This window comes from Bubalus kerabau, chromosome 11 (genome assembly GCF_029407905.1).
Source record: "Bubalus kerabau isolate K-KA32 ecotype Philippines breed swamp buffalo chromosome 11, PCC_UOA_SB_1v2, whole genome shotgun sequence".
Lineage (NCBI taxonomy): Eukaryota > Metazoa > Chordata > Mammalia > Artiodactyla > Bovidae > Bubalus > Bubalus kerabau.
The window spans coordinates 106,296,852-106,430,301 of NC_073634.1; the positions used below are offsets into that span (position 1 = coordinate 106,296,852).

The 133,450-nt window shown below is 57.3% G+C and overlaps 2 protein-coding genes and 1 long non-coding RNA gene across 4 annotated transcripts; 1 reads left to right on the forward strand and 2 right to left on the reverse strand.

Annotated features, from left to right (window-relative positions):
• Window positions 1–14,117: 14,117 nt before the first annotated feature.
• Window positions 14,118–97,404, reverse strand: NACC2 (NACC family member 2). Its single transcript, XM_055541526.1, has 6 exons — window positions 96,944–97,404; window positions 52,263–53,206; window positions 22,983–23,147; window positions 20,673–20,778; window positions 20,279–20,376; window positions 14,118–19,130 (listed from the first exon to the last, which is right to left on the reverse strand). The coding sequence occupies exons 2-6, from the start codon at window positions 53,143–53,145 to the stop codon at window positions 18,625–18,627; spliced, it is 1,758 nt and encodes a 585-aa protein (XP_055397501.1). The 5' UTR covers window positions 53,146–53,206; window positions 96,944–97,404; the 3' UTR covers window positions 14,118–18,624.
• Window positions 97,405–113,533: 16,129 nt separating this feature from the next.
• TMEM250 (transmembrane protein 250) lies at window positions 113,534–117,908 on the reverse strand. 2 transcript variants are annotated; one of them, XM_055541531.1, is made up of 2 exons: window positions 117,589–117,908; window positions 113,534–115,834 (listed from the first exon to the last, which is right to left on the reverse strand). In XM_055541531.1, exon 2 carries the CDS (start codon window positions 115,711–115,713, stop codon window positions 115,294–115,296), a length of 420 nt encoding a protein of 139 aa, XP_055397506.1. In that variant the 5' UTR covers window positions 115,714–115,834; window positions 117,589–117,908; the 3' UTR covers window positions 113,534–115,293. The 2 variants fall into 2 exon arrangements, with proteins under 2 accessions (XP_055397506.1, XP_055397505.1); XM_055541530.1 differs by lacking the exon at window positions 117,589–117,908 and adding an exon at window positions 117,199–117,338.
• LOC129623707 (uncharacterized) lies at window positions 117,435–130,826 on the forward strand. The gene is made up of 4 exons (XR_008700631.1): window positions 117,435–117,537; window positions 127,699–127,806; window positions 128,805–128,883; window positions 129,821–130,826. It is a non-coding gene; the product is annotated as an uncharacterized LOC129623707 (long non-coding RNA).
• Window positions 130,827–133,450: the final 2,624 nt, after the last annotated feature.

Genomic DNA, 133,450 nt, shown 5'->3' on the forward strand with positions numbered 1-133,450 from the left:
CCCTGCCCTGGAAGATGAGTGCAGCAGGCAAAGGTGGGCGAGGGGACCCCCTGGCGGGGGACTGAGGCCCCGAGACAGGCAAGAGAGCTGGCTTCGGGGTCAGACCAGACTGGAGCAGCGGCTGGTCTTGCCTGCTGTGACCCTGACCCCCACATGGCACCTTGACCTGACTCCCGAGTCCTGCCCTGGAAAGTAGGGACCTGGGAGGGAGAATTCCAAGGGCTCCCCCTGGGCACCAGGGCGTCAGCTGGGGAGGTCCCAGGGCCAGAAGCTGGGCAGGGGTCTCTGGGGTCCCAGAGGCCAGGGCTCTCAGACTCCGGGCCAGCAGGTTGGCCACAGGACCTCAGCAGGGGCCCCAGCCCTCCTCTGACCTCTGACCCAGCTCCAAACAGCCCTGACTTCTGACCCCTCCCCAGACTGAGTCCCGCGTCTCCCTGGACCCTCCCCTGTGTCTGCCAGCTGCCAGTCACGAGGTGGCAGGAGAGTCTGGCCGCTGCCCAACCTCCGTCCCTCTTGGGGTGCCGGGCGGAGCCCCGCGCTGGGTCAGTCCGGCGAGCGTCCACGGCCATCTGCCAAGTGCAGGGAGGTTAATTCCGCCACCTTGTTAATGGCTCATGTGCTATAATGTTCAGCATAAACTTAAAAATTAATTGCCTCACCTTGTGAAGCAGCTTTAACTGCTCCTGAAAGGAAATATGGTTAATAACCATCGTTTTAAAGTCAATTCTTGTTAAAAGATGTTGTTGGACCAAATTTCTTTTGTTAGCTCATTATTTCACATCTTCTCCTCCCTCGCAAAAAAAAAAAATCTCTTTATGTGTGTTTTGGCCTAATTTTTTAAATGCTCAGAGGAAAACGGCCGCGCACTGGGCCTGGGGCTGGACCAGCAGGTGTGGCGTGGGCCGTGGGCTCAGACTCCTGCTGACCTCGGCTCAGGTAAGCACGTGGCTGGGTCGGGGGGGACTGGTGTCAGCCTCCAGGGACCCCCCATTCCAGGGCCCCTAGGAGTCTGGAGTGATGTTGGGGCATGACCTCCTAGGTCACGGGGCTAGCTACCCCAACCTCTGTCTTGGTGCCCAAGTGGGGTCACCTGACTCCCCAGGATCTGAAAGCCATGTTCAGCTCCTCACCGCCCCCTACACAAATGAATGGGCATGCCCTCTCCTGGTTGGCAGTAGGGGGACTGTCCTGTGTTGGACACACAGGAGGCGTGGGCCTCAGTGGACCCTGTGGGGCAGCTCCCCAGTGATCTGGCTCACAAACCCGGGGCCCCGGGAGACAGGCGCCCAGACACACTCACGGAGGAACTGAGGGGGCAGGAGAGGTGGCCCTGGCCCCCCGGTGCCCGGCCAGTGACCGGAAATGCCACAGGGTCCACTGGGGGTCACACCGCTGGCTCCTCCCACCACTGGGCAGAAGTCCCTCTGTCCCTCCCCCAGGAGGTGGGAGGGGGTGAAGATCGTCACCCCTCTTCTGATGGTGGAGAAACTGAGACCCAAGCGGGGCTCCTAACGGAAGAGCCAAGACTAACAAGCCCAAGGCCCCCCGTCTGCACCCCCTGCAGCCCCTCGCCCAGCCCCAAGAGCCGCCCTTCCGTCACTCTGACCCATTCCCACGGCCGGGGCACACCCAGAGATGTGCACAGTCTCTCGTTGATCCCTGAGCCCCTGAAGTACCCCCCAACCCCTCGCTCTGCCCATCAGCCCCCCAAGGCCACCTCAGAACCAAGGTCGAGGGTCCCTCCTCAGGTGCAGGTTGGGGGGTGCAAGCTGCCCCAGGCCCCTGCCTGAAGCAGGTGATTTTTGTTACCCAGAGAACAACAAATCACTCTCAGACATAATCGGGATGAACAGGCACTTTATCGTGAGGCCGTGGGACGGTGTGATGATTAATTTTAAATCGTGCGATTCGGTCCTGAAGTCTGAGCCCGAGAGCTGCTGAGGGGCCCCTGGGGGCCTAGGAGCCGCTCAGAAACTGGGGGCTCCCTCTTGCCAGCCAAGGGCCTGGGAAGACCAGTTGGCAAGGCTGGGTGGAGTCTGGGCCGCAGCGGGGTGAGTGAGGCCCATTTTCTGAGCCCCGAGAGCCCAGCGTCTGACTAGGACTGAGGCCCAGCCAGGCCCTCTGGCCCATGGGGGCTGCACCCTCACCAAAAGGATGTGAAAAGGCCTTCGCCCGGGGGGCTCAGCCGAGGCTCCAGATGGGAAGGGTCCTGGGGCGGGGGTCCCTCCTCTGGCAGAGTGGGCGCTGGCATCAGCATCTGCCTGGGGACAGGGACACCCCAGAGAACCCCAGGAGCTCGTGACCCTGGCTGACCACCAGGGGCCAGTGGAGGGGACCCGAGGGCTGGCCAGGGCTGGGGGTGGGACTGGGGCCCTGGCACAGGGCGGACCTCAAGAGGCTGCTTGTCCCCAAGCCTCGGGGACACCTGCTTCCTGCTAGGGCTCCTCAACTCTCCCCAAACTCGCCTTGTCCCCCCAGCGTTCCGGAATTCCTCCTGAGGTGTCTCCCAGTGGTGGGCAGGGTGGGGGTGTCCTGGACTGCTCCTGGGACTGCAGCAGAGGCCGCAGGGTGGGGGCCCAGGATAGGAGACATGGGGGAGCTGGAGCCCTATTGTGAGACTGCCCGGCCCGGAGTTCAGCAGGAGACCACCCTCCCCTGCCAGCCTCCCTGGGAGCCTGGTGGGCGGGAGCCTGGTGCCAGGCTGGGCAGCTTGCGTGAGCCGACTGCGAGCCAAGCTGGCGGCTGGCAGCGCTTGGCAGGCGGCGCGACGGAGCGGGAAGGGATGTTTGCAGACTGCGGGCGACAGTTTCCCAGCTGAAACCTTGCTGGTTAAACACAAGAAGGGAGCAGTGCCCACGGCAGCTCCCCACAGGCAGAGCCGAGGGCGGGGCCCCTCCCAGCCCTCTTGGGCATCCACGTGGGCACCCGGGGAGACCTGGGGGTCTGAGTCTCCATGTTGGGGTACCCCTGGGTGGGCTGCCAGACAGGGGACGGTGGAATCAGAGCAGACCCTTCAGCTCCCAGGACGTGCCGTCAGCACTCTCCACCGAGGATCCCATCACACCGCACGGTGGGTGGGTGAGTGTCCGCGGTGCCCCGCAGGGAGAGGGCCTCGGGGCTTCAGCCTCCCCAAGTGTTCGAGTCCGTGTGTGTGTGTCTGTGTGTGTCCAGCCGTGGAGTGGCCGCAGATTCTAGGAGCTGCCTGGGATTCTAGGAGCCTGTCTGAGCACCAATCTCATCGGTGTAGGAGGGACGGGGCACCCCATGAATCTTCCTGGGCAGCCCCGAGAGGGGGGCGCTCTGGTCTGGGGTGCGGGGGGCGTGGAGCAGAGGAGGAGGGGGAGAAAGACAGAAAGCAGGGACTGGCCGCCCCTTCCGCCTCAGCTTCCCAATCTGCAGCTGGGTCAGCACCGGCCCCCGGCGGCCAGGCTTCCCGCTATCCCCATTCTCGAAGGACAGTCTACAGAGTCTCAGACCCTTTAAGCACTGTGTGCCCCCCACCTCCCACCTCCTTTCCCACCCCCTGCCCCAGATCCCCTTAGACCCACAGGAACCCGGAACCCACACAGCTCAGGGACCCGGGGACATGTTAGCTCAGGAGCGAGTGTGGGGTGCCTGGGGGGTTGTGTGGGGACCCTGGAGGATGAGAGAGCCCTGGGGTGGGGCTCCAGGAGTGTGTGAGAGCCCCCACAAGCAAAGCAGGTGCTTGCCCGTCCCTGGCGCAGCGAGGGCTCAAGGAACAACTCGTGTCATCATTAGCTGTCACTGTCTTTCATTAAAGAAAATAGAAATCAGACACCAGGACTTGCTTTGCAGGTAAGTGATGCTGCCACATACACGTCGGCCCTGGCCTGGCGGGGGGCGGGGGGTTCAGAGTGGAGTCCAAGGAGTCCAGCCCCGGGGCCTCCTCTGAGGTAGACGGGCTGCGCTCCCTCCTCCTGAAGGTCAGGCCGTCAGGGCGGCCACACGCTGACCCCTGCCCCTCTCCTCTGTCTTTCCAGTTTGGGGTGCCTGCTGTGTGCTGGGGACGTCTCTGGGGTGTGCACCTCTAGCTGGATGCAGGGCCCTTCCCTTTGCGCTCTCCCGGGGGCAGGGGACTGGCTCCCTGCAGCGTCTCCTCGGCCCCTCCCCTCCCCTTCCTCGTGGCTCCGCAGGTCCCCTGCTCCCCAGAAAAGCAGGCAGGTGACTTGTGCTACTGCTGCAGGAACCAGACGTCCCACCTTCACAAACGAGGAGAGGGGGCTGCGAAGGGCTAGGCTGTGGCCACGGTGGGCAGGGCACCCCTGGAACAGTGTGGGACCCCATCCGGGGCTGGACGCTCAAGGATGGTGGGAAGACAGGGACTCAAAGCACAAGTCCACATACACCATGCGAGAGCCGTCAGGAAGAAGAGACGCTAAGGAGGCCCTGGGGCAGAGGTGGAGGAGAGGCAGGGAGGCCAGAGCACAGAGAGAGCCCCAGAGCCGTACAGAGCCCAGGTTCCAGGGAAGGAGGAGCCTTCAAGGGCGGGGGCTTGCCAGATAAAATACAGAAGACCCAGCTGAATCTGAATTTCAAACAATGATATGTCCCCAGACTGCATGGGAAGTCCTTGAACTAAAAAGTTATTCCTTATGAATGTGAAATTTGGTCTGAAGAAGGATGGGTGTCCCTGGTGGTCAGATGGTAAGGAATCCACCTGCAATGCGGGAGACCTGGGTCTGATCCCTGGGTCGGGAAGATCCCCTGGAGGAGGAAATAGGGACCCACGCCAGTATTCCTGGAGTGGAGAATGCCATGGACAGAGGAGTCTAGTGAGCTACAGTCCATGGGGTCGCAAAGAGTCGGACACGAGTGAGTGACTATCTTCACTTTCACTGTGTATCTTCAGTTGATGAATCTGGCCGCCTGGCCAGCGGTGCCCGCCTGGCTGAGGGCAGGCCCCCAGCCCACATCCCGCCCCCGATTGGGGGTCCTGGACCTAACTCTGGGGACAGAGGCTGGGTTCCAGGTGTCTCTCAGCAGACCTGGTGGGCCGGCTGTGACTTCAGGTAGGTCCCCACGCCCCCAGCCTCCTGCCAGGCTCCGGGCCACGTGCAGACCCCCTCCCTGCCAGGCCCCCACAGAGGCCTCTCTGCTCCCCCTGAAGCTTTTAGGGCCAACGGATTGATTATTAATAGCACGGCTGCCGGTTACAGGAACTGCCGCCATGGGCGGGCGTTCACCTGCTTGAGGTCGGGGAGCCAGTTTTCTCCGCCTGGAGGCCGGGGGCCTCTCCGGAGGGACGAAGTGACCAGATTTACTGTGGCCACAAGAACTCATCAGGCACTTAGCAGCTTCCAGCCCCTGGTCTGAGGAGGCCTGGGGGGGCAGTGCTCCCGGAATCGCCCCTTCCCAGGGGCCCTCCCTCTCGCACTGGGGGGATAGGATGGTGGGGGAGGAGGAGGGCAGGGCTTGGGGAGGATGGTACTGAGGGTGAGCTGTTCCCCCCACCGTCCTTGCTCAGCAAAGCTTGGCTCACCAGGCTCCGTGTCCACCTGGCCACCTCCGGCAGGACCCCTCCCAGACCCCTGTGTGCCCCTCCCGCCCTGCCCCTCCCCCCACCTCCCCCCGCCCCCGCAGAGAGTCCTGGAACAAGTCCCTTCCCCTCTCTGAGCCTCCAGCTTCTGGAGGATTCCATGAGAGCCCTCCAGGCCAGCCTGAGGGTGGCACCCAGCCCTCGTTGGCCTCCAGCAAGGGAACTGCGGTCAGCTCCGGAGCAAGGCCAGGGGGACAGGGGTTCAGAAACTGAGGTCCGTGCGAGGCGGGGGTCCCTGGGGGGCTGATATGGGAAAGCCCTTCCCTGCTGCCCAGGCACACTCATGAGCCACCCTCGCAATCAAGGCGGGAAGAGATTGGACGAGGAGCTGCTGGACCTCGATACTCAGAGAAGAACCAATGGGCCTTCAATTTCCATACAATAACTGTCTTATTCAATCTAGATTTAATGTGCTTTTGGAATACTTAATTTAAAGTGTTACTGCACCACCATCTGCTTCACTCTGCGGACGAACACAGGGAGCATATGACTCAGAGCCGCGTCAGAAACCAACGTGCGGGATTGATGTACAGCTGTCTCTCCTGGGGCGGCCTCTCCTTCCACCCAGGGCTGTAGGTGGCCCAGGCCCAGAGCCGCAGAGAGGCCTGGTGGGGGCGAGGGACGGAGGGATGGAGGGATGTCACAGGCTGGGCCCTCGAGGCCACAGGAGTATCCGCGCCCCATTGGGGCTGAGGCTCTGGGCCCGTCTTTGGCTCAGACTCTGCCTCTGCTCTCGCAGCTGCTCTGGGACACCTCAGCAGGAAGCCTTTCCCGACCCCTGACCACTGCCCAAAGTGCCCACTGACCCTGCCTCCCTTCCTTCTTTCCCCTCCCTCCCTCCCTCCCTCCCACATGCCCAGGTGTCCCTGGTCCTCGTCATGGTGCCAGTAAGCCCTGGACTCGGAGCCCTGGGTCGGGTCTTTGCTTCTCCTTGGTGGCTTAGACCACTCTGTAAGGGGACAAGAGACTCACCTCCCCAGTGGTTGAGGGGCTTGAGAGGATGGGGGCCCCTTCCTCTCACAATCTGGGGGGCTAAGCTTCATAGGGACACATGAGCTGGGGGTGAGGCTCTTCCCTCCCCTGCTGCCTTGCCTGCCTCCCAGGTTTCCAGAAGCTTCCCTTGGTCTGGAAGGGAGTCAGGCAGACCCTTCAGGGACCAGAGCGCGCCCCGGGCCCGATCCGGGCTGCAGCACACGCCTCCTTCAGCCCTTTCTTTTGACCTTGAAGCTCTGGCAGGGGCAGACCTCCCATCAGACAAGAGCTCAATTAGTGCAGAAACGCATCTCGCCCCCACCGGTGTACCCACTTGGGAGGCAAAGTAACCTGCTGCACCGCCTGCTTACAGCGCACAGCCTCCGGGGTGGTGGGACCCCAGCCACACACAGGAGGTGTCCTGCCTGAGAACTGGGCCCCTCTGCGTCAAGCCGCTGTTCTGGGGTGCACTGGGTGGAGGGTGATGGCCCGGGCAGGCCTGACTCGGCTTCCCACTCAGCTCCAACACTCACTGGACATGAGGGTTTTGGGTTGTTTTTTTTTCACTGTGGTAAAATACATATAACATAAAATGTGCCATTCTGATCATTGTAAATTGAACAATTCAGTGGCATTAAGTACATTCCTCATGACATTGTGCAATTAACACCACTGTCTAGTTTCAAAACTAGTCTCCCCAGACTGAGACCCTCTACCCATCACTCTCATCCCTCCTTCCCTCCCCTGGCCCCTAGCAAACACCGACCTGCTTTGGACTGTTCTGGAATTTCATATAAATGGAATTGACCAATATGGTGTCTGGCTTCCTTTGCTCAGCATCGTGTTTTCAAGGTTCGTCCATGAGGCAGCCTGAGCCAGCCCTTCATTCTTCTTTAGGGTTGAATAGCACTTCCTCGTGTGGGTGGACCGCATCTTGGTGTCCTTCATCTGTTGATGGGCGCAGGGTTGTTTCTGCTTTTGGTCACTGCGCACCTGCTGCAGAGAACATGGGTGTGCAATGTTGTTTAAACATCTGTCTTCAAGTCTTTGGGGTGCAAGCCTCTGAGTGGATGGCGATTCCGCATTCAGTTTTTTGAGAAACTGCCAGGCTGTTTTTCAACGAGGCTGCACCACTTCAGTGACATGGCCATGAGATTTGAGCCAGGCCCTGGCAGCCTTCGGAGAAGGCAATGGCACCCCACTCCAGTACTCTTGCCTGGAAAATCCCATGGACGGAGGAGCCTGGTGGGCTGCAGTCCATGGGGTCGCGAAGAGTCGGACACAACTGAGCGACTTCACTTTCACTTTTCACTTTCATGCATTGGAGAAGGAAATGGCAACCCACTCCAGTGTTCTTGCCTGGAGAATCCCAGGGACGGGGGAGCCTGGTGGGCTGCCGTCTATGGGTTTGCACAGAGTTGGACACGACTGAAGCGACTTAGCAGCAGCGGCAGCAGCTGGCAGCCTTCGACTTTCTCGTGCATTACATGGGAACCATCGCCTCTCTCTCTAGGGTGTGTGAGGAAGGGAGAGGAAGGGAGGTGTGTTCACCGCCTGGAAGGCCCTCCGCACGTGGCCCTGATGCGGGGGCCACAGACCCTGTGCACCAGCAGCGTGCAAGCCTCTCCTTGAACCTGCCAGCCTGGTGCCCCCAGTGGACGCTGTGCCCCCCTTGGCCAATGAAACCATGAACATCAGAGCTCCTTTTGGGGGTGATGGCAATGCCTCAGTCACTGCATTTGGTGTAGAGAGTAGATGCTCTAGAAACACTGACTTGAGGGGTGATCTCTGATTTCCATGACACCCCAGCAAGGTAGAAACTATTATCTCTATTTTACAAAATCTCACCCAGGTGACTTCAAAAGTCCCCCAGCCAGAGGACGGAGCTGGGACTCTGTCACAGGCCCACCTGACTCGTGAGTGCAGGGCTGAAGTGTTCCAGTCTGCAGGTGGCTCACTGCATGAGGGTGTCCAGCCAGGAGGGTGGAAGGGGTAAATCTCCAGTCCCCATTCTGTCCCCTCGACGGGCACCTTGAGGTCAGCACAAAGGTGCTGCGAGTTCTAGTGGAGGACTGGACAGGTCCTGGGGGCACCACCCCGCTCCAGTCCTACTCGAGGGGCTCCCACATTGGTGACATGACACAGCTTGTTTCTGATGCAGGAGTAGGTGGCGACCAGACTCAGGCCTGCCTCCCTGGTCAGGGCCCCCAGAGCGGTCCAGACACATGGTGGTCCAGCCTCTGCAGGAGGAATCTCGGGGAAAAGGCGGCAGAGAGGAGCCTCTCAGAGGGAGGGAAGCAAGGGTGCAGGCCTGCTCCACCCACCTCGCCCCTTCCGGTCCGTCCGCCCCGCCTACCATGGTTTGCCCCGCCCCGTCCCCGCCCACACCAGGCCTTCCCGTCCCGCCCACACCGGGTCTGCCCCGCCCCCGCCCGCGCGGAGCAAGCTGGCATTTCCTCGGAAAGTGGCCTGTGTTTTGCGGAGGTGGACGGCAGCCTGGTCCTCACGGTAATTGACTGCTCTCTAATCAAATTGATTTCCATTCCAAGGCAGCCTGCGGCCCCTCCGTTCCAGGAACAGTATTTTGAGCACAGATGTATAATCAAACGGCAGAAGCAGAGGGCACCCCGGGCCTCGCTGCCAATCGAATAAAAGCTAAATGGCCCGAGCTTTTAGGCCTAATCACTTCTGTGTTCCCGCTTGGGGTGGGTCTGCCGCAAAGCCGGCTGGATCACGCGCCCGGCTTATCTGAATTTCAGTACCACCGGTCGGGCGGGTTGGAGTGATCCGCTTTTTCTCGCAGGCGGGTCGCCTTGCAGAGGCCCCGTCCTCCCTCTGCGCTGCCAGCTGCCGGGCACTCGCTTCCACACCGCTGGCCAGCTTCCTCGCCGCTTCTGCGTCTCAGAGGCGCCTCTCTAGGCCCTACACCAGGGTAGATGTGGAGCAATCTGGGGAAGGAGGCCAGGGGGGTGAGAGCTCCCTGCAGGAGCCCTGGATGGGGCAGGTGGGGGTCCTGACGCCCAGTGACTGCCCAGGCCCTGACATGGACCCCCAGCACAGAGCTCTGCTCACCTCTGCAGTCCCGGGACCCCTGCAGCCAGTCTTTGAGCTCAGAGGGAGCCTTATCAGCAATGCCCCAGGGTGTGTGTGTTGGGGGGGTCTGGCTTCACCTTCCTGCCTCCCACCCGTCCTCTTCCTCACCTTGTGCCTTCAAGGGTCTGATTTCACCCCCACTTGGGTGGCAAGCCCGTCCAAGGCCCAGAACCCCTCCCCCACACAAGATTAGAGTCTGCTTTGGCCTGGGGGCGCCCCTCCTGCCCAGCTCCTCACCCCATGCTCCTCAGCAGGGATGGGTGCTCTTGAGTTAGGCACCTCCTGGAACTGATGGGGCCCTGGGGGCAGGATGCCGGGGGTCTTGGGCTCCTGTCCTTCCCTGCCCCGCCAGAGGGAGCCTCAGGGTCCACTGTTCTGTAACGGAGGCTGTGTTGCCTCCAAACACCCCTGCCCACCACACTTCCTCCATCCTGACCCTTGGCCGAGGGAGGCCCCAGGTGCCTTCCCCGGGGCTTCAGCTCCAATTCCAGATGGCTGAGGACCCCCTTTGTGGTGGGGGTGAGGTTCGGGCCATGCATGCCTCTGACTGATTGGAGAGGTGGATGGATGGATAGGGGGCACCTGGTGGTGGGAAGAGCCGGACCACCCTTTGTGAGTCCTGGCTGAGCCCATGCAAACTTTGAGCCCAGGGACACTCCCTCTACTCCGCCAGGGGAGCTGCCCCAGTGGCAGGGGCAGGGAGGCCAGCGCCAGGCAGGTGCCTGGTTCATATCCTGCCAGCTGTGCCCAGGTGACTTCCTAAACTTCTCTGCGCCTCGGTTTCCCCATCTGAAAAATGGGGCTGTAGTTGGATCGCCTCCCAAGACCATGGTGGGATTCCTGTGAGGCCCTGGGTGGACACTGGCTGGCAGAGGTCAGCTGGGGTCAGTGAGGCATTCTGGACAGACAGCTCAGGAAGGCGACCCAGACCGCAGGTCCCTGGGGGTCAAGAGCCCCACCCCTGCACTGTCCCCAGGGAGGCTGCCCAGGAACTCCTGCCCAGAGGCCGACTTGAGCACCTGCCACTGAGGTGACCTCCTCCCCCCACCCCAAGAGCAGCCTCCCAGCTGGGCACATGACCTTTGCCCCTGCCCCTCCTCCGGAGAAGGGCTGCCAGGGGTCTGAGTGGGGTGAGGGCCACAGAGCCAGATGCCCCTAGTTGAGGGGTGGGCGGGGCTTCCAGCAGGCGTGGCCTGTTTGGGGCACTGGTGCGGGGCACCCCAGAACTTCCTGGGTCAGGAGAGCTGCCTCCTGGCGCCCCAGCTGCCCTTCTTGTGGGGCCCAGTGTAGTCTGGACACTGCCCGCCCTCAGGAAGCCAGAGGGGCAGACGTGGCTCCTCCCCAGGGCCGCCCTGTCCTTACCCGATGGAACCAGGACAGAGCTACACACCTGGGGGCTCCCCTCATGGAGCGGGGGGATGAGGCCCAGGGCAGGCAGGCTCTGCCCCGGGCCCTCGTCAAGGCCTCCCTCTCAACCTCCCCACTCCTGACACCGCCCTCCCCTCCCCCAGAATCAGCCCGCTTTTCCTGGAAATCGGGGCCTCTCCGCCCTCCCTGAGAGGCAATGTGCCATCCGCCTCCCAGCTCCCAGTCTGTCTGGGGCTGTTAGTCAGTTAGGGTCCCGGGAGGCCGGGCAGCTCCTCTGCTGGGCGAGGCCTGCGTCCTGAGGGCGGGGTGGGCGTCCCGAGCCAGTGCCCATGGCCACTCCCCCGCCCTGCCCTCAATCCCCTCGGTGCGCCCCAATCTCAAACTTGCAGGGGGGCCCCGCCTTTGCAAGGGGCCCTGGGGCTGGCGGGGCGGGGACCTCCGATCAAGAAGAGCCTACCCACCCTGGGCCACCCAGAACAGCCTCCTTCAGCCTCCGCTATCACTGAGCCCCTCCCCCAGGCCGAGCCCGGAGGGACGGACAGACCAGGGCGGAGGTCCGTCCAGCTCTGGCCTTGTGGGGCCACCTGGAGTGAAGGTCATCCCCACCCCGACCCCAGACTCCTCAGGCCCCCTCCCAGCCCCAGCTCTGAGGCTGGCTACAGACACCCCAGGGAAGCCCCAGGGGAGATGGTCCTGTGGTCTGAACGCCCACCCCCCGCCACAGCAGGAGTACTGTCTGCACCGTGTCCCCAGACCCGCCTTCTGCTTGTCCCCCAGCCCCGTGTGCCCGACCTGTGTGGCACAAAAGATCTCGGAGCTGGGTGCCCCCCTAGGCAGCCCGGGAGGGGGGCAGTGTCCCCCCTGCCCTGCCCAACCTCCCTTCCAGGCCTGGGCCCTAACCCTCTACCATCTGCCCGCCCCGTTCTCCTTCCCTTGACAGGCAAATACCCCCAGCGGCCCCTTGACAGCCATCTGCGTCCACTTCCCAGTGGACCCTCCTGGCCAGATGGAATGGACCCAACACAGAACCACAACTGACCACCCAGGCCTCCTCTGCCGCAGCAGACAGGCCTGGACACCCTCCCGCACCACTGGGATGCCTTGAGGGAGCGGTGATGCTCTTTCAGGGCAAGGAAGGACACACCCACAGTGTCCACCCGGATCCAGAGCGGGCTGGTCACCCCTGCGCAGCAGCATGGACCACGGCGCCCCTCCCCCATGGCTTAGCACCCCCCCACCCCCAACCCCAGGCTCCGACCCTTTGTTCCGGAGGACAAAGGACTCCTGGCCGAGCTCTGGGTCCTGCTGACACCGCACCCCCTTCCAGGACAGGACAAAGGGGTGGGATGCAAAGGTTCTGATGCCTCAGCCAGTTTCTGTGGAGGCTGCAAGGGCAGGGAGGCCGGTTGAAGGACGGAGGCTGGGGAGGACAGAGCCCGGCCGGTAGATGCTGGATCCCATCCTGCAGGGAACCCAGAGGCTCACCCGGGGCGGGGGCTGGGCTGGGCAGCTCAAACCAGAACGTGGCAGGACTCCTGGGTTCAGAGCAGAGCCCTTCCTCACAGTACCGCCCCCAGCCCTGGCCTCAGCAGTCCCTGCCACCGGGGGCATGGGGCTGCCTGAGTGGGGGCCTTCGAGGGGTGCAGTCTGTGGCCCAGAGATCAGGTGTCTCCGTCAGCCCAGGTGGGTGACCTGGAATTTGCCGATCCCGCAGTTTTGAGGTCCCGGGCAGGAGGGGCAAGGGCTTGTGGCCGCCAGGCTGATGGGTGAGCAGAGCTGAAAACCAGATCCCACGGAAGTGCTCACCCACCAGGGCTGGGTGCAGGGTGGGGCAGGCACGCTGGGCTCCTCCTGGGCCTGTCTCTGACCAGGCTCACAGGCATTGATGAGGACTGCGGGGTAGCCCCTCCGAGAGGCCCATCTGGAAACCACATCCACCCACGTTAGACCTTGTGCCTGCTCCACCCTGGCCATGGCTCCAGGGGACCCCGCCCCCTTTGGGGAATGTCACTCCAAGCAGACTTACAGACCCCTGCCTTCTCCAGACCCCTCCTCTCTGTACCTCCCCACCCCGTGTTGGGGGGCAGTTTCAAGATAAACAGATGAGTAAATAAATCCATCCATGGCAGGGTTTCCCAGGTGGCTCAGTGGTAAAGAATCTGCCTGCAATGCAAGAGAAGCAGGTTTAATCAGTGGAGAAGATCCCCTGGAGAAGGAAATGGCAACTCACTCCAGTATTCTTGCCTAGGGAAATCCTGTGGGCAGAGGAGCCTGGGGGGCTACAGTCCATGGGGTTGAAAAGAGTTGGACACGACTGAGTGGCTAAACAAGAGCAGCTTGGGCAGAACAATTGCTACAAAGCCTGAGAAAGGGGAGAGACCAGGGGTGCCTTTAGAAAGTCAGCCGTGGCCCCTCTGGACAAGACCCTCCAAGGACAGAGGAAGTGAGGAGCCCACCACCTAGATGTCTGAGCATGAGTCGCACGTGAGAACCTGAGAACTGATTGAAGTCCGTGGGACAAACCCGCTGGAGCCCAAAAAAGTCCTTGTGGGTATAGCAGTGGAGTGAAGGACAGACAGAGCTGCCACGCCTGAATCTGCGAACCAGCCCTGGGGAACCTGGAGGGATGGCTCCAGAGATGCTCAGGGGATGGAGCCTGGGGCTCTCAGACCAGCGACCCGCTCCGCCCACTTGTAATTCCCGCTTCGTCCACCTGGGGGCAGACCTGGCCCAGGAGCAGAGGAGGGGAAGGGCCGGGTGGGAGGCAGCTGCACGCCTGGAGGGGCAGGCAGGAGAGCCAGGTGCCCCAGTTTGCCGACAATGAAAGGGAGAGCCCCCTCAATTCACCGGGAGCTCAGGCGCACCCCCCCTCCCCGCCCCAGGCACGGGACCGCCCCCCACCGATATCCTGCCCACCAGTCCCCTTCCCTTCTAAGACACTGGGGGCAGGGAGAAGGGGACCAGGTGTGGACAATGGGCAGCAAGCCTGGGGATGGGCCCTTCTCCCACCCAGGGCTCCCGGGTCCTGAGGGTGCCCCTCCTGGGATGGCTGATCGCCCTGCCTCCAACAAACCCATGCCCTCCCTGGCTTCTCCCAACCCCACAGAGGAGCCAAGTGCAGGCAACCTGGGTTTGAACTGACTTTATTATTCTGTAAATGTGAATTTTACAAAGCGCTTTACAATGAACGATCACATCCTTTTGTTTGTAACGGATTTCCACTTCCTGGATCGGCTCTGAGCACACTGCAAGCCCTCTGGGTCCTGGTCGCTGGCGGACATCGTGTCCTCTGAGTTATGATAGGGTGTCAGCCGTGGCGAAAAAGCAACAGTCTGAATTCTGCCAAGTAGCAGCACAAAAAAGAGGGAGGCGCAGGAGGAACAAACAGAGGTTTCCTCCTTCTTTAAAAAAAAAAAAAGAAGAAAAAAAAAAAAAAGCCAGTCTCTTCTGAGGCTGAAATGGAACTCAGTGTTACTGTGAAACAGGCCTCCTATACAGCACAGGACAATTTATTTATTGATTTTTAACAGTCGTGAGTTACAGTACTACTTAACCCCCCCACGGACTCTTTAACAACAACCGTCTCCTTTTCAAAAGTCTCTTTCTTTTCCCCAAACAGTCCGTCCAAAGGATGAATGGTCTATTTGCACCCAATGCCATTCAAATGTTCAAGTCAAAAATATTTATACGGTTTATATTTAGTTTTTATTATTTTTTGTCTGCTAAAAATAGTATTGCAAGTTTTGGCTTCTTTTGACATAAAAATGACAACCATGTGCAAAACGCTAACGAAGAAGCACTGATCAGAATCCAAGCGGGGTGTCCAATCTGAATGCTTTAGACAGATGCTGCATCAGATTCCTTCTCGTTTTTCTCAAAGAAACAGAACAAAACAAACGAACAAAAACCAAAAACCCTTGCCAAGTTAGAAACACCTTGTACCGAGCCCCCCCCCCAGCCCCGCCCCCACCACGGTCTCTGGCCGCTGGCGGGTGACGCGCCCGGAGCTGGCTGGCTGACGAAATGACAGACGTATGCAGCAGCAACATTCAGAAACAGTAGTTAAAGCTCAAGACAGCTCTGAGCTCTCAGTTCTGTGTTTAGGATTTACTGCTGGCAGAGAGGCAGGCAGAGGTTTTCTCTGAGTTTTCAGGTGGTTAATGGGCCATAGGCCTTTTTTGACTTGCAGCAGAGTGTTTCCATAAAGATAACCCGGTGGAGGGGAATCTAAGCCGTCCACGGCTGGAGGTGGCACGCACCCAACCCACGCTGGGAGGTTCCGGCCATCACATGGGGACAGAGTCAGGGCCGGAATCGAGCAGGCCGCTCCCAGGCTGAGCCCCTGCTTTCCTCCTTCCTCCCAGCAGAAAGGCCGCCGAGGAATGAGTTTTCATGGAGGAGAAACACGCCCGGTTCCTGGGGCCCCAGCACCCGGACAGCGGTTTTGGGGCCGCAGGCCGCACGCCCAGAGGCCTCTCCCCTTGCCTCTGGTCCACATTCAAGGGCAGGGTAAGACGATCGCATCAAGTGCAAGGCTAAGCAACCACAGAGAACTCTGGGTGAGACCAGACAGTGCAGAAAGCAAGACAGGTTTCAAGTACCGAGGCCGCCGGCCGGCCGGGCGGGCAGGCAGGCAGCCCCACCGAGCTCACAGTATCTGTCACATCACGGTCCCTTCTCCTGGACCTTTGCACTCGTCCCAGCTGCCTCCCAGGGCCCAGCCCGGCCACCGGGGAGGGCAGGGGTGGGGGGCGGTCGCGGAGCCCAGGCGGGCTGCCCACCACGGCCGCTGGGACTGGCCCAGTCCTTCTCTCTCCGAAAGGCGCTGATAGACTTAGCTCTATGTAGACTCTATGTAGTATATGCGTATTGCTAATAGTCAAGCTTAGGGATAAAGGTGCGGTTATCTCATAAATACTGAGTGGCTTGTCTCTCGGTCTACAGGGGTCGGGTGTGGAGGGTCACACTCACGGGACAGGAATTAGTCGTCTTGTAAACAGAGGAGGGAAGGGTCCGGTTCTCCTAATTGGTTTTCCTTGGGAAAAATGATCAAAAGATGCTAAGGCACTCTGGAAGGCCCCCCCGAGCCCAGGCCCGCCGCCGCCACCCGCCCCGCGGAACATTCCGGACGCAGCGGGGGGAGCACCCCGGCAGATACAATCATCAGCCACGTCCGTCTGCAAACGCTCCGCCCCACGTCCACCGCGGGACACATTAGTGCAAAACGCTCGGCCTGGCCCGTCCGGAGCGCAGGAAGAGTTCAGCAGCCATTCACATTAGATTCTTATTACAGTTTCACCTGCAGCTCTAGCCTTCCTTACCCAGAACAACGAAACAGACGGCGACTCTAACAATTAAAGAACAGAGGTCACGGGACATTGTGCTGGCCTGAGCAGCGCCGTCAGGCCTTCTCTGGGAGGCCGGCGCCCCTCCCTGTCCTGACCTCGGGGCCGGGGGGCGGGGGATGGCCGCCGGGCGCACGTTGGAGTGGGGGTCAAGAGGAGAGAGCAAAGCCCTTCTGTCCACAGCCAGGGCAGCCGGCCCCCGAGGGTCCCCAGGGGCTAGTTGGATAAAAGTGCAAACATGGGGTGTTGGCCGACGAGGGGGGCTCCGGTGGGGTGCTGGAGTCCGCCTCACCCGCCCCACCCCACCCCCACCTAGGGGCTGTGGCCTCCTCCCAACTCCAGGAGGACTTGGTCCTGGGTCCCTGGTGGGCTGTGGGCTGTGCCAGCTCGCCATCCCCCCTCCCCGGGCCTCAGACGGAAGAGGCCCACCTCTGGGCCACGTGGTCAGCCTGAAGCCCCAGCAGGAAGGAGCCGCAGCCCCTGGGGCAGAGACAGGCAGGCGAAGGGGCTGAGGTCAGCTCCCATGTGCCCACCCCGGGTCCTCCTAGCCCAGCCCATGGCCATCAGACCTCTGCAGAGGGCACGCCACATGTCTGGCCTGGCTGGAAGAAGCACCCCTCGCTCCCCCCACACCAAGGTCTCCTCCAAGGGCCCTCCACGAGGGAGCGCGGCAGTCAGCAGGACGAGGAGCCTGGGGTTGGGGCAGGGGGCAGTGCCGAAGCCCCCCTCCCATGATGCCCCCCTCCCAGCTGGGACATGCAAGAGGCTGGGGGTGGCTCAGCTTTGTGGGCTGGCGGGGGTGGGGGGGGTGGGTCACACCTGCCTGGCAGGGGTGGGGGGAAAGGGAAGGCAGAGTGCAGGGAGTAGGGCTGGGGTGGGGGGCCTCTGGCCATGCCTGGGGGCCACCTGGGACTAGGTGGGGGGCGGCCCCTTGGTGTCTGGATGGGAGCACTTGGGACAGCCTGTGCCCCTTCCCTCAGACAGCAACGAAACTTCACAGTGAGCTTTCCAGCCTCAAACCAACAAAGCCCTTGCCCCCCAACCCCCGTCAACACCCCCTGCCCTGAAGCATTCCAGAACCTCTGCGCCTGCAAACCGCCTCCGCTCAGGCCTGTGCCCAGTGCCCACCTACCCACAGCCTCGGAGGTCCGCGCATCCTGGGGCTCCGAGCACATGTGGGGAGCCCAGCGCCCGCCTGGCCCCCAGTTCCCTTCCTGCTCACCCTGGCTGCCCTTCCACAGGGGTGAGTGGGGCCCAGCCTGGGGTCTGGGACACGGACCCCCCAGAGCTGAGGTGGGTCGGGGCAGGGACACCCCAGCCTCTCTTAATTTTTTTTTGTTCTTTTGGGTCTGAAAGTTTCCAAACCAAATATGAAATAGATCTGAATTAAGACAAAAACGAACAAACAAGCAAACATAAACCCAACGTGGCTGAGGGCTGCGAGGGCTGTACCAGGGGCGGTGGCCCCACCCCACGGGGCAGCGGGCGGCCAGGCGGGAGCCAGGGGGTGCTGGGCAGCCCGGGCCCTGGGTCCCAGGTGGACTGAGGGTCCGTGGAGCCGCGGGGGTCGGGCGCTGGGGCGCGGGGCAGGAGAGCAGGCATAGCCAAGATCACTTCCTCTCACACACACGGACTAGCACGGCCCACCGCCGAGCCGTCACCACCGCCCTTGCACACACACACACACACACACACACACACACGCACGCACGCTCTGCACACACACACCCATACCCCACACGCACAGCGGACCTGGCAGGCCTGCTCCCCCAGTCTCAGGAAGAAGGTAAAACGGGGATTTGGCCCCTGGGGGCCTAGCCCTGGCCCGTGGCCCCAGAGGGGTGGGGGGTCCCCGTCCCCAGGCGTGAGGACCGAGGACCCCAAAGCGCGTGTTCCCGCCCCACTGGCCCCTGGCCTCATCCCGGGCAAGGGGAGTGAGGAGGGGGTGGGAGGCCGGCAGAGCCAGGCACCAGGGCCTGGGGGCCTCTCGCCCCCTCCCCACGCGGGGAAGGAGGAGCTACAACTTGGAGACTAACCTCTCGAATATCAAAAAGGAGCCCCTGGGACCTTTCTCGCAACTAGGTCGCCAGTGGCCTAATCGGTTTACAGTATAACGAATGCATTTGTTTCCTTCATAAATTTTAAATACAAGCAGAATAAAAATCACATTTTTTTCAGGCAACAGTAGCAGTTCAGTAGGTAAGTGGCTTGATCACATTTGTCTGTATTAGTAACGCATGCAAGCAGCTTCCGTACCCGCCTGGGCGCCGGTCCGCCTGGGGCTCCTCCCTACAAGGGCCCCGCGTACGGGCCTTCCGGTCTCCTCCCCGGGGCCGGCGTGGCGGGCCGGCTGCTGCTGGCGCTGCCCTGCTCGAAGGGCTGCGGGGGGCTCTGGCCGTCGGCGGGCAGCGGCTCGGGCGCGGCCACCTCCTGGATGACCGAGCCGGCCCCGTCGGCCTCCTCGCCGGCCTCGAAGGCGGGGTTGGCGGAGGCGGCCAGGTCGACGTTCACGGCGTCAGTTCTCAGGGCCACGATGGCGGCGGCCTCGCCCCGCCGCTCGGCGTAGATGCGCTGCTCGAACGCCTGCGCGGCGGCGGGCGGGAACTCGGGGTCCAGGGCCGCGCCGGCCGCCGAGGAGCCCATGACCGTGCGGTACATCTCCACGCCCTCGGGCAGCATGGACTTGATCTTGGGCAGCCAGCGCTTGCGCACGCGGCGGGCGTTGGTACACATGTCCGCGGCGATGACGTTCATCTCGCTCTCCTTGAAGCTGGGGGCGAAGTTCTGACAGTACACTGCAAGGACAGGGCGGGCAGCGTGAGCGGCCACCGCCGCAGGAGCCCCAGGGCCCCGCCCTCCGCCTCCCCAGGGGGTGGGCCGAGACCCGCCTTGGGGCGGGGCGTGCTCTGGGCTGGAGCAGCCACTCTGGGGCCAGTGGAGGGGGGGGATCCTTCTCCACCCTGCGTGCCTCTAGCAAAGGAGGCCACGTGGCCACTCAGGCCTCTCCTGGGGCAGTTTGAAGACCAGTGGTCGGTCACCCTTCTCCCTGCTGGAGGCCCCGTCCCACTCCTCTGGGGGTGGGTCTCTCTGGGCCCGAGATGGACTGAAGGGCCAGCAAGGAGTGATGAGGGTGCTGGCTCATGCCTGCCTTCAGCCCAGCCCGCGGCATCGGCATTGTGTTTGACAATAATGACCCACCCTCTCCTTTCTGTTCCAGAAGCCAGGAGACCCAGCTCTCCACAAACAGCAGGGAACTCGGAGGCGGGTCCCCCAGAGTGAGCCCCCCGCCACTGTGAGCCCTGCTTCGGGGCGGGCCAGCCCCACCCCGCCTGCCTCCTCTCAGAGCCCTGCCAGCGCCGCACACTCTGGGATGCAATTACCTGCTGCAAAGGCCCCTCTTTGCTCTAAACAGAACTAGCCTCATGGGAGAGATTCTTTTAAGCAAGAAAACTAAGACAGTGTTTCAGGAAGACGAGATCAGCTGGTCTGGCTCGGGCCGGGCACGGGTGGCTTCTTCCTTGTCCCAGGGCAGGGGTGACTGGGTGGGTGGGGGGTTTCGGGGATGGGGGGGCAGCGGTCTGCCACCAAGATGGACCCGGTTCCGCCCCCACGCACCCAGGAGCGGGAGGCAGAAGCAGGCCGAGCAGATGGCAAAGGCTCAAAATAACCCCCAAATGTAAATAAGGGGTTTTGTTCAAAAAGGAAAATTAGATCTATTTCACATATTAAAATAGTTTCGCAGCTGAATTCATCACGCTTGGAAACCTACCAAGAACGTTCACACCTCGAGCCTGGGCTCCCGCGAGCTGTTCTTTTCTCCCCGTCGACCCCAAGACCGGCTCCCTCTGGGAGAAGCCGCCTTTCCCAGGCTGAGATCCAGGGGTCTGGTGCCTCCTGGAAATGTCCCCCACCCCCTCCAGTGGCCCCCCAGCCCTCCTCTTACGTTTCACAGCGTTCAGGACGCGGCTGTCCAGCGGCTTGCGGCTCGGGTCGCTGGTGGACGAACGGATGCCTGTGCCACAGCTGTTGGCCAGCGTGTTCCTGGCGGAGGGGCGGGCAGGGGAGGCAGCGTGAGGCGGCGGCGGGAGGGGATGCCCGCCCACCTGCGTGCGCGCCCCACCCACAGCTTGCTGCTTATCTGCCCGGGGGGTCGGGGTGAGGGGCAGGCCCCCCACTCCCCGTGACGTGCAGCCAGCATGCTTCTTCACTTGGGGGGTGAAGCCCTCCCCGGGCCCCGGGCTGACACAGGCGTGGAGCTGGGAAGGTGCAGGCCCTAAACGCACAGCCTCGCCTAGAGGGGACGAGGCTTCTGCGCCCGCCTGCCCGCGGGGACCTACCTGTCGAAGAAGGTGGCGAGGAGGCGGCGCAGGAGCACCTTGTGCTTCACGCCCGCACACAGGTGGCAGTTCATCAGCTGCCCACGCGTGATGTAGACGCCAGAGCCTGCGGCCGTCGGACACAGAGAGACAGAGAGGCCCTCAGGCCCAGACCCAGGGCTGCTGGGCCCAGGACGGGCAGACCGCAGGCGAGGGGGAGGCAGGGGGCAGGCGGGGCCTTCCCGACTCTGACAGCACCCCTACTCCAGGCCCGGGGACCCCAGGGTGCCCCAGGCCGTCCTTGCTCCCTCGGGGTCCTGTCTCCAGGAGGAGGCTACCTTGGTCACTCGCTTCCATGGGACAGTCCCCAAACTGCCTTCCGGCCCTTGGGGGAACTGCCCTGGGTGTGGGTTTGGGTAAACCCCTGTCTCGCCTCTCAGCTGCTCCCTGATCAAAGAGCTGCGGGCAGGGGTGGGAGGTGGAGTCATGGAGCTCAGGGAGGGGCTCCCCGGCCCAGCACTGACCCTCCCTCCAGCCCAGCGCAGAGGCAGGACCGCGCACCCTGCAGTGCTGTTCGCCCCAGGGAGACCGGTCAGACTGGGCCCGCCCAGGGCTCAGCCAACGAAGGGCAGGGATGACCACAGGCTCGGGCTGCTGGAGCCCCGGTTCACCCCAGATGCTGCCCATGGAGAAAGGAGCTTAGGCCAGAGGCAGTGTCCCCAGCTGGTAGCCGCGGGTGTGAAGAACGCAGAAGGGCAGGGAAGCGCTGGGCGCGGGTGCAGGGAGCCTCCAGGGCCTCTTTGGGCCTTTGTCTACGATCTGACTTTGTTACAGAGTACGTACTGAAGCATCTTAGTGAAAAGCAGGAACGAAGCAGCGCTCCCTTCTGCAGAGGCAGAGCAGAAGGCGGGAGGACACCCTGGGAAGACCTGACTCGCCAGCTCGGGGGTGGGGGGGCCTTCCCTGGCTTCACGCTTTGTCCCTCCCATGAGCCAGGTCTCCAGGGACACCCGTAGCCACGGGGCCAAGAAGCATGTGGCTGATGCTGGATGCAGACCTCCATCGGATGCCCTGGCCAAGACACACCGAGTGTCGCCAAGGGCCTCACCCCGCAAGGTCTGCAGAGCCTCAAACCCAACAGCGAGACAGGTCACCCTGAGCCACATGGGCCGGACAGCCGCCTCGCAGTGGGGAGATCTGCAAAGGGGGACCAGCAGGAGGCTTGGGGCTGGGGCGGGACCCAGCCAAGGAAGGTGGCTGGCCCACACCCCTCCCCAGCCCAAACAGGCCTCCCCGGGGACCATGCCCACCCACCCCCAGGGCTCCAAGGAACCTGCCCACTCTCAGAATCCATCCCAGTCCAATGCTGACAGTCCTGGAACTCAGGAGCTGGGCCCTTGCTGGAACGGTAACAGCTGGCATGGAGGCAGGGCGCGTGGGGTATGGCCGGGGGCACCCTCACCCCACCCAGGCCCGTCCAGACCAGCTAACACCGCCTGGCGACTCTCCTGTCGGCTAAAAAGGCCAGGTGGCCCGCTGAGGCGTGGTTCGAGCAGCAAGGACGTCTCGGGCAGAAAAACCCCACGAAGCTGCGCAGGAGCGGCAGGCGGGGTGCTGGACAGGAGTGGGGGCCCAGTGGCCCATGAATTCTCATCTCACTGCTGGACAGCCTTAAACATCTGCAAGGAGGGACGTCCCTGGCCGTCCACTGGTTAGGACTCTGCGCTCTCACTGCCAGGCCATGGTCAGGAAACTAAGATCCCACAAGACTTGTGGCTTGGCCGAGGGGGTGGGGGGGTTGGAATCCACAAGGAGCCGTGAGGCCCAATGAATTCCAACACTGAGAAGATAAATGTTTCCAACAGGCACCAGCCCTAATGGGCTTTGGATCCCACTGCGTTGTCTGTTTTTATAGAAGAAGCGGGTCCATCTAGGAGCCGCTGTGTGGAAGCTGGCGACACTGGCCCTTGAATGTGGCCTCTGGACACTCGGGGGAGCTGGGGGGGGGCGGGGGCGGGGGGGTGGGGGCAGCAAACTGTACAGGACTTGGTTTTAGCCACGACCTAAATTAAAACACAATCGTGATTGCGGCCCCTGCCAATCAGAAGCTCGACCAGCCCAGGGGATTCAATTAAAATGCTAAATTAATTCAATTGAATAACTCCTCTTCGTGACACATTCTTCTAAAAGGAAATTAAGAGGAAATTTAAGATGTTCTTTTTTTTCGTTTGTTTGACTGATTGGTGATGAGTAACGCTGTTCACAGCTCCAAAGGAAAAACAAAAGGGGAGGGCTTCTGCAGAGAGCAGACGCGGTGGGGCGGGGCCTCACCTGCCACCAGCTCCAGCTTCTCGCCAGGGTCCCCCTCGGAGTAGAGCTTGGGGTGGCAGCGGTACCCGATCTGGCTGATGAGGCTGGCGGGCAGGGCCACCAGGTCGCGGCGGATCAGGACGCAGGAGCGGCTCTCCAGCGGCACCGGCTCCGGCTTCTCTTGCACTGTGGACACAGGGCGGCCCGGTCAGGGGCATCCCAGCCAAGCCCCGGGGCCACAGACGGGGAGATCGGCCCTCCTCCACCCAGGCCAGAGTGAGGGCTGCTCTGCGCCCGCCCTCCCTGCCCACCAGCTGCTGCCCCTGCAGAACCCGAGAGAGTAGATAGGACAGGTGGGGGGATGTCCAGTCCGGTCCAGGAGGCTCCCGGGGCGGGGCGGTGTCCACCAGGCCTCGGAGGACAGCCCGGTAGAGGCGGAGCAGCCGCCTCTGCTGGGGGAGCGAAGGCTCGGGGAGGGGACAGACCTCGTCTTGTCAGCCCCCCACCCAGCTGCTCCTCACAGCAGCCCCTTGCCACACAGCCCCTCTGCCAGTGGGCGCTGCGCCCTCTGCTCCTGGCCAAAAGTGGCTCCATCAATACCATCCAGCAGTGAAGCCGGGGGGGTGGCAGAGCCAGGCAGGGCAGATACCGTGTCTCCAGGGCCAGCTCCAAGCCTCTGAGCCTTCAGGGAATGTTCCTGACAGATCACCACTCGGGGAGCACTCAGGGACCCCCAAGCATGCCAGAACTGCAGCTGTGATGGGGAGGCAGGCGTGGGGGAGGCCCCCTGACGCTCCCCTGACCGAACCCCACCCTGAGCTCAAGCACACCCCGCCCCCATGCCAGGCCAGCCTCCCAACCACCCCCTACTCTCCCACCCCCTGCAGGGTCTCTTGAGGCCTGGTTGGGGTTTCCTCTAGTGCTCGGGATGGAGGGGTGGGTCCTTTGGGCACTTGGTGGGCACCCAGCACACCCCTGTGCCTCACCAGGTGTTGGGAGGCTGAAGGGGAAGCCGAGGGCCTGCCCCCTGCCCACAGGAGTGCCCAGCCAGCAGCCAAGGCAGGGTGAGGGCAGAGGCCGCATGGAGGACTCCACCATGGACAGGACCCCCACTCGCCAGGCTCTATCCCCCAGCACCCTTCAAGCAGGCCCCCGGTTCTTGCCCCTGCTTGTCCCCCTCTCCCCCATCTCCCCAATGCCCCTGCCCTGTTTTCCTGCCTGGCACCAATTCCCCCCAGTGCTGTGTGCCCAGGCCTCTCAGCAGGATCAGCAAGAGGCCCGCACCCAGCAAGCCTCCACGCAGACCTGCAGGCTGGCACCTTCACCCTGGTTCATGCTCACACTCGGCCATCAGCATACCCTCTTCACCCTGCTGCCGCGGCCAGAAGGCAGAGCCAGTGCCTGCCTCGTCTGTGTCCCCAGCACAGGGGCACACCTGGTCATTCCTGGGAGGGCCGCTGCCCCGGAAACTGTGTGGGTGAGAACCCCAGCTGCTCTGGGCGGGCCGCCGCACATCTGGCAGAGCAGCACGGCCTGCAGGGGAGCCCAGGGCCCGACCCCTCCCTTACCCACCCGGCACCCAGGCAACGTCTACAGCTTGGATAGGGCCCGAGGCTGCTCCGATGGACACCAGGTGGGCCTTCCCTGCTGAGAGCAGTGGCTCTTGTCAGCAGCCTTGATGAGCCCTGGGCAGGGCAGGAGGGCACAGCTGTCGGACCCACCAGGACTTGGACAGCTGGGGGGTGGGGGTCAAGGACACTAGGGGGCGAGGCCTGGCTGGACGGTCTCCTCCGGGCAGGGGCTCAGGGGCGGAGTCTGTTGGGGAGGTGCCATGACCACTCCCAGAGGGTCAGAGGCAGCCCCTTGGGCTGGCCAGTGCCCCCTGCCCTCTGTACTGTGACACCCTGTTGGGCTCACAGGGCAATTCAGCAGGGACACCTGAGCCTGGGGAGGGGGGAGACCAGGTGGGGCTGGGAGAAGGACCTGGAAGCCACACGGGGGCTGCTGTAAAGGGGCTTTGGGAGGGGTGGTGGCAAGGAAGGGTTGCAGCCCCAGAGCGGGAGCAGGTGAGCATGCATTAGCCCCAGGTTATCTCTGCACCAATCTCTCGTGGGGGAAGGGTCAAGGCGACCCAGGCCCTGGGGAACCAGCATTTTGTAAACCACAGGGCGAGTCCCACGGGGTAAGGTAGGGTGGTCAGTCCCATCCCTGAGGATGGGTTGGGGACCCACCTGCTGCTCTTGCTGCCTCACCCAGGGTCTGGGATCACTCACGCTGGAGTCACCCTCAATTCCCAGCAGGGTCCCCCAGGGCCCCCTCTACCCTGTCCCCACAGAGCTCAGCCCTTCCTGGGGAGGCGCCTGCCAACATGCATAGGGTGAGCATGGTACCCGGTGCCTTTGGCCCGGAAGGGGTCAACTCCAGGGCGAAGGAGGGAGCCTCCTGGGAGCTCAGATCAGGGCAGAAGCCGGAAGGGTGGCCGCTCTGGGGGTCGGGCAGCATCTCCCACCTGGCATGTTTGGGGAATGCTGGGCGGGGCGGGTTGGGGGGTGTGTGGGGCAGAATGGCAGAGAGCCGGCAGAATCTTCCAAACCCGGAATTACCCAGGGGCTCGGGGAGCACAGGAAAAACAACCCGGATGATATTTTAAAACATAATTACCCAGCCCGCCACCCCCCCACCCCAGCCCGCTGTGATTACGCTCACAGACTCGGAGCAGAGCGCCAACGCTGGCGCCGTGGCATTTGCATAAAGAGCGCTCGCCAGCAGAAATAATCCCATGCACAACCCTCGGCCTCGATGTTTCTCCAAACAGCAGAAGTTGTTTGTGCTCCGCACGCTCCCCCCACCCACCCCAGCCCGGCTCCCCGAGAGCCAGAGGCTGTCAGATCCAGAACAACCAAAAGAGCCTCTTCTATTTCTGCTCCGGCACGTGCCGGATACTGCGCCAGCTAAAAATACCCCCCTGCGCGGCAGCGCATCTGGAAAGGTGCTCCGATTGCTCCGCACACCCCCAGCCCTAAACTACCCTCTGCCAGGTCGGAGCTGAGCCTCTAGCAGCCTCCGTTCTGGGAGGGGTTGTCGAGTCACAGACAGGCTCCAGAAACCCAGGAAAGCCTGTGCACTGGAGCTCAGTGACGGGGACCCTCAAGCACCCCTGGTGGCCTTTGGCAGGTCATCAGGCCTTTGACAGTGCCTGATGGCAAGGGCAGTGGGAGATGCCTCATTGGGCTGTGTGCAGGGGTCACACCCAGGCCCCCCCAGCACTGGGGTGGGGGAACCTGCTGGCCTCCTGCTGCCCCAAGACCCGGGCAGCCGCCTGCAGCGTCAGTGGCCCCGTTTCCACCCCTTTATGATGCTGGTTTCTAGGGTCATGGGCTCCAAATATTTAGCCCTGTGAAATCTGGTGGGAAGCATGTGAAAGCCATTAGCCACTTGCATGGGGAGGTGAGCATCCGCCCTGCATGAGGGCGGGTGAGTCATGGTCATAAAGGTCCCAATGGAAGGTTCTGGAACAGAAGCTCAGCTGGACAAATGGGCAGCAGAATCGAGGCCTTGGGGCTGGAGAGAACACCAGTGCGTCCACGGGGCAGGCGGTGGACCCTGCGGGGGGAAGAGGGGTCCCTGCGGTGCCTTCAAGACTCTGCTGCCCACCTGCCCAGGACACTGCCTGAACCCAGAGGGGAGAGATGCCACGCGAGCGAGGTGACACGGATGCCACAGCCTGCATGACGCACTCACGTGAGGGCCTGGGGCTGAGGGAGGGGAAGGGGTGAGTGTCCAATGGGGACAGAGCTTCGGCCTGCGAAGAAGACGGTGGTGATGGTTCCACGCGTGAACCCACTTGGTTCTGTGCTCTTAAAAGTGGTTCTAACAGTAGATCTTCTACCAGGCACCCTCTGCCACCATAAAGACACTTTTTCAAAGGAACGAATGGAAGGAGGGAAACTGGGAGCATCACGCTGCCCGCAGCCCAAAACGTCCTCAACCTCCTGAGGGTCACGGGCAGGGAATCTGAAGAACGTGCTGGACCTTCTGCACGGGCAGCGCACACCACGACGCCCAGCCCCAGCCAGGGTGCCATCACGTCCAGGAGGCTCAGCGGGGCCTGTTCTTGTCCCCAAGTGCAGGTGCGTCTGGGCATTGCCATCGGAGCCCCACCAACGCCGTGACCACCCGCAGGTGCCCAGGCTGCCCTGGTCCAGCCACTGGGGGGCCCTGTTGAGGTGGGGCAGGGCGGGGAAGGGGCAGAGAGGTGATGTCCGCTCCACAAAAGTGTACGCCATTTGTTCAGATGGCAGAATAAGAAACCGAGCCCCTAGTCCTTCCTGATACAGAAAAACACAACTGAAAAGCAAACGGAAAGAAGAACACGGCTGCACGCGACCCGATGCTGGCTGTGACCAAGCCTGCCAGACACAGCGCACGGCCCAGAGCCAGACCCACGCGAGTGAGCTCGGCCAATCCGTGACAAAGGTGCACAGGGGCCCGGCGGGGGAGGTGACAGGCTCCCAACAAGGATCACACACGAGTCACACGCAGGCGAAGCCAAGCCGAACACCCGCAAGCCCAGCCAGCACCTTGTGTGAAGACGAACCCAAGTGGGCTGCAGAGCTGAATGTAAACACAAACCCAGAGAACTTTCGGCAGCAAATCTGCAACCTTGGGTTTAGCTAAAAACCTAGACAGAACCCCAAAAGCACAATCACTAAGTTAAATAAGAAACTAAACATCATCACAATGAAAAAAAACTCGTTGTCTACAAAAGATGACCAAGGCAAGATCTACAAAGCATGTGCCTAACAGAGGAAAACCCTAGGGAAGACAAGGGAAACTCAACCGGAGCAGAACGAACAATCCAACTTTAAAAACGGGCAGAAGAGCTGACCAGATACATTAGCAGAGAACACACAGACAGCGAATCAGCACAAGATGCTCATCACAAGCCCTTGCTGCTAAGTCACTTCAGTCATGTCCGACTCTGTGCGACCCCGTAGACAGCAGCCCACCAGGCTCCCCCGTCCCTGGGATTCTCCAGGCAAGAACACTGGAGTGGGTTGCCACTGCCTTCTCCAATGCATGGAAGTGAAAAGTGAAAAGTGAAGTCGCTCAGTCGTGTCCGACTCTTAGCGACCCCATGGACTGCAGCCCACCAGGCTCCTCCATCCATGGGATTTTCCAGGCAAGAGTACTGGAGTGGGGTGCCATTGCCTTCTCCATACAAGCCCTTAGAAAAATGGAAATTAAAGCCACACTGAGACAACACTCCTCGAGGTTAGGACAGCTCGGTGGGACCCAAGCACAGCGAGGACCCGGGGCCCCTGGAACAGTCACCCACCCGCCTGCCCGGCCACGAGAACGAGATGGCACAGGCTGCTGGGAACCACGAGGCCATTTGTTACGAAGTTAGATGTGTGCTGTGCTGAGCCAGCACTCGGCTTCCAGGTGTTTACCCAGGAGAAGAGAGAGAGATGAGCGCTGGACGCCCGGAAGCCTGTGCAGAAATGCCCGCACGGCTCTGTTCACAGACGCCAGCTGGAAACACCCAACATCCCGCATCAGGGGAAGGGACAGCCAGGGAGCCGTCCACACGACGGTCACCACGGGGCCACGAGGCACAAATGGTTGGTGACAGTTTGGATGGACCCCAGGCTCACGCGGCCAGTGGATGAGCGGTGTCCAGGGTCACCTCCAGGGCGGGTCCACATGGAGGGCACGGCCAAAGACACAGCCAGCACCCGGGGGACAGAGGAGAGGGGCTGCCAGGGCGGGGGGTGGGGGTGGCCATCAGAGCAGCGTGGGCGAGTCCCGGGGCCCTGGAGGCTGGTTGACGGAGCTCTTCTGGGTGGTGGATGCTCAGGTCACACCACCTGGTGCCCGGGAGGCTGCCCAGCCCCTTTCTGCTCAGCTCCAGGTGGCTTCCACTCACGACAAACACACCACAGGTGGGCAATCTGGCTCGTCCCTGCAGCTGCCAGCTCGGTGCCAACTAGACCCGCAGTTTTTAAAGGGCCACACCTGTGATGGACATCCGTGTGCTGGACACCCCCGTCAGCCTCCCAGGAACAGGGCAGGTGGGTTTCCTGCAGGTGCACGCAGGCCCAGGTGGGAGGGACGGGGTGAGCATCCACAGCCATCGTCCCGCCTTTCCGTGCCTCCTACGTAACCGTGATGCACCACAGACAGTAAGATGCATCTCGTTTCTTGGATTTAAAACGTTGGGGGGAGGATGCATCCAAGAACCAGTGCAATTTGGCACATGGGGTAAAACAAGTAGCAAAAGTCTGGAAAGGAAGAAAAATAAAGGTGGAAACAGAAATTCAAGGCCAAGGCTGCGGAGGACCTATGTGCAAACCCTGGCCAGCAGACCCCCAGAAGCGGGGTCACGAAGGGACCCGTGTGGGTCTCGGGGGCCCCACACTCGGGAAGTTCCGAGCTCAGCTGCTAGAGAGACGTGGGGGTTGCAGAGGCCTGTCCCTGGACGGTGCCCCAGCCAGACCTGGTGACTGGCCCCTCTGGGACAGCTTGGAACCCTGACACTCCCCCTGGGCAGCTCCACACCCTACTTGGCCCGTCCCACTCAGACCTGGGTTCTATTTGTTGTTTTTTGCCTCCTGTGTCCTAGTCTGGCCCTGGGAGACCCCACCAGTCCCGTCTGGCCTCCCACCCCCCAGAGAGAGCCCAGCAGCTTCTCCCGTCGCCACTCTGACTATGTGCCTCTTCTGTTCCCAATCCTTCCGTCCTTAGAGACGCTCGCAGGCCTGCTGCCCACCCGTGGACGCCAGGCCGACCGGGGACGCTGCTGGAGACCAGAGTGAGAGGCGAGGGGCCATGAGGGTGGGTGGCTTTCCATGCATAATCATTCTGTACTCTAATAGAGCGAGCACAAGGACTTCCCCAGTGGTCCAGCGGCTCCCTATGCTGGGGGCCCGGGTTCGATCCCTGATTGGGAACTAAGATTCTGCATGCCGCACAGCATGGCCAAAAAAAAGGACACAGGGGAAGCTGCCTGGTAGAGATGGTCATACTAAGTAAGTCAGACAAAGACAGATATCAGATGACATCATTTATATGCAGAATCTTAAAAAAAACACACAAATGGACTTATGGACACACATTAACAGACTCACAGACACAGAAAACAAGCTTATGGTTACAAAGGGGAAGGGAAGGGAGGGATAAATTAGGCATTTGGGATCAACATATATACGGTTCTATATGTAAAACATAAACCACAAGGACCTACTACACAGGAGAGGGAACTCTACTCAGAATTCTGTAATGAGCTAAAGTGGGAAAAGCATTTGAAAAAGAACAGACACCCGCATGTTGTGTAACGAACCACTCAGCTGCGCACGCCTGAAACTAACACAACATTACAAATCGGACGGAGACCAGTGGCTGCCCCATGGGGTGGGGTTGGGGGTGACCGCTGGGAGCAGCAAGCCCAAGGAGAGGGGCCAGCAGCTGGGGGCCGGGCAGACAGACAGAGGGGTCGAGAGCCCGCAGAGACTCTGGGGGTCCCTGCCGGGAGCCGGCACCTGGACACAGCTTCCCAAGTTCTCTTCAGTGTATCTGCCGACCGCTAAGTAGCATGCGTGCAGGACCAGAGGCAGAAAAGCCATTGCCAAGAAATGGAAAAACAACTTAAGTCAGGAATGTGGTGTCCCACGTGTGAGCTAGACAAGAATCAGATTTGAGGGCCTGCAGAGGAGGCGGTGCTCAGGGGAACACCAAGGACTTCACCAAGACCCGGGAACAGCCAGGGCCCACGAGCAGGGCGGCCAGGAGCGCCCCGCCTGACTTACTCCAGCAGGTCACATCGCTTCCTGACAAACCCGAGGGTCTCTCGCGAAGGACTCTAAAGACAGGTCCCAGACCCTGTGAGAAGCAGCTCTGCTTAGAGCTTCCAAAATGTATTCACACGTCGTGAAGCGTTCAATAAAAAAATCACCAGGGGGACTTCACGGTGGTCCACTGGTTAAGATCCCGCCTGCCAACACAGGGAACACAGGTTCAATCCCTGATCCGAGAAGATCCCACGCGCTGCAGGGCCACAACTACTGAAGCCCCGAGAAGCCACCACTGCGGCTAGAGGGAGCCCACGAGCGGCGACAAAGACCCAGCGCACTCAGAAATGAGTGATGAAGAAAGAAGCTCACAATCCACAAAAAGACATTCGATCGGACCCACAGGCGATCTGGAACAGAATATAGGCAGAGTCTGTCTTTCAAATAACCTCTCTTCATGTGTGCAAGGAATGTACAAGATGGAGAATTTCACCAGAAAACTAGAATCAGTAAAAAATCAAACGCTAGGAAGATGATTGGTTCAGGAGTAAATTAAACAGAGCAGATGAGAAGATTGGTGAACTGGAAAATAACTCAGTCCAAAACGTCCAGACGGAAGCTGCAGAAGAAAAAAGAAAAGTCGTGAAACAGAACAGAGCTTACGGGGAATTCGCAGGACGTGGTGAACGCACAACACTCGTGCCCCGGGAGCCCCGGCAGGAGTGTGGGTGCACGTGGGGAGCTGTCGTGACCGAGAATTCCGAGCTGGTCAAAGACATGAAGTCACGAGAAGACAGTGACCCCAGGGACTTCCCCAGGGGTCCCGTGGTTGACTTCACCCTCCAGGGCAGGCAGCAGGGGTTCAACCCCTGGCAGGGGAGCTGGGATCTCACATGCCTCACAGTTGGAAAACCAAAACACAGAACTGAAGCACTGTTGTAACAGATTCAACAAAGACTTGAAAAACGGTCCACGTTAAACAACAACAAAAAACTGATCCCAGACAGAGGGTAACACAGGAAGACACGGAAAAAATAAATGTGCAGGTAAGTATAAACACAGGTGTTTAAAACAACGATGAGAAAGGCTGCAGCTAAAAACACGCAAACGCCCTCACCCCTACCCAGGATGGCAGGGGGCAGAAAGGGGCTCAAGTCGTGGCGGTCTTGGCAAGCAGCAGAGGGGGAAGGTCCCTGAAGGAAGGCTGGGAGTCAAGATGACCTCCAACCCTTAAGAGACCAGCTGTTGTTTATGTGCTAAGTTGCGCCTCACTCTTTGTGACCCCATGGGCTGCAGTTTGTCTGCTGATCTCTAAGGACTTCCCAGATGTTCAGTTCAGTTCAGTCGCTCTGTTGTGTCTGACCATGGACTGCAGCACACCAGGCTTCCATGTCCATCACCAACTCCCAGAGCTTACTCAAACTCAGATCCATCGAGTCAGTGATGCCATCCAACCATCTCATCCTCTGTCGTCTCCTTCTCCTTCTGCCCTCAATCTTTCCCAGCATCAGGGTCTTTTCCAGTGAGTTAGTTCTTTACATCAGGTGGCCAAAGTATTGGAGCTTCAGCTTCAGCATCAGTCCTTCCAATGAATATTCAGGACTGATTTCCTCTAGGATTGACTGGTTCGATCTCCTTGTAGTCCAAGGGACTCTCAAGAGTTTTCTCTAACACCACAGTTCAAAAGCATCAATTCTTCAGCGCTCAGATTTCTTCATGGTCCAACTCTCATATCCATACATGACCACTGGAAAAACCATAGCTTTGATCAGACATACCTTTGTCAACAAAGTAATGTCTCTGCCTTTTAATATGCTGTCTAGGTTGGTCACAGCTTTTCTTCCAAGGAGCAAATATCTTTTAATTTCATGGCTGCAGTCACCATCTGCAGTGATTCTGGAGCCCAAGAAAAGAAAGCCTGTCACTGTTTCCATTGTTTCCCCATCTATTTACCATGAAGAGATGGCACTTCCCAGGTGGCTCAGTGGTAAAGAACCGCCTGCCAATGCAGGACATGTGGCAGGAGCTATTGGTTGAATCCCAGGGTTGGGAAAGTCCCTTGAAAGAGGAAATGGCAACCCACTCCAGTATTCTTGCCTGGAGAATCCCATGGACGGAGGAGCCTTGCAGGCTACAGTTCACAGGGTTGCAAAGAGTCGGACACGGCTGAGCACGCATGAGTGGACTGCAGCCCACCAGACGCCTGTGTCCACAGGCATTCTCCAGGCAGAATACTGGAGTGGGTAGTCATTTCCTTCTCCAGGGGATCTTTCCGACCCAGGGATCATACCTCTGTTTCCTGCATTGGCAGGAAGATTCTTTACACTGAGCCCCCAGGGAAGCCCTAAAGAGACCAGTAGGCAAATTTAAAACAGGCATAGAAAAGCAAATAAACAGATTAAAGTACCTGATTAGCCTGAAAGAAAGAGGAAAAATGGAGAAGCCACAGTAGATCAGGGGAAAAAAAGTAGATGAAACCCCCAAATACCAGCAGTTCATGAAATGTAGGTGGACTAAACACTCCAATGAAGAATTGTTCAAGACTGTGTAAACAAACAAACAAACAAAAACAGGAGACACTCTTACACAAAAGGACAAGGAAAGTCTGAAAGCAAAAGGTTGGGGACAAGATGCAGCAGGTGAACATCAAAGAGAAGGGCGCGGGGCAGCTCCGCTGACGTAAGACCATGCAGACTTCAAAGCAAGGGCCCTTCCTGGTGCCGTGGGATATTTCCAAGAAGACCAGCTCGCCAAGAAGATAAAGCAAGCCGGTGACAAGATAGAGCAGGGGCCCAGATCACAACTTCAGAACAACTGGCAGAGCTGCAAGGAGAAATGGCGCATCTACCGTACACCCGGAGACGCGAACATCCCCTCTGGGGAGCCAACCAGTGTAAGAAGAAAACAACACGTCAGAAAGCCTACGCAAGACTCCATGTCATTATCGGTGCAGTTTATCAGGCTGAACAATGCAGTTTTCTCCAGTGCACGCAGAACATGTCCCGGGGTACAGAGTGAGTCTCAGCAGATGCCAGCGCAATGGAGCGCGTGGAGGCAGCTCTGAGACCGCGGGAAACAACAAATCAGAGATTACGACAAAAGGATGACCAGAAATCCAAAACAGGTTTGAAATTTTAAACCCATATAACACCCTTAGATAACCCAAGGGTCAAGGGAAAACAACCACAAAAGCACTGGGAATTATTTTTAACTGAATAATAATGGAAATAACAACATATCAAAATGTGTTGGGTAGAATGAAGCCATGATGAGCAGGAAATGGATAGTCCTTGAGTGAGTATCTTTGAAAAGGCTGAGAAATCAAGTGACCACAAAAACTTGGGAAAGAATAGCAGGTTAACTCAGAGAAAGTAGAAATAAACTGAAATTAAATATATATATATTTAATTTAAAATAATTGAATATATAAAAACATATATAATTTTTTCATATATAATAAATTAAAATTTCATATACAATTATATATTTTATATATAATTATATATGTTTTTATATATATATATATATATATAAGGCACAGTTGACCCTTATACAATGTGAGGGTTGGGGCAACCACCTCCCTGAGCAGCTGAAAATCTATGTAAAACTTTTGTCTCCCCGAAACCTAACTACTAACAATTTCCTGTTGACCAGAGCCTTACATATGTAGTCAGTTCACACAGATTTTGCATGTTATATATATTTATACTGTATTCTTAAAGTCAGCTAAAGAAAAGAAAATGTTATGAACAAAACCATAAGGAAGAGAGTATATTTACGGTACTGGACTGTATTTACTGACGTCCTTGTTTCCGCTGCCTGTTTTCAAGGTGAATCACCCATCCGTCAGCACCTACATTAATACTGTCCTACATGACACGAAGCACTGCAGGTATTAACATGTCAGTGGTCCAACACATCAAAAAAGGAAAGACAGTGTGGAAAAGAAATGCATATTATTTACAAGTACTGCATTTATTGCAAAGAACCTGTATATAAGTGGACCCATGCAGTTAGCAGGTCAACCGTATACATAAGAGAGAAAAAGCCAAAAGTTGGTTCTTCGAAAAGACTAGTACGTCGGAACTTTCCTGGAGATCCAGGGGTTAAGACCTCACCGTCCAGGGCAAGGGGTACAGGTTTGATTCCTGCTTGAGGAACAAGATCCCACATGCCCTGGGGCCAAAAACCCAAAGCATAGAACGGCAGCAGTACTGCAACGCATTCAATAAAGACTTAAAAAATGATTCACATAGATTTTTTTCATGACTAATATGTTGGAAAATCCCCAGCAAGCCTAAATGAAGGCTAATGAGGTGAAAAGACCCTCATTAACAATATGAAATGCCGCTGCTGTATGAACATGACACAGCAGATTCTATAGAACGGAGGTTGGCAGACTTACTGTAAAGGGTCAGAGGGTCAGTCTTTGGGCTGCGTTCTGTTGCACACCCTTCTTTGTTTCCCGCTTTTTTCCTTCCAAACTTCTCTTTGAAACTATAAGCAGCATCCTTCGTGTGGGGCGCTGCCCACACCAGCCAGGGGGGCGGAACTGTCTGTGTCAGTTTTCCACTTTCTTCCACAAACATTAGGAAGCTTTTAAGAGGATATTAGTAGTAGATTCATGCCAATAAATGTGAAAATTAGATGAGGCCCATAAGCTTCTACAGAAATGTAACTTAACCAACATCGACGCAAGAAGAGACAGAAATCTGAACCGGGACCTAGCAAACATAAATCTGAAAAACATCATCCGGCAAAAAACTCTTGGCCTGCATGGCTTCACCTGTGTATTACTTCAAATATTTAAGAAGGAAGTCAGCTAATCTTATACAGACTCTGCCAGGTCATTTTATAAAAGGGGCGGCGGTGATTCTCAATTCATTTTATGAGGCCAGATGATTCCGCCAGCAAAAAGGGAAACGTGACCTTAAAGGAAAATTAGAGGGCCCCCTCTCTTGTCCATATGTTACAAAACTCCTAAAGGAAATATGAGCCCATGTGAAAAGCATGGACTTGTCCACATGGCTGGCGATCAGGCACTGGGTCCACCCTCTTGCCTCCTCTGAGGTGGCTTTGAGGAACCTGTGCTGGCACCAGGGCTTCCCAGGTGGCTCAGATGGTAAAAAAATCCGCCTGCAATGCAAGAGACAGGGGTTCAATCCCTGGGTCAGGAAGAGCCCCTGGAGGAGGGCATGGCAACCTACTCCAGTATTCTTGCCTGGAGGATCCCATGGACAGAGGAGACTGGAGGGCTACGGTTCATGGGGTCACACAGAGTCTGAAGCAACTGAGCACGCGTGCGCACTCACGCGCACACACACACACACACACACACAGACACACACACACACCCCAGCACCCACAGTGCTTGTGCTGTGTGTGGGTGGGGGGGGTATGCATTTAATAGGATTCCCAATGCTCCAGGCTGGAGCTCTGGACAACTGTAGGGGGCAGGGGGCACTCTCTACAGAGCCAGGGGCTCCACGCACAGAGTCTGGCTGGAGAGGGGTGGCTCCCTTGATTTAGCAACTGCTAGACACCTGTCGGAAAAGGCAATGGCACCCCACTCCAGTACTCTTGCCTGGAAAATCCCATGTATGGAGGAGCCTGGTGGGCTGCAGTCCATGGGGTCACGAAGAGTCAGACACGACTGAGCAGCTTCACTTTCACGCACTGGAGAAGAAAATGGCAACCCACTCCAGTGTTCTTGCCTGGAGAATCCCAGGGATGGGGGAGCCTGGTAGGCTGCCGTCTATGGGGTCGCACAGAGTTGGAAACGACTGAAGTGACTTAGCAGCAGCAGCAGCAGCAGACACCTGACATCTCACCTGTCTCTCCCACCTGCGGCCTCCTTCTAGGAAATGAACACTGAGGAGGGTGTCTCAGCTCTGGAAAACCTCTCTCAAAAGGGCAAAAATATCAGGCACTTGAATCCAGGGGTAATAAAAAAGGATCCTATGTCACAAGGTTGAACTTATTCCAGGAACACAAGGTCTTTTAATATTCAAAAGCAAGTTATAACATTAACAAAGCAGAAGAGGAAAACTATATGACCATTTCAATATTTAAACAAAAGGCTTTTTAAATCTTTTTTTTTTTTTTTGGCCATGCAGCACAGCATGTGGGATCTTAGTTCCCGGACCAGGAATCGAACGTGCATCCCCTGCAGCAGAAGCACAGAGTCTCAATAACTGGGCCACCAGGGAAGTCTGAAAAAGCTTTTGTTCAAATATAACACTTATTTATGGGAAAAAAATACTCAATCTAAGAAAGAAAACTTCCTTCATCTAATAAACTGTATCATACACACACAAAAGCCTTGAGCAAATATCCTACTTAAAGATGAAATATTGATAGCTTCTCCAGAGTTTGGAAAGGACACAAGTATGAATGAGAAACCCTGGCCAGTACAGTCAGGCAAGAAAGAAAATTAAAAGGGGAAGAACAGGAATAAATAAATAAAGTGGTCATTTTTAGCAGATGACATGACTGTACACAGAGAAAATCCAAAAGAATCTGCAAGCAAACTGTTAGAATAAATAAGTGAATTTAGCTAGGTGGCCAGATTTTTTTTAAAAAAAAACAATTTGTTTCTAGATACTAGTAACAAATAATGAAAAAGAGAGAGAGAGAGAGACTTAAATACCATGTGGATTAAGACCAAGAAAATGAATTTCTAGGAATAAATCTAATGAAGGATGGACTGTAAAACTACAAAATATTCCCAAGAAAAATGGAAAAAGATGTAGATAAATGGAGGGACACATCCAATCTTATAGACAGCGGTTCACCTTAGACTAATCTGGGAGGTCAATGAAATCCACCAGCTTCCAAGTGGAATTGTGTGACATTTGACAAACTGGTCCTGAAAGGATACACAAATGCAAAAAAGAGCCAAAGCAAGGGAGCAGTAAGGAGCGAAAACCTGGAAGATTTACACTATATAGACATCAGGAGACTGGGGGCTGGCAGAGACAGATGGAACAGACCCAAGCTCAGAGAGAATTCGTACATTTTACAGACATCTGGGGTCAATACAGGGGAACTGTCTCATTGGTGCAGAAAAGGTGGTCTTCTCAATAGAAAGTGGTAGACTGGCTGGTCATATGAGAAAAAAGTAAATCTTCAGCCCCATGTCACCCACATTAAAAATAACCACACAATTCCAGATATACTACAATGTTGAGACAACTGACTTAGCATGGACAGTTGAGCACATAGCAGCGCTATGTCAAAATTGAATTTCCTGAGTTTTGAACACTGTGTTGTGTTTATGCAAGAGAATATCCCCTGGATAAACAACGCTCAGTATTTTGGAGTAAAAGAGCATAGGATCTTCAACTGTTCTGAAATAGTTCAGGGAAAAAAAAAAAAAGAAAAACAACTACATACGAAAAGTGAAACATGAACAGGATGAAAAGGCAAAAACGACACTGAAAGATGAACCCCCGGGTCAGCAGGTGCCCAACAGGCTACTGGAGAAGAGCGGAGAAATCACTCCAGGAAGAAGAGATGGGGCCAATGCAAAAACAACGCCCAGCTGCGGATGTGACCGGTGATGGGAGTCAAGTCCAACGCTGCAAAGAACAATACTGCACAGGAACCTGGAATGTCAGGTCCGTGAATCAAGGCAAACTGGAAGTGGTCAAACAGGAGATGGCAAGAGTGAACAGACATTTTAGGAATCAGTGAGCTAAAATGGACCAGAACGGGAGAATTTAATTCAGATGACCATCATATCTACTACTGTAGGCAAGATTCCCTTAGAAGAAATGGAGTAGCCATAATAGTCAACAAAAGAGTCCAAAATGCAGTACTTTGGTGCAATCTCAAAAATGACAGAATGAGCTCTGTTCATTTCCAAGGCAAACCACTCAATTATCACAGTAATCCAAGTCTATGCTCAGACCACTAATACCGAAGAAGCTCAAGCTGAACGGTTCTATGATGACCTACAAGATCTTCTAGAACTAACACCAAAAAAGATGTCCTTTTCATTATAGGGGACTGGAATGCAAAAGCAGGAAGTCAAGAGATACCTGGAGTAACAGGCAAGTTTGGCCTTGGAGTACAGAATGAAGCAGGGCAAAGGCTAACAGTTGTGCCAAGAGAACGCACTGGTCATAGTAAACACCCTCTTCCAACAACACAAGAGAAGACTCTATACATGGACATCACCAGATGGTCGACACTGAAATCAGATTGATTATATTCTTTGCAGCCAAAGATGGAGAAGCTCTATACAGTCAGCAAAAACAAGATCAGGAGCTGACTGTGGCTCAGACCATGAACTCCTTATTGCCAAATTCAGACTGAAATTGAAGAAAGTAGGGAAAACCACTAGACCATTCAGGTATGACCTAAATCAAATCCCTTACGATTATACAGTGGAAGTGACAAATAGATTCAAGGGACTAGATCTGATAGACAGAGCGCCTGAAGAACTATGGATGGAAGTTCTTGACACTGTACAGGAGGCAGTGATCAAGACCATCCCCAAGAAAAAGAAATGCAAAAAGGCAAAATGATTGTCTGACGAGGCCTTACAAATAGCTGAGAAAAGAAGAGAAGCTAAAGGCAAAGGCGAAAAGGAAAGATATAACCATCTGAATGCAGAGTTCCAAAAAATAGCAAGGAGAGATAAGAAAGTCTTCCTCAGTGATCAATGCAAAGAAATAGAGGAAAACAAGAATGGGAAAGACTAGAGATCTCATCAAGAAAATTAGAGATACCAAGGGAACTTTTCATGCAAGATGGGCTCAATAAAGGACAGAAATGGTATGTATCTAACAGAAGCAGAAGCTATTAAGAAGAGGTGACAAGAATACACAGAAGAACTGTACAAAAAAGATCTTCACGACCCAGATAATCACGATGGTGTGATCACTCACCCAGAGCCAGACATCCTGGAATGTGAAGTCAAGTGGGCCTTAGGAAGCATCACTATGAACAAAGCTAGTGGAGGTGATGGAATTCTAGTTGAGCTATTTCAAATCCTGAAAGATGATGCTGTGAAAGTGCTTCACTCAATATGCCAGCAAGTTTGGAAAAATCAGCAGTGGCCATAGGACTGGAAAAGGTCAGTTTTGATTCCAATCCCAAAGAAAGGCAATGCCAAAGAATGTTCAAACTACTGTACAATTGCACTCATCTCAGTTCAGTTCAGTTCAGTCCAGTTCAGTTGCTCAGTCATGTCTGACTCTTTGTGATCCCATGGACCACATCACGCCAGGCCTCCCTGTCCATTACCAACTCCTGGAGTATCTCACACGCTTGCAAAGTCATGCTGAAAATTCTCCAAGCAAGGCTTCAACAGTACGTGAACCAAGAATTTCCAGATGTTCAAGCTGGATTTAGAAAAGGCAGAAGAACCAGAGATCAAATTGCCAACATCCACTGGATCATCAAAAAAGCAAGAGAGTTCCAGAAAAACATCTACTTCTGCTTTAATGACTACACCAAAGCCTTTGACTGTGTGGATCACAACAAACTGTGGAACATTCTGAAAGAGATGGGAATACCAGACCACCTTACCTGCCTCATGAGAAATCTGTATGCAGGTCAAGAAACAATAGTTAGAACCAGACATGGAACAATGGACTGGTTCCAAATTGGGAAGGGAGTACTGTCAAGGCTATATATCGTCACCCTGCTTATTTAACTTATATGTAGAATACATCATGAGAAATGCTGGGCTGGATGAAGCACAAGCTGGAATCAAGATTGATGGGAGAAATATCAATACTCAGATATGCAGATGACACCACCCTTATGGCAGAAAATGTAGAAGAACTAAAGAGCTTGATGAAAGTGAAAGAGGAGAGTGAAAAAGTTGACTTAAAACTCAACATTCAGAAAACTAAGATCATGGCATCCGGTCCCATCACTTCATGACAAATAGATGGGGAAATAAGGGAAACAGTGACAGACTTTCTTTTCTTGGGCTCCAAAATCACTGCAGATGGTGACTGCAGCCATGAAATTAAAAGCTGTTTGCTCCTTGGAAGAAAAGCTATGACAAATATAGATAGCATATTAAAAAGTAGAGACATTGCTTTGCCAACAAAGGTCTGTCTAGTCAGTTATGGTTTTTCCAGTGGTCATGAATGGATGTGAGAGTTGGACCATAAATAAAGCTGAGTGCTGAAGAACTGATGCTTTTGAACTGCTGTGTTGGAGAAGACTCTTGAGAGTCCCTTGGACTGCAAGGAGATCCAACCAGTCCATCCTAAAGGAAATTAGTCCTGAATATTCATTGGAAGGACTGATGCTGAAGCTAAAGCTCCAATACTTTGGCCACCTGATGTGAAAAACTGACTCAGTGGAAAAGACCCTCATGCTGGGAAAGACTGAAGGCAGGAGGAGAAGGGGGTGACAGAGGATGAGATGGTTGGATGGCATCACCAACTCAATGAACGTGAGTTTGAGCAAGCTCTGGGAGTTGGTGATGGATAAGGAAGCCTGGCGTTCTGCAGTCCATGGGGTTGCAAAGAGTCGGACAGGACTGAGTGACTGAACTGAACTGAAAAAGTCAGAAAGAATGATAAAGCAAATATGGCAAATTCTTAACAGCTAATGAGTCTGAGGAAAATGTATACAGGAGTTCTTTGTACTTTTCTTGAAATATCTCTGTTAAATTTAAGATGATTTCAAATCAGAAAAAAAAAAATTTAAGGGTACATAGAGAATATCACAATGACCATGAGGTAAAGGAAGACTTCTTTAAACATGATATCAAAATTGCCATTGAAAAATAAAAAAAAATAATAAACTTACTACATCAAAATTATATTAAGAAGATGACAAGTTGTAGAGCAGGAGGGAGAAGCTATTTAAAACTTTTAAACTGACAAAAGAGGCCTATCCAAAGTAGACAGAGCTCCCGAGAAGCTGTGAGAAAAGAACAGACAACTCGCTCTACAAATGTGTGGGAAAGGTTTAAATGGGCACTTCACAAAGGAAGGACTTCCCTGGTGGCTCAGATGGTATAGCGTCTGCCTACAGTGTGGGAGACCTGGGTTCGATCCCTGGGTCAGGAAGATCCTCTGGAGAAGGAAATGGCAACCCACTCCAGTACTCTTGCCTGGAAAATCTCATGGACGGAAGAGCGTAGTAGGCCACAGTCCATGGGGTCGCAAAGAGTCGGACACCACTGAGCGACTTCACTTCACTTCACATCACAAAGGAAGACGGCCAAACTGCCCAAAGTATGAAAAAGTGCTCAAAGTCATCACTCATTATGGAAATTCCACTTCACTATAAGAGATTCGGGACAACAGATTGCCTGCCAGTGCTCAACATTCATGATGTCCAGCATCTGTTACAAAATTAACAGATACATCAAGAATCACAAAAAAGGGACTTGCCTGGTGGTGCAGAGGCTAAGACTCCACACTCCCAATGCAGGGTGACCAGGTTTGATCTCTTCAGGGAACTAGATTCCACATGCTGCAACTAAGACCCAGCACAGCCAAATTAAAAAAGAAAGAAAGAAAAACAAACCACAGAAAGGAGATCCTAAGGAGGAGAAAAATCAGTAGGCAGAAACACACTAAGAAATGACAAAGAGGAGGGCATTAACAGGCAAAGACTTTAAACCAGCTAGAAACACAATCAGAAAATATTTTTAAAATGTCAAAGCCCAAACTCATGAGGGGAGAAATGTAACATACAAATAAGAACAAAATGGAACCATGAAAAAGATCAGTGACCATGAGGAAATAGCAATGGAAACCCCTCCATCTAAAGCCTAAAGAGAAGAAAGGCTCTACACTAATAAATAAACAAAGCCTAGGGATCTCAGGGGCAAAAGCATGTGTAATTGGAGTTATGCGGGGAGAGGCACAAGATAATTGAAGGAATTATGGTATAAGTGTACGTGCCCAAAAAGCTCAACAAACTGTAAGCAGAGATAAAAGCAGCCTAAAAAGAAAAGACACAACTTGTAAAGAGACACACAGAGAAAAATGACTTTGATTTCCTGAGGGGGGAAAAAATGCATTTCAGAAAACAAGAGAATGTCTACTGAAAGCAGAAAGTAATAGTCAACCTAGAATTCTACATCCAGCAAAAATGCCCTTTAAAAATGAAGGTGGCAAGTGTACAGTGAAAGCTAATTTCACTGCATATAAATTATACTCAATAAGGCAGATTTTTAAAAAGGTGATATAAAAACCTCTTTGTAATTTTTTGGGATTCATCACTAGTCCATCACTAGGACTGGAAGAAATGTTAAAGGAAATTCTTTAAGCAGAAGGAAAATGACACCAGATAGAAAGCAATCTATATGAAGTGTAAAGAACTGGATAAGGTAAATATGTGGGCAAATATAATAGTTTTTTTCGTATTTTAAATTTCTTCAAAAGTAAATGAGACATCCACATGAAAAAAATATTCAGAACCTTGACCATATCTCTCACTTTATACAAAAATTAACTCAAAATTGGCCACAGACTAAATGTAAAACCCAAAGCCATAAAACATCTAGAAGAAACTATAGCGGGAACATTTTTTATAATTTTGTTAGGTAAAGACTCAAATACAACACCAAAAGCATGATCTGTAAGATAAATGATTAACCACTTGAACGTCATCAAAAATTTTAAATGTCTATGAAAGACATTATTAAGAGGAAGAAAAGACAAACTACGGTCTGGTGGAAAATGTTTAGAAATCACATATCCAACACAGGATTTTCCTCTGGCAGGTATAAAGAATACACAATATCAACGATACTCAATATTCAAACCACCCAATAAAAAGAGGACAAAGACTCAAAAAGGCACTTGAGCAGAATGGGTATACAGATGGCAAACAAATACACAAACAATGATCCACATCATTAGACATTAGAGAAATACAAATTAAACCTGCAGGGAAACACCATTACAGACCTTGAGGACGGCTTTAAAAAAAAAAGACAAGACAAAACCAAGTGCCGATGAGAACATGGAGCAACAGGAACTCTTGCTCTGCTGGGTGTGATGCAAAGTGACAGAACGATTTCAGACACGTGTTCGGGCAGTTTCTTACAAAGGTAAATGCGTCTTACCATACCACCTATGACCTCACTGCTAGGCTAATTTACCAAATAGAACTGAAAACTGAAGTGTGTGCACAAACCTTTTTCTTTTTGCACGTTTGCAGCAGCTCAATTCATAACCACTAAAAAACAGAAAAAAACCACAGGTCCTTCGACTGGCAAATATTGGGTTGGCAAAAAGTTCATTTGCCAAAAAGTTCATTCTTTCTGTAAGATGTTAAACCCACTGTGGGAGACCTACTCAGCAGTCAAAAAACAAATCAACCAAGAACGCACACAAAGGGAATGAATCTCAAGTGCGTTCTGACTCAGAACACCATACACTGTGTGATTCTACTCATGGGACAAAACCAGACCAGTGGCTGCAGGAGGTGGGGGAGAGGAAGAACAGGCTACAATGGGGGCCTCACAGGGATGAGGATATGTGTGAGGGACACTGCTCTGGGTCTTGATTATGGAGGTGATCACATGACTATATGCATTTGTTTAAACTCAGAGAATAATGTGCCCAAGAGAAGAAATTCTACTCTAAATTGTAAAAGTGACTAAAAGTAGAAAAAAACACAACTGGTCGTTTCAAGTAAAAACAGTAACATTAATAAAGCTTCCCTGATGGCTCAGCAGGTAAAGAATTCCCCTGCAGTACAGGAGACACAGGAGACTAGGGTTCGATTCTTGGGTCAGGAAGATCCCCTGGAGGAGGGCATGGCAACCCACTTCAGTACCCTTACCTGAAAAATCCCATGGACAGAGAAGCCTGGCAGGCTACAGTCCAAAAGGGCGCAAAGAGTCAGACACGACTGAGCACAAGATTCAAAACCGCCTATGAAGAAGTAAAATATTTTACAATTTCTCAAAGAACTAGAGCAGGTAAAAACACACTGACAGGCTGAGCTCCATGGGAGGGGGCAATATACCTGAGAAGGTTGACGGGATAAGTCAAAGATTTGTGCATCGGCTCTAGACAACAAAAGCGTGGTGGGAGTGGAAGGTGACGGCACCTAACGGTAGAGCTAAAGAGGAACTCCGGGAAAATTCCATCAGGAAGTGGTGAAAAGAGGAAAAAAGAAAATATGACTAATAAAAAACTAATGAGATAACAGATCTGACCTTAACCCCCTTGAAAATTACATTAAATGTAAATGGTCTAAAGACGCCCAATAAAAGATGCTAAGACTGGATAAAAAAGCAGATCTCAACCGTGTGCTCGTATATCATGTGAAATAACTGGGCTGGGTGAATCACAAGCTGGAATCAAGATTGCCAGGAGAAATATCAACAACCTCAGATGTGTAGTCGATACCACTCTAAGGGCAGAAAGTGAAGAGGAACTAAAGAGCCTCTTGATGAGGAGGAAAGAGAAGAGTGAAAAAGCTGGCTTGAAAGTCAACATTAGAAAAACTAAAATAATGCCATCCAGTCCCATCACTTCATATCAAATAGAAGGGGAAAAAGAGGAAGCAGTGCCAGATTTTATTTTCGTGGCTCCAAAATCACTGCAGATGATGACTGCAGCCATGAAATTAAAAGACACTTGCTCCTTGGAAGAAAAGCTATCACAAATCTAGACAGCATATTAAAAAGCAGAGACATTACTTTGCTGATAAAGGTCCATCTAGTCAAAGCTATGGTTTTTCTAGTAATCATGTGTAGATGTGAAAGCTGGACTATAAAGAAAGCTGAGCGCCAAAGAATTGATGCTTTTGAACTGTGGTGTTGGAGAAGACTCTTGAGAGTCCCTTGGACTGTACGATCAAACCAGTCAATCCTAAAGGAGATCAACCTTGAATATTTATTGGAAGGACTGATGCTGAAGCTGAAGTTTCTCAATACTTTGGCCACCTGATATGAAGAACCAACTCACTTGAAAAGATCCTGATTCTGGGAAAGATTGAAGGCAAGAGGAAAAGGAGGTGGCAGAGGATGAGACGGTTAAATGGCGTCACTGACCAACAGACATGAGTGAGCAAACTCTGGGAGAAAATGAAGGACAGGAAGGGCTGGTGTGCATGGGGTCACACCCAGACACGACTCAGTGACTGAACAACCACCACCACAGCCATGTGCTGCCCACATGAAATGAGTAAGACACAGGGAGATTAACAGTGTCCTGTCTTGTTGCCTTTTCATCCTGTTCATGGGGCTCTCAAGGCAAGAATACAGAAGTGGTTTACCATTCTCTTCTCCAGTGGACCACGCTCCGTCAGAACTCTCCACCATGACCCGTCCGCCTTGGGTGGTCCTGCACGGCATGGTTCATAGTCTCACTGAGTTACTGAGATAGTGATGGAAAGGGAAGCCTGGCGTGCTGCAGTCCATGGGGTCTTAAAGAGTCGGATATGACTTAGCAACTGAATAACAACAACAGATTAACAGGAAAAAGATGAAAAGAGCCAACAGCAGGACTAAACATAAGAGGTCTGGCGTGGCTATTTTAACATTTACATAGATCAGAAATGGATAAGTTCCATGAAAGATACAAATTACCGTGGCTTGAAGGGGATGAAAGAGAAATCTGGATGGTTCTATACCTCAACTAACAGAAGTGAAGTGAAAGTAAACGTTGCCCAGTGGTGTTCGACTCTTTGCAACCCCATGGACTACACAGTCCATGGAATTCTCCAGGCCAGGATACTGGAGTGGGTGGCCTTTCCCTTCTCCAGGGGATCTTCCCAACCCAGCAATCGAAGCAGGGTCTCCTGCATTGCGGGCAGATTCTTTACCAACTGAGTAGGAAAACTGCAGGCCCAAGTGGGTTCACTGGGGAAAGAGCGCTTAGGAGAGAAATAACGTCAAACTTGAACTCTTACAGAAAATAAATGAGAAAGGACCTTAGTGTATCATCCTACAAAACCAGCAAAGACACTACAGGCAGACTATGGATAATTAGCCTTCATAAATGCAAAATTCCTTAAGAAAATACTAGCAAATTAAATACAGCAATATACAAAATGATAACACATAAAATATCAATAACCTCAGATATGCAGATGATACCACCCTTATGGCAGAAAGTGAAGAGGAACTAAAAAGCCTCTTGATGAAAGTGAAAGAGGAGAGTGAAAAAGTTGGCTTAAAACTCAACATTCAGAAAACGAAGATCATGGCATCCGGTCCCATCACATCATGGGAAATAGATGGGGAAACAGTGGAAACAGTGTCAGACTTCATTTTTGGGGGCTCCAAAATCACTGCAGGTGGTGACTGCAGCCATGAAATTAAAAGACGCTTACTCCTTGGAAAGAAAGTTATGACCAACCTAGATAGCATATTCAAAAGCAGAGACATTACTTTGCCACAAAGGTCTGTCTAGTCAAGGCTATGGTTTTTCCAGTGGTCATGTATGGATGTGAGAGTTGGACTGTGAAGAAGGCTGAGCGCCGAAGAATTGATGCTTTTGAACTGTGGTGTTGGAGAAGACTCTTGAGAGTCCCTTGGACTGCAAGGAGATCCAACCAGTCCATTCTGAAGGAGATCAGCCCTGGGATTTCTTTGGAAGGAATGATGCTAAAGCTGAAACTCCAGTACCTGGGCCACCTCATGCAAAGAGTTGACTCATTGGAAAAGACTCTGATGCTGGGAGGGATTGGGGGAAGGAGAAGAAGCGGACGACAGAGGATGAGATGGCTGGATGGCATCACTGACTCGATGGATGTGAGTGTGAGTGAACTCCAGGAGTTGGTGATGGACAGGGAGGCCTGGCGTGCTGTGATTCATGGGGTCACAAAGAGTCAGACACGACTGAGCGACTGAACTGACTGACTGAATGACCAAGTGGGGTTTATCCCAGGAATACAGGGGTGGTTCAACATTTAAAAACTAACTGATGCAATACACCACATCAATAAATTAACGAGAAAACCCAACCATTTCAACAGACGGACAAAAACGTAGTCCCACTTATACAAGGATGTCCACGGCAGCCTGATGAGAAAAGCCGCACACAACCGCCCTTGGTGGCAGGTCCATGGCGTGGGAGAACGACCCAGCAGCTACGAGGCCCAGGCACCCACACTCGGAACCACAGGGATGAATGGATCTCAACATACAGTAAGTGAAAGAAGTCAAGAGTAAGAGATTCCGTTCTGTGCGATCCCCCTTGCGCAGCGGCGACGGTGAGGGGAGCTGCTGTGTGGTGGCCGGGCTGGGGTAGGGGCGACCTGGGTCCACTTTGAGGGGAGCAAACTGTTGCATAGACTTGACTGCGCTGCTTGTCGAATCACAGTGACCAGCCTCATCATCTGTACGCTGGAAACTGGCACATTTTATCTCGTGTAAACACTGACATAAACAGAAGGTGGGAAGGGCAAGGCAGTCTTAGAGTCTTTCTGCTGATGCTACATCTAGACTGGAGTGCGGACAGCCTGACGGTTTAGGTGACGGACAAACGTCCCCAGAGGACAGAAAACAGATCCCAGGCTGCCTGCAGCTGGCGGGGGGTGGGGTGCAGTACCCGCAAAGAGGTGTGAGCGTCCCCAGAGTGACGGACACGTCCTCTCTGATTGTGGTAACGGCCCCACAGCAGGTCTCAAATGGGTACATTTCATACCTGTGTCACTGGGGTACGTAAGTCACATCTCAATAAAACTGGTTTAAGAAGAAATCTCAGGGCATTGGGTGGTGAGGGTTAAACGGGACACCGCAGGGGGCCAGGGAGGCCACCCCTGGAAGCCCTCAGGGGCCAGTCCCAGATGACACTGGGATGGTGGCCGGCCCTCGGGGCAGCCTTTGGGGGCCAGTCCCAGATGACACCGGGGTGCTGGCTGGCCCTCGGGGCAGCCTTTGGGGCGCACAATGGGACAGCCATCTGGTGCTAGCCTCTCTCTCACCTGAGCTGCCAGGATGTTACCTCCAAAGAGAGAGGACCCCAGACCCGGGCAGGGCCCCCCACCCTAGACAGGCTGGGGCGTTTGCTGCACTCTCACGGGGTGATACCCCGCCCCCAGGCCAGGAGGCAGTGTGGGGGCTTGGCAGGGGGCCTGCAGAACCAACCCCGTCTCTCCCTTCTCAGTGGGACCCCCAAGCGAGCGCCTGTGGGTTCTGAGCTGCAGGTGGGAGCAGTGATCACCAGGCAGCCGGGGGTCCTGCTGCAGGGAGGCCCCTCTGTGTAGAGAGGTGGATATCGCAGGCTTGGCCCCCTCAGCCGTAAGATGGGTCAGCGGTCACACTGACCTCCGGAACCTGGGAACAGACATGGAGCCGCGTGCCAGCACCAGCTCCTGAGCGCCACCATGTCCACCCTGTATGGGGACGGCGGGCAGACCCGGAGGAGGAGCAGAGCCACGCTGGCCCACCAGCAGCGTCCACACGCATCCGCAGGCGGTTCCTACCCGGAAAAGGGTTAATGTGGAAGCACGTGGCCAGTGCATAAATACCCAGGTGCCCGGGTCTCAATGCCCACAGGGAGCACCCCTGCCTGCTGACTCAACACCTGTGCAGTGAGGGTGGGGTGGGCCTGCAGGCCAGAAGGTGGTCAGACCGCAGAGAACAGGGGAGGGGCCCAGGGTGGCCTGGGTCCCCATCTGTGGCTCATCCCCCACCTCTCTGTGTCCCCCGACGGGGATGTGGATGAACCAACCAGGGCATCTCCCTGACAGACAGCGGTGCAGGACCTGCCGGGATGGAGGAGACACACGGGCTGGGAACAGGAACCTAGAGGGGGCTGCTGGAGAACTGAGATGCTTTTGCTCATCTGTAACGCTCCATTCCTCGACTTCTACAAGCAGGGGGCCCAGCGAGCAGGGGCTGCCAGTGGCTCTTCATGGGGATGAGGCTGGGGCTTCAGTCTCTGGCTCCTTCACGGCCCTGCATGCAGGGTGCTGGTCAGAAGACCCCTGAAGGTCACTCAGACCACCCTCTCCCTTGGCCAGGAGGGAGAAGGGACTCCAGAGAGCCCGAAAGCTCCAAGAGTTCACCTTTGAACACTCCAGATTCCACCAGCTCGGAGCCCTGCCTGCCTTTGTCCGGGTGCCAGGAGAGGGGCATCTGGCTATCGAGCAGCCCATAGTGGGTGTGAGGACATTGCCCGCCTAGACTCGGCCAGTGCACAACGGGAGCCTGGGGTCCAGGAAGCCAGCACCCAAGGAGCAGCCTGCCACTGGGGATGGGCCCTCTCCGCCTGCCCGGCCCCCGTGGACCCTCCCCCACAACCCTCTTCCCAGTGTGCCTGGCACCCAGCGATGCCAGCCACGTCACTGCCGATAACCTAGATTTTAACCAAGAAATCACACCCCCACCCTCCCTGCCCCACTTATGGGCTCATCGAGGAGAACACCCAGACCGGAGCCTCGCAGGTCAGCTGGAGGCAGGGCCGCTCCCAGGCCCACTGTCCCTCCAGTCTCCCAGCTTGCCATCACCACCCTGTCCACCTTCAACACCCCCAGGGGCGTGGGGTAAGGGGCTCCAGGGGCTGCGGAACACAGGCACACAGGACTTGCTGAGCCGTGCCCACCCCGGAGGACTTGGCATGTGGTCTTGGTGGGAGAGGGGCTGGGGAGAGGGCCCTGGCACAGTCAAGGCCGTGGGGCAGCTCGGTCTCCCAAGCCCTCCCCAGGCTGTCCACAGCCACTGTCCCTTGCCCTCTTGGAAAATCCCAGATCACAGGAGACGGCCAGGCTTGTGCACCCAGAGCAGCAGGTGCCCCCAGACGAGCTACCGCCCTGCCCGCACACCAGCACCACCCTCAGCACCCTGTCCCGCCTCTCCCTGTCTCCGACTCATCAATGCCTGAGGCTGCACGGCGGGATGGACTGGCGGGGAAGACCCTGGGGAGGCAGCTGTACCAGGGCCCCTCTTGGTTTGGCACCGCACCTCCAAGGACCACAGGCAGGCAGCCCCGCCCCAGGCCCTCGGCAGGCTTGGCCCTGACCCCTCCGCTGCGCCCTGTCCTGCAGCCAGCATTTGTGGTGGGGGGCGGTCATTAGAGTCTGCACATCCCGGGGAAGGGGCTTGGGAGCCACCCCAGCTCCCTCTGGGCACCGCCTGGGGCCTGCTGGGGCGGGAGTGGGCAGAGGGAGCCTGAGCCTGTGGGTTTCCTGGGGTCAGGAGCACCAAGCCCTACCCTCCACCACGAAGAGGAAAACCCTGTCCAGACAGAGGCGGTCTGTGTGCTAACATCCTGCAGGACTCACACAAACATGACAAAAACGTGTTCAAATAAAGTACTGCACTCCAGGGAAGACGACACCCCAGCCCACGGGAGCGGTCCAGGGGCATCGCCACCCCTGCAGCTCTGAAAGAGACCCCGGGAGGCGCCCAGGTGGGCCAGACCAGAGCCGAGACCCAGCCACCCCGTCCTCGGCCGCTGGGGACCGGCTGTCCCAAGGGCCTGAGTTGGCCGGTGCTCCCGGCTCCCTGTCCCCGTTCCCCTAGGACGGATGGACCTGTGCCTGCCTGGAGGTGGAGGAGTGGAAGGCGGCGGGCGAGGGGGAGGGGGAGCGGAGAGTGTCGGCCCCATTGGGGCGTGAGGGCACGGCAGTCTCAGGGGAGGAGAGAGTCTCCGAAGTGCCTCTGGGCCCGGCTCTGGGAGGTCACTCCCCACTGGCACCAAGCTTCCGGCCAGCCAGTCACTGGACTCTGGCCCCGCATGCAAATCAGGCCAGGCGGCGGGCCAGGCACATAGCCGGTCTTCGGGGAACGTGGAGGGCAGAGGGGGACACACAGCCTGGGGCCTCGATGGCGGGACCCTCCACCCACGAGTCCTGAAGCCTCTCTGGGGGCCGTGAGGCAGCTTACAGGCAGCACCAGGCGTCTCAAGTCAGGGTGTGCCGGCTTTATGATCCCAAAGGCGGGAGCCCTTCCAAAACAAGAGCGGGGAGGCACTCGTTGCACTCAGGAGGCACTTTGTGAGCTGCCCTGGGGTGCTGGCCGGGACTGGGAGGCTCCGAGGACGCTCTGGCCTCGAGGCGAAAGCACATGGGAGGGGCAAAGGGCAGAGGTCAAAGGTGACAGAGATGGCTCTGAGGGGGCAACCTCACTGACAGGGCCACTGAGGCCTCAAGCAGGCGAGGGGCCAGCCGGGGCTGCACGGTGCCCTGTGAGCCCTTGGGTAGGTCCCTGGTCCACCAAGGCCCACAGTCTTTTTCATCTGTCCAGAGAGTCCAGGTCCTGGCCCAGGCGCTCCGCTGCAGCTGAACTTTTCCAGGGCCTCCCTGCACCCAGGGTCGACTTTATATAAAGTCCTCAGCTAAGGCCTTGCAAGAGGGACCCGATTCCTGCTTGTGCCTCAGGGTCAGCTCCCCCAGCTCATCTGGTCTGAGCTGGGACTGACCCCTGCACGTCTCCGGCACAGTGGCCACCCTGAGCTGTCCCAGCCCTGGGACGTGCCCATCTCCCCACCAGGCTGTGAGGCCACGGGGAAGGCCCGGTCAGCCTCAGTGCCCACACGGGAGGTGCCTGGAGGGCCCCGGCCATGCCCGTGGGCGGGAGGCCACAGTGGTGGCGGGGGCCGGGCCCGCCACGCGTTACCTGCATAGCTGCCCGTGGCTTTGATGTACATCTGGCCGTACTGCTCCTCCACCATGGTGTCGTAGGCCTCGTCGTCCTCCTCATCCTCCTCGTTGTGGTAGGAGGTGGGGCTGTCCGTAGTGGGCAGGCTGCTGGCCCCGGGGCTGGTCCGCTCCCCCTGGGAGTACGGTGCCTGCTGGATGCTGGGGATGAGGGTGGCCAGGCTGGGCACCCCGTAGTAGGAGACGCGGGGCAGCTTGAGAGGGGCCGTGCCCGCGGCCACTGCTGAGCCGGTGGCCACCGCTGCGCCATCCCGGGGCCCCGTCTCCAGAGGGCGCTTGGGGGCCAGGCCCGGGCCGGCGGCCAGAGGCAGCTCCAGGGCTTCGTGCTTGACGCGGGTCAGCAGCGGGATGGGCACGGAGGGGGACACGACGTAGGGGGGCGCGGCGGCCGGCTGCAGCTGGTTGCAGGGGCTCTGGGGCTCGGAGCTGGCGTCCTCGATCATGGTTGTCTGCGAGTCGCAGTGGGGTGAGCTCACCTTGAACATGAGGTCGGTGCCGCGCTCCACGATGTGCTGGATCTGCAGGAAGCCAGCCGTGTACATGACCACGAGCTGCTCGCTGGCCGCCATGGTCAGCCTGCCCGTGTAGCAGAAAGACAGGATCTGCTGGAAGCAGGCAGGCGGCACCGTGCCCGGCAGCTCGAAGGCGCTCTTGCTGTTGCCGCTGAACAGGTCGCGGAAGTAGAGGCTGCTGGCGGCCAGGACGGCCCGGTGGGCCTTGAAGGCCTGGCCCTTGACCACGATGGAAACATCGCAGTAGAGGCCCAGCAGACGCTGCTCATTGAGGCAGCCGAGCACAGTGTTCCCGAAGTTGGGGATCTCGATGTGCAGCATCTGCGACATGGCGGGAGGCGAGGGGGCCGGCCTCAGACTCTCAGCGGGGGAGCCGCCGGGTGGGGCGCATCTGCGGGAGACAGGGCGTGTACACGGGGGTCAGGGTTGGGCTCCTGGACGTCCAGCGGCCGGGCCGTGCTCCGCACCACCCCGCTCTGCCCCAGCGCCCTCCTCCCCTGCCCCCCGCCCAGGGTACCCCAGCCTTGCCCCAGCCATGACGCACCAGACCAGGTCTGGCCGCAGACCCACCAGCAGCGGGACCCCGGCAGAGCTCTCGGCACTGCCCAGGAGCCCCAGCTGGGTTCCCAGCCAGGTGTGTGTGTGGGTGCCCCTATGCCACCCCAGGGCAGAGCGCAGAGCCCCTGAGGTCCGGAGACACCCCTTCCTGGCGGGGCCAGGAGGAGAGGCCTGGAGACCGAAGACGGGGCACACAGAAGGGCAGGACAGGCCGGCCAGCCACAGTGCTGGAGGGGCAAGGGCCTCTGTCTGTCTGCACAACTCTTCTCCCAGGAAAGTTAGCAGCAAAGGGAGGGGCCAGAACCCAGAGCTCGGCACTGGCACCACGGCGAAGGGGTGGGGGGCGGGGGGGGGGGGTCCTCTCGGAGGCTTTGGTTTCGGTTTGCTTTTTCCCTTTTCTCTTAGAGCAGCTATGCAGAGAGCCCGCCAGGGGTGGGGGGGGGAGTCCTGCCCCTGCAGGGTGAGAAGCAGCCCCCCCTAGCCCCCTGGAGAGGCGGGCAGGGGTGGGGGGGGGCCGCCCAGAGAAGGGAGCTGGGGCAGAGAGAACTCAGTCGCTCCTCCGTCTCTGCTTCCCTCCGAGCAAAGGAGACTGCGGACTCCCCCGACCCGAGCTGCAAGTCCGACTCTGGGACCCAGCTCCCCCCTACTCGAGTTGCCTGGGGATCGGGGCGGCCAGTGCAGGAGTTGGGAGCCTGTCGCAGCCCCACCTGCGTGCCCTCCCGGCCCCCCACCCCCACCCCGCCGGTTCCTGCTGCCAGCCAATCCCTGCTGGCTCGCTCCCAGCCCAGGTGACTAGAGGGGTCCTGGGGGAGACAGGGGAGGGCCCCGGCCAGGGCTCAGATGCTGCCAGGGGTGTGCTGCCGGCCCCTGGGGTCTGGGGCCAGACTCCCCCGGGCCTGATGGGCCGGAGAAGGGCTGGCCCAACTCCGCGCAGTCAGAGCCCGTACAAAGGGCCGCTCTGTCCCGCGGGAGGAAAGTGCGGGCATCCGGCGAAGGAGGGCGGAGCGCGGAGACAGGAGTTGGGCAGGTGGGCGGCTGCTGGGGGGGCAGCGGGGAGAGCCCGCAGTACCCCTCCCCGCCCCCACCGCACCCCCCGGCTGCGGAGAAGTTGCTGGCCCGGCCGGTGGCACCGGCGGCGGGGAAGACCTACCTTTGGCCGCTGCCGCCGTGGCCCCGGCACTGCCCACTCAGCCTGGCAGGGGCAGGCTCGCCCGCACGCCCGGCCGGCCGCCCGCAGCCACCAGCTGCTCCGGGAATGCAGCAAACGGAGCGGGAGCCCTTGGGGTGGGGAGGGCGAGAAGAGCCGGGAGAGGAGGAGGAGGAGGGGGGCGGGGGGGCGCGAGTCTCGGCGCGGGGCTGGGCCGCGGCTCAGCTGCACCCAGCCCGGCTCTCCGGGGCAGCGCACAGCATCCAAATGAAGAGGCCGGATGCAGACGGACATTCAGGCAGCTCTCGGGAATGAATAGCCGCCTTTGATTTGGGAGCCGAAGTAAATGCCAGCTCCCAGCCCCGGCTTTAAAAAACAGTGGAGTGTTGGTGCCAGAGGAATGCACGGCTCCGGGTGTTGGTACAAGACAGACTTTTGATGACTCACTGCAATGCAAACAAAGATGGCAGAAATACTGTACTGTACGCGGGGAGACGCTTCGTGGTGCCACGGCAACTGAGACAGCCTGGAAATTTATAGTGCAGTTTTGCATATGAATTACCCAGTAAACTGCCACCCTGCCACCCAGTACAGCCAGAGTGTCAAAGCATTTAAACTATTCCAAACAGTCTGCTGGGCTGGCAGAGCCGCCTGACTCCTGGGAAGGGGTGGGGGGTGGCTGGGGCGGGTGAGGGGGCAGGGAGGCCAGGGGGTCCGAGAGAGCAGAAGCTGGTGAGAGAGGGGAGCCCAGAGGGGAGGGAAAGAAGGGAAACGAAGCAGAAAGAGGGGAGAGAGAGAGAGGAGCCAGGAGGAGGAAGAGGCGGCGGAGGCCCAGGGCCCCGCCCCCCAGTGCCCTGCAGGGCCCCACTGCCCCCCTCCCCACTTCCTGGGGTCTCGGGAGCCATGAGCCGTATGGTCCAGCCCCAACACCCCCATCCCACTCGCCCACCCAGCAAGCCACTCTGCACCCCAACTCCCGGCGCCTTGGCCAGGACAGCTCTCTTAGAGGAGTGCAACTCTGTGATGGTAGCTGGGGCCAGGCCCGCGGTGGCCAGCAGGCAGGGGCCCCCTAAAGAGCCAGCCCTGGTCCCCGGTGGACTTGGCATGGGGAGGCGGTAGGTCACCCGTGTGGCCCCACACTGTCCACGGACCGCTGAGCCTGTCCCTGGCACGCTGCCTGCCCTGCTGAAGAGAGGACAGTGCCCCCCAGCCTGCCCCGCCGCCCGGCTTCGTGGGCCCATGGGCAGACCGCTGGCCTGCCCACCCATGGGGCGTCCACCTGCAGGGAGGGGCTGGGCTGAGACGGGAGATGGCCAAGGCAGGCCTGGTCCCTGCAGCGCCCAGCATCATGGCCATCAGGGCGGCATCCCGCATGGTCCCCTCCGCGGCATCCGGAGAGAAGGAAACGGCCATCTGGAGCCTTCCCATTCACACCCCATGGGGCTCGGCTTCCGAGAGAGAGAGACCGTAGGAAAAGCCACCGAATAGAGAGCGGGAGGAAGTCCAGGTGTGGGAAGACCGCCCAGGGAGCAGCGGCCGCAGAGGCGGCTTTGTGCGTCCTGTATGGGGCCCATGACAACTCCGGGGTGAGGGCGACGCAGGCATGTGTGAGCAGCGTTCACAGAAACAGCACCTGCTCGGCACTCTGGGGACCTGGGGGCCACATGGGCTGAGGACAGCGGGGTCTGGCTGGGCCTCCCCCAGCTCGAGGCTCACGTGGGGCGGCCGCATCTCAGCGAGGCACTGAGGACCCTTCTTCCCTGTGCAGTCGGCCCCCCCTGGCGGCCTCTGCATCTGGAGCGCGGCCACACCACGGGTCCACGCAGATACCCATATCTGCACACCTCCGCTCGCGTGTCCCCCGCCCATAGCATCACCAGGCCCCCCCGGACTGGGCTCCCGGTATCCTCCTGGTGGTCCCCCTTCGCTGGAGCCTAGGTGAAGCCCACCAGCCCCAAGATGCGGGGCTGGGGCCTCAGGTGAGGAGTCGCAGGCATGGGCCCCTGCGCCCACTCAGCCACAGAAAGCAGGGCAGACTGGACACAGAGGAAGCCAACCTGGGGCAACAGGGGGACACTCAGGTCAAAGAACAGCAGGACCCGTGATGGGCAGGGAAGCACAGAGAGCCACGCCCTCCATGAGCTCTCCCCTGCCTGTGCTGCGCCGGGCCCTTCCTCGAGCAGACCTGCCACCTCCACAGGGAAGTCCTCCAGATGCCACACGGGAACTTGGTGAGGCTGGGGTGGGTCTGCCCGACACCTGATGGGCATTTAACCCCGTGCTGGGCATGGCCAGGGAGGGCTAAGTAAGGGACGGGCTGTGCTGCCCAGGAACACACACCACAGTGGGGACAGGCCCCCGACATGGCCCCCTGCACCCACTGCTGGGAGACTCCCAAAGACCATGGTGAGGTCTCCTGAGCCAGATGGGGCTCTTGTGCCGTGAGAGGGGAGGGGTGACCTAGCCTTGCAGGGGTAGGCAGAGGCTGTGAAGGCACAGTGGGCACTAGCCCCAGAGGGTCTCAACTGCCCAGGGCTGGGCAGGGAGCAGCCAGATCCCTAGCTGAGAGCAGGGGACAGCCTATGGAGCTGTCCCCTTCAAGAGCACGTCCTGGTTCCACTGGGCACTGCCCCATGTGCCTGGCCACCTCGAATGCAGGTCCCGTGGCCTCTATCTAGCAAAGGATGCCCGCCAGGGATGGGGGTGAGGGTCACCTTCCTAAGGTGGCCGCGGAGTCAAGGGAGACGACGTTATTAGCAAAGTGCCCAGCTGGAGCCTGGCACAAGCGACGTGTAAAATCCATCTGGAGACGCTCCCTGCTGGGACCGCCCCCACCACTCCAGCCCTGCTGCACAGGCCTCCCCCCGGGGCTGCAGCCAGACCATTCGCCCAGAGAAGGGCCGCTGCTCTCCCCTGCGAGGTGACAGGCCGACCGGTCCCCAGGGACGGGGACGGCCAGCCCTGCTGTCACTGTGTCCTCAGGCCACCTGTGAGGGTGAGGCGGCCGCCCCAGCTGCCCAGCCCGGGACAGACAGCCCGGCCGAGCAGGTTTCAGGTTGCTTTCTTAGAAGCCTCGGCCGGAGCGAGAACAAAGCTGAACTTCAGGAGAAAAGAATAAAATAAAGGCTTGGTTTACACACCCAGGGCCATGAAAGCAGGATGAGCCCAGGGCCAACCCGCGGGCAGGGGCAGAGAAGAGAGAGGCGGGGGACAAGCCCAGGGCCAGCCCGCGGGCAGGGGCAGAGAACAGAGAGGCGGGGGACCTGGGCGGGACTTCCCCTTCCCACCCCTACGCGACTGCCTCTTCCTTCTGTGCCTCAGTTTCCCCTCCTGTTCTCTTCCCTTCGCAGCAGGACTCCTGGGCTGGCTACTTACAGAAGGTTCTGAAGACATGGAGGGAACATCCGAGACCCCTAACTTCGCTCATCCCGGCCATCCTCAAAGCCACTGCAGCACGGAGCCCTCCCCTTCATAAGGCCCTTCAGGACGGAACTCACTTTGGGAAACCGCAGCTGACGCCACAAAGCCAGAGTCCAGCCCATGCAGCTGTGCCAGCCTTGGTGGGGGTGGGGTCCCACTCCACACGGACTCCAAGAGCTCCCAAGGAAGAAGCGGGGGGCAGGGGGGATTCTCTTCTGTGGGCCCTCCCTCAGGGACGGCTGAGAGCTGGGCCTGGGATGACGGCTCGTCCACCAGAGCACGACCAGGCGCCTTGCAGGCAGCGTGGCCCCAGGTGGACGAGAGAAGGACGCAGGGGTACGGGCCCCAAGAGTGCAGACGCACACGGGGGCTGAAGGGGCATCCGGGGCAGGGGTGTCGGAGTCCACCCACCCTGACCCCAGAGAGCCTCCCGCAGCAGGGGCACGGCGGAGGAACGCAATGGGTCATTTCTGCAGGATCGTTACCAGCGAGGGAAAGGGAGGCGAGATAAATTACATTAAATAAAAATTATTTTGCAGGATTTAATTTTACCAATCTAATCAGAGGTCTGGACCTTGGCAAATGCACAGCCATTAAAGGCACCCACTGCAGGGGAAGGGGGGGGCAGGTGTGCCAGGAACATTCTGGAAGCAGTAAAAGGAGCACCTCCGGCCCCCAGCCCAGGGCCCATCCCCTTGGCAGCCCCACTGCCCAGCCTCCAGGCCCTGCACCTCAGGACCTCGGCGGAGGGGTCGGGGGGCAGCCGGCCTGGTGACAAGAAGGCAGGGCACTGCAGAGTCAGGGCCAGGCCCCAGTGGTCATGTCCACCAGGACCACGTCCGTCCTGCAGGGCAGCGGGCAGGTTCCTGAGTCAGCACGAACACACGTGGGCACATCAGGGCCCCAGGAATACACTCAGGCCTCCACCCGGAGGCCACAGGAGAGCATGGGGGGCGGGGGAGGGCTCCCCCTGGCCAGCTACCAGTGGAACAATGGCCTGGCTTCCCCGTTGCAGCCCAGTCTCCAGTTAGCTGGCTCTCTGACACTCCAGCTCCAGTCCCTGGCTGATGCTCTGCTTCTCAGAGGGGCAAGGGGGAAGCGGCCTGGGGGCTGACCCTCGGGAGGCCCAGGTGCCTGGGTGAAGCAAGGCTGCCCAGTCGGGCATGCCAGCCCCCCAAGAGGTGGGTGAGGTCCCACTCAGTGTGAGCCTCAGGTTTGCATTAAACTTTTAATACCTCCCCAGGCAGGGCTGGGCCGCCACGGGGCTGCTAATGGAAGGGCCGGGGCAGGGCAGCAAAGCTCTGGGTGGGGTGTCAGCTGCCAGGAGCCTCTCCCCCTGGTCCCCACCTGTGTGCTTGGCTCCCAGCCCTATTTCCTCCAGGTGGATGCGGATGAGGAAGCCGGGGCACCCAGAGGGTGAGCTTCCTGCCCAGGCCTCCGGCCGGGACTACACTTGATCACCCACTCCCCCACCAGCTGCCTGCTTTCAAAACCCCTCATCCTGGGCAACTTAGGTCATTGGGCGGGGGTGGGAAGGGGCTGACCCTGCTGGGCAGAGACGGCACCGAGGCCTGGACTTGCCCGTGGTCCCCAGGACTCTGCTGCGGAGAAGAGACTCTGACCTCAGCCTCTGTGCCTGGCAGTCCCAGAGTCCCTGGTGCCCAGGGGAGGGGATGCACAGGCTTCCAAAACCTCAGGGTCACGTGGGTCCCCGGCTGTGGCCCCACCTCCAACACACCCCCACCCCAGGTCACTGCACCCCAGCCTGATAGGCAGAGGCGAGAGGCCTCTTGGGTTCCTCCAGGCACCTGGGCAGCCTCCGCCCAGACCACAGCCTGGACCGGCATCAAGCATAAAAGCCGGTTTTAACTGCACTAACAAATGTTTGCCTGGAAGCTTTTTTTTTCTCAAACAGAGAAGGGCAGCCTGCCAGAATCCGCAAATTCAGAAATGTGCTTCCCAGCCCTTCCCCTGCCGCCCCAGGAGGCAGGGCCGGCCCTCCAGAATGATCCCTAGCCCCCTGGGGGCCCAGGGCACTGGACTGGGCACCCACAGCCGGGGCTGGGTGGACGCACCATCGGGTGGGCTGCAGGGCCCTGCGCCACACAGCTCGTGGCCTATGCGGTGGGCTCTGACCAGGGTCCAGACTAGGGGTCTGGTGGTCCAGCTCCATCCTACATGCCACTGCGAGGGTGACTTCCTGCCACCAACAGGCCAACCTCTGACCCTCCGCTCGGACATTTCGACTTTGGTGCCGGTCGGGGGTCGGGAGCCAAATAAACAGGGCATGAACCTAAAGAAACAGCAACGGCCGGCCCCGCGGGAGGACAGTGGCCACCCCCACCAGGAGCCTGCCTAGACACCCTGTGTCCCACCGAGCGCACAGACTGGCCACTGACGGGTCCAGAAGGCTTGTGAAGAATTAAGCAGTGTTTAGAACAGAACTGACAATCTCTCCCACCTGTATTTGTAATTTAAATAACGTAAGCTTGAAGAGTGTCCCCCTAGGGCATCGTTTAATAACTTAGAAAGCCGGCTCTGCGCCTGCAGACGGCACCTACTCCTCCCTCATGGGCTGAAGCAGGGTCTCCCCAGGTGCCCAGGCTCGAGGGCACGGGGCAGGGTCGGGTCGGGGGGCGGGGGGGCGGCGCGGACTGAGAGCAAGGGCTGCCCAGGATGGGGAGCTGGGCCTCAGGTGCTGGCTGCCCCCCCCGTGGTCCCCACAGCACCTCGACGTCCCCTCTGAGGGCCAGCAGGGGTCTTGGAAGCAGCCAGGTCTGGGTGGCGGGCGGGTGGGGGGCGAGTGTGCCAGGCCGGCCGGTCACCCAGCTCATTAACAACAGCGCCTCCATACACACTCCAGTCTTTAATATTCATAGCTCTCTTCATCTGCATATCATGCCATAAATAGTCGAGGTAAGACACAAAGCTCCCCTGCATTTCTAATTATGCTTAAAAATCTAATGTAAATCAGACCGACACAGAAATACTAAATCAGCCACTGGCGGGGCGGGGGGGCAGGGGGCAGCAGTTACACAGAGATGGGGGCCACGGCGCAGGCACCCCACCCCCACCCTCCCGGCTGGGTGGCTGCGGGGTAGCAGGGGTCCAGGCACCCCCCCGGCTTGGAGCTAGGCAGCGGCATCCCAGGCCACTCCTGAGCCAGGCTCACCCACGTGGCCCTAAAGCAGAGAGACAGCGAGGGGGCCGGGGACATGCGCGTGGCACCTCAGGGACCCCCCAGCCCTGCCCCAAGGCCGGCCAGCCTGTCCCACTGAGGGGTTCTGGTAACGGGCCTCCCTGCACCCCCGCACCTGGGGCCCCCTGGCCCGACGTCCCACACAGGGCCCCAATCCCAGGCTCCCCCTGCCTCCACACCCAACCAGTTCTACAGAAGAACCTGACTCCACAGCAGAGGAGAGTCAGAGCCCGTGTGCCCTGGCCCCAGGGCAATGCCTGCTCGGGGGAACAGAACTGGGCAGCCGGGAATCACAGGCAGAGCACCAAGCCACGGAAGGGCGTGGGTACAGGACTGGAGGGGAGAGCAGGTTCCCTGAGCCCCGGGGGGCTCCAGCCCTGCATGGGCAGGAGAGGCCTGGGGCGGCCTTGGCGCTGCCCCCTGGGCCCAGTCCCGTCTGCAGGAGACGCAGAGCAGGGTTTCGGAGCAGATGCCCAGGGCCATTCAGAGCCTGTCAGCCCCTGCCACCACAAGTGGGCACCAGAGGGGCGTCTGGGACCCCCATGGGTGGCCCTGACACCAGATCTCAGGGGCTCTGCAACTGGGACAGTAGGCTTACCTGGACGGGGGAGCCCAGGAAGAGCAGGGCCAGAGGCAGGTGACCCGGCCTCCATCAGGGCAGGCGTCTGCCTCCCACCCCTCATCCCGGCCCCCAGCTTCCTGGGCAGCCCCAGGGGACAGACTGCTGCTCAGCACAACTTCAGCCCAGTCCCGGGCCCCCAAAAGGCAGCCTGGAGTCAGGGCCCCGGGCTGCGCACCCCTGCCCATCCTGCGGCATGGTGGGAAGGCCCCCCGAGGAGCCTGCAGGACGCCCAGGCGCGGGTGACACGGGGGTTACCCCACTGCCTTTAGCAAGATGCAGAGACGCCTGCTGCCCGCATCTGCCTGGCATCATGCCCAGACCTATTTTTAAGCCCATTTACTAGAAATCCCACAAATTAAAGGAAATACGGATAATGCAGTCAGAATCCTGGGGGGCAAATAAAAGCTGAACACAGTCATCCTCCTGCTCCAGCGTGAGAATCTCAACCACAAACCAGATCTCCCCAAAGTGCCCCGGGGAGGCAGGTGTGCCCTGCGTGAGGAGGACGGTCCAGCGCACCTGGGCCGCGGCCCACGGCGGGGCTGAGAAAGGCAATCACCTCTACGAAAAATGAAGGCCGCAAATACACACACCCGACTTTACGGCCCGGGAACACAGATCACCAGTCGCTGCCGACAGCACGTTAAGACGGCACGTTCTCTCCCTGAGCTGAGGCCAGGCCCCCAGGACAAGCTGGCTGGCCGAGGTGAGGGGAGGAGAGGCCCAGGCCTGCTGGCCTCCAAGGTCGAGGGTCGTCCTGAAGGCTCACCGGCTCATCCGCACCTAACGTCATCAGGACACACAGCCAGACTGCTCCTGAGGAAAACGCATCGAAGGCACAGCTGGGCACCAAGCCCTGCAGATCTTCAGGAGCCCCGGGGCCTGTCCTCCCAGCCCTCAGGCCTCCGGGGCCCCTCCCCTGCTCGCTCCACCGGCCAGGCGGCCAGGCGTCTGCTCTCCAGCCACCCCTCCACCAGAGCCTCCCCTTCTGCATCCTGACACACTGGGTGCCAAGAGACTGGGGGTTGGGGGTCTGCACAGGTGGAAGGGGAGCCGCGGATGGGGAGGTGTGTGCCTGTGCATGTGCGTGTATGTGTGTGTGTGTATGTGTGCACGTGTGTGCGTGCATGTGAGTATGTGTGTGAGCAAGTGTGTGTTTGTATGTGCGCAAGTACATGTACGTGTGTGAGCGAGAATGTGCATGTGTGTTGTGTATGTGTGTGCATGTGTGTGAGTACATGCATGTGTGCGTGCACATGTGTGAGTATGTGTGCGCAGGCATGTAAGTACATGTGTGTGTGTGCGTGTATGAGCATGTGTGTGAGTATGTGTGCATCAGTGTGAGTGACAGGCAGAAAGACACAGAGACATCCCCAGATCCCCCGGCCTGAGGTCACCCTGTGCATTCTGAGCTATCACACGGTAGGGACAAGGCCTGCCGGTCCCACCACATTCCGGGATGGAACAGACACTCCCCTGGGGGCCAGGGGGACGAAGCGGCCCCAGTGGTTCGGCCCTGCCCCAGCCCCGCCTGCCCCCGATGGCCCTGGAAGCCACGGCCATGCTCACATCCTGCCGGACGCCAGGCGGTCTCCTGCTGCAGGGGTGGGGCCGGGCGGCTGGAACTGGAGTGGGCCGCAAGTGCGCCCCCCCCATCTCTGGGACCACAGAAGGGCCTGCAACTGACATCCCCAGGTACTGGGAGCCCGCCTCACTTGATCTTATTCCGCCCTACAGAGCAAGAGGCTGATATTCATAGGGGGTGGGCAGGCCATGGAGGCGTCACCTCAGCCTGCACGAGAGGCTGGAGGTAGCGGGAAGGGCAGAGCCCCTGCCGCATCTGCTCCTGTGAGACCACCCCAGCCCCCGGCCCCAATGCCACCCGGTCAGGAAAGGCCAGATAGGGAGGCTGTGCCAGCCCCGTGACGGGCAGGCAGCCGGGTGAGGGGCGAGCCCACAGGGACACGTGAACATCAATTTCAGGTGGACGGCAGACTGTTCAGAGAATTATCAAAAGCTTGGAAATTAAGCACAATGTCGAATGCTTGACCCTTCTTCATCACAGGGGCCACCCAGGGAATTGTCCCAGGACAAGGACCCCCGCTGTCCAGGAGACTCACTCGCCTGCTTGCATTCCGCCCAGGCTGTGCCCAGCTATGTGCACACTTGTTCATTTTTTTGTCCAGGAAAGATTTCAAAGACTTTTCTCCATAGAAAAGATACCCCTGGGCTTCCCTGGTGGCTCAGTGGCAAAGAATCCGCCTGCTGATGCAGGACACACAGGTTCTATCCCTGATCCAGGAGGATCCCACATACTGTGAAGCAACTCAGCATCTGTACAAGCATCCTGTCTACCATCTTTAAACACTACACGTGACAGGTGCCGGGTGGACTCACCTGCAGAAGCAGGTCGAGCGGGTTGCTGGCAAAGTCCCTGAGTCTGCCGGTGCCCTAATGTGTGGTTTGGGCCACGTCCCTTTTCTGCGTCGAGGACAGTGTTTACTTCTGACCTGTGGCTGAAGCAGTGGCCTCCCCAGTCTCGAGGGAAGCCTGTCCTCACACTGAAGGCAGAATTTTTTCTTACCTCTGAAAGGTGTCCAAGAATTACAGACTCTCTTAAAGAGCTGTATCCTTATTTGCTAATAGAGCATGAGCAGTTTTATAAGCCAAATGTTTTCAGAATTTCTGGAACATAAAGAAACTTCTAATATTTTAAAGAGGCTAGCGTGTAAGGGGGAGGGGACACTTTTCAGAGAAACCACTAGCTCAAAAAGCATCTCCATGTAATACCCCAAATTTCTGCAATCAAGGGGAATCCTGGGCAAATGAGACTGCTTTGATAATGGGTTAAAAAGACGACACGATGTCGTTGCCCTGATTTATAAATCCAGCGCATATTTCACTTTCACGACCTGGATGTGTTTTTTCACCAGGGAAGCAGTTATTCTGAATTTCCTAAACTCCATATACTGTTTCAACCAGAGAAGCTAGCATCACTTCTACGTGATGCGCAAGATCACGAAAATCATAAAGTGATAAAGTCAACTACCCTACGGAATTCTGACAAACGGGCATCAAAGTTAGTTTTGAATATGCAATACTGGAATGCTGCAGTGTTGCTTTAAAACCTCTGACAGATAAAAACAATAACAACACAAAACCAAAACAAAAAAGAAACCCTCTGTCAGACAATTCTAACATCTGTCATCTGAAAACTCGTAAGAGATAAACAACACATAAAAACACTCTGCACCTAAAAAATATTCAACCAGCTAGGAAGGGGGACACACTCAATCTGCTGGAGCACATCCGGGAAAAACCCAAAAGTGACGCCACACCCCAAGGTGAGACACTGCATTCTCCCCCCTAACATAAGGAACAAGGGGAGGAGGCCAACACTGTAGAAGCTGCATGTCCACCTGAGAGAAGTCAGGCCAGACAATGAAATGACAGAATGTAGTTAGAAAGGGGAAAGAAAACCTATCTCAGTTCACAGACGACATGATCTTCTACAAAGAAAATGCTAAGGAATCAACCAAAAGACTATTAGAACTGATAAACAGGTTCAGCAAGCTCTCAGCATACAAAAAAGATCTTCACGACCCAGATAATCACGATGGTGTGATCAGTGACCTAGAGCCAGACATGCTGGAATGTGAAGTCAAGTGGGCCTTAGAAAGCATCACTACGAACAAAGCTAGGGGAGGTGATGAAATTCCAGTTGCGCTATTTCAAATCCTGAAAGATGATGCTGTGAAAATGCTGCACTCAATATGCCAGCAAATTTGGAAAACTCAGCAGTGGCCACAGGACTGGAAAAGGTCAGTTTTCATTCCAATCCCAAAGCAAGGCAATGCCAAAGAATGCTCAAACTACTGTACAATTGCACTCATCTCACACGCTAGTAAAGTAATGCTCAAAATTCTCCAAGTCAGGCTTCAGCAATACATGAACCGTGAACTTCCAGATGTTCAAGCTGGTTTTAGAAAAGGCAGACGAACCAGAGACCAAATTGCCAACATCCACTGGATCACTGAAAAAGCAAGAGAGTTCCAGAAAAACATCTCTTTCTGCTTTATTGACTATGCCAAAGCCTTTGACTGTGTGGATCACAATAAACTGTGGAAAATTCTGAAAGAGATGGGAGTACCAGACCACCTGACCTGCCTCTTGAGAAATTTGTATGCAGGTCAGGAAGCAACAGTTAGAACTGGACATGGAACAACAGACTGGTTCCAAATAGGAAAAGGAGTACATCAAGGCTGTATATTGTCACCCTGCTTATTTAACTGCTAAGCAGAGTACATCATGAGAAACACTGGGCTGGAAGAAGCACAAGCTGGAATCAAGACTGCCCGGAGAAATATCCATAACCTCAGATATGCAGATGACACCACCCTTATGGCAGAAAGTGAAGAGGAACTAAAAAGCCTCTTGACAAAGGTGAAAGAGGAGAGTGAAAAAGTTGGATTAAAGCTCAACATTCAGAAAACGAAGATCATGGCATCTGGTCCCATCACTTCATGGGAAATAGATGGGGAAACAGTGGAAACAGTGTCAGACTTTATTTTTTGGGGCTCCAAAATCACTGCAGATGGTGATTGAAGCCATGAAATTAAAAGACGCTTACTCCTTGGAAGGAAAGTTATAACCAACCTAGATAGCATATTCAAAAGCAGAGACATTACTTTGCCAACAAAGGTCTGTCTAGTCAAGGCTATGGTTTTTCCAGTGGTCATGTATGGATGTGAGAGTTGGACTGTGAAGAAAGCTGAGTGCAGAAGAATGGATGCTTTTGAACTGTGGTGTTGGAGAAGACTCTTGAGAGTCCCTTGGACTGCAAGGAGATCCAACCAGTCCATTCTGAAGGAGATCAGCCCTGGGATTTCTTTGGAAGGAATGATGCTAAAGCTGAAACTCCAATACTTTGGCCACCTCATGCGAAGAGTTGACTCATTGGAAAAGACTCTGATGCTGAGAGGGATTGGGGGCAGGAGGAGAAGGGGACGGCAGAGGATGAGATGGCTGGATGGCATCACTGACTTGATGGACGTGACTTTGAGTGAACTCCAGGAGTTGGTGATGGACAGGGAGGCCTGGCGTGCTGCAATTCATTGGGTCGCAAAGAGTCAGACACGACTGAGAGACTGAACTGAAGGTCACAGCATATAAGGTCAATAGATGAAAAAATCAAATGCATTTGTATATACCTACAGTGAACAATCTGAAAATGAAATTCAGTAAGAAATGCCATACATAATGATATCAAAAGCATAAAATACTTAAGAATAAATTCAACAGAAGTAGTACAAAACTTCTCTCATAGCTCAGTTGGTAAAGAATCTGCCTGCCTGAAGAATCTGCAGGAGACCCGGTTCAATTCCTATGTCAGGAAGATCCGCTGGAGAAGGGATAGGCTACTCACTCCAGTATTCTTGGGCTTCCTTCGTAGTTCAGCTGGCAAAGAATCCGCCTGGATTTGGGGAGACCTGGGTTCAATCCCTGGGTTAGAAAGATCCCCCAGAGAAGGGAAAAGCAACCCACTCTGGTATTCTGGCCTAGAGAATTCCATGGACTGTATGGTCCATGGGGTTGCAAAGAGTTGGACATGACTGAGCAACTTTCACTTCACTTCACCTCAGTATAAAACTTAAACTTTGAAAACGGCAAAACTTGGAAAGAAACTACAGATTTAAATAAATAGAAAAGTATTCATGTTCATGGATTAGATGTAACATTGCTAAGATGGGAATACTCCCCTAATTGATCGACAAAGTCAATGCACTCCTAATCAAAATCCCAGCTGACATCTCTGTAGAAACTGACAAGTTAATTCTAAAATTGATATGGAAAGGCAAGGGACTCAGAACAGCCAAAACAATTCGTAAAGGAGGAACAAAGTTAGAGCACTCATACCTCCCAATTTAAAACTTACTACAAAGCTATAGTGTGGTATTGGTTCAGTTCAGTCGCTCAGTCGTGTCCGACTCTTTGTGACCCCATGAACCACAGCACGCCAGGCCTCCCTGTCCATCACCAACTCCCGAAGTCCACCCAAACCCATGTCCATTGAGTTGGTGATGCCATCCAACCATCTCATCCTCTGTCATCCCCTTCTCCTCCTGCCTTCAATCTTGCCCAGCATCAGGATCTTTTCCAGTGAGTCAACACTTCGCATGAAGTGGCCAAAGTATTGGAGTTTCACCTTCAATATCAGTCCTTCCCATGAACACCCAGGACTGATCTTCTTTAGGGTGGACTGGTCGGATCTCCTTGCAGTCCAAGGGACTCTCAAGAGTCTTCTCCAATACCACAGTTCAAAAGCATCAATTCTTCGGTGCTCAGCTTTCTTCACAGTCCAACTCTCACATCCACCACTGGAAAAACCATAGCCTTGACTAGATGAACCTTTGTTGGCAAAGTAATGTCTCTGCTTTTTAATATGCTGTCTAGCCTGGTCATAACTTTCCTTTCAAGGAGTAAGCATCTTTTAATTTCATGGCTGCAATCACCATCGGCAGTGATTTTGGAGCCCAGAAAAATAAAGTCAGCCACTGTTTCCACTGTTTCCCCATCTATTTGCCATGAAGTGATGGGACTGGATGCTATGATCTTAGTTTTCTAAATGGTGAGCTTTAAGCCAACTTTTTCACTCTCCTCTTTCACTTTCATCAAGAGGCTTTTTAGTTCCTCTTCACTTTCTGCCATAAGGGTGGTGTCATCTGCATATCTGAGGTTATGGATATTTCTCCCGGCAATCTTGATTCCAGCTTGTGCTTCCTCCAGCCCAGTGTTTTTCATGATGTACTCTGCATAGCAGTTAAATAAGCAGGGTGACAATATACAGCCTTGATGTACTCCTTTTCCTATTTGGAACCAGCCTGTTGTTCCATGTCCAGTTCTAACTGTTGCTTCCTGACCTGCATACAGGTTTCTCAAGAGGCAGGTCAGGTGGTCTGGTACTCCCATCTCTTTCAGAATTTTCCACAGTTTATTGTGATCCACACAGTCAAAGGCTTTGGCATAGTCAATAAAGCAGAAATAGATGTTTTTCTGGAACTCACTTGCTTTTTTGATGATCCAGTGGATGTTGGCAATTTGGTTCGTCTGCCTTTTCTAAAACCAGCTTGAACATCTGGAAGTTCACAGTTCATGTATTGGTACTGACATACAGATCAATGGAACAGAACTGAGAGTCTAGAAATAAACCCATGCATCTATGGTCAACTGATTTTCCAGCAAGGGTGCCAATGCGGTGGTGGGGGGGAGAACTGTTTCACAATATAATGCGGGGCCCATGGATAGTCAGATGTAAAAGAATGAAGTTGGACCCTTACCTCACACCATATACAAAACTTAACTCAAAATGAGTCAAAGACCTACATGTAAGAGTATAGCAAAAACTATAAAACACTTCAGAAAATACAGGGGTAAACATTTGTGACAGTGGAATCTTAGATATGACACAAAAAGCCCAAGGAAACAAAGAGATAAATTAGATTTCATAAAAATTAAAAAATTCTGTGGTTCAAGGAATACCATCAAGAAAGTGAAAAGACAAAGAATGGGAAGGGATATCAGTAAGTCATATGTCTGACCAGAGACTTGTATCTAGAATATATAGAGAACTGATAACTCCACAATTAAAAGACAAATAACTGAATTTTAAAATGGGCAAAGCATCTAAAGAGACACTTCTCCAAAGAAATACATAAACGTCCAATATGCACATGAAACGATACAGAACATGACTAGCCATCACAGAAATGCAAATTAAACCCACAATGAACGAGCACTGCACACTCACTGGAATGGCTATAATAAAAAAGGCAGATTGAAATTGTTGGTGATGACGTGGTGGGACTGTAAAATGGCACAGCCATTTTCAGAAAACAGTCTGCCAGTTCTTCAAAAGGCTGAACACAGAGTTAACACATGACCAAGCAATTCCACGCCTAGGTATCTACCCAGAAGAAGTGAACACATATGTTCATGCAGAAACTTGTGCATGAATGCTTACCACTATTCATAACGGCCAAAAACTGGAAACAACACGAAATGTCCATCAACGGGCAAATGGATAAACAAAATGTGGTCTCTCAACACGGTAATATATTGCTCACCATGAAAAAGAATGAAGTACTGATTCATGCTACAACATGCTGCTGCTGCTGCTGCTAAGTCGCTTCAGTCGTGTCCGACTCTGTGCGACCCCATAGACGGCAGCCCACCAGGCTCCCCCGTCCCTGGGATTCTCCAGGCAGGAACACTGGAGTGGGTGGCCATTTCCTTCTCCAGTGCATGAAACATTGGTGAACCTCAAAAAGATGATGGTAAGTGAGAAAACCAGACAAACAAGGCTGCATGTTGTATGATTCCATTTATAGGAAATGTCCAGAACAGGCCATTTATGGAGACATAAAGGAGACCAGTGTTTGCCAAGAACTAGGAGCAGCGAAGGTTAGGGAGGGATGGAGGAAATGAGAGTGACTGATGAAAGCACGGGGCTTCTTTCTGGAGCGATGAAAATGTTCTAAAATTGATCGTGGTGATGGTTACAGAACTCTTAACAGACTAGAAACCACTGACGTTTACATGGTATGGAATCATATCTCAATAGAGCTGTTACTAAAACACAGATACATCAAAATAAAATTTTATAAAACATTCAAGTGACCCACTGGAAGGCAAGAGAAAAAAACAGAGAAATAATCAAGAAACAAACAGGATCAAACAGAGAAACAAACAGAATCAAAAAATAAAATAGTAGATTTAAGCCCTGACATATCAATAATTCCATTAAATGTAAATGACCTAAACAGACCAATTAAAAGACAGAGATTGAGCAGATTTTTTTTTTAGATTCAATAATATGCTGTCAACAAGAAAGTCACTTCAAGTATAATGATAAAGGCAAGTTTAAAAAGTATATATAGGGACTTCCCTGGTGGTCCAGCGGTTAGGAATTCGCCTGCCAATGCAGAGGGTCAATCCCCAGTTCAGGAAGATCCCACGTGTCTGGGGCAAGTAACCCCATGTGCCGGGACTGCTGAGCCCGCGCCTGAGAGCCTGAGCTCCACGAGAGAAACCACCGCAGTGAGGAGCCCGTGCACCGCAATTAGAAAGTAGTGCATACACAGCAACCAAGACCCAGAGCCACCAAGAATGAGCCAGTAAGTTTGCTGTATTCCTGAAACCAGGCCAGCACTGATGACCCACTCATTTCCATAAAACTTCAAAATATTAAAAATAAAAAGGGATAGAAAAAGACAAATCATGCAAACATAAAAGAGAACAAAGATCAGGAATTCCCTGGTGGTCCAGGGGTTAAGACGCTGCGCTTCCCCGGCAGGGGGCACGAGTCTGATCCCTGATTGGAGAACTAAGAGCCCACACACTTTGTGGCACGCCCCCCCTTGCACCTCCCAAAAAGAAAAGAAAACAAAGGTGCTCTATTGATAGCCAATAAAACAGATTTCAGAACAATGAAAATTATCAGAGACATAGAGGGACATTTCACAGTGGTCGAAGATTGTTAATCTCTGAGACCACATAGCAGTCTTATGTGTGTGCCAGACAACACAACAGCAAAATATGTGAAGCGCAAACAGGTAGAGCTGGGGCAAAAAAAAAGACAAATCCACTATTAGAGTTGAGGACTCAAAACTCGCTTGAACAACTGATCATCAGATCAGCAGAGTCGCTCCGTCGTGTCCAACTCTTTGCAACCCCATGGACTGTAGCCTGCCAGGTTCCTCCATGATAGACCTAGATAATTAATCCACAAAGATACAGAGAACTGAACATCAACTAATAGGATCTAAGCAACATTTACAGAACTATCCACCCCAAAACAGCAGAAGACACATTCTCTTCAAGTACCTATGAAACTTACACCGAGATAGTCCATATTCTGGGCCAGGAAAAAAAACTGCAAGAAACCGAAAAGAACCAGAACCATACAGACTGTGCTCTCCAAGCGCAACGGGCTCAAACAGGAAATCAGTAACAGAAAAGCAACAGGAAAATCTCCAAACACCTGGAAACAAGCAACACTCCTCTAAGTCATCCGACGTCAGAGAGGAAGTCTCAAGAAAATCACATTAAAAGAAAATGAAAATATAATATACCAAAACCTGTGGGACACCACTTAAGAGCTATGAGGAGAATTTATAGCACTGAGTTCATGTACTAGAAAGAAGGAAAAGTTTGAAATCAATAAGCTCTCATCTCAAGAACTCAAAAAAAGAACAAAACAAACCCAAAACAAGCAGAAGGAAGAAAAAATAATGATAAAAATAGAAATCAATGAAACTGAAAACAGAAAATCAATAGAGGGGAGAAAAAAAATCAATGAAATGAAGAGCTGGTTCTCTGAAAAGATCAATCAAATTGGAAAGCCTCTAGCAAAACTGACAAAGAAAAAAGAGAAAAAAGACAAATCACCAATATAAGAAATGTTTCAGGTGATACCATTACAGACCGTGGAGCCCAGGGGTTGAAACCAGGTCTCCTACACTGCAGACGGATTCTTTACCGGCTGAGCTGCCAGGGAAGCCCAAGACACTGCAGCGGTTAGTGTATCCCTTCTCCAGTGGGTCTCCCTGACCCAAGAATAGAACTGGGGTCTCCTGAGTTGCAGGTGGATTCTTTACCAACTGAGCTATGAGGGAAGCCCTCCTCAACAAAGTATTAACAAATAGAAACTAGCAACATGTAAGATGAATTATATATCCCAACCAAGTGGGATTTATTCCAGGGATGCAAGCTGGTCCAATATCTGAAAATCAGTGAAACCACATGAAAATATCATTCCATGCATAAGAAAGCTGTGAAAATACTCAACATCTATCCATGATAAAAAATCTCTCAGAGAACTTCCTGAACTCGATATAGGGCATCTACAAAAATCTCACAGTTAACGCTTTCTCCTCAAGATGGGGAACACAGCAAGGATGCCTGCTCACCACTCTTACTCAACACAGTGAGATGAGGCAAGAAAATGCACACAGATTGGAAGGAAGAAATAACCTTGGCCCTGTTTGCAGATGACAGGGATGTCTTGGTAAACAATCCCAGGGAATCTACCAAAAACTACCAGAACAAATAAGTGACTGTCAAGGTCACAGAATATAAGATAAATTGCCATTCCATGTACTAGCAACTACTAAAATTAAGAATGCAATACCACCTACAATCACACACAGAAAAATATACCTACATGTACATCTAACAAAACACGTACAGGACTTACATGCTGAAAACTACAAATTCCTGATGAAAGAAATCTAGGTCTACATAAACGGAGAGACATACCATCTTCACAGATTGAAAGACTCAATGCAGCAAAGATGTCAGCTCTCCCCAAACTGATACACAGGTTTAACACAATTCCCTTCAAAATCCAAGCAACATTTTTTGTAACCATAGACAAGATAATTCTAAAATTCATATAGAAAGGTCACAGAAGTGGAATAGCTAGGACCCTTTTGGAAAAGAATTACGTGGGAGGAATCAGTCTACCTGATTTTAAGACTTACTATATGGCTACAGTAATCAAGACTGTATGAGGAGAGACAGGCCAACAAACAGAATATGGAAACCCCAAGACAGACCCACAGACATGCCCCACTGATGTTTTACAAAGACGCAGACCAATCAGTGAAGGACAGACAACCTCTCAGCAAGCGGTGGTGGAGCAACACCATACCCAGAGGCCAAAAAAAAAAAAGAAGTGACCCTCAACGTAAACGTCATACTGACACAAAAATTAATCCAGAACGGATCAGAGCCTAAATGTATGACTTAAAACTAGAAGAGAGCACAGGGGAGCCTCTCTGGGATCCAGGACAAAGCAAATACTTTTTCTGTAACGAAAAACCGATAAACTTGACTACTTGACCCAAATTTAAAGCTTCTGCTTGGAACCCCTCATTGCAAGAATGTTAAAAAAAAAAAAACCAATATGGACCGAGACAAGGGTGCACGCTCTCACTCCTGCTATTCAACACAGTATTGCAGGTCCTCGCCACAGCAGGCAGGACAAGAGAAATAAATAGAAGGCATCAAGACTGGAAGGAAGGAGGCGGGACTGGCACTATGCACAGATAACATCACACTACACATGGATTTCCATACAGAAAACCCTAAGACGCCACACAAAAAGTGCTAGAAACAATCAACAAATTCAGCAAGGTAGCAGGATATAAGATTAAAATACAGAAATCTCTTGCATTTCTTTATACTGACAATGTAATATCAGAAAGTTAAAAAAAAACGCTTTAAAAATTTTATCCAAAAAATAATACTTAAGAATAAACCTGACCAAGAAAGTCAAACCCTTACACGCTAAGAACTGTAAAACACTGATAAAGGAAATCAAAGATGACTCAAAAAAATGGAGAAATATCCCACGCTCTTGGATTGGAAGAATTAATACTGTTAAAATGGCCATACTATCCAATCTACGGACTTCATGTGAGTCCTATCAAATCACCCATGATATTTTTCAAAAAACTAGAAGAAACAATCCTACAATTTATATGGAACCATAAAAGACCCAGAATTGCCAAAGCAGTCCTGAGGAAAAAGAACAAAGCTGGAGGCATAACCCTTGCAGACTTCAAACAATGCTACAAAGCAACAGTAATCAAGTAAGCTCAAACAGTAATCAAATAATCAGTAAGCTCAGTTGGTAAAGAATCTGTCTGCAACGCAGGAGACCCAGGTTCGACTCCTGGGTCCAGAAGACTCCCCTGGAGAGGGAAATGGCAACCCACTCCAGTATTCTTGCCTGGAGCACCTTATGGAAAGAGAAGCCTGGTGGGCTACAGTCCATGGGGTGGCAAAGAGTCTGACATAACCTAGTGATTGAGCTTGCAAGCACATCCAGCTTTCCCAGCATCTTTTATTGAAGAGACTGTCTTTTTCCCATTTTACATTCTTTTTTTTTCCTATTGTCCACTCTTGTCTCCTTTGTCATAGGTTAACTGACTATGGTGGTTTAGTTGCTAAGTCATGTCCGACTCTTGCAACCCCATGGACTGTAGCCCACCAGGCTCCTCTGTCCATGTGATTTTCCAGGCAAGAATACTGGAGTGGGTTGTCCTTTTCTCCTCCAGGGGATCTTCCCGACCCAGGGATTGAACTCAGGTGTCCTGCGTTTTCTGCACTGCAGGAGGATCCTTTACCGCTGAGCCACTTGGGAAGCCCAGAAAGCTGGACAGCCACATGTAAATCAATGAGGTTAGAACACACTCACACCATGTACAAAAATACAAGACACAGAGGAGGACATAGGCAAAACATTCTCTGACATAAATCACAGCCGTATTTTATGATGTCAGTCTCTCCATAAAAGCAAAAATAAGCAAATGGGGCCTAACCAAATTCAAAAGCTTTTGCACAGCAAAAGAAACCATAAACAAAATGAAAAGACAACCTACAGAATGGGAGAAAAACATCTGCCAATGATGCTACCCACAAGGGGTTAAGTTCCAAAATATACAAACAGTTCACACAACTCAGTAGCAACAACAAAAAGGAACAATCGAAACGTGGGCAGAGGACCTAAGCAGACATTTTCCAAAGAAGACATACAGATGGCGAAGAGACGCATGAAAAGATGCCCAACATCACTAACTGTGAGCGGTGCAAGTCAAAGCCTCAAGGAGGGACCACCTCACACCAGTCAGAATCAGTTCAGTTCAGCTGCTCAGCCGTGTCTGACTCTTTGCAACCCCATGGGCTGGAGCACGTCAGGCCTCCCTGTCCATCACCAACTCCTGGAGCTCACTCAAACTCATGTCCATCGAGTCGGTGATGCCATCCAACCATCTCATCCTCTGTCACCCCCTTCTCCTCCTGCCCTCAATCTTTCCCAGCATCAGGGTCTTTTCCAATGAGTCGGCTCTTCGCATCCGGTGGCCAGAGTTTTGGAGTTTCAGCTTCAGCATCAGTCCTTCCAATGAATATTCAGGACTGATTTCCTTTAGGGTGGACTGGTTTGATCTCCTTGCACTCCACTAGTCTCCAGCAAGAATGGCTATCATCAAAAAATCTACACACAAATCTGGAGAGGGTGTGGAGAAAAGGAAACCCCCTTACACCGTTGGTGTGAATATAAACTGGTATAGCCAATGATGGAAACCAGTATGGACGTTTCTTAAAAAACTAGAAACAGAGTTTTCACATGATCCAGCAAGCCCACTCCTGGGCTTACACCCAGACAGAATCCTAACTCGAAAAGACACGTGCACCCCAGTCTCACAGCAGCCAAGACACGGAAGCGACCTAAACGTCCATCAGCAGAAGAGCGGATGAAGAGAGGTGCTCCACGTACTCGACGGAATACCACTCAGCCACAAGGAGAAAGAACGCATGTTATCTGCAGCCACACGGATGGACCTGGAGCTCATCAGACAGAGTGACGCGAGTCACTCAGAAACAGACACTGTTATATGATATCACTTGTGAAATCTAAAATATGACACTTATTTTCAAAATAAATAAACTTATTTTCAAAACAGAAGCAGACTCACAAAGAAAAGACTTGTGGATGCCGAGGCAGGGGGGTCTGGGGAGGGCTGGGCCGGGAGCATGGAACCAGCAAACACAAACTACTGTATACAAGACAGACAGACAGCAAGCAAGTTCCTAGTGCATAGCACGGGGACTACATCCAGTATCTCATAATAAACCGTGATGGAAAAGAATATGACAAAAGAATATATTAAAATGTCTTACAATAAACCACAATGGAAAAAGAATATATGTAACACTGTGCTGTACATCAGGAACTAACACAATATCATAAATCAACTTATACGTCAATTAAGGAAAAATCACAGAAGAATATTGACAACATGAAAGAAAACTGTAACATGTTATGTGAAGACATCAAAGTGTAAAACCAAATGTATGCTCAGAACCCAGTTTTTAAAATAAACGGTATACATATACACACCCTTGGACAGCTAGGAGATCAAACCAGTCCACCCTAAAGGAAATCAGTCCTGAATATTCATTGGAAGGACTGATGCTGAAGCTGAAACTCCAAAACTTTGGCCACCTGAGGTGAAGAGCTGACTCACTGGAAAAGACCCTGATGCTGGGAAAGACTGAGTGCATAAGGAGAAGGGGGTGACAGAGAATGAGATGGTTGGATGGCGTCACCGACTCAATGGACATGAGTTTGAGCAAGCTCTCGGAGGTAGTGAAGGACCGGGAAGCCTGCCATGTTGCAGTCCATGGGGTCACAAAGAGTCAGACGTGACTTAGCGACTGAACAACAACAATACATACACATGTACTGGAAAAAAAAATAAAAATTGGCCTAAGTCATGGATGAAAGTGAAAGTGTTAGTCGCTCAGGCAAGTCTATTTCTCTGCGGCCCCATGAACTGCAGTCTGCCAGGCTCCTCTGTCCATGGAATTCTCCAGACAAGAATACTGGAGTGGGTTGCCATTCCCTTCTCCAGGGGATCTTCCCGACCCGGGGATCAACCCTGAGTCTCCTGCACTGCAGGCAGATTCTTTACTGTCTGGGCCTCCAGGGATGGCCACACTCATGAAAGAGGGCACACAGATGAAAATCAGCCCATGAGAGATGTCCACCGCCTTAGCCATCCAGGAAATGCAAATCACTACGAGACGCACTGCAGGCCTATCAGAATGACTGAAATGAAAAACAGACACACCAAATGCTGGCAAGGCGGGGGGAGAGAAGGACCACTTTCTGAAACAGACGGGAGTAGCTGGTGGCTGCCACAGCCCAGGAGGGGTGGGAGGCAGGAGGCGTGGGGGGCTACGAAACGGCAGCCCAGGCGTCCCCACAAAGGGTCCACTGCGTCTCTCAGTTGTCTTTCTTGATGCCAGCTTTATCAAGACACCACTCACACACTAAGATTCGCCCATTTCAAGGGGACTGCACTCCTTTCCTCGGTCAAATAAGACTCCATCACAGGGATGGGCCACTTCCGTTCATCCATCCATTCTGTACTATTCACAACAGCATGTGAATCTATAATCTCAAAATACAAAGCTAAAAAGAAAGCAGGAACTGAGTGGTCTACCAACTTAAAATTCCCCAGATCCTCGTTCATCCTAACACCCTAAGCGAGTGTGCTACGTCCAACTCTTTGAGACCCCATGGACTGTAGCCCGCCAGGCTCCTCTGTCCATGGGATTCTCCAGGCAAGAATTCTGGAGTGAGCTGCCATGCCCTCCTCCAGAGGATCTTCCCGACCTAGGGATTGAACACATGTCTCCTGTGGCTCCTGCATTGCAGGTGGATTCTTTACTGCCGAGCCAGCAGCGAACACCCCATACTGACATTAAATTGAATTAACTACTGATGTTTAAATAGTTGGATAATTTGTAAGCACAGGATCCAAACCCTCAATAAGCCGGGATTTCAGACACACTCCGCTTCTTACATGTGTTCACCAGATCCCACGCCCACGTATCTGGCCATTCTAACACGGCGTGAGCCCACAGGCCACACCTAAGAGTTTGCATGCAGCAATTAAGACCCAGGGCAGTGAAATAAGTAAATAATTAAACACTTTTGTTTTTTAAGGGGGCTACTAGTAGGCACTTCCTTGGTGGCTCAGATGGTAAAGCGTCTGCCTGCAATGCGGGAGACCCGGGTTCGATCCCTGGGTTGGGAAGATCCCCTAACCCACTCCAGTACTCTTGCCTGAAAAACCCCGTGGACGGAGGAGCCTGGTAGGCTACAGTCCATGGGGTCGCAAAGAGTCGGACACGACCGAGCGACCTCGTTAGCAGGCACTGCAGTGGCCAAGAAGCTGGGGGCTTATTGAAGGGTGTGTCATTCTGCCCGAAAGTGAAATGTCTGGTTGCTCCAGCAAGTGAAAAGGGACAGATAAAAACGAGGATGAGTACAGGGAGCGCTGTGGGAGGTCCACAGAGAATAGCATTTCCCTGCGTTTATAATGCCCAGGTGGCTCAGATGGTAAAGAATCTGCCTGCGATGGCAGGAGACCTGGGTTTGATCTCTGGGTCCGGAAGACCCCCTGGAGAAGGAAATGGCAACCCTCCAGCATTCTTGCCTGGGAAATCCCATGGACAGAGGAGCTTGGCGGGCTATAGTCCATGGGGTCGCAAAGAGCTGGACACGACTGACCGACTAACACACACATAATACCTGGACAGGATAAGTCTGAAAAGAAGCCATGAAATGTTAAAATCTGGGCATGATTTGCTTGGCTTTGACAGGCTTGTTCCTAGGTGTTGAGTGAAGATGGCAGCTGGTGCTGGTGTTAGGTAGGGTCCACCACCCTGCAAGACAAGGTGACCGGGAAAGGGGGTTCACCGCTGCCCCAACGGCTGGTCCAAGTCGCCCCACCGTAACTGCCAGTACTTTGCACCAGCCACGACATTTAAAAAAAATTAACAATCTCCACTCCCAAAGCAGTTAGGGATCCTTATAAAGGTGTTACTCATTTCTAACATTATTTTTCTAAATGTACCATCCTTCCAACTAACAGGCACCCAAGCTAAAGCCATGCCTTGTCCCACTTGATCGAATATCCACGTCTCTCCTCATAACAAAACTGACTTCATTTCCCCCAAATCAGACCCTGAAATAAACGAAGTCAGATTTTACGTCTGCAGTTTCCCAGAGTCCATAACAAGCATGTTTTCAGCAGATGAACAGGGAAATGTTTGACATGGTTTGCCCTGTGATTCTCAACCCACAGGAAAAAGTGCACAGAAGAGGCATCGAATCCAGAGCAATCATCCTGGGCTCAGCTTGGCCCAACCGCTGCACCTACAGGAACAGAATCCTCACGCCCCCTTCCAGGAGCTCCACGCCAGTATCTGTCCTCACCGTCCACTTACGCTCTTACTCAGGGAAACAGCGATCAAAGCCTCATACTATGGCTCTGCTCAGTGGTCATGCAGAGTGTCCTGTCCCCCAGGCTGACCCTGCTGGCTGCCCCGTGAGAGGAGCTGATCCCATCCGGTCATCCACAGGTAGCTTCTGCCCCCTGGAAGCTGCAGGACAGAAGAGGGTTGTCCACAAAATGATGCTTGCCCGCGGTCATCTCCCACGGAGGCGCCCTGCACTAGCTCGCCCTTAGACAGCCATCACCCCACCAGTGAAGCAGGAGGTTTCCAGACACCATGAGGTCCACAAGGGACGGGCTGCTGACCAAGATCCACGGTGAGCGAGACCTAATGCGGGGCTGGTCTGGGAATGCTGGGGAAGAAAGCCCTCCTCTTCTGCCCCGATGCGGCTGGGGCCCTCCATGCAGCAGATTCACTTCTATAGACTACACAAAACGTTCTGGACACTGTGTGCCCTCTACCCGAGGCTTCAGAGTTCAGAAACAAATACTTTTCCAGAGTCCCTTTACCTTTCATGGCAATGTAGCTATTGGCAGCGGTTCCCTGGGAATCTGGCCTCTTTCACTCCCTGAGAGCTGGGCGGCTGAGCCTAACCCGAAAGCCACACTGGCAAAATGCATGGGCTCCCGAGCTCCAGGACGGGGGCAGGGGGTGGCGATCACAAGAACAGAAACCCACCTCTGCAGTGAGCGAGGTTCCTGAAAATGGATCAGAGCTCCCTTGTGAAATGCAGAGAAACCGAGCAGCTTCAGTGGGTGCCCAGAGCCCAACTGCTCTGGGGCTCCTCTTAACCACGGCGTGTTATGAATCAGAACACGAAACCTACTTCTAAAAACTATACTTGGAAATTATGATCACAAAGGGAAGCTGAACAATTGTCAAAAACTTGGGCATGCGGTAAAGAGTGGCTGTGACCTTTCCATGTCCCAGGAGGGACTGCCTGATGAGGCCACCAGGCTTGTTTCATTCTCCAGGGGCCCGAGGTCCCTCTGCTGGGATACTGTCTCACATTGCCTGCATCCCAGACCCTGTGACGTGCTAACTCTTCAACAAGGTGGTGCCCCAGAGACACACAGCTGGTGATCTCTGCCCAGGAGCAGACAGAGTCCCAAAGGGGCGGGTGTCCTTGTCTGGGGGACCCTCAGCAATTGTGTAACTAACTGAAAGAGTGCAACACTCTTTCCTCAGGGACTATAAATACACACAGTTCCTCAAATGCTCTTTGAGCAAGCTTTCCTGCGCAAACCATGAAAAAATATTACTCCGCCTTAAGGGGACCCAGGTTCGATCCTTGGGTCGGGAAGATCCTCTGGAGAAGGGAATGGCTACCCACTCCAGTATTCTTGCCTGGACAATTCCATGGACAGAGGAGCCTGGCGGGCTATAGTCCACGGGGTCACAAAGAGTCAGACACGACTGAGCAACTGACACTTCACTTTCACTTAAAAAGGAAGGGAATCTGTTGATAAACAAAAAGTCCACCATTGAGAGTGAAAAGGCCGCAGGGAGGAGGTATTTGCAATGCTTTTAACACAGAGGCTGTGTGCTCAGAATATCTAAAAATTCTGTAAGTCAATCAAAGAAAGGGAGGCTCAAGAAGGGGGAGGAGGGCAAAGACCTGAATGGGGCTAACCAAGAGAAGACCACAGCAGGCAGGCAGGGCACCTGTCACAGGGATGCAAATAGACCCAGGCAGTGCTGCGCACCTGTCCTGGGCGGGGTCAGCCACAAACACCTGTGTCCTGGCACCTCCCCTCTCCCCCAGGTGTTCACCCAGCACTCACACCTGGGACCTCCCTAGCAGAGGGTGTCCATAAAAGCCCAGAGGCGAAAAAGATGCCGGGTCCTCAGGAGATTAGATACTGAAATTGTGGACGAGCCCTCTGCAACATCATCTACCAGGAACCCTCCAGACTCGTGCCCGCGGAACACGTCTCAGTCTCCACGCTGAGCAGAAGCCGGGCCCTCTCTCTACAGGAGATTCAGGAACAGTGAGTTCTACCGTCAAGTGATGCAAAGAGTTGACTCCTTGGAAAAGACCCTGATGCTGGGAAAGACTGAAGGCAAGAGGAGAAGGGGGCGGCAGAGGATGAGATGGCTGGATGGCATCACCGACTCGATGGACATGAATCTGAGCAAACTCCAGAAGACACTGGACGACGGAGGGGCCTAGAGCGTTCAGTCCATGGGTCACAAAGAATCAGGCAGGACTCAGCAGCTGAACATCAAACAAAGCTCTTCCGAGCGCTAGAGGTTCAAGGTCTGGGTGGGGCTGGGAGCTGAGCCTTCACCATCGCCACCATCACACAGGTGTGCTGGCTGCAGAAAATAACAACGCCGTGCACTTGAGATCACTGTGCTTTCTTAGGCGGCCTGGCCAAGCGTGCGTAAAACAGCCACGTAAACGGTAGTAAAAGACGAGCGGAAGCAGTTTGAGAACTGAACAAGGAGCTTCAACATTGCTTTGTACTCATTACACAAAGGTGTGCTTTCTAAAGGAGAAAATCAGATAAATACAATCACTCTATTAACGATTTTTTGCTCATAAAGCTTTCAGCGTTGCATATAAAGAAAAACCCATGTACAACTTTCAAACAATATAGCACTGGGGAGGGGTCAATGCCTGCCCACAGACAATGTGTCCACAGGCCCACGGACCAGGCACACCCCCACCCTGCAGTGGCGCAGCCCAGGGCCCCCCAGGACCCTCGCTCCCACAAGCCCTAATCCAGAAAACCTCAGGCCCTTTGAGCTCAATACCCAGTTTCCACGAGAAAAGCAGACCATGTCTGTGTGTGCAAGAGGCTCCCTCAACCACCCCAGGCTTTGTTTCAACAGCCTAAATTCCCAGGTCCTATGTCCTCTTTGAATTTAAGGTTAGGAGAAATACCATCACCCCATTTTACAGATGGGGAAACTGTGGCTCTGGGTGGGGAAGGAACTTGCTCACTTGGCCTGAGACCTGGACCCTGGATCCTGGGAGTGGACAGTAGGCCTCTGCATCCACAGACAAGACTCAGGACAAAATGCTCCTGGGCCGAAAGCCGAGGCCAAAGAGAGGAGGATGAAGGCCTAGGCTCAGGCCCCGGGTGTTGGCCACAGGGGCTGGGCAAAGCCCAGGGGAAAGAGCCGCCAAGCTGGGTGGGTGAGTGGGTCATGAGTCCTCGGGGAATAGCACAGCCCACTGCCCAGTCTCCTCTGCCTGCTCCAGGGAGAAGCCCCCACCCCCGCCCAAGGCCCCTGCACGGGTCGGGGGAGGTGCAGGGGAGGCTGGGGGCCAGCGCTCACGAGGCCCGCCTGCCCCGGGAGATCCCGAGAGCCGAGTGCCACCCGCCAACAGCCGTCACGTCACCACACACGGAAGCCACCACCGCACCTCTGCGAGTCTCTCACGCGTCCCCTGGGAGCACTGAAGGTAAATATGTTAATTTGACTTCAATCATGGCTTTTTAAAACGAAGTGCACGCTATATTAATTTAGGGCACAGAACCTGAAAACTACTCATGCGTGTGTCTGAGCCTCCCATGCTGGGCAGGAGGGACCTGGCACATGAAGGGGCCGAGGGGGCAGGAGGGAGGCCCACCCGTCGAATCTCCAAATGTGAGCTGCAGCGGGGACCCAAGACCTGGAGGCCCAGCCTGGCAGCACTGGCTGCGGGGGCCGCCCCTCGGCTTCGAGGCAGAGGACGCTCCCTCTGCAAGGGGCCTGAGGCAGGTGGGGCAGGGTCTGCAGGCCCACGGTGGCCCAGGACCCTTGGGAAAGCCCGGCTCCCTGGTTCCTCGGTCCATGAGCACGTCTAGGCACAGCCTGGAGGCAGGACCCAGCCCGTGACTGTGGGACCCCAGGCCCGCCCCACGTCGCCTCTGTCTCCAGCCTTGTAGGCTCTTTACAGGGGCCCGTGGGTCAGCCCACTGACTGGGGCCTTAGTGAAAGTGTTCGTCGCTCAGTCGTATCTGACTCTTCGTGACCCGCATGGACCATAGCCCACTGTAGCTGCCCTGTCTGTGGAATTCTCTAGGCAAGAATACTGGAGTGGGTTGCCATTCCCTTCTCCAGGGCATCTTCCCAACCTGGGGACTGAACCTGGGTCTCCCGCATCGTGGGCAGACCCTTTACCGACTGAGTTACCAGGGAAGTGATGTTAATGCCAGACAGCATAGAAAGCCCAACCCAGACTGCATGCGATCAGCCAACAAAGGATACTGGTGCCCTGCGCATCCTATTTAGGGAGGTGCTGCAGGTGGCCGCGGGGTGGGGGGAATCTCCTCTCCAGACACCTGGTAGCGGGGGAACATCAATACCCCAAGCAGAAAGGACCAGGAAAAGGTTCCCAGCCCGCCGTCCGAGCAGGTGGCCTGTGGGCGTTACAGACTCAGGCCAGCCCCACCTGGGACCCGCCAAGCCACCCCCACACACTGGAGGGGGGGGTGCGTGTCACGCTTTTCCACACGGTGCACTTTGGCGTGACGGGGCTGCCAGTGAGTGAGAGAAACAGACCAGCTCCCAGCACGAGTGTTAAGATGACTTTACATTTAAGAATAAGTAAGGAACCACACCTGTGCTATTCATCACCGTGACGACAGCACCAGAGGACCCGCTGGTCTGTCTCCATCACGAGCAGCCCTGACCGCGGTCCCAGGAAGGTGCCCCCTCCACACAAACCGGGGCAGGAGCCTGCCCACTGTCCCTCCAGCCGCCGCCCAGGGACCACCAGCTGCACCCCCCAAAGGAGACAGGGGGCCGGAGGAAGAAGCCAATCCAGAAACACAGCAGCCCAGGGCCAAGGATCTCCCCTAGTCTCGGGGAGAAGAAACAGTGTTCGTATAAAGTGAACTTCAGATGTTTTGGAACCGAGGAGGAGGGACGTGGGGATGAGTTCCCAAACAGAAAGACCAAACCAAACTCGGAACCGGGAGGGCCACCATGGGACCGGCCAGGCTCCCAGGCCGCTGCAAACACCCAGAGGGAAGGGCAGCTGGGTGGACACAGGCCGGCCAGCTGCTCATGGGCTAACCTGGCCCACCGCATGAACCAACGCCCGGCACGCACCATTCCCCAGGCAGCCTGGGCCGGCTACCACGGCGCCAGGCCAGCCCCGGCCCCTCCTCTCGCCAGGCCAGGCAGGCACTCCCCCTGCGCCAGGCCACGCAGGGAGGCGGTGCCCGGCGCCCGCTTCCACTGTGGCTCTAACGAATTCCCTCGTGAGGTTTCTTGGAAATCAGTGGCTGCGATGTAATCACAGCTGCCGGGGTTCGGAACACGCCCGCTCGGGGGCTCCGTGCAGTTATAATTATTACGAAATCGCAGTTAAGAAATAGTGAGGAGGAACCGAAACCTTGAGGAATATCCGAGAGCCAGGGGGTGGCAGTCCCACCCCTGCCAGGACAAGGACATGCTTGCCCCTTCCTACTGGTCCCGTGCAGCCATCCTGACCCACGATCAGTCCACTGATGACCTGGGCCACGTAGCCACTGCTGCCCTGGGGAATCCAGGTGTCTTTATCTTGCCCTGCCTGCCCAGGGCAGCACCTGGACCCCAAAGAATCCCAAGAGTGGGCAGAGCTTTCCACCCCTGGGTCTGCTCTGACTCACCCCTGGGTCCATTTCCTTTCATGAAACAAGCAGGCACGAGACACTCTCCAAAGACCCCTCGGCCCTGATGTGACCTGACAGCTGCTCTGGGCAGCTCATCACCCAGGCAAGACCATGACTGCCAGGGGCTCCCTGCAGGGCGTGGGGTGTGGTTCCCCCAAGAGGGGAGTGGTGGTGGGCTGGGGGTGGGGTCTGATGAAAGAGAACAGCCAGCAGGTCACCCCAAGCCTCTACCTCGGGGTCTTGAGCCAGCGGCTGGACCTGCCTCTTCCTGGGTGGCAGAGGGGTGCCCTTGCTCATAAATCACGGGGCAGGCCTTCGGGGTCACGCCCAGCAACACAGAGGGGAGCCTGCAGAGCAACCCTTCTGTGCGTGCCGAAACCCCACCTGCTGCCCAGACAGTGCCCCCCCCCGCCCCCTGCTGCAGCCCCACGTGGGAGGAAGGTCTGGCCCTGCCCAGAGCGCCAGAGACAGGTGGGCGGGCAGTCCTGAGCTGCCACATCCAACCAACACCCATCAGCAGCCAACCAGCCACCGCAGGTGAGGCCGTCTCACCCCCAGAACAGCCCCACTGGCCACGCCCAAGCTCTGGGGTTCACTCCCATCCTTCTCCCCAAAATGAAAAAGACATGCTTTCCATAAGAAGTGCCTTTTTTTTGCTAACGTAATCTTCCCGTGTGGACCACTTCTGATTAGGGTTTCATGCCAACAGCCTCAGTTCTGTCAAACTCTGGAGTGAGAGGGGTGATTCGGTGTGTTTTGAGGCTGCAGGAACTCCTAATCCATCAGATATACGCGCTGACATGAAAGCCATCAGACCAACCCCCCCACCCCCCTCTCTGATGGAGACCTCTGTGCGGGCAAGGAACCACTCTGGCCCCGGGCTGGAAACCTCACGAGCCTCTCAGCTGTAGAAAGGGGGCCATCCTGCCAGACCAGAGGCCTCTCAGGTAGGCACCCCAACTGCCCCCAAAAGAGAGGAGCCAGAGACCAAAACAGCCGGGCTGGGGGTTCTAGAGGCGCCTGGACAGGAGGTCAGAGGGCCAGGGTGGAATCTACGATCAGGAGACATGGGGACAAGATGGCTATTCCTTCCAAGATTGGGGTAGAGAGGTGGGCACAGAGGCAGGTGGACAATTTGACCTTGACTCCTCTACGGGGCTGAACAGGGTCCCCCAAATTCACGTCTGCCTGGAACCTCAGAATGTGACCGTAAGCAAACCAAGGTCTCCGCAGATGCAACTGGTCAAATGAGGTCTTGGGCACCCAGGATGGGCCCTGAGGCCAATGACTGGTGTCCCAGGAAGAGAGGAATCTGGACACAGAGGAGAAGCCATGTGGCCCAGAGTTGCGAGAGGCAGCAGGGAGTCCCGCCCTGCCACGCCAGCACCGGGGGCTTCTGGCACCAGGGGCTTTTGGCCTCTGAAGGCTCAGGGGGCCAGGTCTGTGGTGCTGAGGTTCAGGAGCCCGACAAGGAAACTCACAACCCCTAGGCCCCCCAACAAGGACCTGGCCCCGGGACCTGAGGGAACGGGACCTGCAGGTTTTGGACAGATCTGCTCAACCGGGACAAGGTCTACCAAGGACCAGGGCATCCCCGGAGCAGCTCCGGGTCGGGAGGCGGAGGCGGCGCGGTGAGCTGGGCTGGGGAGCTGCTCGTCCTGACCCGGCTCGAGGTGCACAGGAGGAGACCAGCGGGGGTGCACCTCTACCCTCTCCTCGCAGAGCCCATGGCCCGGAGGAAGAGCGGGCCGGGCTGAGACAGCAGCTGCCCAGCGCCTGGCTCAGAGCTCCTCCACAGGGGACACTGGGCGGATGGGACTTGCCTTTCCAGGAGCAGCTGGTGCTGAGTGGACCTGGCACCCTTCCGCGCTCAAGAGCCTCCGAAGACCCAGCTCCATTCCCCCACCCATCCCCTTCTCCCTCCCCCAGCACACAGGGTCCCGCGAGTGGCCAGCCACTCACCCCTGCCCCTAACACACCCCTGGCCACGACCCCCATCCCTGCACACTGGGGTTGCTTTAGAAACACACACACCAGACAAATTCCCTGAGGGACCGGACAAAATCTGCCACCGTGCCTCCAGCCGGCAGGGCAGTGGTGCGGCCCCACTGAACATGATCAGAGATGCACCCAGACTGGGGGCGATTCTGCAGAACTGGCCTGGACTCTGGGGTCAAGGTCACGAGAAGCCAAGAGAAGACCTCAGGTTTTCTGGACCAAAGAAGCCTGAGAGACACAGCAAGCCTCGGACAGACACGAGCACACCTGCGATCACACGTTCACAACTGGAGACCGTGGAGACAGCCACGCGTCCTTGGAGAAACCAAGGATAAACCCAGGGAGGGCCATCCGCACAGTGGACCACGCTCAGCCTTAAAAAGGAAGGGGGTCCCGACACAGGCCCCACAGACGAGCCTTGAGGACACGATGCTGACCGAAGGCCTGACGCGGAGGACAAAGGCCGTTGGAATTCCACCCATGGGAGGCCCCGGAGCAGTCAAACCCAGAGGCAGGAAGTGCACGGTGGGGCCTGAGGCTGGGAGAGAGAGGGTTTGATGGGGACAGAGTGTCAGTTTGGGAAGATGAGAAAGTTCTGGAAATGGACGTGGTGATGGTTATTACAGCAATGTGAATGGACTTAATGCCCCGAGCTGTGCACTCGAAAGTGGTTACGATGGTAGATTTTATGTGTAAGTAACTAGAATGCTTTGAATTAAAATTTTAAAAGCAGACCTGACAGGTGCCTGGAACACGATTTCACAGAGACCCTCTGGCTGTAAAGGGGTCAGGGCTGGGGGCCGGTGGGGCTCTCCAGTGGCCCTGGGGCTTTGGCCAGGCGGTGGCGGGCCACTCTCGTATCAGTGGGTCACACCGCAGCAGGGGTCGCTGACTCAGAAACAGTTCTGCGTTCAGTACGTGCAACTTCTCGGGGAGTTTAATACTGTTCACCCTCCACCCCTTCCTGAGTCACCAGGACCAGCGTCCTCCGCGGCCGGTGCTGAGTGGGGGAAGGGGGCCCTCCCCGACCGGGCTCAGACCTGAGACAGGGACAGCGGGGCCAGGAGGCCGGGGGAGGCCAAGTCAGCATGCCCCCGCCCCAGAGAAGGGGCGCCCGGTCCTGGGAGCCCCCACGCTCCGGGGTCCACCCCAGGTCCTGGCCAGACATCCTAAAACCCCTCAGAAGAGCACCTCTGACCGTGGCCAGAAGCCTCCTTCTGAGCTTGAGTTGAGGAAGCATGCAGCGTATCCTCCCAGGAGAGAAGTCCCCCACCCCACCGCCAGGCAGCTGGGGGTAGGGTGGGGAAGGGACAGGAGCCCCCAGATACCTCCCAAGTAGAGCTGGGGGCTGATGCCTATGGATGCAGGGGGTGGGGGGGTACTTCCCACTTTCCTGGGTTATCAGGAATCACACGAAAGGCCCAGCACAAACTGCCTGCAGCCTCCCAGCCTCCCAGGCCCTCACCTGGCCAGGCGGTCACCTGCACTGGAACAAAGCCTGGGGCTCTGGACTTGGAGAGGGAGGCAGGAAGAGGACCTGAGGCCCTGTCACAGACCCCCGCATCACGTGTCCACTCCCAGGCCTTCCACGGTCACCTGACGGCATGGTCGAGGCCCAGAAAGCTCAGGGCCCCCGAGGTCTGGGCTCATCTGGACCCAAAGTCCCAGGTCCCCGCCCTACCACCTGGACACCAGGGTCCCCTCTAGGCCCGTCCAGGGCCACCTCCTCAGGGCATCTCTGCTCTTACTTTGCCTGTCTGCCTCGACTTCTCCACTATTTCACTCCCACTTCACGACCTTGGTTTTCTTCCGAGGGATGGAAGAGATGCAGGAAGGAAGGGATGGGAGGGTCTCAGGGGCCCGAGTCTGCACTGCAGCTCGGGGTCCAGCCCCGAGGGCTCCACGGAGACCTCCCTCCCTCTCCTTTCCAGGCCGCTTCCCGGGACAAGGACTGGCCGACTAAACTGGGTTATGACAATTAACACAAATTCTGCCTCCTGTCCCCAAACTTACATAACCGTAGACACTGTCTCAGGAAAACCCTCCTCCATCGGTGGCCCCATTTCCCGCCCTCGACTAGGGCTTAGCTCCTGAACCAAAGGTCCTTCAAGACTTCCTAGTCTGCATGTGTTGGCCCTTCCCACCCAACGTCCAGCGGCTCACGGGAGCGGTGGCTACTGTCTGTGTGTCTGGCCGCCTGCCTGCCCTCCTGGGCAAGTGCAACACTGAGCCACTGGGCTGGCCAGACCCTCCCCTTTCCTCTAGGCACTCAAGGGTTTCTGCAGCCAGCCTACCACACTGGTTGACTAGGGTCCATCCAGAATCTCAGAATGTGACCTTGTCTGCAAACAGGGTCTTTGCTGGCATAATTAGTAAGATCCTGAGATGGGAGGGATGTGTCCATAGGCCCAAGGATCGTCACCCTAACCCCCGGCCCTGGAAGAGGCAAGGACTCTCCCCAGAGCCCCAGGAGGAACCAGCCCTGGCAGCTCCCTGATCCTGCTGCTGTGTCTCTAGACTGTGACAGAGTAAGTCTCTGCTGCTTTAAGCCCCCAAATTTATGATCATTTGCTACCTGGGCTCAGGAAAGTGACCCTACCCCCCCGCCAGTGACCCCCATTACCCTCCAGGGTGACCACGAGGCTCACGTCCCTTCCGACCTGCCCTCTCCACAGGCAAACAAGCAGCACTGCCCTCCCGGAGCTGGGAGACCCCACAGGGAACCCCCACAGCAGCATTCACAAAGTCGGGGGGGGATGCTCTGGCCCTGGTAAGGCAGGGGGCCACCTTCAGACTCGAGGAGCGGGCAGGTGTGAGGGGACAGTCAGAGCCACACGCCAAGCCCCCCACTGCCTTCCCCTGGGGCTGTCCTGAGCCCCTGGGGAACACCAAGTGCAGTGCTGAGTCAGGCGACAGGAAAGGGTCCTGCACCCAGGGGTGGGGTGCCCCATCTGCGACTCTAATCCCTTCAGGAGCGACAAGCACTTGGGGTTCGTGGGCCCCCAGGTCCAGCTGCTGCCAGAGCCAGTCACAGGCCACCATAACCACTGGACAAACTGGCCACTTCATGAAGGCCGCCAGGTGCCACCCAGGGCCTGACACAGAGACAACACTCGCTGCACAGACAGCATAGAGTCCGGGGGTGAGCCTGGGGGCGTGAGCATCCAGCCTTCACCCTGCCCACCCCTCCACGTCCCCCCCACAGACAAGGAGCCAGGCCGGGTATGGAGAAAGGGGACAGGCCCTGCCCGGCGTCCGCAGACACAGCCAGGAAACCAACGGCTAGGAGGCCCGGGATGCGGGCTGTCACCTCTCCCTACCCCGGAAAGGGACCTGCCCTCTCCCCACCCGCTCCCCACGCGCATCTCCATCCTGGGGGGACGGCTCCCGGAGGAGCCAGAGGGCAATTTGCATAATATTCTTTGCAAGTTAATATCAGCCTCTGATAATGATCTCGGCATAGCGTGGAGCGCTAAGGCGGCTGTTACAACACTAAGTAATCATATTTTAAATTATGTTTCCCTTTATAGAAAGGTGTTGCAAAAACACACACACACGAAATCTGTCTGTTGCAGCCCCCTGCCAACCACCTGACCAGCTTCCCAGAGCCACGGCTGTGACTACCTACTGCTCAGGGCTGGCTAGACCCAGGCGCCCCAGGCTAGGCCCATGTCCCCACCCGGCCTGAGCCTCACCCCGGTCAGGGGTGCTATCTGGACGGGAACCACCACAGGCTCCAGCCACGGTCAAGGGTGAGTCTGTGCAGACAAGTTCACAGAGCACCTGGGGGAGCCCACTCTCAGCAGGGGCGGGGGGGTCCCAGCTCCCCTGGGCGTAGGCAGTGGGAGAGCTCCTCGCCCCCCAACTCCAGCCCTGCCTTGTGCTGGATCCCCCAGTGCCCAGGACACCAGACTTCCAGGCACGCATCTCCTGGGGGACGAGGGATCCTGAAAACTCAAAACCAAAACCATTGGTCCTTCTGGAACATCCCCCTGCAGTCACTCACCCAGCGCCCGGACTTGGGGACCCACCCCCGGAAGGTGAGATCCTTGAGCCCTGGACACCCGCACCATGACTGCAGCCACGGAACACCCTCCCGTCACAGGTGAGCTGGGCCTGGCGAGGACGCGGGTCTGAGCACATGGCCACGCCGGGTCCCCTGGGGGAGCAGCAGGGGCTGGGCCCGAGTGTCCAGAACTGCTGGCCATCCATGGGGCAGGAAAGAGGGCTGACGGCCTGGGAGGGGCCCATGGCCGCCCCCAAAGGGAGACCCTTCCCTCCCTTTCTCTTCATGCTGGAGCCGGGGCCACCACTCAATCTCTATTTTCTTAAAAGCTTTCTTTTCTTTTTTATTAAGAAAAAAAAAAAAAAATCCAATTATAGCACAAATCTCTCAGCAGGGGTCAGTGTGGAATAAGAATAGCCAAAGTTAATGGACATGACACAGGCAAGATTAATGCCTAAAGGGTTTCAAAAGTTGTATGATGCAGATTTCATTAACATTTTAATTGTAATGTATCTTTTTAATCTTCTCTCACCCTAATGGCTTTATATCCCCCCCAAAAAAGAAAAAAAAAGCTGCTGACAACAACAAAAAGCATTAATATACAAAATTTAACAAAGGCGCTCAGCAGCGCAATGGAAACTACATTAAAGGAGCATTCTGTGTTAACACTGTGATTTTTTAACAGCGCTCAAGTCGGAACGCAGCAGAGGCGGGCTGCTTCTCCCTTCTTGGCGCAGAGACCTCGAAACAGATGCCGAGGGTGAGGGTGGGCTGGCCCCGAGGAGTCCAGGAGCCGACTTCCCGCAAAGACCACCAGCAGCCAGAGGGCAGCGCTGCCCCTTCCCCACCAGCTGAACTCCAGGCAGCGTCCAGGAGGTGGGAGGGGGTGGGGGCCGGGGGGCGGCAGGGAGGGGACGCATCTTCTGGAAAATGCCATCCATCAGAGCAGAAGCTCCTGGTACCATGCGGATGGGGTAGGGACAACTAGGGGTGTCACCAGAATGAAGGGGGGCACCGCGCCCCCAGCCCACAGCCAGGGGCCCTTGGGTGGCTCAGGCCAAGAGGGCAGCCAGGTTACAGCCTCCAACTTTCAGAAGTGGTGTCTCAGGAAATACACTCGGCCCTGACTACTGAGTGCCCCCGAGACTTTTGCTGTCAATCAACAAACACTCCTAGAGCACCAAGCCTGTGCCTGCTGCTATATATGATGCTTTGCTCCAAATCCAGCTGCTCTCAGTGCACAAGCCCCTCCTCCTGCTGCTCCAGGGCCAGCCCACCCTCAAGGACCTGGGGGGCTGGGCCTGATGCTGGACCTGGCAGGCCGGGCCAGCCCTGGGCCTGGGATGCAGCCCCACTGGCCAGGCTCACTGCTCACCCCGGTGACTATATATGGGCACTTTTGGGCCCCAGCGGTCCCCGCCCCCGGCCCTGCCTGCTTCCCCCAGCTCACAGGCAGGCATGGGGCGGGGCACCCCCCCCCCCCACCCCCCGAGAGCTTGGGCCCATCCATGGCCATGTGCCCTCCTGGACGCCAGGGCCCAGGGCCAAGGGGGAGGGAGAGGGAGAAGATTCCTTCAAAGCCCCAGAGGAGCCAGCCTCTCCTCCCCGTGGGACAGAGACCAACACCTTAGAGAAAAGTACACCTCCACCCTCCTCCAGCCTCCCCTAAGACGCAGAAGCAGATGGAGAAGCAGGCTTTCCTTAAAGGGGCATGAACCACCACCAGCCCCCGCCCCCGCCCTGCTGGCTCTAGGGAGGGGGCATTTCCAGATGGCCCCCAGGCTGGGCCTGCTCACCTGCAGCCTCCCAGCAGTAGCATCACTACACACAGGCCTGGGCGGGGCTCAGAGAGGGCAAGTGACGCACCCCAGGTCACACACCCTGGGACTGAGAGAGAGACCCAAGAGGTCCTGCTCCTACGCGCCTCCTTGCTTGGACTCAGGTCCACACAACGGAAGTTGGGGGCAGCTCCAGAGAGCCCAGGGCCACATCAGATCCCCTCTCGCTTCCTCCTGCTCAGACTCGCTCCCAAACCAGGCAGGGGGGAGTGCTCCCCACCATCCTTGTCCTCAGGGCGGGCTCTGAGGATGCCAACCCCAAAGGCGGCCACCAGGGAGCCCGGCTTGCTCCACGCCTGCCCCGCCAGAGGTCCGCTGAGATCCTCACCCACAAGACCCTCGGCCACGGTAGGGGGGCGCCTGCTTCCAAAACCTGCACTTTAAATGACAAAGGCCAGAGGCCAGGGCACAGGAAGCTCAGCTCTCAGCTCCTAGCAGCTGCAGGTGACAGAGTGGAGCCCCGGCCAGCCAGCCGGGAAGCATATTTTGCAAATGATCTCATTGAGAGCCAGGCCTGGTGAGAGCAAGGATTTGCTAAAAGAGAAACAGAGGTCGCCAGGATCCCTGCCTGCTCAGGAGGCAGGGCGGGTGGCAGTGAATGCTTCCCAGAGAGGGGGCCCGGGTGAGGAGGGGTGCAGGGCAGGGGAGGACACACAGGCCACAGCCAGAGGTACAGGGTGAGGAGACGTTCGTGTCTTGAATTGGGGTGCAGACATGAATGGAAATGCTGCCTCTAATTCTAAATTCAGGCCCCACCTGGAAGTACCCGAGGGCCAGACAGCTCGCCTCGGGGAGGACCAAGGGGCTGTCCAGGAAAGTGAGCCAGACTCGAATGAGGCACCGGCGGAAGCCGGGGCAGCGCCCAGACCACGGAGTGGTCAGCAGCGCTCCCTGCACACGTGCAGGCCGGCCTGACTGGGGCCAGCGAGAGGCCCTGAAGCCCCTCCCCAGCCCCCAGTCAGACCCCAGGCCCAACCAGACTTTCCCAGCTCCCAAACTGGGGCTGCCCACAGCCAGAAACAGCTCTGGGTCCAGCCAGGGACCGAGGGCCCCCTTCCTGTGCAGGGAAGTGCCCCCCAACTCTACCACACCGCAAGCAAAAGACTGGACCGAAAGACCAAGTTCCTGGGCCTGGGGCATCCCTTGGGGACCCTGGCCGCGCGAAGGAGCCAGGCCCCAGTCAGCTAACACGACAGATCCTCAGCTGGAAGGCGGCTTGTCTTATCCCAAGAACCCAGCCTGGGTCAAGCTCCCAAGTGTGCCTGTACTGGGGGGTCTGCAGGAGGCACTGGGTCTTGGGAGAACCAGGCCGGAGAATTGGGAGCTAGGGGCTGTCATCTGGGCTGCAGTTTATGCTCGAAGGGCTCAGCAGACGTTCACCACGCTGCCCCCAGCTAGGGGGCTCACCCGAGCCCCACACCCCAGCAGGACAAGAGAACTTGGGGCGGGGTGGCGGGGGTGGGGGGAACCAGGCTGGAGCAGAGCCCAGGCGAGACAGGACAGGGTGACACGGAAGGGGGCAGATGGGCTGCGGGGGCCGGGCTCGCATCCCCAGGTGGAAGGAATGAGGCCTCAGGTGGCTGAGGCTTCTGGCTGTACGGATGGTGAGTGCCGGGGGCCGCACCAGGAGGCCCCAGGGCCAGGAGGGAGACCCCGTCTGCTGCAGCCCGTTCAGGCTCTGCATTCCTGGGAGCACAGTGCTCAGAGGAGGGGCGTGGGGTGGAGCCCTGGGAACACCCTTGAAAGGGTCGAAGTCACAGTGCCTACCTTCTGTCCTGGAAGGGGTACCAGGCCCACCCTGGCCCAGGCCGCAAGTCAGGCCCGCAGAGCCCTAGCTAGAGGTGCCAGAGGAGCCCCGGCTGCGAATGCCAGCTCAGCACTTGCCATCACCACTGTCTGTCTTCCATGAATAATGCAGCTCACGTTTCAGTTGGAAAACAGAGGGACGCTTTAAGGGTTCTGTAAAAAATCACCCACGAGCCCACCTCCCGGGAAAGGCCCCTCTGAGTGCCCCACCACGCCCCTGACAAGGAACCCAGAGGCACTCCAGGGCAGCCAGGGTGGCCGCTGTCACTCTCTGAAAACACACAAGCGTTTTCTCCTGGGCCAAGATTCTGCAGGCGCCTCGAACGGCTGCAGAGCAGGGGCCAGACGGAGCCGGCTCGGAGTCACCGGCCTATCAGACGCCACGGCCGGCGCCCACCCCGCCAGGTGACCACCGAGCACCCACCTCTGCCACTGCGAGCGGAGAAGTGACACGGTCCCCCTGCAGTGCCCCTTCCCACCAGCTCACCGAAGCAGCGGGGGCCAGCCACCCTAGGCCTCGCCCCCCCAGCTCCTTCACTCAGGCTCCAGCTGAGGTGCCACCCAACGGTGGCATGACCAACGGGAGGATGCCAGTGGGCCTCCTGGGAGGGGTGGGCACCACAGAGGGCCACGGGGAGGAGGGGAACGGGAGTGTTGGAAGGTGGACGGCAGTGCTGGCTGCTGACCCTTCACTCCTCGCCTCTAAAATGGAGCCGATCCTCAGAGACGCCTCCACTAGGGTCCTAAGGGGGCTTAGACGACACTCCGCATGGAGTGCTGAGAAGCACCTGTGCTGAATACCAGACCCACATCCTTTGTCGAGGGGGCAGGGGTCGGGGGGTGGGGGAGGGGGTGGTTAGAGGGGCCCGGAGTTCATCGGGGAAGAGGAGGGGAAGGTGGGGAAGTGGAGACCTGGAGAGACCCAGATCAGACCAGACCAGACCAGACCCAGCGAGCACAGCTCGGTGTGTGTTCAGAGTGCTCAGAAGACCAGCTCTGCCAGATGGCCAGCCCATACAGCCTGTTCCCCCCACCAGCCCGCCCCCCCGACACACAGGACAGGCTCAGCTAGAACCTGTGGCCAGGGGACTCACAGCTGGGTGCCCAACCGGTCCTCAGAAAAACCACTAGAAAGAAAGAGCCCAACTGCTCCCGTGGGCAAAACCTTTCAGACCCAGGTCTGGAGAAGGAGGAAGATTCCATCATAGTGGGCATCTGCCCAGATCCAGGACCGACCCACCGCAAATCCACAGGTTTAAGGGCCACCAGCAGAGAGCTGGCCATCAAAAGCGCCAAGACAAACTTCTGAGAAGCCCGGAAGAGGGGACCCGGAGGTGACCTCTGACCTCATGACCACCCCCCCCACCAACTAGGTCGACGTCGGAAGGGCTTGAGTACCGCACACCACCACCCCCAACCCCGCCCCGCGCCCGACCCTGGCGGGGGTGGGGAAGGGCAGCAAGCTCAGAGCTCACCTCTGAGCTTCTTGGAGAAGGGGGAAACGCAGCAAGACAGGTGGGATCCCCCGCCCCAGTGCAGCCGTCCCCCAGGCTCTCCCAGGTAGGGGGTGCACGAGGGCGCCCAGAGGGCAGTGATGCCCCGTAGGGCGGGGGGATCCAGTGGGACTGGGGAGGCGGGGAAGGGAGACGCGGGGAAGGGAGACGCAGGGCGGGCTGATGCGCAGCCGCGCGGCCGGCCTCGGACCCCGGCCCCGGAGGGAGGGGCGTGTCCCCAGGACCGTATCCCCAGGACCGTATCCCCCCGCCGAGCCCGCGCGCATTCTCCGCCCCGAAGGGCTGAGATCCGTCCGTCCGGTCGGGGGAGGCCGAGTGTCCCGAGAAGCCCGGCGGGAGAGGAGACGCCCAGAACCCGGGTCCCGCCTCGGCGGGGCGGGCGGGGTGCGGCCCGGCCGGGGCGAGCGCCTCCCCAGGCCCGGGCGCCGCCGGCCAGCTCGGCGGGCGGCGCGCGGCGCGAACTTGGGCACTGCGGCAGGCGAGGGCGGGCGCGCCGCGGAGTTCGCGGGAAGTGCGGCGGAGGGGCCCGCGGGCGGCGGGAAGTTGGGGTACCTGCGGGCGCCGGCCCGGTCCGGCCTGCGGCAGGAAGTGCTCCGGCGGCCCGGCGCTCCGGCTCACATGGACTTTCTCCGGCCGCGCCCAGCACCGGGCCGCACCGCGGCGGGCGGGGCGCGCGGGGGAGGCGCCGCGGGCCGTTTAAAGGGACAGCGCGCCGACCGCGTGCGCGCACTCGCCGCCCCGGGGCGCGCCCCCCCGCGCCAGGTGGGCGCCCGGGAAGGGGCGAGGACGGAGAGGGTGCGGATCCCGGGGCGGGGGGCGGCCGGTCCGCGCCCCCTCCGCGCGCCTCCTCCCCGACTCCTGGCGTGGGACCCTGCGCGGGGCCCGAAGCCGGGGCTGGACGCGGGCAGGACCGGGGCGCCGACCCACACACTCTGGAGGTGTGGAACCCCCGGTCCTGGGGCGCCCCCTCCCCGCGGCGGCCGCGCCAGCACCGGGATGCCGCGCTGTGTGGGGCCGCCGGCGGGAGCAGGTGCGCGGCCTTGGCTGCTACGGACGCCCGGAGGCCGGAGAGCCGGGCTGCGGAAGAAGCGGCGGTGGCCGGCGCCTCCTGCGCTGAGCCGGCTAAGGGCTAGCTGCGTGAACGCGGCCGGGTCTGCTTTCAGGCCCGGCGTGATCTGGGCGCACTGGCTGTTAGTGACTCCTCCCGACCCCAGCGGCTCCCGGTTTTTTGCTCGAGGCCCCCCTCCTGTGGACAGAGGTGATGTTTTAAAACAAGGGCGGACAAATAAAATTAGCTACAAACCGGAAAGGACCCTCAAAAGTCCCCCTCAGTCGCCCCCACCCTAACCTGAGGCCTGGGGTCAGGACAGGCTGCAGTAGTCCTGCTAGGCCAGAGGCCTCCTGGCTCGCTCAGCGCCGCGGGGTCCTTGCAGGAAAATGGGGCGGCGCCGGGTCAGTGGTCCTGAGCAGAGGGTCACTGGGAGGAGGGGCTTGGTGTGAAGAACAGGGTTCCCACCTTCACTTTCACCCCCAGAGTACCTTCTGGGCCCCTTGGGGGTCAGAGGCTGGGGCTAAAGCCCTGCAGAACAGTTAGCCAAGGTCATTCCTAGGACAGTGGTCAGAAGCTGGTCTGAGTACTCCTGTCCCCAGTCTCATGATAAGTCCTTGACTTCGGTCATGGACTGACCCACGACCCCATCTCGAGGTCTGCAGAGAAAGCCTCCCCCTACCAGCTCACTCCTGCCTTGCCTCGGGGGGATGGGTATGAAGCCTTAAGGATGCTCTGGGTACACCCCCAGAGCCCCACTTAGACCTAAGCTTGTCCCAGGCCCCACATCCTCCCAGCCCAGCACATGCCTGCAGGGCAGTCTGACTGTCCTGAGGGTACTCTTAAAAGTTGGAGACACAGTCACGTGGCTTGGCATGTGGTCCTTACAGGTAACTGCCTCCTGCTCAGCACAGGACCGGTTGAGGCTGCGGGGGAGGGGGGGTGGGGGTGGGGTACGGCAGGGGAGGGAAGCCATGCCCTGGCCTAGAGCAGCTTTGCAGCCCCAGCTTGACACTGGCTCCTCAGTGTTATTAGAACCTCAGCTGTGCAAACGCCCCAGGGCCCTGGGAAACTGGGGCTTCTGCAGACACCTCTGAGCCCAGAGGGACCTCTCTAGCCACTTTCAGGCAAGGGGTCAGGATGCGAAAAGCCATCCACAAGGCTCCAAAGCCCCCCACCTCGTGCCGGTGGCTCGGGTCACTGTGTGGATGGGGTCTACAGGTGTGGCCACCTCACGGGCACCAGGTAACAATGGGGTGGGGTGCTGGCTGTTTCATGCACTCACCTGGGGAGCTGGTCACACCTTCGAACATTCCAGTTGTTTTTATCACTTGTGTTTTCTAAACATGAAAGAGATTCTTCTTTAACAAAGGACATTTGGAAAATATTGAAAAGTTTTTAGAAGACAACAGATAACCCACAAGCCTGTCTCCAGGGCTGAGGAGCGGCTTCGGTGCAGCTTCTGTGTGCGTGTGGAGGTGGGGGGGGGTGTGTGTGTGTGTGTGTGTGCAAACCACACCTGCACATTTTAAACACTACGGCTGAACACCTGTGAGAATCCAGGCCTGCGCTACATGCCCTGCGAGTTGTCTAACTCAATTTTCACAGCAGTTCCATCAAGTTGGTTCTCTGTTCCTGTTTCACTTAGGAGAAAAAGGCAGCTTAGGAAGAAAATGCAGCCAGCCTGGGATTCCTCCTCACTCCCGGTCCCCCAGCAGGCAGGGCGGGGTGTGGTCCCTCTGTCTGATCACTAGGACGTTAAGAAGGGTCAAACTGTGTTGGCTGATATGCAGGCTGGGCAGCCGCAGTCCTCTCGTGAGGGATCTGATTAGCACCGCAGTCCGTCTGAGATGCCAGCAAGGGGTTTCTCAGCTCAGGGAGGCCTGGCGTGGCCTCCCATCCTGAGCTTTCTGGGTCTATAACTTCACTTCCCACCTTTTATCCAGAGAGTGTCAGGCTGGGGAGAGAGAATAGTCACAGAGGTGACCCTACAGACAGACTGATGAGCAGGGTGTCAGGGGTGGGGGCTCTGGGCGCACTAGGGGGCAAGGCTTGCCTGCTATCTGTCCTTCCCTGGACAGTGGACATGTTTGGGAGCCGGCCAGGTGCTGCTCCGGTGGTCCTGAAGGTGGCCGAATGCTGGGCGGCGGGGTGGAGCCGGCTCCCGTGGTGGACAGACGCCTCCCGCCTCGGTGCTCCCCGAGTCCAGCCCAGTTAGCTGAGGCCTCCTCCCACTCTGCTGTTGTCCTGGGCCCCATGCAGCCCGGGGCTCCCCACCTGGGGACCCCTGAAAGCCAATACTAATGGGCGGATCTGCAGGCATTGCCACATCAGCTCTGGGAAGAGGCCCCTGTCCTCCATCGAGGCTCATCTCAAAGATTAAGGTCCATCAAGCACACCAAGCCCGAGACTGACTTAGCCAGGCGCCTCCCTGCCCTGTCCCCTCGGGTGGCCGATGGACGTCTCAGTGTGACGTGGCCTGACCGTGCCCATCTCTGTGCCCCATCCCCCCCACCTCAGCATGTGGCAGCGCTTCCTTCCAGAAGCTCCATCTGTCCAGAGCCCAGGCCCAGCACGGAATCCCCGTCCCACCCTCCTCACACCCCAGTGCTTACAGCTCTGCCGCCAGGCTGTGTCAGGGCTCCAACCCACCCCTCCTGCTCCAGCTCCCCACCCTACGTCTACCCCGCGCCCCCCACCCCCCGTCTACTCCCCTCCCCACCCACCCCCGCGTCTCAGGTCCCTGCAGCAGCCCCCTCGTCCACCCCTCAAGCCCCTGCCTCTACATGACAGCACAGAGATGCTTCTGTACATGTCAGATCACGGCGCCCCCCTACTCAGCTCCCTCTGTGCCCGCATCTCACTTCTCACTCAGAACGCAAGCCTGAGTCCTTGCAGTGGCCAGGACCTGGCTCCTCACCCCACGCCCCCTCCACTCGGTCGCGCTCGGCTTCTAGCCACGCTGGCTCCTTCATGGGGCTTCCTCATGTTGGCGCCCTCCTGCCCCAGGGCCTTTGCACCTGCTGTTCCCACTGCCTGGACCTTCTTCCCCCAGTGTCTCTGAGGCTTGACCTGTGGCTCCTTTTGGGTCTCTGCCTGGATTCCCTGGACCATGGGCCCTCCTGACCCTCCTGTATGAAACAGCCATTTGGGCCTTTGCCAGCCAGCTCTCCCTGACCCGACCCTGTATGAATCCACTCTGAGGTTCAGAGCCCCTGTCTCCCCTTTTGGGCACAGGCTCCTGTCTTGTCCACGGCCCTGGCCCTGACCTGCGGGGTACCCAGCACAGACCAGATGCCCATGGCCATCTGTGGGGTGTGGGAGCCTGAGGGGTGCTATGTGCTCGCTGACGAGGGACTGGACACTCCCCTCCCCCCACCTGCCTGAGTTCTTGGTGCCGCTTTCCTGTCCTCAGAGGGTCCTGGGCACCCCGTCAGCAGAAAGGGAAGCAGCAGCCGGGGACGCCAGGTCAGACCCGTGGCTGGGAACAGACTCCAGCATCGTGATCAGCAGAGTGAGGGAGCAGGTCCTGCCGGCTGCCTTGCGTGGGAGCCGCAGCCGTGACAGCGCCCCGTCCGGGCTGGGCGGGGAGCAGAAAAAGGCCTGTCTGCCTCCTGCCTGACCTTTGCCAGCAGGACACAGAGGAGCCCAGGCTGGCACGGCCAGTGCGTGCCTTCTCAGGGGAGCCTCCAGGTCTGTGGCAGGGGGGCCACCTGACTTCCTGTCCAGTCCCTCCTCGGAAGCTGCCCCCACGTAGGGGCTTCCCAGGCCTTCGTGGGGAGGGGCCCGTGGAGGGTTTTCCTGCAACTCTCAGAGCAGTGTTCCCAGCAGAGGCACAGGCAGCAAAGACCCCTCCGCAGACCAGGAGGCTGTCAGGACAGCCGTGTGGCTCCCTTTCCGGCTCTGAGCGGGGCCCTGGCCGCCCCGTTAGCGGCCGCATGCCAGCAGTCCACAAGTGCCTCTTTGTTAGGCCCCTGCTCCGTGCCAACCAGGCCAGCCACTCGCAGGCCGGCTTTGAGCAGGGTCCCCACCCTCCCCCAGACCCACAGAAGTCAGGCCTTCCAGTTTAGCTGGGTTTGTGCCCACCTTGTCCCCAGCTCGGGGTTCATTGAGTTCACCCCCACTTTTAATACTGGAACAGTCCCCTCCCAATCCTATGGCCTACCCGACACATCCCCCACCCCCTGGGAAGTCTGCCAGCCCCCCAGGGTGGCTCCCGCCCAGGCCTGGAGAGCAACAGGGGGCTGCTCACTGTCACGGCCTCTCTGGGCGACGACAGCCTAGGACAGTGGGCAGGCACCTCCCCGGCCACCCAGGGCCCAGGCCACCCTCCAGCCAAAGCCCAGCACGGGCCCTCCGGGCTGGCACCTCTCCCAGGAGGCCCCAGCCTGCCCTCCAAGGAGACTACCTCTGCCTTTGTTCCTGGCAGAGCCTGGAGTTCCCCTTTGCCTATCAGGGTGCATTGCCTGCAGCTTCCGGGCACTGGGCAGGATGGTGGGGAGATGAGTCTGCAAGGTCCACCCACCCCAGATCCTCCCACAAAGGGGCTGGCAGCCAACCCGGAGACAAGACCCTCCTGGTCCCTTGGCCGCCTCCTCCCACTGCCACTGCTATTTTCGTGGTGGTATTCTCACCGGAGAATTAGCGAGACACCCTCCCCCCAGGGAAGGGCCACCCCTCCGCCCTCCAGATGACCTCACGGTCATCTCGAGGGTTATGCTGGGCCACGGGGCACTCCAGTGGGCACTCCCGACTCTTTCTGGGGTCATGGCTGAGCTTGCTCTGAAGCCCACCATGACCTGCAGGGCCCAGTGACACCTGGCTCTGCATGGCAGGTGCCCATCACCCCCGAAGGGCCTGCCCAGGGGGCGTCCCCCTACCCCAGACCCAGGATCAAGCTTGTCCTGCAGTGAATCTGGGGGCAGACTGCAGGGCTCCAGCCCTCCAGCCAGCCCATGTTCCGCTGTGAGTAGCAGCTGGACCCCATGTTGGGGGGACTGTGAAACTTCTGAGCATCTGATGGGAAAGCCTGGCCATCCTGTAGCCATGCGAGCTGGGGACTAGGGTGATGCCCAAGGGCACGGTGCAGGGAGTAGGGGAAAGACAGGTGGAGTGGGGGAGGGGTGGGTGGCGTGGGGGAGGGGTCGGTGGTGTGCCCAGAAGGGCTGGCAGGGCCTCACTCAGTGACATCCCCCCAGGCCTGAGCGGCTGGCCTCAGTCCTTTCCCCACCCACCCATGCTGTTCTTGAAGCACCCAAGCTGCCTGCCTCTGCTGGCCACGTCCCCGCCCCTGCTGCCACAGGGCCTTTGCACCTGCTATTCCCCTGCCTCCTCTTCTGTGCTGGCAAGTGAGCTCCGGTTGGTTCACCCTTCAGCCCAAGGTCGTCCACTTGGGCCCTCAGGGAAGCCATCCTGAGCCCTCCCCACGCTGGCTCTCACACTGCTGGGCCCCTCCTATTGGCTCACATACAACTGAGCTCTACACTTGTGAGCAGATGGTTTAATCAAGCCCCAGGAAGAGGAGACAGGTCTTGCTCAGAAGCGGGGACTGCGGACAGAGGCTGCAACAGCCTGGGGAGTCTGCAGGTAAGGCGGTCCCCATGCTCGGCGGGGGGAGCAGGCAGCATGCTCGCCTATAGACATCAGGTCCTCCTGGAAGTCCTGCTCTGTGCCAGGCCTGGGACTCCGCCCCGGAGGTCAATGGAGAACACGACAGGCCAGGGCTGCTCCCCTGGGGCTGATGTCCCAGACAGATGGTTACCAAAAAAATCACGGACTGAAAAGTGCCATGCACACAAGGAGATACCACTTCATCCCTTAGGATGATGAGAAGAATATAAGCAAAACAAAATGAAAAACAGGAAATAACCAGTGCTGTGGAGGATGTGGGGAAATTGGAACCCTCGTGCAATGCTGGTAGAAATGTAAACGGTGAGGCGCCGTGGAGAACAGTGTGCTGTCCATCAAAATATTAAACACAGAGCTGCCGTGCGATCCGGCAATCGCAGTCCTGGGTGCACACTTCAAAAAACTGAAAACGGGGTCTACCAGAAGTGTGTGCACCTGTTCATAACAGTCACACCTCAGAACAGCCCAGGTGTCCGCACAGGGTTGAACAGTATGTAGTGAACACGTTCAACAGTATGTTGTTCAGCCTTAAAAAGGAAGGAAACTCTGACACAGGCTGCAGCGTGGATGAACCTGGAGGACGTTGTGCTTGGTGAAATGAGCCCAAGACAGCAGGACAAACCCGGTAGGGTCCACTTACAGGAGGTCCCTCGAGGAGCCAGACGCATAGAGACAGAAAATAGAAGGGGAGGGCCCGGTGCTGGAGGAGGGGCGTGAGCGACTAGTGGGGACAGAGGGGCGGCTGGGAAGGCAGCAGCTTCCTGGAGATGGGCGTGCTGATGCTTGCACAGCTATGTGAGTGTGCTTGATGCCCTTGCCCTGTGTTTTTGTTAAGATGGGGCTCCCCTGGTGGTCCAGTGGATAAGAGTCCCCCTGCCAATGCGGGGGACACGGGTTCAATCTCTGGTCTGGGAAGATCCCACGTGCCACGGGGCAACTAAGCCTGTGCACCACAGCTACTGAGTCCACGTGCCCTAGAGCCTGCACTCTGCAACAAGAGAAGCCACCGCAGTGAGACGCCCAGGCACCGCAGCAAAGGGTAGTCCCCGCTTGCAGCAGCTCGAGAAAGCCCGTGCAGCGACCAAGACCCGGCACTGCTGCGCTGTGCTTAGTCGCTCAGTCGCGTCTGACTCTTTGCGGCCCAGTGGACTGTAGCCCACTGGGCTCTTCTGTCCACGGGGATTCTCCAGGCAAGAAAACTGGAGTGGGTTGCCATGCCCTCCTCCAGGGGATCTTCCCAACCCAGGGATCGAACCCAGGTCACCTGCAATGCAGGAGGATTCTTTACCATCTGAGCCACCAGGGAAGCCCATGAATGGCTGTTGTGGGTTGCCATGCCCTTCTCCAGGGGATCTTCCTGACCCAGGAATCGAACTGGGGTCTCCTGCTTTGCAGGCGGATTTTTTCTTTTACCAGCTGAGCCCACTTGCTGCAACTAGAGAAAGCCTGTGCAGCGACAAAGACCCAGCACAGCCAACCACAAATAAAAGATTAAGATGGTGGATTTTATGTTATTCATATTTTCTGCAAGAAAAAACGAAGTAACATGCCGGGCACTGAGAGGAGGAGGCTGTTGGCCAAGAGGAGACCTAGGGCTGAAGAAGGGGCACGTGGGCAGGGCTGAGGGAGCAGGGACCCTGGAGCCAGGAGGACCCTGGAGCCAGGAGGAGCAGGCTCGGGGGTGGGGCCCGTGGCAAGGGGCGGGGCCAGGGCTGCCTTGTTCTGACCCCACGTGGAGGTGAAGAGGAGAATGTTCTGTTAGACATCTGGGGCCTCTCCTGGGGCCCAGGGAGGGCTGAGGGGCATGGACTGGGTCCGGATGGGGAGCCCAGAGGATGAAAGGGTCAGGGATGCAGCATTCGGACTGTCACTAGGATGGTGGCCCATGAGGGCCGTTTCCTCAGACGGGGCTGTGGGAGCACAGTTGGGGGCTCAGGCCCCCCTGGGAAATGACAAGCGGCACTTGCTGCTCCAGGGTCAAGGCCCTGGGGAGTCAGACCAGACTCGGCTGGGGTTAGAGGCTCGGGGGTAGCAGGCTCGCTGTCAGCAGCGGTCACACGGTCTGTCCTGGTCTCGTCCTCCCCTCTCGGCATCTGGCCACACAGCCAACCCTCTGTCCTCCAAACGCCTTCCAGTGGCTCTCCCGAGCCACACTGCCGTCCCGGGACCCTTACGCTCCACACCACCCATTCTGACCCACCCCCAGGCTCTGAGGCATGACTTGCAGAGTGCAGATCCCCAGGTGACCGGTGCGCTGGTCCACACTGGGATCTGCGGGGAGTGTCCTCAGGCCCGGACCGGCCTGCGCTCTGCCTGCAAGACCCAGGCTCCTGCCTGAGACTCGCAGGCCCTGCCAGCTGGGGGCCCGGGGGACCCTGGGGATGGATGTCGGGGCGTGGTGAGGAGATGCTCTGGCAGCTCAGGAGATGCGCGGGCAGGGACACCGAGTCTGGGGTCTGCACGCAGGGCAGCAGCTCACAGCCCGGGGGCCTCCACTGAGGCCAGCAGAAGGGCCCCACAGACTCAGACCCGGGTCTGGTCCCGCGAGGAGCAACAGGTGCCTGGGGTCCACGGCACCCAGAACTAAAGACCATCCCTTCCGCAGGGGTGGCGGGGTCCACATGGTGACCCGAGGGAGGCCCGCAGGGCGCGGCCCTCAGCAGAGCCCTGCCCACGCGGCAGTGGCGGGGCTCACACCCCAGGAGCTCAGGCATCAGCCCTCACCTGGCCAGCTCCCTGGGGGCTGCTCCAGGCCGGGGCCTCCTTGGGGGACGAGTGGCGTGTTCCCTCTGCCCCCTTGGCCTCCAGCCCTGCTGGACCGTCACTCCCGTGCCTGGGGCTACAGGTGGGCCTGGCACCTCCTGGGCCTCCCCAAGGGCACCCTTACCTTCTCCATAGGGAGTCGTCAGGTTTGATAACAGATGAAGGCCACATGGCTGTCTCCGGCCACAGAAGGGTCCCCCCACCCCCAGTGTGGTGGCTTCACTGGCTCCTAATACCCCCCCGTGGCTCCAGCAGTCCACACCCGGGGCTCTGGGGCGGCAGTGCGGACCGAATCCAGCCCTGCCATTTGCTGCCGCAGCCCCGGTCCCTGCTGGCCATGGCCATCACCTTGTCATCTTTCTTTTGCCTGGAAGTTCTGAGCAGGGAACTGGTGGCTCAGATCCAGACTGCCCCAGTGAGGCATCCAGCCCGGGAGGGATGGGGTGGGCCTTAGCTCAGGCCTGGGCTTTGTGCTAACGTCTATGTCCCCATCCATCTGCGGTCCCATAGCCTCTGGAGGCCAACCCTCACCAGGGGGCTCCCGCCTCAGGACTGGGGATCTCCGGGTCCAGGACATGGGTCCTCTGGGCACTTCTGTACAGGAAGAGCCCATCCAGGGAATTAGGTGCCTGCAAACTATGGGAGGGTTTGAACCGTGGTGCTGGGGAAGACTCTTGAGAATCCCTTGAGCAGCAGGGAGGTCAAATCAGTCCTAAAACAAATCAGTTCTGAATGTTCATTGGAAGTGAAGGACTGATGCTGAAGCTGAAACTCCAATACTTTGGCCACCTGATGCGAAGGGCCAAGTCATTGGAAAAAAAAAAAAAAACCCTGATGCTGGGGAAGATTAAAGGCAGGAGGAGAAGGGGACGACAGAGGATGAGATGGTTGGATGGCATCACCAACTCAATAGACATGAGTTTGAGCAAACTCTGGGAGATAGTGGAGGACAGGGAAGCCTGGCGTGCTGCAGTCCCTGGGGTCACAGAGAGTCGGACTTGACTTAACAACTGAACAATAAACGATGAGAGGGGCATCGGGGAGGGAGGAGCTGGACTGACTGTGGGTGCCACAAGCAGGCTGAGGGTGCAGGGCGTGGCTGCTGCGCCCCGTGTCCACAGGGGACCTGCCGTGCTCCTCTCACCACCCCCACCCACCTGAGTGGGCCGCGGGCTTCTCCTGGGTGGGGGCTCACCTGCCTCTGGGCGGGCAGCAGCAGACCCCAACACCTGGAGATGGCGTCTCTCTTCCTGACGACCGACCAGGCCACCCTGTCTTTCATCTCCACCAGGGAGGGATCCTGCCCCGGGCACGTTGCTTGCAGCTGGAGGACTGAACAGGTGCTGGGTGCAGGACCTTTTATCACAGAATCCATTTCCCTTCCAAACCCCGGCAGAGCGTGTTGATTTCCTGGTGTTCCTTCACCTTAGGCACCAGGCTGGAACGCCTGCCCCTTTGGGCTCCCACTCCTGGCTCCCGACCCAGGCACGCACTGGCTTTGAGAACTGGAGGCTCCTGAGCTCGGGGCTGGGTGCCCGGGGGCAAGGGGGCCTGAGGCCCACCCCTGCCCACACGCTCTCATACAGATCAAACCCCCACCCCCGCCGCCCACCCCGCAGCCACTGAGCGGTTTCGCCGAGGGCGGGGCCTCATTCGTGGGGGTTGATGGTTGATGAGAGCAGCTTTGGGATTGAGGCTTACTCCCTTGGCCCCAGACCCCTCCCAGAAGCCCTTCACTGGGGGCAGCCCCCACGTCCACTGAAGCACCTTCTCCAGCTGGGAGCTGGGTCCGAGAGCACACCCACCGCTGGGGTGTGAGGTGCCGTCTCCTGGGCCCCGAGTGGCCTTGGGCTGGAGCTGGCCTGGGGTAGCTGTCTGTGCTTCTGACTCCTCACCCGCCCCTCCTGGCCTCAGCCTGCCCTGCAGGGCAGACACACTGGTCAGCACGAGGGGCCTGCAGTGCTGAGGCAGGGGCCATCTGCAGGCGCCTGTCTGGCAAGTTTGGATCCCTTGCACAGAAGGAAACTGGGTGAGCCTTTCAGTTTCTTGTCAGAGGCTGCAAACCCATGGCTCGCTCTGCACGTGAATTAGGGCAGCGCAGTTTTGGTTTCTGGATACCTCCCCTCGGTTTAAATTGGATGCTCAATCTGCTTCCTCTTTTGTCCTAAATTTCCCTCCAACATCTAGTGCAGCTGTTAAGCAGCTGCTTCTGCCTGCTCCTGAGAAGGCCAAGGGGCCAGGCAGCCGCGTGACTCACCTTCTCCCAGGAGGGATAGTAGGGTCTGGGCAGGGTGGATATGGCAGCGTAGGGGACAGTCAGTGCCTCTGGGGGATGCAGGAGAGAGCTGGGCCCAGGTTCCCCAGGGAGGAGACAGACAGGATGCAGACAGGACTTGGGAAACGTTTTGACAGCTGCAGCTAGAGACATGCAGGTGAGACGAGCAGAAGGACTTCCGGGGGGCCAGGTCCTAAAGACCAGGGCTGATTTTCCAGGGATAACTCAGCAAAAGTCAAGCACCAATGCCCATGGGCACTTCTGGTGGGAGACCTCCTGACCCTGAGACCCAGCTGACAGAGGCCTTGAGTGACCCTGGACACAGTCATTAAGAAAGTGGAGGGACTACTGAGTGCCAGCCCCAGGGACACGGGGCATCTATGGTGAGTGTGTGCCTGTCCCCTAGTTTACATGTTAAATCCTAGACTCCAGGAGAAGGTATTAGGAGGTGGGGGCTTTGGGGAGCCCCACCCTCAAGAATGGGATTATAGACGAATCTATAAAGAATCTATAAAGAGAGCACATGCCCTTTCCACCCTTTCCATGGTGTCTGGGATCCTGGAAGCTGCCCTTGCCAGATACCCACTCTGCTGGCCCCGGGACCTTGGACTTTCAGCCCCAACTAGGAGAAACAGACAGGAAGATCCCCTGGAGAAGGGAATAGCTACCCACTCCAGTATTCTTGCCTAGAAAATCCCATGAACAGAGGAGCCTGGCGGGCTACAGCCCACAGGGTCACAGAGTCGGACACGACTGAGTGACTAGCACTTCCACTTTTCGGGAGACGCAGATGTTTGCTGTTTATGGGCCACCAGATCTGTGATGTTCTGTCTTGAAAGGGCTGAGATAGGACAGTCCTGTTCATTCACTCACTCATCATTCAACAGAGGGCCAGGTCTCCTTGAGAAGGTCCTTCTAGAGGTTGTTCCCTCAGGTCGTGTCCCTGAGGTCAAGACCAGGGCGGCTGATCTGCCCCCAGGCAGGCCCTGCAGCCGTCGCCCTGGTTGCTGGCACCTTCCTGGAGCAGGGGGGCCAGAAAGGCTGGGCCCTGGTCCCTCTGGGTTGCAGGGGCCACTGGAGCCTGCTGCGCCCTCCTCCCTGCAGCCCCCGTCCAGAAGGAAATGCTGGCCTTGAGCTGCGCTCCCCAGAACCCCTCCCAGCCCCTGGGAGGAGCTGTGTTCAGCAGACCGGTCCACTCTGGGCGGTGAGTCCAGACTGCCCCCCACCCATTTCCTCTCCCCTCTCTAGCAGGAGGAGCTGGTGGTGGAGAGAAGCGACCCCCCCTCCCCAGCACAGGGTCGGGAATAAGACCCATCCCCACGAGAACCAGCTCTGAAGACAGCAGCCAGAGGACCACGTGCAGGAAGCCAGAAAGGGAAACGGAGCTGGTACACTTGCCTCCCAGCTTGGAGCTGCCCCTGCTCTAAACCGAGGACACTTGTGTGCACACGTGCACACACATGCGTGTGCTGCTCAGCCGCATGGCAAGGGGGAGGGGTGAGGGGGTCACACAGGGCTGCAGCCGCTCTGAAATGCTCCTCAGTGACCCATCCGCTCAGGACACCGGTGGGTGTCCAGCACAGGCTGAGTCAGCCCCAGGGTGTGGATTAAGGAGGATAATCATGTTCATTGGGGCACTTTCATGCACGGAGCTGGGGAAACAGGGTCATCGAAGTACAATTTGAAAAGCATACAAATAATTCATGATCCCATTATGTCACAGTGTTGTTGTAAATGATGAATTCACACTTAAAACCCAGGGGCATATCATCAAAGAGCAGCTACCCACCACCCTCCCCACAGGCAGCAGAGGCCCCCTTAGTTCTGCAAAGTCCACAGGTGGGCACTGGGCAGCACCGCAGGCCTGGAGGAGCCCAGGGCTGAGCAGTGGGCAGAGGGGGCAAGGATCCTCCAGGTCGGAGAGACACCCAGTGCCACCAGCCCAGGGGGCAGCACAGGAAAGAGAGGGGAGAGGGTGCTGGGGGCCGCTGGAAAGATCTGGAAACCCGTTCTTTGGTCACGTGAGCCCCATTCACGGGGGCGGCCAGCGGTCAGGGTGAACAGCACCATTCCTACCAGCTGGGGCCCCAGGTTGTATGGGGGGGGTGCTCCCCACACACCTGGGTATGCCCGGCCCTGGGCCAGACCATCAGTCTCCCCATCTCGGCCTCAGACAGCTGGTGCCGGGCTCCTGAGCCCAGTGAGGGCAGGAAGGTCACTGCTTGCTGCCTGGGGAGGGGGCCGCCACAGCAGGACAGCTGACTCCGCTCGGTAGCCCCGCCCTGGCCTCCTGGGCTCCCGGCCGATGTCACCGTCCCCTCCCCTGGCCACCTCTGCTGGACCATTGATTCTGTATGAATATTCATGCAGCATTTCAGCCAGGGCTAGTCATTAATATTCCAAGAAAGCAGAATGGAGCCGCGTTGGGTTCTCCTGTGTGAACGGGGCTCACGCGCGCTGATGGGGACGTGGCCTGGGCCTCTCCGACACTTGCATCAGCCGCCGGGGCTTCTGTCTGAAGACACTGGTCAACCCACTGACCGACCGCAGGCAGGCAGGTAGCACAGAAGTACAGGGTGAAGAGGGCAACGGGTGGGGGCTGCCCCAGGCCCCTCCCACTCTGACCACATGGCCCTCCAGACCTCACATCCCCGCTTCCCAGGACGCTCGCCCTGCATCCATGGCCCTCTCTGTACTGAGGATACTGAGGAAGGCCCGGCATCTTTGGTCTCACTCTTGGGACCCCCAGAGCAACACCTGCCTGCCCCAGCATCTAGCCAGGCCGCCTGGCACTCTGGGCCCTTGGGGGTCCTGGCTTAAGTCCTGCCCCACTCTGGCCCGGGGCCAGTCCCCACGGGTGGCAGTACCCGCCCCTTTCAGCTTGTGCCTGCCCCACGGCTCTAGGTCACAAGGGCCAGGGTGGCAGGTGCCCACAGTTGGACCAGCCGGGGCGGGAGAGCTCTGCCCAACCAGGGCTCCTGTGAGCTTGCCTGTGGCCAGGGTGGTGCACTCGCCATCTCTTGGCTTAGGAGGACGAACTGACTCTGGGGCCGGGGCGGCGGTGCCTGAGCACCCTCCTCTTCTGCCTCAGGCCGTGGACGTGCCTGGACTGGGGGCGCCTGGCAGCCTGCCCGCTCAGGCCCTCCCGGCATCCGTCTGCCACCCCCTCAGGCGCAGTGCGGGCCACACAGCGAGAGCCACAGCAAGCCTGCCGGAGGCCCCGTGTGACACAGCTGCCAGCCTGCCTGGGCATGCTGCCCGGCGGGGCTGGGGGAGGGGCAGGCCCACGGGCGCTGAGTCAGCTGCCCCCGCGTGGTCCCGTCCCCACCCGGGCAGGGATGCTGGTGAGGTTGGGGGTGGAGGGGGCGCAGCTCCCATTTTGGGGGGAGCTGTCAGATGGCTGGAGATTTTCTGGAAAGTGGCTCCTGCAGGAGCCAGGCCTGGAGGGGCGGCGGGGGCGGGTGGGGTGGGGTGGGAATGAGAGGAAGGGCCTTCCCGGAAGACAGGCCCTTTCCAAACAACACCAAAAAGGGAGAAGGGAGAGGACCGACCAGCCTGAGCGGAGGGAAGGAAGCGCTGAGTCAGCACCGAGCCGGCCTCCCTCTGCCAATCAGGCGCCGGAGGGGACAGGGACTCTCAAGGTCAGCAGACGTCAATACCCGCGGGCGTCCCAGTGGACCGCCCTTCCTCCGCCGCAGTGGGGGGCACGCTCCCCCAGAGCAGGGGGGCGGGGTGGGGGGGCGGCTGCCTGCCCCGGCCATCCTCCCGGCGGGGGCTGTGTCCCTCCCCCAGGCTGTGCACTCAGGAGGTCAGGGTGGTGGGAGGACACGGCGGTCTGAGTGTGGTCTCCCTCCCAGGGCCAGCAGAAGCGACTCTGGAGCCAAGAGGGTATCTCTGAGGACGCTTAGTCCACCCCCTTGCCCCGGGGGCTGACTTCCTCAGATAAACCTCTGGTTTCTAGAAATTCCCTTCTTGCCATGACCCCTCTCCCACGGTTGCCTCACTTCCCACGGGCAGCCCCTCCCACCCTGCGGGCCAGGGGTACTCCCCAGAGGGAGGGCTCCATGGGTGGCCGGCCAAAAGAGCCCCAGTGCCTGGCCAGGGAGGCCACCACCCAGCCCTCGGGCCCTGCTCTGTGTTCCAGGGGAGTGCCTCTCCAGGCTTCTGCCCCAGCCTTGACCTGCTGCCCTCCCTGCCCAGAGATCACTGCCCCCGAATCTGACTGTCCTCTCTTCGCAGGCCACAGGCCCCCGGTGCCCCGAGTCTCCCACGCTTGGGTGCTGACCGCTGCCGCCTCCCAGGCCTTGCCCCCAGCCCCCAACCCCCCCCAGCTCGCCCTCGGGCACTGCTCCTCCCCTCCCCTGGCCAGCTTCCTTCTTCGTGGTCACTGTGCCTGCCTGCCCCCCTCAGGCCTCCCTGAGTCCCACAATCAAGGCCCACCGTCTCCACCACCAACACACTAACTCACCCAGAAAGCGGGTAGGGAGGCCAGGCCTAGCGGCCTGTGGGAGCCACGGAAGGTGGGCCTCCCTGAGGCTCGGGCGTGGTAAGGACGAACCTGGGATGGTGCTGCCCGCTGGCACTGGCTCCCCTTGAAGCTGGCACGCCCAAGAGGGGTCTCCCTCCTGGCCGGAGAGCATCGCCCCACCCGAGCCTTGGCCAGGCTGTAGCCAACAAACCTCACCTCCCGAGGGTCCTCCAGCATGTCTCGAGGACCAAGGCTTCTGTGAAGAGTCTACCAACTCTGCCATCAGAAGCAGCTAAACCCCGAGAGGACTCGGCTTGGTTTCCACTGATACATCAAGCCCCACACAATTCCAGGGTTGGCAGCAAGGCCGCCCTGTTGCAGACCCACAGCTCTCCTTCCAGGGCCGCTTTCCGGCCACCCCAGCTGCGGGAGAGGATGTGACCCTCCTCATCACGGGAGTCAGGGAAGCCTTCACTCAATAAAGATAAATAAGAACGTGTGTCTCATTTTTCCAATTGCTTTTTGGCTAAACAAGAACTGTACTTGGGTTTTCTGCCAGTATCTCTCCTGCGGGTGTCTTCTCTGAAACTCAGTGCACACTGCACGCGCACGGCCATTCCGGCCCGAGAGGGTATGTCCTGTCTTACAAGGACCGTACGTACTTAGTTGTTGAATTCAGCCTCACGACCCTCACCAGGCCCTCCTCGCCCAGCACTGACCAAGTCTCGCGGCCGCCCCCGCCAAGCCCCAAGGACAAGTGCCAGAGGTGGAACCCCTGGCCTCCGGGCACGGAGGGCCCGCTGCAGTCCAGCGCAGTGACTCCTTCTCCAGCTTGGTAATGGCTGCTTTTAAGTTTCCCACTGTACTTATGAAAAAAAACCAGCATCTGTGGTGTTTCGGGCTTGTTATATCCTCTTAAAAAAGGTATAAGCCTTTTGAGCTTTAAACAGTCACGCCATCAACATGTTAAAAAAATAAGTTTAATGCAGGTGGCTCATTTCATAAAGAATTTCACAGGCACTGAGGAAACCGAGCAGCGTGTCCGCACCACTGCGACCCCCAGCCCCACAGGCACACGCCCACCTGGGGGGGGCCTCAGAGTACCAGGAGTCAACTAACACAAAACAAAGCTTTCAGGAAACAGCATGATTTAGTGCAAAAGATTCTCTGCAGCGCTGAGAATTGGGGTCCACGCGGATCGGCTCCTCGCCTGCCATCCAGGTAACTCGGACAGACTCGCTCCCCACTCCCTCCAAGGAGCCCACCGCTGACCTTGAGTGGACAATCGCCTGACAGAAGCTGACTACGAATAAAAAAACACGGCTTGCAGCCAAGTTATTTTTTGCTTTCTTTACCTGATTTGGGTCTTTCTTCCAGCGGCACACAACTGCCCTGACAGCCGCTCTGGCCACTAGGCAGCCTGGCCAGACGGGCCGAAGGGGCCGCTGCCCGTGCCTGGGGCTGTGGGACAGCTTGGGGTGGAGCAGCATTAGCCTGCCTGTTGCCCTCCCCTCTGAGGCCCTAAGCCCTGCCTCTGGCTGTTGTCCCAGCTGAATCATTCAGGGTGCCCCTCGCTTGCCTACGAGGCCCAAGGCCACCCTGGCCTCATCTGATGGAGGCGGGGGAGGGGCAGGGCAAGACTCTAGCCCCTCGGTATGTTCTCTCTGCAATCGGAACCGCCCTGGCCCACATTCACTCTTGCTCTGTACTCCCAGCTGCTCCAACAGCTGCTGAGGCAGGAACAAGAGCCACCGAGTCACTCACTTGGCGGTCCCATCTGCTGTGCCCATGACTCCAAGAGGTGTTTCTTAACGTGCAGCACTCGGGCCACCTCTGATATCTGCTCCTGACACACACATCTTAATTCTGGACGTTCCCTCCAGGGAAGAGGCTGAACCCCCCACCCCGACCCCGACCAGCCCCCAAAGCCAGAAATACACTGAGTTGCCTGCCTCAGAAAGTCACACTTGAAGAGATGATGTCATCTGGCCGACATGCTCAGCAAACCTGCCTGGGAGGAAGACAGGCGTGCCCTGGAACCAGCACACCCCCTCCTGATCTAGCAACCTGCCAAGTGAACCCAGGTGACATGGAAGCCCAGTCTGGGACTCAGGACACCTCGCAGGGTAACATATGGAGGACAGTGTATGGGTTGAGCCAGGACTTGGTGGCCCAGGGCAGAGTGAAGAGCTTGGTGGCAGTGCGGGGCGTCAGCTGGTGGAGCCCGACGCTTCCCTAAGGCTGGCGCAGGGGCTGGGGGCGCACAGGAGGGGACAGGACAGCTGGGAGAGACCCTCCAGGTCTGCACCGGCGCACCATACCCTTCCCAGGGGTCTCACACAAACACTGGCGATGCCGGTGTCCTGGAGAGGGGACAGGGACCCGGGCTCTCCAAGTACAGACTGGACCGATGGGTCCCCTCTGGAACTGCTGGGAAAGTGCAGGCGGAACCACAAGCAGGTGGCCCGGGGGGTGTTGCACCGGAAGCACACAGAGAAGGGCTGAAGCAAAGACCAGCAGGAGCGAGGCCGCCAGCGTCCCCTTCACAGGAAGTCTCTGCTCTTTCCGGTCCCGAGCCTGAGACCCCAGCGCGCAGGGAGATCGTTCCTCTGGGACGGGGCAGAAGGGGCCCTGATCAATCCCGGCAAGAAGAGCACCCCTCGCAGGTGCAGCTACAGCCAGGTCGCCATCAGCCGCCCCGAGAGGAGCCCGCGGCACCCTCACATGTCCACGAAGACCATGAAGCACCAGCCCAGGCCCCCGACCAGCAGCATGGTCACGTGGATGCCGTAGACCAGCAGCTCGTTGAGGAGGCGGAAGTCCACGCGCCGGCGGCCCAGCAGCAGCAGCAGCGCCGACAGCTTGAGCTGGAAGCGCAGCAGGACGCGGACGCCCAGGTACTGCAGGCAGAAGAGGGCGGCCAGCGCGCCCCACAGCGCGGCCGTGAAGAGGCTGCAGCTGAAGTACAGCAGGAAGCGGATGAAGCCGTAGAGCCAGCGCGCCCGGACGTACACGTCGAAGTTGTTGTACTTGGTGCGGGCCGGGCGGGAGGCGCGCGCCGGGCCACAGGCGGCGTGCAAGCAGGTGGTGTGCGGGCCGTGGAAGGAGCGCACCCGCCGGGGGATGGGCATGACCGGCATCGGGTCCGGGCGGCGGCGGCGCTAGCTCGAGGCGGTGGCGGAGTCCCGGCGGCGGTCAGCATAGGCGTCGTGGGCGCCTGGGCCTGGGTGGCCGAGGCTGAGCACCGGGGGAGGCGGGGGTCTGCAGGGAGAGGGACACGAAGAGGAGCCGGGTCAGCCAGGACACAGCCAGGGCTGCCGGGAGACAGAGTCTGGGACTGGAGAGCCACTAAATTATCATTTTCAAAAGGCTGAGGGCACTCCGAAGGGACCCACAATCACGTGGGAACCAAAATTCCACCAGTGACACCAGGAAGAAGGGTCAAGACAGAGGGCGCAGACACCCGCCCCCCCCACCCCCCCACCCCCCCACCCCCCCACCCCAGTGCGGTCAATGCTAAAAGGAGAGAAAGGGCCTCCCCCTCCCCAAAGGCTAGGCGAGTCCCCTGCAGTGGACTCAGCGTCTGGCTTTTAACTGGGATGCCCAAGGCTGCCTGCACTTCTGTGGCTGCTTTATCCAGGAAGAATAAGCCCCTGGGTGGCAACCAGCACAGGGCAGGAAGAGGGAGAGGGTGCCCACTGAGCTGACTGGGTCACTCTCTTTAGCAACTTGACAGGCCAAGTGCTGGGGATCAGGCAGCTGGCGCAGGCTCTGGGCTCCCTCCGCGGCGCCTGAACCCCGGTGCTGTCCTTCACTAGGAGGGTAACCTTGGGCAGGTCACTTCACCCTCTGAGACCATTCCTGCTCTGCACCATGGGGATGCCAGCAGCACTGGGCTCCCAGGGGTGCTGTAGGAAGCAAGCATTACTGGGCAAAGGCTGCCCATGCCTGGCAGAGGAGGAGATGGCAGCCCAGGGCTGGCCAGTGGTGTCATCGCAGGTCATGGGACTGGACCACCAGAGAGGAGAAAATAGCAAGTGGCTCTCTGGCTTTGCCTAGCAACTGCCGTTTATAGCTGTGCCTGGGTCGTGGATAGAAAACACAGAACTGGAAGTACAGGATGCGTAAAATCAGAGCGGCAAAGTTGACGACAGGCCCTGGGGAGGCGCTGCCTAGGGCATCGGCCTCCCGTCACGTGGCGTGCAGCCTGCAGAGGGGCTGGTGCTAGCTAGCTCCCTCTCCGGCCGCCCACGTGCTGCTCTGGCCAGAGCGGGAGGAAAGGGGAGGCCGGGCGCGTCCACCCTCCCCTGCTCACAGGCCCAGCCCTGCCCGCAGGCTGCGGCCAGAACCAGGTCTGACAGCATCTGATGGCACTTAGACGTCGGTGCTCCTGCGGGGTCGCAGCCGGGTACGGGCTGCTAGCTATCCTCCCGTTGCCCATCTGCCCGCGGGCAACGGGTCTGCGCCACGGGCTTCCAGGTGGGGGGGCCGGGGCTACACCCACGCGTCTCCCCAACCCCCGCCCGCTCGGTGCTAGGCCCTCGACCCCCAGAGGCAGGGCCGACCCGTGGCACCCCTGGGAGCCGCCCCCGCCCCGCCCCGCCCGGGCACCCCCGCCTGCTCACCGGGTGCCCTCTCCGCGCCGGCGTCCCGAGCCGCGAGCCCCCCTGTCCCTCGGGGCTCCAGGAGCAGGGCGGCCGCATGGTGCCGACGGCGCGGCCCGGACCCTCAAGCGTCCCGGCCCGGGGCCGCCCCGAAGGGACAGGGGCTCCCGCGCCCGGCGGCCGGCGGCGTTTGGCCCAGCGTGGGAGCCGTAGCGCCGTCCCTCTGCGGCCACCGTAGGACTTTCCTCACACCGCCCCCACCCCCGCCCCGCTCCGCCCGCGCCGAAACGGACAGCGCCTCCCTTCCCCCTTTTCGGCGTCGACCCCGAGCGCCCGGAACTCGGCGCTTGCCCCCTGAGCGTAAGTGCGTGCGTGCGTGCGTACGCGCCCGACGCGCGGCCCGTGACGTACCCCCGGACAACACCGCCCCAGGTACCCGGTCTGCGCCTCGGCCCGTCCTGCGCAGGCGCAGATAGGGGATCTGCGCATCGGTGCCCCCTACCTGCCCCCGGCAGCTCCTCTGCGCATGCGCCTCTGTGCCCCAGGCTGTGGGCAGTGCGCAGGCGCGCGCCCTTGGGTCAGTGACGGTCTTGCGGTTTGTAACGAGCCCTCGGTCGTGGTGTTGCTGGTGTCGGTCCCGGCCCTGCGTGTTTGCCGTCCGGCGAGTCCGGAGCGGACTGGGGACATCACCCAAGGTCCCCAAATGTAGGGAGTAAGGACGGACTGGTTGACACCACCCACAGATGTCAAGGTCCCATGTAGGGACCCTGGGAGAGAGAGGATGTCGGTGTAGACGTGTTTATAAGTGTTTTGATCCGGTCGAGGTCAGGGTAGGGGAAACAACGCTCCTTGGATGTAGTTGGCAAGTTCCACCTACCTGAGTTCTGTCGGGTGTGGAGAATCCGTTTCCACACGTGGAAGAAGCTGGTTGCACCCCCAGTGCCTGGGGTCCTGGTCTTGGTCGTTGTTTTTGCCACCGGTTGCTCTCCTAGAGGCCAGGTCCTCAGGCATCCTTTACAGAAGACAGTTGGGTGTTGACCTGCTCTTGGCTGACCCTCCAGGGCTGGAGCCCCTACCTGCCAGCACCTTCACCAGGCGTGCACGTCCTGACCCCAGCCAGCCCTCACCCCGCCCTGTCCTAGGGGTGGAGCATGGTGCCTGGGGACATGCATGGTGGTTCTGTCCCTTCAGCTGCCGCTCTGCTGGTGAGGAGAGTCTGAGCTGGTCATGGTGGAAAGGGGAGGAAGGGGCCCAGATCAGGTCAGGGGGCAGCAGGAGAGGATGGGAGAAAAGAAGGGATTCTTAAACTGCGTCTTCTCTGTGGCTGGGCCTCTGCAGTTGATCCCTGCTTTGTACCCTAACCCAGGGTGCTAGTTTTCTTCCTCAGACCTGGGTCCAGCCCTGTCCCTTGGAGACGCCCTATCCAGGCCCCCTCCTCAACCCTGTGAGGAGGCCCCATTGCTCCTGTCCTTGTCCCTTCACACTAGCTTTTTCTGTCCCTCTGCCTGTCCTCCACCCCATGAGCTCCTATTCACCCTTTAAAACCCCAGTCACTATCCCCACCTCTGGGAGACCGCCTCCAACTGTGTGCCACCCCTTCCCTGGCCACCCCCTCCCCCTGGTGGGAATTAGTGGTTCTGACTAATCTCAACCATACCCTTTCTCCACCTCAGAAGCTCAAAGATCCGTTGACGGATCGGCCTCTCCCACTGGCTCAGTTTCCTTACCACAGGCCACACGATAAGATAGATGTCTCTCTACGTCATGATCTAGTCCACACACTCACACGATTAAACAACTCCAGAAGCTTCACAAACTGCACTTCTCCTGACCACACGCTCTGCTACGTTCTGTTGTTAATTCATTCAGTAGACGGGCTGGAAGCTGCCGTATCTGCAGCCTGACCACCGCCAGGTCAAGCCACGAGGATGAAGATGAGGCTGTGTCCTCAGGGCCAGCTCAGTGACAGGGCCGGGGGAGACCCCCGACGTGTGCTGTGGGTTTTCGCAGGCTGCCCCTGGCGGGGTAGGGGGATCCGGCCAGCGGGGGCTCCCTCATGTTGCTATCCTCTCAGGCACCCCGCTCCCCCGCCCCCACGTCAGGAGGACATCTGTGATGTGGGCGGTGGCCGGGCGCCACCTGCTGGAACAGTGCACGAGGTGTCACAGAGCCAGGCCTGAGACCGAGTGAAGGGTCCGAGAAGGGCCTGAGTCCATCGGGGCTTTGGGCTGTAAACCAGGGCCGAGTCCCAGCAGCTCCCAGTTGTCTGTGGAGCTATGGTGGAGCTGAGTAGCCTTGTGCCGCAGAGGCCCGTTGGCCTACCCTCCACTCTCTGCCTTTGCAAAAACCTAGTTCGCCTCTGCTTTAAACAAGCGTTTGTCACACGGCTCACAGAGAATGGTAAACGGGCAGACCGCCAGGTTGGGACGGTCTTAGCCACCCCCACCCTCCACTGTCCCTGTGCTCACTGGGGAGCAGGGATCCAGTCACTCCAGGGGCCATACATGGAATGACTCTTTGCCACCCAGGACAGTAGAGGCTGAGTGACCCCTGATATCAGGCTGCCCTGCAGGTTTGGGTGTGGGGAGGGACTGACCTCTCTGCAGTCATGTTCTAACTGTCCAGTCCTCAGGCAGGGCTGGTGTGACCTCCCACCCCGGGACGGTGGGTTTAATCCTCACGAGGGCCCCAACAGCGTAGCCTTCAGCGATTGCCGAGTCCTCGTGAGCAGTCCTACAGTCACCTCGCCATCAAGAGACGGACCACCATATGACCCAGGAGCGCCACTCCTGGACATATGGGCGGACAAAACTCTAATTCAGAAAGATACCTGCATGCCAATGTTCATGGCAGCACTACTCACAATAGCCAGGACATGAGTCAACTGAATGTCCATCGACAGAGGAATGGATACAGAACACGTGGTGTGTACATACTCGGTCACAAAAAAGAGTGACGTGCCATGTGCAGCAACATGGACGGACCTCGAGATGATCATCCCAAAGGTCAGACAGAGAAAGACAAATACCATAAGATGTGGAATCTAAAATACGACACAAACGAACCTGTCTGTGAAACAGAAGCAGACTCAGGAGCGCAGGGAACAGACTGGCGGTTGCCCGGGGGAGGGCGTTGGGAGAGGGCTGGAGGAGGGGGTTGGGGTCAGCAGATGGAAGCTCCTATAGAGAGTGGCTAGACAGTAAGGTCCTCCTGTACAAAACAGGGAACTGTAGTCAGTATCCGATGATAAATCATCATGGAAAAGAATATTTTAAAAAAGGATAGTTAGAAAAAAAAGAATGTGTGAAAATGATTTTGTGCTCAAGGGAGTAAAACTAAAAACCACCACCACCAAAAAAAAGAGTTGGAGTCGACGAATTCCCTCCCCTCGGCTCTGGGCTGCCTTAGTGACCAGATCCTGAGGCCAAGTGACACTGTGTGATTCCAGGCTGTGCAGCCTCGTCCTCAGCCTCGGGGACGCTCTTGGAAGCCCCAGTCATGGTGCCCTGAGACGCAGGCCCATGTGGGGCACCAGGCCAGCCCATCACAGGCGGCCCCGCCAAGCTCAGCCTTGGGGCATCCCTGCGCAGGCATCAGACCCGTGAGTGGGTGACTCTCTGGGGGATTTTGACCCCAGCCTTCTGGGTCACTCGTCCGCTTGAGACTGCCCGGCTGAGCCCCCAGGTGGCGCAGAGCAGGGAAGCCCTGTCTGGGCCCTGTGAGCGCAACGAAACGGGTACTGTTTTACCACACCAGGGTGGGGAGGTTGCTCACATCCCCCAGTGGTTTGAGCGAACGTGTCATTTCAAATCCTCATCACCGCCTTCAAGGGAAGTTGTCTTGCCTCCACTTTTACAGATGAGGAAAGAGACTTTTTTTGTTCAAGTCAGGCCTGACTCCCAAACCTGGGATGAACCCACCACTCATACCACCCGTGGCTAATACGTGGCACGCGTACTGGCCCGTCTCCTCCAGATTCCCTGCAGACATTACTGTTGATTGGCACTGGTCTCACTCCCTTGCTGGTCCTTAGTTATGGAATCCCAGCCTATCTGCGCGGCCTCTCTCATCCCTGATGTGACTCCTCCTTAACCCCCGTGACCCCGGAAAGGACACCCCTCTCCTCCAGGTGGACTCTGGCCAGTGTGTCACGAGGGCCGGCTGAGCCCCCAGAGGTCACCACAGACTTGTGTGTGCAGGCGTGTGCGCTCAGTCACGTGTGACTCTTTGCGACCCCATGGACTGTAGCCCACCAGGCTCCTCTGTCCATGGGATTCTCCAGGCAAGAATACAAGGGGTTGCCATTCCCTTCTCCAGGGGATCTTCACGACCTAGGGATTGAACCTGCATCTCCTGCATTGGCAGGCAGATTTTTTCACCACTGAGCCACCAGGGACACCACAGACCCAGTGGACGGCATTTACAGAGGGCAGCGCGGCGTCATCGTGAGCTGCTGCAGCCCCATCCTGCCTGCTTCGGCTCTGGTCCCCCAGTTTCTAACTGGGCAGAGTCCTCTGTGCCACTGGCTTGCGTCTCCGAGGCAGTTGGGGAGAGGTGCAGGGCCCCCCTCCCGCCTCGGCCTCCCCTCCTCCTGACTCCCCCACCAGCTGGCTGTCCTCCATTCTTCTAAGTCCAAGGCTGGCACGAGCTGGCCACTCGGTCTCAGCATGGTGGTGCCTGGCAGGGAGGCTTCCCATGCCCACCCCCCCATCCCACCCCCTGTAGCCCCAGTGTCTAGCCCACCACAGGCCCAGTGCTGCTTGCGTTGGTTGGTTGGTTGTTTTGTTGATGAAGTGCCTGCCCTGTACTGGGCATCCAAAACTGGGGATACAGGTGGGGGGGAGTGGCCTCAGCCTGGCATCGCCCAGTGACATCCATGGGCATCAGCTTGCCCGGCTCCATTCCGGCCCTCCTGGGTGCCTGGTGCAGGGGTAAGGGGCATTGGAGGGAAAGCAGATCGAGCTGGACACTGGCTACAGGCTTGGGGGTGGCGAGGGGGACGGGCTGAACCGGCGCCTGGATTATAGTTTATCGCTAACAGTCTTGTCCTGATTTCAGAAGTGTGTCCAGCGCCCCCGCCCACCTCCCCCAGGCTCCTCGGTGGGTGGGCTAATCTACGTAACCTCCCTAGGTGTCCAGCCTCCACCTGTGAGCTGGAGGTCTCATCCCCAGTGGCTGTGAGTGAGGACCTCAGGGTCCAGAGTCCACGTGGAGCTGCCAGGGTCTGAGCTCCCAGACTGAGACTCAGCCTTTCACCGTGGGAAGGAGGAGACCACACAGCCCGGCGTCTTGGTGGCCTTGGTTTCCTCCTGGGCAGCATGCCTGCCGTCTCATGGACGTGCCCTCCTAAGACCCAGACTCAGGCCGAGAAGCCGGCAGGGAAGGTGTGTGTTCAAGGTCATCGCTCACAGTGGTTTGGCCCCTTCCTGCACCCATGGCCCCGTCCCCGGCTCAGGTTGTATTTCCTCCTGTGCTAATTTCACAAAAGACACAGCTCACACTCCTGTTGATTGAACAGTTTTGTGCTGACAGGAGGGAAGATTGGTGGCAGAGTTATCATCCCCCAGAGCGTGGGCGATTTGTCTGGCTCGGAGGAGCCCCGGCGGGGTGGATATGTTTTATGGCGGGCCTGGAAGACAAACACAGGCATTTATATGTCACTTGTTGCAATATAAATGCTAACTTGTACTTCGTTCAAAACTTTTAATGAATTGTATACATTCCAGAAGATTTATAGGGTGAACGCAACAGCTCAAAATGTTACTTTTAACATATTTGCCGGTTGGGCAACAGCACCAGAAAAATCTGGAGGATATTGCATTCAGAAATAAATCATAAATAGATGCATCTTAAAAGAGGTTTATTTTGGTCGTTAATGGTTGATGGGCCCCCCAGTGCAGGATTTAAAGGTAAATTATGCAAAATCAAAAATAAACCTTATAATACTTCATCAAACATGCATAAAACTGTCAGGCCCAAATAAATTCTCTCAATTAACTTGCTTCAGATTGTGATTGCATTTGCTAATTTAATCAGCTCCAGAATAATCTGGAAGCCCAGAAATGATGGATGGCTGTGCGGGCACGCCCCGGGGAGCAGGGCAGAGCCAGCCTGGACAGGACTGGGAGGTCAAGGCCCGCCTCTCCCCTGGGCGGCCTTTCCCATTCCCATCTTGGCGGCCGAGCCCGTCAGCCAGGCCCTCTGCTCACGTCCCCGTTAGCTGCTGCCCTGGAGCTGCGGTGGTGGCCTTCGCGCGTGTCACCTGGATGGCCAGGCCTGGAAGTCACCACCAGGAACCACACCCACTCTGGTCTGGCCTGGCTCCAGAAGCCCTGGCGCTCACGTCATCGGTGTGGATGCCGGCTCCTTCTTGGTCTTTTCTAGAACAAAGGGAAGTGGGATGGACTGGGGATGGTTCTCTCAGGGTCTGCCCATTCCTCCCTTTGATTCTTGATTAAATGAAGGTTTTTTAATTAAACTGTGTTTTACCCGTTTCATGGGGGAGGGTGGTGGCAGGCCGTCAGGTGGGGGTGGACCCGTGCCCTGGGCCAAGGCCTGAAGGGGGAGGAGGTGTCCTCTGCCCGAGGCCTGACCCAAGGCAGGCACGGAGCTGAGCTCGCCAAGCGCGCTGTGCGGTGCGGACCCGGGCAGTCTCGTCTCCCCATCACTCTGCTTCCCGTCTGACGGAGCTGTGTGCCCATTTCTCTTGGTACCTGCCGGAGACTGTCTCATTCAACGAGACCATCCAGACTGGAGAAGTCACCAAGGAGACCTCCACAAAGCTTTATGCTTTAAGGGAGGACCGTGTCTTTGTGGAGGGTCTTTGTTTCTTTCTTGTAAAATCTGGTGAGTCTGTTTCAACCAGAACCACACCTGCTTCTTGTGTAATTCTAGCAGATGAGAAAGGAAAGCCCAGAAACACAGAGAGAGGGAGGCTGGTGTGCACCTGTGGGGCTGAACAGGGTGCGTGGCCACTCAGGGCTCCAGTCTGAACAGTCTGAACAGGGGTGCGTGGGCCACTCAGGCCTTCAGTCTGAACAGTCTGAACAGGGGTGCGTGGGCCACTCAGGGCTCCAGTCTGAGCTCCTGACTGATGCCCCGACCTCGGGACCCCACCTCGGGACCCCCACCCCACCCCAGAGCCCCACGTTTTGGCAGAGGGCCTCTCTTAACCATCAGCACACTCTCTGTCTTCCCTGCTTCCCCGGCTGCCCTGTTTGGTCCCTTGGGGACCAGCCTTGCTCTGCCCTGGGACACAGGAGGACACACTGTGTTCCTTGGCGCCTGCTTTCCACTGGCAAAGGGCTCTAGTATTTTATTTTTCAGAAGTGGGACTCTGTTGGGCACCTGGGTTTGCGTCCTGCTACCAGTCCATCCTAAAGGAAATCAAGTGAATTTGAATTGGCAGGACTGAGGCTGAAGCTGAAGCTCCAATACTTTGGCCACCTGATGCGAAGAGCTGACTCCTTAAAAGAAGACCCCGATGCTGGAAAAGATTGAAGGCAGGAGGAGAAGGGAACGACAGAGGATGAGATGGCTGGATGGCATCACCAACTCTGGGAGATGATGAAGGACAAGGAAGCTTGGCATGCTGCTGTCCATGGGGGCTGCAAAGAGTCAGACACGACTGAGTGACTGCACAACCCTCCCACTTGGCCTTTCATAAGGAACATTTTCCACGACAGCGGCCACTCTTCATAGATCTGGGGCCCCGTGTATCCCAGCACACGACGTCCTGTCACTTACCTCATCATTCCTCTCTGACCGGACACAGGAACTGACCCCAGTGTTTTGGTATCGTGCACAGTTCTGTGATGGACACCCTGGCACATAAAGCTGGGTGCACATCCATTTCTCTTCCCTTGGGATGGAGTGAGGATGCTGGCCAACTTCTTAGGGCCCCTGACAATTGTTGTGGCTGGACCCCTGCTGTCTCTGTAGCCACAGAAGAGTGAGGGGCGAGGCTCTGGGCTGGTGGCGGGGCTCCCCACCTGAGGCTCTGCCTTTGCCAGCCCTCACCTGCTCTTGCCGATACAGGCGCAGGCTCCTGGGAATGGGGTCATGTTTGCTGTTATTTAGTCAGTAGTGTCCGACTCTGCGATTCGCTGGACTGAAGCCCACCAGGCTCCTCTGTCCGTGGGATTTCCCAGGCGAGAATACTGGAGGGAGGTGCCATTACCTTCTCCAGGGGGTCTTTCCCACCCACGGATGGAACCTGAGTCTCCTGCATTTCAGCCAGATTCTTTACTGCAAACCCCCGAGTGTCCATGCCTCGGAGGAAAGCTGCAAGCTGCTTGTCCTGGGGGCTTCAGCGGAGTGGGCTTCTGTAGAAGCACAAAGGGTGGTGGTCTGAGACACGGCAGAGGGGGACACTTATTTGGAACACAGTGTCTGAGCTCAGGATGGTCTCAGCAAATTCACTGAGGGCCACTGAGGTCAAAGAACAGCATGCTTCCTGGATGGTCCGCCCATAGGGCACCGAACTCACTCAGCAAAAGACGGGGGCCCTGGAGAACACTGTGCTCAGTGGAATGAGTCAGCATGGCAGACAAGGACTGTGTGGTCCCACTCGTGGGAGGGCAAGGTGGTGAAGAATCGGCCTGCCAATGCAGGAGACAGGACACTGGGGCTTGATCCCTGAGTTGGAAAGATCTCCTGGAGGAGGGCATGGCAACCCACTCCAATATTCTTGCCTGGAGAGTCCCATGGACCAAGGAGCCTGGTGGGCTACAGTCCATGGGGTCACAAAGAGTCTGACATGACTGAACTGACGTAGCACACAGGCACGCACACAAGGGGTCAAACCCTACAGAGACCGGAAGTAGATGGTGGGGCCAGGGCTGGGGAAGGGAGGGGGCGTGAGACTTTAACAGGGACAGAGTGTCAGTTTGAGAAAGTTCTGGAAATGGATGGTGGTGATGGTGGTACAACAATGAAAATGGACTTAGTGCCATTGAACCGTGCATTTAAAAAAATGGTTAAGATCATAAGGTTTGTGTTATGTATTTTTGATAATTTAACTTATCCCATATGGATCTAGGTTTTTTTCAGTTAATAACTATGTTATACGATGGATGTCCTTGTCCTGGTTTCCTTGGGGATTTTTTGGGCACATGGGATCTTAGTTGCCCAACGAGGGACTGAACCCGCTCCCCCTGCGGTGGAAGCTCAGAGTCCGAACCACCTGACTGACAGGAAATTCTCCTGGGTTGTGTATATTTTATCACAATAAAAAGGAAAAGAAAAAGAGAGGGCATTAAAAACATATATTCCTAGGTGCTTTTGAGTTTGCATAAGAGGCACTGGAAGAGTGCTGTCCCTGTGTGGATGGTGGGCTTCGGGCCTGATGTCCCAGCCCTCACACAAGACCCCAGACCTCAGCCCTCACACAGGCCGAGTGGGTGGCCTTGTGCACATGTCCACTAAGGTGTGCATGCATCCCTGCCGGATTAATGCCTTTGAAACTGACCTGTCCCTCCCCATCACACCAGATATCCTTCCAGATGTTTCCAGCGAACTCCTGCCACTGCCTCCACTGGGACTCTGAGCTTCTTTCTGCGCCTCTAGAAGCTCTCCAGCCTGTTTAAGGGTCCTAGACCTTCCAGCCCTGCTGGGGTTTGAGAGTTTAGCGCAAGGAAATAAACTAAAATGAACCTGGGGAGGGACAGAAGCTTCCATCAATACGTGCCTCTGGAGGCAGGCCTGTGTGGGGGATCCCGGCCCCATCCAGCTTCCTGCCTGGCAGAGACAGCAGCCCCAGCCTGGGTGGCGCTCCCCTGGCCAGGTTCCTAGTGGGGTCCCCGCTCTGTGGAGATGCAAGGCTCCTGGACTCTGAGATTCCAGCATGGAGGCGCTGCGAGCAGTAAAAGGGTCCTAGGGACTGGCCTGTTGACCCTCCGGGAAGAACAACAAAAGCTGTGTGCCCCCCTCCCCACCCCCATCCCCCGCCACCCAGAAACTGCTCCTGGGTCCCAGGGTCAGTGTCCCCCATGAAGGGATGCTCCTGAGCCCATTCACCAAGCACTGGCGGGTCCAGAGCGCCCTCGGGGCCTTCCTGTCCTGGCTGCATCTCTGAGGTCTCAGCACCCAAGGAGCACCCTCCTCCGTCGGGGGTGGGGGCAGGCCACGCAAGCATCAGCTCTTATCAGTGCCCGGCTGACACTGAGGCGGACCAGGGCACCTCCCTCCATCACCTCCACCCCCCGTCCAAGGGCCCTGAGAGCCGTGCTGCCTGAGAATGCTCAGGGTCTCAGGCCCAGGACGCAGGCGGCTGGATCGAGCGTGTCCTGAAGGCGGCCACAAACTGGCTCCTGTGCACTCACCTTGTGTGTCGATGCTGCGTGGCATGCTCAGCGGGGCTCCCCTCTCCCATGGTCTGGGTCTGAAGGGACAGCCTCCCGCAGCCCTCCCTGCCCGCTCCCAGGAGTTAAGGGCAAGGGCCCTTTCCCTTACGGGCTGATGGTCCCGGCGCTGGTTCCCTTCATTTAATAGAGACAATCATAGCATCAACTCTCATTACAGGGCAGCGACCCACTGTCACCGACCTAAGAGTGTGTGAACCGAGGTCCACCATCGTTTTATAACCGGCAGAGAAAGAAAACATACTGCCAAACACTCACCCTCCTGCCGGTAAGAACAAGGACAGGTGAGCGTCTCAAAGGAGCAGGTGCGCACCTCCGCGCCTGCGCAGTGAGGCAGCTCAGCCCCGAGGGCGTGGGTGATGGAGCCGCCGCACAGGAGGCCTGGCCTGCCCCGGGGGTGGGGGGACAGAGGCGACCGCAGCTCTGCTGCCCGGGCTCAGCCTGGCTGGTGCGCGCGGCGGCCGGCAGGGAGCGCCCCCGGGCCGGGATGCGCGCTCGGGCGGCGGCAGAGGTCTCCCCGAGGCAGCGCGGGCGCCGGGCGACCGGAGCACGCCGGGCACCCTTGCCCACCACCGCTGACCGCGCAGGGCGCCGGGGCCCCGCTGCGTACCCCGCGCACCCGGAGGCACGCTGGAGCATCCCGGCGCCGGGCGTCGCCTGCGCTCCCCGTCGCCGGTCTCTTTCCCGGGCCCTGGGGCGTCAGCAAGAGGAGGGGTGTGCTGCTGCGAGTCGGGTGCAGCCGCACCAGGAGCCCAGGCTTTTTTTTGAGGGGGCGGTGAACAGAGCGCTGATCCCAGGAAGAACTCGTATCCCCCTGTACATGGGGACCCCGGGACCAGGGCAAGTGGGGGCACTCGGAGGAGGGGGGCGGAGGCAGCGCCAAGAGGAGGGCTATGCGTCCTGACCCGCCCACTCCAGGGTCCCCACCCGCCCTGCGGACCGGCCGAGAGACCTCCCTGGACCTCCCTCGGTGGGGGAGGTGGAGAGGCGTGTCTCCCTCCCGCCGAGAACCGCGCTCCTCCGGCGGCGCTAGGGGGCGGCCTCTCCCTTTCCACCGGCTCCTGGGACACCTGGTTCTCCGGATCCGCTGGGATGGGGGTGGGCGGGCTCGCTCCGCAGCCCAACCTTCAGCGCTGAGAGCCTCCCACCCCCAGCGGCCTTCCTCCTGAAACAGGATGAGCCGTCATCAGGTGGGGCGTGGGGGGTTGGGACAGGGACACCCCTGATGGGGGATGCCTCTCAACAGAGGCCTGGGCTTTTGTGTAGAGAGAAGAGACAGACAGACAGACACGCACACGCAGAGAAAGGACGGGGGAAGAAGCCTGACTGCACAGGTCCAGGACGGGTAAGGCGGGGCTGGGGTCCTGGCTCCAGGAGGTTGATAAACTAGTCCCCTCTTGCCAGGGTGGAGGCGCCCCCACCTCGAAGGGATGGGCATTATGAGCCCCCCTATTAAAGGAGGCGAATGGGGCTGCTCCCACGCTGGTCTGGACCCTGGAGGCGGGGAACCCTGTAAGGCTGCTGAGAATGTTGGGGGGTGGGGGCCATCAGCCTTGCAGGAGTGAACCACAGATTTCCCCGCCCAGGTATCTGGTGGGTGGTGTCCCAGCTCTGGTTAAGTGACTCCCGCTCCCCTCTCCCAGAGAGTTTGGGGCATAGCCTGGGTCTGCCCCCACCCCAGGCAGCCCCACCTCTGCCCACCGTGTCTGGAAAGCTCCTCGGGTTTGAGACACACGTCTCTTGGGCAGAGGAGTCTTCCAGGTACAAGGGAGACCTGCAGACCTGCGCGCCTGACAAGGATAGCTCATTAGGTCTGGGGCGACCTCCGGCTGAGCTAAGAAAGGCTTCTCATAAATAGTTCTGCAGAAGCACTTCAGTTAAAAATGACAGTGAGCCCTGATGAGGTCACTTTAGGTGTGTATATGTGGACCATCATTTTAGAGCAGTTACAGGCTCACGGCAAACATTGAAAGGGAGGTACAGAGATGGCCCGCATGCCCCCCAACCACGTGTGCACCCTCCCCTGTTATCTCCCACCGGAGCCGTCCATTGATCACAGTTGACGAGCCCGTGTTGACAGTCAGCATCACCCAAAGTCCGCAGTGTCGTAGGGTCCACTCTCAGAGTCGTGCGTTCTAAGGGCTTGGACCAGTATGATGTCCTGCATCCACCACTGGAGCATCACACGGAACAGTTTCGCTGCCGTAAAGTTCCCTGTGCTCCTCCTGCTCAGCCCTCCCCTTACCCGGGCTGATCCCCGGCTTTCTCCTTTCCTTCTGGAGTCTCTCTAGGGAGTCTGGCCAGGCCAGGTCCAGGATTCGCACACTTGGGATGACGAGAAGTGGCTTCAGGAATGAAGGAACGCGTGCCCTCAGGACGGGCCAGCCAGGCAGAGACTGACCACTGACCTCGGCACGCAGGTCCCGGAGGCAGCACCAGCCTCCACGCAGAGGACCCACTCCCGGGAAGCAAGGCGTAGTCACGTCCTTCAGCTGGCCAGCTGGGCAGCGCAGTGGCCCCTCCGTGGGGCTGAATCGTGGCCATCCTGAGCTGTTTGGTTGTAAATAGCCAAATGGAAGAACCAGGACAGGGAGAACTGTAGGCCACTGGGAGGCAAGGTGCCCGGCTGGCTCTCAGTCAAGGTGGGAGAGCCTACAGCAGGGGTCACGCAGTGCCAAGTAGGCTGCTCCGAGGTGGGCAGTCCACTTGTGTGTCCAGTGGCGCCCCCTGGCGCACCTGCCTGGCTGGCCTCGCTTGCTGCTGTACCCATTTTCTTTTGTCGCGTGCATGAATGATTCCATGGATGAACAAATGCTTTCTCCCTTGCGTCGACTGCTGCCCTGGGGGCAGGACCGGAGGCCGCACCAGCTGGCTGTCAGAGCCATGGGGAGACAGCGTGGCTCACCTGTGCCCCCCGCCCCGCCCCAGGGCCACTTATCTGCAGACAGGGTCCCCCAGGGAGCCAGAGCTCCACAAAGGCCCCCTACATTTGACCAGCCACGGAATCCTCAGCCCCTCCTGCCAGCTCATGGTAACAGCTGGGGAACCATCCCCCCGGGATGGGGGCATGCTGCCCAGCCCTGGCTGGACGCAGGCACAGGGGCGAGGCACTCCATTAACATTGCTGCAGGGTCCCGCGACTGTTGATATCAGCACTTCAGGGTTATTTATGAATTCATCTATTTGCCGGGACAAGCTTTTCTGCATTCGGTTGCCATGGTTGCCTTAAAGCCGGTATCTTATTAATTCTGCATGTTATGAAATAAATTTAGATCAGACAATCGCAGTGAAGGTTCTTTTTTTTTTTATTGTGCTGTTTAGTTCTTGACGCCCAGGGTAGGACGTTTCCAGCTCAGAGAGTCAGCATCAATCAGGTTCTGGGTGCCTGGGCGGGGTGAGGGGAGGTGCTCCTGAGCCCAGGGCCTGAGGACGGGGCAGGGAGGGGGGCAGGGAGCTGCACAGGGGAAGGGAGAGGCCGGAGGGACCCAAGTGGCCTGGCCACTCCTGCAGGGGTCCCACAGCTGGATGCACAAAGCCATCAGGGTGGGAGGTTGGGTTCCCTCTAGATGTTTCAGCTGGGACTGTGAGCTGGAATCAGACCGCTGGTGCTAAGGGTGCAGAGTGAGGGGCCTGCTCCGGGCCCCTGGGGCCGCCCAGGATGGCGAGTGGGCATTCACCAGAAACAGCATGCGCCTCCTGAGGTCATAAGCCCAGGAGGCAGGGACTGAAGGGTCTGGAGGGGCGCTCCTGGGACCTCTTAGTCAACTTGGCTGCTTTGATTTGAGTTCCCATCCATTACCTGCCCAGGATGATCTTTGATCTGCCTGGCCACCTCAGGAAACACCACTGTTAAACCTCTGACTTACAGAAGAGACGAAAGGTCACAAGCACAGTTCTGTGATGGCTGGATGACTGGATGCAAGTCTACTCTCTGCCCAGGGCACTCTAGGGCCCTTCCCCAGCCTCCGAAGTAAAGCCTTGGCTTGCACCCCTGCAAAGCCCCCAGGCCTGTTCCCCTGGCCCCCTGCCGCCCAGGCAGCCACCCCTTCCCGCTCCCTCCGTGGAGTTCAGTGCCTGGAGCGGGGCAGTGGGCGGTCTGAGGCCCCGTGGGGCTGGTACCCAGTGTCCAGACTCTGACACAGACCTTCTATGGGCACATTACAGCTCTGGCCAGGCCAGGACTTTGCTTCTGCTGATGGCTAAGACGCTGGGCTCAGGGCCAGGAGAGCGTGAGGAGCCCAGATGGGCAGGGGACGGTGAGTGGGTGGAGGGGGACCCTGCCTGGGGCTCTGCAGAGAGCTGTAGGCATAAAGGACCAGGCTGGATGTGGGTGCCAACGAGACCCAGGAGACGCGGCCGCCTCAAGAAGCGGGGTGGACTCGGCCGCCAGGGGCCCTGGGCCCAGCATTGAGGTTGCCCTGCAACCTCGAGCTGCCGCTGGCTCTCGGAGGCCTCGGCTCCTCTGTCAAATGGCCAGGAGACTCCAGGGTCTTTCCAGCTGGGCCAGGAGACATTGACCGTCTGCAGGGCAACACCGTTCCATCATCACACCTGCTGTCCTGAAGCGCCACGCCCCGACCCCAGTCCGCTGCCGGCAGCCTGTCCATTACCCCCCTCCCTGAGCAGCACTGACGTAGGCTCCTCAGATGCTCCCAGCCCCCCCTGGGCCAGATCAGAGCATTGACAGAGCTGGGCTGGCCCTTTAATTAAGCTTCCTTTAATTAAAAACCTGGGGTTCGTTATTAGACTTGGTAATTGATTTAATTTTCTGTGGAATCCAAGTGCCAAACTCCTCCATCCTGTGCACTCCCGAATTCCGGGGAGGGGGGTGGGTTGGAATTGGATGGACGAAAAGGAAAAGCGTCCTGGAGAGCTGACCCCTCCCTCCCCCCTCCCCCCACCCTCTTTCCTCCGCAACACGCAACTTAGGTTTTGTCGGTGGAAGCTTCCCATCCAAGCTGGGGGCTCCTCTCAATCAGGCAGTTTTCCTAACGGGAAAGACAGGCAGCCCCCGCTTCCCGCACCCACTGCCCTGCTGGGTTTCTAGAGACTACAGCACCCAGGCCTACAGGGACCCTGGCCTCCGCATGCCCGGCCTGGGGGGTGGGTGGGTGTCTCCGCCAGAGGTCCCGGAAGACAACGACACGTGCTCTGACTCGGAGGGGCCTTGAGTTGGGTGGAGCGGCTGCCCCAGGCTTTCTCCCAGTGCAAGAGAGAGGAGTGGGCCTGCCCTGCGGGGACCCCACCACGGTGAGCACCCCCCAGAGGGCAGAGTGCCAGCTGATGGCGGCTCTGGGGCTTGATGGCCAAGGGGAGCAGGGGAGGCAAGATAACCAGTCGTGTTTGCAGCAAAAAACCCTCCATTCATGGTCTGAGAGAAGACAGGAGTGGTGGGCCCCAAGCTCACCTGTGAGGTTAGACGCCTGGACCGTCCCGGGCAGGGCGTGGGGCTGCCGTCTCTCATTTCTAAACACCTCAAGTTCCGGTCACCCTCCTGTCTGATTCGCAGTGGTTCTCCTGGCAGTGAGAACAGCTGTAAAGGGAAATGCTCCCCCCTAATCAGGATGAATCCTGAAACTACCTTTTAAAAACAGAGGTTGGAGGGCTTCCCTGATGGTCCAGTGGTTGAGAACCTGCCTGCCAATGCAGGGGACAAGGGTTCAATCCCTGGTCTGGGAAGATTCCGCATGCTGCAAAGCAGCTAAGCCCGAGCCCTGCAACTACTGAGCCTGCGCTCTGGAACCCACGTGCTGCAACGGCCGGAGCCCGCATGCCTAGAACCTGTCTCCACAGAAGCAGAAGCCTCCGCGATGTGAGGCCCCTGCGCCCCCACCAGAGAGTGGCCCCAGCTCCCACAGCTGGAGAAAGGTCCTGTGCAGCAAGACCCAGCACAGTCAAAAAAAAAAATAGAG

What these genes read in the sequence shown, in the direction of transcription:
- NACC2 (XM_055541526.1), bottom strand. Translation starts at nt 53,145, where the DNA reads ATGTCGCAGATGCTGCACATCGAGATCCCCAACTTCGGGAACACTGTG. An exon ending in CTCGCCACCTTCTTCGACAG is followed by an intron (nt 20,377 to 20,672) that starts GTAGGTCCCCGC and finishes CCCCTCCGCCAG; the next exon opens with GAACACGCTGGCCAACAGCT. An exon ending in CGTCCTGAACGCTGTGAAAC is followed by an intron (nt 19,131 to 20,278) that starts GTAAGAGGAGGG and finishes CTGTCCTTGCAG; the next exon opens with TGTACTGTCAGAACTTCGCC.
- TMEM250 (XM_055541531.1), bottom strand. Translation starts at nt 115,713, where the DNA reads ATGCCGGTCATGCCCATCCCCCGGCGGGTGCGCTCCTTCCACGGCCCG.